Raw genomic sequence first — 121896 nt, forward strand, 5'->3', positions numbered from 1 at the left:
AACCCCAGGACTAAACTACCAATGTAAAAAGTGCTCAGCTGTATTCCAGCGCTACTATGACCTCATTCGTCACCAAAAGAAGCAATGTGGCCTCGATTCTGACAAGATTCAGATGCCACTACATGCTGGCATGGAAGACGACAGTGACTCCTTGTCCACACTCTCTAGAGATGACTTCAATGATGAAACGGCCTCCACAAATTCCCATGATGTGTCCACCTCGGGGGACAAAGACCACCTAAACAAGATAAAATTCAAGTGTGAAAAATGCCACCTGTCTTTTGATGGCCTGGAACACTGGCAGGAGCATCAGGCAGTGCATGCCATGAACCCTGGGTTGTTTGGCAGCATACCGACCAATAGTGCTTTTGGAGTTCTGCAGTCCATGGCTGCTGCCCAGCAACAGGAGAACAAGAATCTGATGAAGAGGAAACTCAATGACAGCTTTGATGACAAGTTTGATGATGACGATGACCAGCCAAGAGATAAACGTCTGAGGACCACCATTTTACCAGAGCAGTTGGACTACTTGTACCAGAAATACCAGATTGACTGCAATCCAAGTAGGAAGCAGCTAGAAACCATTTCCGCTGAAGTAGGTCTGAAGAAACGGGTTGTGCAAGTATGGTTCCAAAACACTAGAGCAAGGGAAAGAAAAGGACAGTATAGAGCCCACCAGCAACTTATTCACAAGAGGTGCCCCTTCTGTCGGGCTTTGTTCAGGGCCAAGTCAGCTCTTGAATCCCACTTGGCTACAAAGCATCCAGAAGAAATGGCCAAAGGCGACATCAATGTTGACAATCTGCCAGATGCAGCCATTGAGCCTCCTGGGTCCCAAGGATTTGGATCTTTAATGACCTCTCCATCAGACATGAGTAAACTCCTGTCTCCTCATGGTATGCAATCCTTTATGCCTGGACTTTCCTTCAACGACCAACTCCAGATGTCAATGAAGCAGTTTTATGAAGATTCCTACAAGAAATACATGACTGACTTGACGAGCACTCCCAAGGAACATCGGGAAAGAGAAAAGGATTATGACAGTCCAGTTGTCTCTAAAGCTCCCAGTTCCAGTACCAAGTCGAGCAGCAGTGGGACAGAGGCTCCTTTGGATCTGAGTAAGCCACTAAAAGTAAACACCGATCATGACAAGCATTCAGATGGGCCATCCACAGACATGAGTGAGAGGAGTTATGAAGACCATAATGCCTCCAACAAAAGTTTCAATGACTCCATTTCCGAGACCTGTTCCAATAATGAGAACGACGATTCCAACAGTTACTCCACCAGTCGCCCAAATTCTCCTCTTGGACATTCTTCCATTCAAGGAAAGAGGTACAGAACTCAGATGACCAGTCTACAAGTTCGCATAATGAAAAGCATCTTTATCGACTACAAAACACCGACCATGGCAGAGTGCGAAATGCTGGGACGAGAAATTGGCTTGCCAAAACGAGTAGTCCAGGTTTGGTTCCAGAATGCCAGAGCCAAGGAAAAGAAAGCCAAATTAACAATGAATAAGGGCTATAGTGCTGAACTGGATTTCCCCAAGCCTCCCGAAGAATGCAACCTGTGTCATTTCAAATATTCTCACAAATACACCATCCAAGACCACATCTTCACAAAGAAGCACATTGACAAAGTAAAGTTGTACATCCAATCCCAGTCGGACGTGGAGAGTAACCTGACTGGGCAGGGAACTTCCTCCACTGCATCCAGCAGTGAGGCCATTCGTCAGCACCAGGATATTGGGCGCATGAAGAAAGCCTGGGATGAAGCAGCGGCCCTGTCCAACAGCCAATCCCATTTTGCCCAGCTCCAAGCCATGGGACTTGGGGGTCTTGGATGGTCCCAAATGCCAGGTTAGTGTTTGAGAAAATTGTGTTCACTCTTCATTAAGATTTCAAGTTTGTGAAGTTTTTTTTCCTTTGCATTACTAAGTAACCAGATGTTATATTATGATTGTTTTATCATTGCAGGTTTTAATCCATCAGACATTATCAAAGACTTGCAGAAAGACAAAAAGAACAAAGAACCTGAAAGTGAATCAAAGTCACACGGTAAGAACTAATACCAAGCTCCACTCTTTCACATAGAAAACATTGTAGAATTTGATACTTTTTTATATTTCTCTTCATGATTTTCATCCTTGTTTTACTTTAAATTTACAGGTAGCAGCAAGGAGAATGACATTGCCGCTCAGATTGCGGCTGCAAACATGATGAATCCATTTGGCGCTGGTTTCCTCCCTGGACTTGATCCAGCCATGCTCCCTTACATGGGATTCCCAGGAATGCCTGGACTCTTACCTGGAATGGGAATGCCATTCATGCCACCTGGATTCATGCCTGGTGAGTCTCGTGAGAAATTAAAGAAAAGAAAACGTGAAGAAGTAGAGAATATCGAGAATATCCCCCCACAGAAAAGAGTTTGTGTGAAATAAATGAATAACAGACAAAGAAATGTTGTGATAAAGGAAATGTAGAAAATATCTCTTAACAGACTGTTAATAGAGAGTATTCAGATTTATAGTTATTATACAAGAGTAAAAGAACAGAACGTGAGGAAAGAGTTTTATGATTGATAAACTGTTAATTTCATTTGATAAGACATTTTGCTTCCTTAAAGTTACTGAATCATTGACATTTTGTTCTCTCATTAGTGAACAACTTTCTTTATTAACCTTTGATATTCTTGTAGACTGACGCTATTTCACGTTATGTGTAAATAAGCACTTGTTGTCATTACTGAACCTTTTTATTTGTCCTACCTAGTCATTGACGTTAAGATATATGTATTGAAATAAAGAGCAGCAAAATATTAAGTATTCCATGTTTTTTTTTTTGCTTTGTTAGGTTCAGAGCATCTTCTGAATTATGACCCCATGACGTTTGGGACACCCTTATCACTGTTACAAATTCCACCGCAGGCCATTAAGGACGTGAGTGTCAAGCTCTCCGATCCAAAAGCAAATGTGGCCCAGTACACGCAGGATTGTAAATCCATAAATAGTCTCAAGTCTCTGGTCAACTCGGTCGACTACAGCTGTGCCAGAGAGTCGACGGTGGATGTTGGATACATCTGCAAGAAATGTCAGACTGTCTACCCTGCCAAGGATGCCTGTCTGGCTCACCAGAAATCACTCTGCTATCCCACAGCCCCCGAAAACATCCAACCTCTTCTGAAGCTGGAGCAGATTCAGTACGAGTGTCGCCTGTGCACAGATAAATGGTCGACGGTGCAGGAGTACAAGATGCACTGCCAGGGGGAGTCTCACAAGGCAAAAACAGCCCACGTTCAGCAAAAGATAAGTCCCTCAAAGTCCCCAGCCTCGAGTCAATCAGTAGGTCACGGGACCTCACAGCCCAAGGATTCATCCTCCCACACCACGACAAAATCTCACAGTTCTTCCATTACACCCTCCCCATTGCCAAAAAAAGACTCAAAAGAAGACCAGAAAGAGGCCAGTGATTAACGATTCGGAATGAAATCGAGTGTGTAGTAGACATTTTTTCATTTGTTGTGTATACATCCTGTGTTTCCAAGAGCGATAGGTTTAGATGTATTTTTGTTACCATTTTTCTCATGCATGTTTTAAGTGTCGGTGTGCATCTTTGTTGTTGTGTTCGAGACAGAGACTCGTAAAGTGCTGTAGGTGCCACCGTAATTTGTTGCCGGAGTAATTTCGGCCACATATCCTCCATGTTGACGTTGTTAAAAATGATTCGTTATTGTTTTATGCTACATTTTAAATGTGGTATACAATTATTGTTTATACATATATTAGGGTTCATTTTATATACATAGTTGCATTTATTTTAATTGTCCATTGTTTCTTTTTTGTATACAGTGTTAGGTATGTTGAGATGAGAGAGATATAGACTGAGAAAGAATGTTGTATAGATCATTTTCGATGTATCAACTATTATGACCTATGTATGTTAACATGTATAATCAGGTTTTTTTTTTTTTTTTAAATCATATGCTAGCGTAGGTAATTAGAAGTATACAAGATGGCTTCCAGTTATCTCAGCATACAACCAAAACTAGAAATCAAAAATCACAACTCGACAAAATGAATAGCTTACCGTAATATTTTATTTCTTGCTAGATTCTTTGTTGGGTTAAGTAGCTTTGAGCTACATGGTGAAACCAACCCATAATTTGATTTGCTTTTTATTTTTTTGTTCTCGAGATAGTCCCAGGCATTAGGTTGCAAATATGAAAACAAATGTATACTTTATTATTCAGTTTGTTATCTTGATATATAAAACTTATACCATGTAGGTTCCAGATAGCTGTTTAGCTGCAATAGTCCCAAAAAAAACTATTATACATATTTTTGTTCTTTTCATTCCATATTTGAAATAGATATTTTGACATTTTTTTCCATTTTTTTCGTTTCTCTGAGTCTGAATTTAATCAGATGGTCAGTGATAATAGTCCAGATGATATATTTTTAGATGCTTAGAGAGCTATGCTTTTCTTGTAACATTATGCAAAATGATTTTGATTTTGTCATTGAGTTTCAAAGGTTGTTATATTTTTTTGTGGTCAATTGAGCATTTGCTGTATGTGCATTTACAGTAGTTTTCCTGCAGTATCCAATTATGAAATGCTAATGAAAATAAATGAAATACTTTCTGAATATGAGAAAAGTAATTCAAAAGTATTAAATCACATTAAAATTCATAGACATATCATAATCGCATTGAATCTATCTTTCTACATTTTACATTTTTCATTTAAGAATACTGGAGCAAGGAGTCTTTATCTGATTAAAGCACTATACCAACAATGATTTTAAATTGAGAGTAAAGCAGAGTTAAGGAACTTGTCGTATAATCTTGCTTTCATTAGCTCATTAGGGTAATTAATTAGTACTATTCTTGATCTCAGTAATTTCTCTCATTAATCTGACCTCATATAAAGAAATCCTAATTCTGTCATTATATGATTATTATTTTTTCCTTTGTTCATTTTTAGTTGAATTATAGTTACTTTAGTTTATTCTTATACAAAATATGTATTTACAAGCATATACATGTACTTATCATTTCTTTATATGTATTATAGTCCAGCATTTTTTTCCACCCTCTTTTTATCACTTTGCTTATGATTTCTCTCAGATATAGTTCAAATTTTCAGCAAAGTATAAAAAATAACATTCACAAACTTGTATAAAGTAAAATGCAATCTCAAATGGATTTCATTATTCTCTTGTGTTTGTCCAGCCAACATTGCAACATTTAAACAAAGGTGCTGTTATTAATGATTTAAAGATGGTTGAAAGCCGGAGGGTCTTATTAGGTCCTTGGAATCCATTTTTTTTTTCGTTGTTTTTAATTAAATTTTGGTTAAGTCACGTTAAGGAGGTGTTCATCATGTTGATTTGCTATTTATAGCAAAACAGTCAATATTTTACTTCTTTTTTTTTTTTCATTTTTCACTGTTACATCTTTTAGACATTTTAAAGAGAAGTTATATGTAGTCTGCTTTGCAAATATAAAAGAAGAAATAAATATATCTAAAAAGATACTCAGTCTGTTGTTGTTTTTAAAGAATTCATTACGCATTACGGAGAGTTGAATTTATCAGAGTTAGCTAGATTTTGATACGAATGTCAGCAAGTCAAAAATGCATCAGATTCTGTAAACCAATTTTTATTCGTGTGTGAGAAATTCTTGCAGGGTTAGCCAAAGCCTCATCGCCTTAAATATTTCTCGTCTTAAACAACTCTTCAAATATTGCTGGAATATTCTTTTCAAGGTAATCTACATCATCATCTTGAAAATTAGTAGTAGTATACCAGTTTACCTATGGTAAATTGCCGAGTATTATGATGAAGTTGTTGGAAAATGAAAGTTGGTTTACAGCATCTGTAAGCAGAGGTTACTCGCAAGTATTTTAGATATTTATAGTACTCAAGTTATATTTGGTTTACAGTCATTATTTGTCAGAGAAATGGGGATTAGGAGCATTATCAACTAAAGGATAAGTATGTTGAATATCTTTGATTAATCAAGGTCACTAAACTTGGCATGCATATATTTAGGATGTGCACTTTGGCATGTGCAATTTTAATGAAGGAAGTAGCTATCTCCCTAGACCAAAGAAGGAGATAAATGATGCCCAAATTATGGTGAAAACTTAAAAAAGTTATCATTAGATTTTCAAATTTATAAATGCTAGGGTTTGATTTTGAGATTGAGGGAGAGTTAGATAACCATAATCAGTAAATGGTTTTAACAAATTTTAATCAAGTAATCTGATTTTCTTAACCAAAGGAAAAGTGTTGAAAAAATTATTTTTTCCTTGAGTAAACTTCCTTTCTTGATTAAAAGATTAAAATAGGCTTAAGTGCTCCATTGCTCTCTTACCAGTACGTGTCAATTCCAGGCGAAACTTGAGAATTTCAGGGTTTTGTTTCATTATTTATTCAGTCAAATTTGATTATATTTTTTAAAAAATTATTTGCAGTGGTTCAAAATACAAGAAACTGCTTATTTTAATGTATTAATGACCTTTGCTGAAAGACCCTCATATGTCTGTTTAAAATTTGGACCCCATTGTGACCCTCATTTATGGACAAGAGACAAAATTGTAACAGATAACAAATCATCAGAAAAACTCACTTGAGTCTTTGTTTCAAATTCAAAGATTAACAAAAAAGATAGACCAAAAAAAATTAGAAGATTATCAACGTTTGATCACAAAAATATTTATTCAAGCCGACTGTTGCATAAATGTTCTGTGATAAAATCTATGTGTACAGTATTTAACATACAAAATATCATAACAGTAAATTATAATACATAGCACCAAGAACACCAACTAGCTTTCAACCACTTGACAACAAAATATTGATAAGTACATGTTCCGCTTAAAATAGGTGTGTATATCTAAGAAAAAAAACCTTGGGGAAAGAGTGCAGTAAATCCAATGCGATTATACAGATATTAATATACCATTTGACCAGCTATTTTTGAGAGTGCAAATTTTGGGCATATTGAGTACAAAAATAGGAATATTTCATTTTTGCTATCTCATTTCAAGCGATATCTGAGTTGATGACTATATATAAGTAAAAAAAAATCAAACTTTTTTTTTGTGATTGAAATTGTTGTGTTTGAATGATATTGCAAAATTTAGCAAAACATAACACCCCCCATAACACCCCCCCCCCCCCCCCCCCCCCCCAGAAATCCAACTGTTTGATACATGTATTTTAATATTTTATTTATCGTATGATTTTGGAATTGATAAATGAACATGTATTTCAAGTGATATAATATCAAAAATTGAGTTCTTTCCTGTCCATGGAAAGTTATACCAATTTTATTTACAAAACTAGAAACTATTGCATAATCAACAAATTAGGCATTTAATACCTTATGTAAGAAATGGATGAAGATCGGAATAGCGGGAAGTCTTACAATTATATACCAAAAAAAAATTTATAGAAAAAAAGTTTGATTTATAATTCCTTTTAGCTATGTTGTTAAGTCAATATTATGTATTGTGATTGAAGAGAGATACTGCAGCTATAATAAGGCCATTGCAAGTTTTTTCTTTGTTTAGCATCCACCCAAAACTCAAAAACTAGTATCTTTCTATCAGGAAAAAAAACCACAAACCTTAGAAAAAAAACACAACTTTAAAGGTTCAACAAAATAAAATTTGTTATATATTTTGAAGCATTTTCTTCACTTTTTAACAAAAATAACAAATACCTACTATATGATTTCCATTTTGAATGTTGTTATATTTGATTTCTGATCCGGATTTAAAAAATGAGATCCTGAGCCCGACATATGAAAAAGCGATCTAATCTTATGAACAACCATTGTGGTTTTTTTTTTTTTTTTTAAATTTTTACATCTCAAAACCAATCCGTCCGCAGAAGCTAAACATAGAAAAAACTTGGAATGGCCTAATCCTCTTATGAAGATTCTAGCTACCATGGTGACTTTCTTCTAATTATCTCATAAATACCTTACGCAACATTGATAAAATCCTTGAGTATTTCAAACTAATGAATCCTATTTGTTAAAAACATATGCGAATCTTCCGCCAAGTTTTAGAATAAGAGATACTTTACACAGTCCTCCACTAATTAACCCTTTGATAATACCTTGAAAATTTTTAAGGATGTTGATTAAGTGGAAAATTCTGATCCCTACTGTAAGGGTTAATAAGGCCAATGAGTATGCATGTCTCAATTCTATGAGGTTCAAATCATGTACCCTCTAATATTCTAGGCAATTGCAATTTTCACTCCAAACCATCTATGATTTTAAGTGATGAAATATCATTTTTTAAAAGTGAACAAGATTGATCAAATTCTTTAAAGATGTCCATTCTTCAACATTCTAAAAAAAAATTTAAAATCTCAGAGGTTTTTTTTTCCCTTCAAATAAATTTTATGTCATCTTGGAGAATCCTTTTTCAGTTTTCACAGATATCTTTGTTCAAGAAATAGACCATCTGGGATGGATTATACATTGACTTTTGATCTAAATGTGAAAGGACAGGACCACAAACAATAAAACCTCTATCAAAAGATACACTACCTGTGAAGGAATGCCAAGAGATTGCACTTAATCATCTTCAAGATGGTAGCTTTCATAATTTTAAAAATCCATTTAACATTTGTGACATGCATATTATATAACTTCAACTACGGTATACATTTATACAGTATGAATATAATTTATATACATACAATATCCACAAATTATACAGGAGAGAACATAAATAGGCATTATGCCTGCTGTTCAATCCATTTCAATGTATCTATATACTTGAATAAAATACTTCTTAAATTAAATTAATATACACAAATTGCAGTTTGAACATGTTTTCATATGTAACATATATTTTAAAATCACTGGTCTTTACACATCCAAATTTAAAAAAAAAATCTTGCAATACACTTAAAAAAATCCGGTAAACATTTTTGCAAATTTAAGGTCAAAAATAAAAAAAACACCAATATCAATTTCTTTTGCATGTCTTTACACTCTATAAAAACAAAAGATGTTCAATGTTCAATAATATCAATCTAATGAACCATCAATTTATGTTTAATGGAAGGCAAGATTTTGAACAAAATTTTCTAATCTTAACATTGATATTGACTTGGTTGGGATGGGGGGGGGGGGGGGGGGGGGAGATATTTTCTATGTTTCTACATTTATTGAACAATAAAAAATGATTTCTTGGTAGCATCTACAGAAATTTTGTTTCTTCCTTTTTTAAAAAACAATAATCATGATTACAATCAATTTTTTTTTTAACAGGATCAATTCCAAGTCTACCAATAGCAATTTTTTCTTTCAAGTTAAAATTCTTGTAAATATTATTATATAAATAGTGCCTGTTTGGGAGGGTAACAGTTGAAGTTGACACCCCGAGAAAACCATTGTCAACCGACGCGAAGCGGAGGTTGACAATGGTTTTCGAGGGGTGTCAATTTCAACTGTTATCCTCCCAAACAGGCACTATTTATTTTGTTATACTGAATGTCTTAATTTTTAAGAAAATGTTACTGCTTTTATAATGGAATAACGTGAATTCCACAGCGAACCGTACGCGCATAATTTTCGCGCATGTAACAATTTTTAATGTTACCCGTAGCTAAGTGCGTTGCTAACGCTGAGGGTTAAAGAAAGAATTATGAACTGCGTCTTAACCAATCAGATGTCAGTATTTAACATGAAAGTATAACAATGTATAATATTACTCTATTGAAAGGTCACCCTGAGGTACAAGACTCTGCATGTACCTGATGTTGTTACATCTAGTACAACGTGTCTTAGAGGAGCGTGAGTGATTTAATTAACAAGCAAGTCCTATTTCAGTTGAATTAAAGAGTACTCTTTCTTATAGAAACAATCTCAAATAAATATGTTATGAATGATATCAAACAGTAATTAACACTTGATCAGACTAATTAGATGTTGTTTTTGAGTACCTCAAGTTCATTTATTTATCTCAGTACCTACATGTACCCTGAGACTACAGCAGGAAGTGAACCTGTTAATTGGTGAATATGAAAATTGCTCCCTATTTATTAATTGTATCAAATGTCAAAATGTTTTCGATCTAACCATGCACATGCAACTCTCACGATTACCCTTCTTTAAGAGATGCAAGGTTTAAATATTCAGTATTCAAAAAGATGCAGAAGTCTATGAAAAACGTACCAGAGACACCCCGAGTATAAATTTTCATAATACCATACAAGTACATATATTGACTAATTTCCGTTTTTATTATTACATGTTTTCGCTTTATGATCATTTGTTTAATTAAAAGCCAAAAATTTTAATTTGCCTTGACACTTACATGTTGCCAAATTATTACAGGGGAAGTAAATTTCAGATAATATCTCAGATGCCTAAAATTTTTAATATACCATATATAGATTACTTTTGGAATCATTTAAATTCATTGAGGCAGACTTTCAATATATTAAAGGTTGATTGGGATTAAATGCTATTTCATCGATTTCCTTCGGTATATACTAGTAATATACACAAACTTTGTTTCATAATTTGTTGAGAATATTGAATCATGGGTAATAGTTGTAAGGTATATAGCCACAAATTAAATCCATGGAAATTGGGCCCCCCAAAATATCAATAATTTTACTGTAATCAGAATAACGCAATAATTAAAATTTTTTTTGGAATATTAATCACTTCCGTCCATTTGTCAATGCTTTTAGTGAAGGCGGTCGTTGTCCGTTACTTTTACTTATGTCGTCCTTAAGAGTTGGTAGACTGCTGGACCCTTTTGCTTTTTGTCGTAAATCGTCATTTTCGTGCTTCACTGTATTCAGTTCCCTCTTCAGCTGAACGAAATCCTTGAACGACTTCTGCTGGCTATCAGCTGCGTACTGTTTTCTTAATTTTTCTAATTCCTTCCACACTTTCTGATATTCCTCGTACAGTTTTTGCTTCGACAATGCCGTCTGAACCAATTGCTCTTTGGAAGTCTCCACTTCGTTTCGGAGTTGTTTGATCACTTTTTCATAATTCCTTTCTCTTTCACTGGCAATCCCTCTCTCTGCCTGCATTTGATTGATTTTGATTTTAAGGTTTTCAATGAGTTTGACTTTGTCTTCCTCCATCTTGTTTTCACCAACCTCTCGCTCCAGACTTTTAACACGGTAGTTTAATTCTGTATTCTTTTGCACTAATTCTTGAATTTCTTGTTTCAGTTCTCTATTTTTCCTGGCTAACTGCTCCGTTTCACTTTGATTTATAAGATGATAGTTCTTCTGTTCCAACGCCTCAATTGCTTCTTTCAGAGTTTCATTTTCAGTTCGCAGCTCTCTAGATACCATTGATTCTTGATCCAGTTTCATTTGTAGGATCTAAAAATATAAAGGTATATTAAACCACCAAGTACCCGTAAGCAACAATGTGTAAAAAAAAATGTTAACTTATATCATGAGTAAACTTAATATGTCATTTCATACACAAATAAGGGTAGACTTTATAGTCTGTTTGGACATTATTGAAACCAAAAATTAAATAACGTTATATAATAAAATACTAGATAAATTGTTTGACTTGGTACATAAACAAGTTGATGGTCCTGGGCAGATGTATACACGGAAAATAGAAAACTAAAATTATTACATGTATTTACAAAATCCCAGTAAACCTACAGTTATAATGATAAAAGAAATCAAAATATATAATATTTCATCATAATTAGTTAAAGTTTTAGTTAATACCACATACGTTCACTTTTTCATCAGAATCGGAAAATTTGTTCAGTTTACTAAGAAGTTCTCTGTTTGTTTTCTCCAATTCTTGAATCCGTGCTTTCAGCTGAAAAGAAAAAGATATAGCTTTAAACCTAACTGAAAGTACAATATTCTTCTGGAAGGGATGAATATTAGAACATATAATATTCTTAACACTAAATAAATGCATTAGAGAGGGCCTTGAAGTGTTTGCTGAAATTGCAGAGCTCACAGTAGTTTATGACTGAGGTGATGATTGAAAGGCTTTTAATTTGTCCCAATTCAAAACAAAGGTAATCAAAGATTACAAAGCCCACGGAGGCGAGGCATCACCTGTATGTGGCCACCAACATCATCATCATTATACATGTGTATCGGAATTACCAGGTTATACAGTGGAAATATATACATAGTCAAACTTAATTATCTCGAACTAGATGCATGGGGCTGTTGAAAAACTTCGAGATATCCAAGAATTCAAGATATCGAGTGTAAAATGCTTAAAAAATAGGTGGTTGGGACTTAAAAATCACTTCGACATATCCATTGTATTCGAGATATCGGTGTTTGAGATATCGAAGTTCAACTGTATTCGATATGATATAGTTAAAAAAAATATAAAATATCATATTAATTTATAATATTTAAAATATGGTTTTTTTAATTTCATATCACATGATTATTATATCACGTGATTTAAAAATATTTAATATGAAATAATAAAAAAAAATATCATATCTTATGTAATGATTTAAAAAATTTATACCATAAAATTTGTATCATATCTTGATTCAAAATGAAATGGTATATTAAAAATCAATAGGTATGAAACAATGTCATATTTTATAACATGTAATTTAATGTTGGATTGTATCAAATGTTCAAAGCGACAAAATAAGACATTATACGTACATTCATGTATCATTTGATATAATTTGAATTTATATCGTTTGATATTGTATTGCATCTCAAATTGTATTATAAAATTTATTATAATGAATGATAATTAGTAATGAAATCATATAATTTATTGCATCAAATAATAGGGTATTATATTGTATCATACCCATATGACAATGTTTTATTATACAATATGCATATAGCCTTTTGATGAGGTCAAAGTCCGAGGTTGATATACTCTCACCAGGTCTATAAAACCATGTATTGACCGATATCAAAAGGCTTTAATTGTTTTATTTTAATAAATCAAACACTATAATTCTCTTCAATCTCTTCTAGAGTATAACTGCCAAATATTTTGTTTATAATGTATGGACGTTCAGTTCGCTTTTATGATGTCACAATGTTGCACGATCACGTGACAGCAGGATTCAATATCGTACAAATTAATGTACATGAATTAAATGATACAACATATACTGGTACATGTAATTATGATTATTTTATAATGTGATACAAAATCATATTCACGGAAGCAATATCATATATAGGAATCATTTCATAAAACATTGTTCGATCTCATAGTTTATAATATAATCACCGATGCAATATCATAGGAATCCAAATAGGTATCAGATGACAATATAATATTATTAAATATACATCAATCACATTTATTTGAGGAATGAAGGACCAGTAGTTGAAATAACATTGAGAAAATCAAGACCAGGATTTGCATCCAAAGTCTAGCTAAACCATCAACCACTAGCTAAACCATCAACCACTAGCTAAACCATCAACCACTAGCTAAACCATCAACCACTAGCTAAACCATCAACCACTAGCTAAACCATCAACCACTAGCTAAACCATCAACCACTAGCTAAACCATCAACCACTCAAGTCTGTTGTTTTGCATGGTTGCATAATTGTTCTTTTTTCGTGTGTGTGGATTTTTTTTTGTCTGTTTGTTTGTTTACTTTTAAGGGGGGTTGTTTTGTTTTTGTTTGTGTTTTTTTTTTTGGGGGGGGGGGGGGAGAGGGGTAGGGGTGTTGTTATTTTAGAATATTCACATTATAATACACATAACATCTCTTGGTTTTTCCAACTGAGTCAGGATTCTATACCAATAACAATATGTTATTGTACGTCATATGAAATATGTAAACATAATTATAAGAAAATAATTGCTCATCAACAAATACCTAAAAGATCAAAATAATTCAATAATTCCCGAGAAATATGATTCAACATTTATTTACTTATTTCCTCCCAAACCCAAACAAATTTTTATGAGGACCAACTCGGAGTTAAAATGACGTAATATCAAGGGATTATATTTGTGTTGGTTGCACTGCATGCCTTTCCTTGAACTTTATCAATTCATTATATAGCATCATTTGATGTTTATAAAAACAACTTAAACAATACTGTGGTTTCATCAATATTTGTTGTACACCAATTTTCGTGGATTTCGTTTTTAAGTTGATCCACGAAATTAAATGTTCATTGAAATGCAATTTCTATTAACATTAACTATTAACATTCATTGGCCACGAATTACATATCCTTGAAACTGTGATTTTCACTTTAGCCACGAAAATTGACTATTAATGAAACCACAGTAATAAATTTAAAAAAAATATTTAGTCATGACTTGATGTTTTTATTATTATAAGTATACAGATTTTTAAAAGAAAATGTCATCATTTATAATAAATTAAATGTGTCCAAATTTAAGTCATGACACACCTTTTGATTGTGCGCAAGCTTATGAGATTATTAACAAATACATGTACTGGTAAAAGTATGCATGAGCCTAGATTGGTTTTCTTCTTATGATTATGGACTATAAAAGAGACCTTTCTGCACTTTGGAAAGCTGGTGAACAACAAGTAAATGTGTCTGGTTCGGCAGCCTGCAGGTTTAGAGATGTTTCACTGTATTAGGAAAATAAATTGATATTCGCTTCTCATTTCCCTTTATGGGCATCCTGGATACTTTTCTAATGACAAAACTTAAGAAATATGTCACCAATGCAAAGTTTCCTTTTATTCATTAAAAACATGACCTCTTTGGGATTACGTCATAACTATAGGAAAAGAACCGGATATTTACAACCAAAATGTACATCAACTTTCCGTAGGAGGTATTTTTAAGGATAGCAGTTACATAATAAATATACTGTTAATTGTTCTGTTAATCTGACAGCACAGTTTTTTCCAGACTGATGATATTTTAGGTAATCTGAGTCAACTGGTCTTCATCCGTTGTTGCAACAATACAATGCGTAATACGTCGGAAATTTTACATGGTAATTTAATTCTTCTTGAAAACTATACAAGGCCAGTTATTTCCATTTTTGGTTTAAAGCATCTCTAGGACAAGAGGATTATACATTGTTAAATTTATGACCATACCACCCCAGGGCCTCATTGGCAGGGTCAAATAAACAAAAAAGGGGCAAAATTTTCAAAAATCCTCCTCTCTACTCCCACACAATTGTTGGAAAATCTAAATGCATGATTATGATGTCCATAAAGCCCTCTACCAAAATTATGAAATTCATGGCCCCTGGGTCAGGGTTCAGGCCCTAGGGCAGGGCTAATATGGCCATAAAGTGAAAATGTATTCATTATATCTTAATTTATCTTCTTCTTTCTATTCACAGCAGGGAGAGATAAACTGAATGCATAAATTTGATGTTCATGAAGCCTTTCACCAAAAATGTGAAGTACATGGACCTGTGTAGGAGGTTCAGGCCCTAGGGCGGGGCCAATATATAATGAAGATATATAAAATTTTAGAATAGTTTATTCTCTCGAGTCTATCTATATATACAGCCAGAGGGGATTAACTAATTAAATAAATCTGATCATCATGAAGCCCTCACCAAATTTGTGAAGTTCACTGCCCATGTGTTGGGTGTTCAAACCCTAGTGTGGGGCTAATATGAACATATAGCGAAAATGTATTTAATTTTAGACTGACCATATAGCGAAAATATATTTAATTTTAGACTATCTTCTTATCTTCATTCACTGCAGAGGAAGATAAACTGAATGCAGTTATGATATTCATAAACCTCACTACCTAAATTGTGAAATTCAAGGCCCCTGAGTCAGGGGTTCAGGACCCTTGGGTTATAATGGTCAATATGGCCACGTAGTAAAATGAATTGAATTCAATAATATTTTCTTTTTTTGTTCTACATTTATATTTTTAGGAAAAAACTTTTGTAGTAAACAGGAAAAGGAATAATAATTAGTTTAATTATCACATACATGTGTGTTTATGAGAACATTGTGTAGTAGTGTTAATTTGTTCAATTAGGGTTTTTCAACTTTCGGTCAAAAAGACCTATTGTTATTCTGATGTTTAATAATTATTATTCTTATTCTCGACAGAATTTTCGTCAACAATTTTTTGAAAACGGTAAGGAATATTTAAACAATTATGGAAAAGTCTTGTAGCAATTCTAATTTCTAAATGACACACATATGTAAAATAAGATGTACCGGTATCTTGTCTAGCTGTACAAAATCTTATGCATAGGCATTTCTCTATATATCTTACCGTTTTTGAGATATCAGGGCTCAAACTTGAGAGAAGGGGGATGAAAAATTAAAAAAATTTAAAAAAACCTAAAAGGAATTTTATAAGACTCCTAAACATTGTTTAGATAGAAGTATTTAACATAAATTCCAAGTTTCAATAAAAAAAATATTCAGTACTTCTGGTTTTATGAAAACGAGTCAATGAAAATTGTCTATAAGAGTTTCAGTGTTAAAGGGACATGGTCACGATTTTGGTCAAAAATTATTTTTACGTTTTTTAACGTATACAATGCTTCAGTAAGGCATTTTAATTGGCAACCAAAATTTAAGTGTCATTTGTCGAGTTATAAGCAAGTTACAGACCTTAGAATTCTTTGCTATGTAAATAAAGCTTTTGTTTTCTTTTTCGAATGTTAAAGTGAATTTAAAATTCCAATTTTAGACCTAAAATGAGTGTTTTAAACAATAGAAACTGTTTATTTATGCTTAAAATGAATAAGATAATATACAAATCTGCTTAAAATTTTTTTTTACTGGTATATTGAACCAATGTAAACAAAAACATGGCACTAGCCTTGTTTTCATGACAACCAGTTGTGAGCTTTGAATCTTGCGCATAACTCAACGATTGACTCTCAAACTTCACTTGATAATTAGAAATACATTCCTAAACCATTGTAAATAATAAAAAAAGTAAAATTGAATTTGACCAAAATCGTGACCATGCCCCTTTAACTTAAAATCACACGTCGTTCGTTTTCTCAAAAAGTTTTCAAGCAAATATTAGAAAATTTTATTTGAATAATAACACACACAATGCACAGACCTGAAAAGTTTTAGGGTATACAGTTTGAAAAAATAAGGGTTATGCAGGGGTCAACATGCAAAACAGCCCTTTAGCTGTAACACTCTTGAAACTTTGTTTCAGGTGAGCTAAAAATATTGGTTAATTTAACATTTATTCTTGTTTACTCAATAAGAAAAGGAATGGCACCAGCAAGGGCTTTAAAAATGTACGTGACATTGTACATGCTGGATATAATGCTGAATGATGACAAGATAAATGATCATTGCCAGTAAATATCAGTATTGTATATTATTTATACAGAATAAATTATAACATCATTCTTTAAAAAATCTATACCGTAAGTTGATTGTCATTATACATATCATAAGATTCAGAGTGCAAAGCATGAAAACTAGCATTATAACCATCATCAATTCAGCATAGCAGCATACTTTGCTCTGTCAAAGAGATTTCTTTCTTTTTTTTTGCCAATATGCTTCCTTATATCAACCTGAAGAACAGTGAGGAAATTCAACTCTGTGTGAACTGTTTTATGACATCAGACACAATGATTATCACATGCACTTATTGCTAGCATTACATGTATTGCAAACAATATGAAGAGGCCCATGGGCCACATCGCTCACCTGAGGAACAATAGGTATGATAAAATCAGCTTAATGGAATCATAATACAAACTATCTGGACAATGTACAATGATACTTGTATATCCTGTATAAATAAAGTCCATTTTTCCCCTTGGATATTATTATGTTTATAATCATTAGTCCCTTTTCTAACAGGATGATTTTATAGTCATATCACATGTTGAGTATTGCAGTTCTCAAAAAGATCCTTAACAATTGTTTATATATGGGATATAAACCTACATCAAACTCTGAACCTCCTTGTGAGGCCGAAGAATTGTCCTGCGGCCAAAGTCTTAACAATTATAAAGAATCATTTGGCTGATTAGTTTCTGAGAAGAAGATTTTTTAAAGATTAACTCTACATATTCCTATGTAAAACCCATTGTGGCCCCACCCTACTCCCAGGGGTGTCATTATTTTCACATCTTTTGAATCTACACTACCTGAATATGCTTCCACACAAGTTTTAGATTTCCTGGCTGATTAGTTTCTGAGAAGAAGATTTTTAAAGATTTACTCTATATATTCCTATGTAAAACTTCAACCCCCCATTGTGGCCCCACCCTACCCCGGGGGTCATGATTTTCACAACTTTGAATCTACACTTAAGATTTACTCTACATATTTTTAGGTAAAACTTTGACACATCAACCCCCCCCCCCTTTTGTGGCCCCACCCTACTCCTGGGGGTGTCATTATTTTCAAAACTTTGAATCTACACTACCTGAGGATGCTTCCACACAAGTTTCAGCTTTTCTGGCTGATTAGTTTCTGAGAAGAAGATTTTTAAAGATTTACTCGATATATTCCTATGTAAAACTTCGACAACCCGCCCCAATGTGATCCCACCCTACCCCGAAGGTCATGATTTTCACAACTTTGAATCTACACTACCTGATGATGCTTCCACACAAGTTTCAGCTTTCCTGGCTGATTAGTGTTTGAGAAGAAGATTTTCAAAGATTAACTCTACATATTCCTATGTAAAACTTTGATTCCCCATTGTGGCCCCATTCCTACCATCATGAATTTCACAACTTTGAATCTACACTACCTGAGGATGCTTCCACACAAATTTCAGTTTTCCTGGCTGTTTTGTTTCTAAGAAGATGATTTTTAAAGATTAACTCTACATATTCCTATGTAAAACTTTGATTTCCCCTCCATTGTGGCCGACCCTACCCCCAGGGGTCAGGATTTTTACAACTTTGAATTTACACTACTTGATGCTTCCACACAAGTTTCAGCTTTCCTGACTGATTTTTTTCTGAGAAGAAGATTTTTAAAGATTTACTATATATATTCCTATGTAAAACATCAACCCTCCATTGTGGCCCCACCCTATCCCCTGGGGTTCATGATTTTCACAACTTTGATTCTACACTACCTGAGGATGCTTCCACACAAGTTTCAGCTTTCCTGGCTGATTAGTTTTTGAGAAGAAGATTTTTAAAGATTTACTCTATATATTCCTATGTAAAAGTTCGACCCCCACCCCATTGTGGCCTAGCCCTAACCCTGGGAGTCATGATTTTCACAACTTTGAATCTTCACTACCTGAGGATGCTTCCGCACAAGTTTCAGCTTTCCTGGCCTAACGATACTTGAGTAGAAGATTTTTTAAAATTTCTCAAAATTTTTCATTAATTTCTTATTATCTCCCCTTGAAAAAGGGCATGGCCTTTTCAAAACCATGAATCCCCTTAGCCTAAGGATGATTTGTGCCAAGTTTGGTTGAAATTGGCCCAGTAGTTCTTGAGAAGATGCTGAAAATGTGAAAAGTTTACAGACAGACAGACAGATGGACAGACAAACGACAGACAAAATGTGATCAGAAAAGCTCACTTGAGCTAAAAACAGGATAATTTTAACAAATCGGAATGATTTGCCTTTTTTCAAATGTAAATATAAGTAATAAGCAGCGATGCTAAGAAGTTCACTGGGATATGAACTTGATGTGGATGTGATTAATCTTCTGAGAATTAAGCCCTTTGGGCTTCACAGGATTTGATCACAAGACCAACCAAGTTCATATCCCAGTGAACTTTTTAAATTCCTGTTTTCCTCTTCCTATAGAGATGGATCTTTATAAATGAGAGGTCTTTAATAATTTTGAATGATAAGAACCCTATAAAAGTATGTCAGAGTTTTCTTACTTTTGCTATTTCTTCATTATTCCTCTTCTCCATCTCTAATTTTTCTTCAATTGCAAACATCATCTAAAGAAAACAAAACTATCTTCATCAAACATACAAGAAAAAACTATTTAAGGTAGTCCTATACTCGGCACTAAATGGGCTCAATCATTAAAAGCTTAGCTTTAAATGATAAATATACATTCTAGCAATACATATACAAAAGAAAATATGCATGTTTACATGCTAGTTTGTTTGATATCACCTCTCAGACGGGTGTACCCCTTGCGAAAATTATTGACAATTATGAAATTTGCCAGACGTCCGTTTTTCCTAAAAATAATTACCAATTTTGGGAAAATTAGAACTGAACATACAAAATAGAGTATAAATATTTATTTCAGCCATATCTCATCAATAATTTTGCGCAAATTTTTGTAAGAAAGTACGCTTTATGGACCTGATGTATCAAAATAGAATACAAAAAATGCAATGCTAGTATCGCGTTTGGTAATTTTTTTACTATTTTATGGACTCAAACTTAAATTCATGGTGTTTATTCTATAGATCGACATCTTAGAATAAAAATTTGGTAAAATAAATTATATGTTGATGGATTACTTTTCATGCTATTAGCTCTAAACCAAGTAGACCCTGACAAAAAAATCTGTAAAAATTACATTTTGCTACAGTTTTCTGCCTAGATCTGTCAACAATGTTAGATATCATTTAAACATTAATTAATTGACGATTGATTAAATTCGAAATATCTCCTGTCCCTAAATTTTAACCGGTTTTAGTTAAAGAAAAAAAAAATTTCGGGGTGGGGGGGGGCATCAAAACAAAGAAGATATAAAGCATACCTGAGATCCTGGTTAATCAGAAACTTCGTTTTTCATTTTACTTTAACAGAATCGAGTTTCTCAACATTAACCATTTCTACCTCTCATAGAATACATATATTACCGTTCTAATTGCTTGTTATTGCCATTGTTTACAACAGGGATGTAGAGCAAAATCAATACCGGGTATCTAAAACGCTTTGTGAAAGTCGAACCAATATTGTAAAATCTGTATTATGACGTAGTGCAATACTCGGACTACTTTAAAGGGAAATAGAATTATTAATCTCATTTTGTTCTCCTCAAAAAACTTTGAACTTTATGAATTATCAATAAATAAATGATAAAAAGTAGTGGTTTATCTTTCAAGGGCAATAAATGTAATTAAGGGTTGTCATATCTCTATATAGCCAAATTAGCCATCGTCATAAATAAAATTATATTAGAACGTAATAGTCTGAACACTTTGGTCCTTAAGATGTACTAAAGCCAAACCTGTATTTATAGGTCATTGAATTACTTGTATATGACCAGAGGTGAATGAAATCCTTCAATTTAATTCTACCAACAGTCTAATTAAGATTATAGACTTATAAAATTTATCAGTTCTACAATACAAAACTTTTCAAATATATTGTGATGAATCCAAAGAATCAATTTTCATTTTAGTACCATTTTTGTGAATGTTCTACCCTCCAGTTTGGAGACTCAACTCAATTTAACCGGTAATGGTAATGTTCAGTGTTTATCTGAGGAAAGAAAGATAACTCTAACTAAATATTTCTCCTAAGAGACCCAGAACAGGTGGCATAGTAAATCAAAGAATACATAAATTAGTTTGCAAAATTTGAAATTTAATTTGCATATAAAACTGCAATTAGCAAGATCAAGTTCTGTGTATAGACTTATACACATGTATCTAAAAACTCTGCATCCTGCAAGTCTAACTATATTTCATGCATTCCCCCAAAAATTAATTTGCCTAGTCTTAAATAAAGCTTGCCCCTGTATAAGATTTATTTTGTTTATAGGCATTTAAAGCTGGCATTTGTCCAGTTTAAAATCAAATTCTATGTACGTTGTAAAATGATGGTTTTATTAAGTACTAGTATTTGTATAATAATGGGCAATACAGTATGTATGATTAAATGTTTCAATCATTTAATTAAGCAATATATCTTCATGTATTTGGAAAAAATGATGTATACAAAGTATGTTTACAAAATAAACTGTATATAACAGGGTTTACCATAATTTCACCCTTTACAAAGAATTTCTCCGATGTTGAGGCAGGTATGATTGTAATATATTGACTTGGTACTGGAATTAAGATATTTAAATTCAAATTTTCATTTTCATTTGCTTGGATCGTACCTCATTCTTGTGTTTCTCTGCCATCATGGCATTGATCTCGTCAGCTCTCTTCAGGTATTGTTCCTGTATCTTTTTTATCCGTTCCTGACTTTCCTCGGCCAAAGCATGTAACTCGGCACATTTTAAAGTCTTCAGCTAACAAATATAATAACGTATTACAGTTTGCATTAATTTACTTCGATGTTGCAGTGTAAACCAACACTCATCTTATAAATATTAATTTCTTATGTGGCATCAATCCATATACATGTATTGAGATTGGTGACATTTTCCATCCTATATACCAGGTAATCATTAATTGATATAATAGATCATAAATATGATCTAATGGCCACACTATAATGAGTTGATCCACAAATTTTAATTGAATGTTCTTTGAAGTGCAATATCAAATGACATATTGTATTGATAGAATCATTGACCATGAATTTACAAATCTTCACTATCAAAATCCATGGAAATTGACGCCTACAATATTACTTTTCGTGTCTTTGGTTCATAACACTTGACATGGATCCTAAAAACCAAACATTGACCAACGTATATACATAGTCCAAAATAGTTATATTATATATAATCACTATAGTTGCAGCCCAGTTAAAATAAATGTAAATTTTAACGATGTCACCAGTTAAATCCTACACACTGGAAAAGAGAGGCTGATCTCTCTAGCTGTCTGTCAAATTATGACAATGTCTGCCTCCCTAATGACACACTAAGTGAACAGACGGTCGACATTCAATAGCAGTTTCTTAACAATGAAAAATAAATCTTTAGCTGAACAGAATATGATTGAAGAATATTTTGTTCTAAATAATTTTTAAGCATGAGGCATTTTACTAACTGGCATTTTGTCTCTATAATATCTGTTTTAGCAAGTGTATTAGTTGTGCGATACAATATTCTGCTGACGTGCTTTCGCACATCGTTATCAGAAATGGACAAATGTTACAAGGTGTACTTTGAGCCAAAGAAATTTAAAACAATTTTTATCACATACATTTTTTTCTTTTATAGTCTGACTCCAGTTATCATTTTTGTCACTTTTAGCCATGAATTTTGAAAAAGTTGTATAGCACACAAGTCATTTGAAATCAATCTAAGGGAAAAAAGTTTTTTCTTTGAGTCATTTCATCTTTAACCAAGGGAAATTGAAATGAGTAAAAACATTACCATTTGGGTACTTTCTTGTTGTTTTCAAAATTCTTGAACGAAGACTTTTTAATTTAGACTATTTCTTCGACCTGATGGGCTAAAGGGGCCCTAGGGAAAATCTTCGGTTGTTTTTTTATTTATTAACATTTGAATGAATATATCACTGGAACCCTAAAGTATTGATAAATATCAAATAATAAAGAAAAATGTGAATGAGGATATCTATATATTGGGACAGAGTACTGCATACTATACATACAGGGGTCTGCATGATATAGTTTGAGTGTTCAGATTGAATCATATACTGGTTTCCTATCATATCGCGAGTTCTACGGTAATGCGGTATTTCTGTTTACGAATAGTTGCACGCGCTGAAATTGACATTTGACGTCGGAATATTTTTAGAATAGTAAACAGAGGCACGCTGAACATATCACAGAGGAATATAATAGAGGAAACTCACCAAAACATTAGTTTCTAGAAATATTTAAGTATTGATATATTTTTCGACAAAATGATATAACTATACCGCGATATCATAGGACGGGCTCATTCTATTTTTTGTAATTTGACAGCATTTGCAAAAGTACACTTTAATAACTGTTTATAATTTGAAAATGTTTTCAACATAAATATTTTAAAGTAACATAGTATATCATCACTCAAAGTACCTCATAGTCTTCAATTTTCTGCTTCAGCAATTTATTCTCTTCTGCTATTTCTTTCACAAAGCCGAGGGTTTCGATGTGTTTCTTCGTGAGTCTCTCATCCTGATCATGCATGTTTTCCCTTGGAATACGATTTGAACTGTAACAATTCTGCATTTTGAATTTATGTTCCGTAAAATGAAACCACGTTAAAAATGCATTGCCTAGCAGCTGTCAACATTGAGGACGAAGTGCAACTTCCGCTTATGATATGAGAGTTTATATATAGTTCCAATAAAAGCATAATGATAGCACAAATAGAGTTTCTTTCTGTACTTATTTTTCAAAAACATGGATTAATGTGCATTTCTTCTATAATACAACAAAAAATGATATATTTACACATGTAATACAGTGCGCAATGATTTCAAAGATAAACCGGAAGTGGATCCTGCTTTCATTATCCAGAAAAAGTTGACGAGTCACCGGCGTGAAGACTGAATAATTACAAACAATTTCCACAATGCCTGTCACAGATCCGAACAAAATTACTAAAGTAGTCGTTCACCCATTAGTTCTTCTGAGTGTGGTCGACCATTTTAATCGAATGGGAAAGGTTGGAAACGCAAAACGAGTGGTCGGTGTATTGTTAGGATCAAACAGACAAGGAATTTTGGATGTTTCAAATAGTTTTGCAGGTTGCTATTTTGTAGACCTTATTGATTATTAACAAACGTATTGTTTAGGAGACAAGGGATGTTAATAACAATTTACACGAGTTTTATCTAACACCCAGGAAATGTTTTTTAAACATATTTTACAGAGGAATTTCGAACGAAGCAAGAAGTTAAATATACATAGTCATTGGTACGATTCTGTTGAGATTTAAAATGTTGTGCAGCTGTTTGATCTGCCAATCATCTTGAATTACGTATATATATGCACCAATTGCCATATTGGCTCACAATAGCCTTTTCAAGATATCAAATGTACAATACAGACAGAACACCAGTAAGAACCTCTGAAAAATCTTTGCTTTATGTCTGCTCTGCATTGGCTATCAGGGGTATGCAATTAACATCGCCCAATGCCTGGGGCAACAATTTTAGAGGTCGTGCTTATGCCTATAGTGATTTACTTGTTCCTTACGCCGTTATGTCTTCTTTCAGTACCCTTCGATGAAGATGATAAAGACAAAACAGTCTGGTTTTTGGATCATGACTACCTAGAGAGCATGTATAGCATGTTCAAGAAAGTTAATGGTTAGTATACTTGTGCCTTGTGAAAAATTGTCATCTATTATTATTATATATAAAATAGTAATTTGTAAGAAGAAAATTCAGCATTATATGCCACAGATGCTTATGGACAGGATTTTGCTCTAACCCCCCCCCCCTTCTTTTTAAAATCATATTTCTGTTATTTTTCAGCATAAGACATATATAAGGGGATGTTAACATTAATAAAATAAACAATTTGGAAAAAAAGGAGGGAGGGATTAGTGCACGTTCCTATCCACAATCACCTGTGTAATATGCATATAAAATACACTGATGATATATTAGTATGTAAATTACATATAAAACATGTATGTTCTGAAATGAAAGGGGATGGTAGGGGGTAAGCAAGCTCTTCACAATAGTGAAAAAAAAGTAATTAAACACAACCACATTTTTAAATTAAAAGGTGAGTAACGGCAAAAAGAAACGACATATAATATAACAAAAAATTTAACAGCACCTTATATTCTTCAGCTCGTGAGCGAATTGTGGGATGGTATCACACAGGCCCCAAGCTTCACCAAAATGATGTTGCTATCAATGAACTCCTCAGGAAATATTGTCCAAACTCTGTATGTATCTTCAGTTTTTACTAAAAAAATATTTCTTTTTAAATTTAAAGTTTTAAGGTCATAAGCAAAGTTTCTGCAAAAAAAAAAAAATATATGAAAAATATTTTCCAAACTTTAAACACAATGAAAAGATGTGGAGTACAGTTTATTGAACCTTTCATAGATATTTACTCTTATTTATAAAAATGGTAACTTTGCAGGTTTTGGTGGTCATCGATGCAAAACCGAAAGACCTTGGACTGCCCACAGAAGCCTACATAGCAGTGGAAGAAGTGCATGATGTAAGTCTTGTTCAATATTACATACAATGCAGATTATTATATCAAGTTAAACTAAGGGTTTATTATGTTATATCAAGTGTTGAGGTATGAATACTGTATAGAGGGATATTTTCGCCCATGTGATTTTGGCCCTTGTACACTTGCAAACAGTTTCAATGTCTTGAATTCGCCCAGACATAATTTGATGCATTGAAATCCCCCAGTTTTAAATTCGCCCGCTGACAACGAGGATAAAAGGGGCGAAAATAAAATGCGAGCTAATATTTCCCTGTATACAGTAGATGTTGCTTCAGTCTGTCTCGTTTCCAGTCCATTCAAAACATTGTTAGGGTAGAGTGAATAAAGCAACAGCAAGGGATTTAGGACAACACTCGTTTGGAATCCCCATTCGATAATTTTTTTCATTTCTTTTGTGAGATTATTTTATCCCACTGTATTGCAGGATGGCACACCCACCACAAAAACCTTTGACCATGTCCCCAGCGAGATCGGAGCAGAAGAGGCTGAGGAGGTTGGAGTGGAACATCTATTGAGGTAAGGAAAGAATGTTGTAAACTCACGATCAATTTTTTCTTCTTCATTAATACATGTATATGTGAGTATCAATTTTCGATGCTATAGTGAAATTCACTATTTGACAATCCATGAATTCATATACAATAGCCTTACCAATAAGATACTTTGTCATGTTTTTCACTGTAAAAAAATGTCTTTTGTGGAAAGAAAATGCAAAATGGTGTCAGACCTTTTTCATCAATAATAGACCAAAAATAAAAGATAATGCCCCCCCCCCCCTTGTGTTTTTTTCAAAACAGGATGTGTTGTATATTTATTTTATCTCTATAATTATTGATCTTCAGTACCTGTGGTATATCTGTTTAAGTTGCTATAGTTACCCTCATTATCAATTTTCTCCACAGGGACATTAAGGATACAACAGTAGGATCTCTCTCACAGCGGATCACAAACCAGCTGATGGGTCTGAAAGGTCTCCACGCCCACGTCAACGACATCAACAGCTATCTACAGAAAGTGACGTCTAAACAGCTCCCTGTCAACCACCAGATCATCTATCAACTGCAAGATGTGTTCAACCTCCTCCCCGACGTTAACCTCCAGGACTTTGTGAAATCAGTGTACGTGAAAACCAATGATCAAATGCTGGTTGTGTACTTGGCTTCTCTTATTCGATCGATCATCGCACTACATAATCTCATCAGTAATAAAATTCAGAACCGGGACGCAGAGAAAAACGAGGGTAAAGACCTAGTGAAAGAAAAGAAGAAAGAGACAAAGGAAGCAGAAAAGAAAGATGGAGAGAAAGAATCCGATAAAAAAGAGACAGCTAAAACTGCTAAGAAATAGAAGACAGTGATTTCGAACGCAAATTAAACATTACACTACAAACTGTGAAATTTGAATCTTAAGATTCCCAAAAATGAAGAACTTGAGATTTAGCTAATTTTTTGCTATTTGTTATTGGAAACCTTGAAATTAGCTCACCAAGAGGAAGTTCAGGAATATGCTATAACCCCTGCACTTGCATCTGATTAAATTTTTGAAGCAGGTCCAATGTCTTAGTTATTTCTTCTGCTAACTTAACGAAGCTTGATTACATAAGTACAGTCACAGTTGCTGTTACAACCACCTGTAATCAGCGGCCACTGGCCATGAGAAGCCAGTTTCAATCCCGCCTGTTTAGTTTTTCACAAAATTTTAACTCATTTAAGTGGCCACTTATCTAATGCGCCCAGCGGCCAGTGTGTTTAGGTCCCATGCTTTCAGCATGCCTGTTTTGAGGGGGCCATTTTGTCTGTTTTGCCACATGACTTCTAACACTGACATGTGACCCTGTATCGAAAGAAGCCACACTTAAACAGCTGATAATGAGTTAATGACAAATAACTGAGTGTGTAATTTGAATTCTGCTAACATTTAATGAAATTATTGATTATAACACCTGTGGTGTTAATATCTATTTGTGTACTCAATTCATTACAAAGTTATTAAATGGTCAGCTAGTCTTGCACTTAACATGTACTGCAATTTGGCGAATATAATATATACCGGTATGCAACTTTCTTCTAAAAAGTTCCTTTGTGAGAGAGGGGTGCAAATATTACACCCCAATGGATTTTTGACACTTTTTTTAACAAGTAAAATACTGGCTATCATAGTTCACTATATATGGCCTTTATATGGAAATGCTACCTCTGTTTGTTTCCGCATTTAAACAATTAAAAATTATTGATTGGGCAAATTTAGCAAATAATTCTCCTTCCTTTAGTCATTGAATGGAATCAAGTATTTTGTAGTAAAGTTCAAAATACCTCTTACTTTTTTATCCTTCATTAACCCTAAATATGACTTGTTTTTCATCTGTTGATTTATTCTGCGAACAATTATACAAAATTTGCCCTACTGTGAATCCTTTACATGGTTTTATTATCCGCCAGTGACCCGAAATGGCAATTATGTGGCAAAATTATACCTCAGAGCCGTCATCCATCAACTTACACACAAAAACACTCACTTTTAGTTGTTACAGATCTTTAATAAATATTTTAAAAACAAAATATAAAAATTGACTTACTGAAAAAAAAAATGATAAATTCTTATATAGATCATTGACATTCTAACACTGTTAATGTAAGTGCAAAAATTGCAACTTGAGGCTATAGTCAACAATTACAGGCGTGCATTTTTATTATTTTTGACCCAGGAAACTAGGAAAAAAGTTTAACATTGTTTTATTCTTTGCCCTGATTTTAATTTCAAGTACAGAGTTAGATTAACCTAATACAAAAGTAGAGGCTGCCCTTGGGGTACTACAGATTCCTTATTTAATGCAAGCTCTGTATTCTGCAATTCTGCTGTTTTCTATTGAATCACGACAATATAAAATTGTGAGTGCCAAACATTTGTTATAATTTCATAAACCAGTACATCAGTCATAAAAATAAAAGAGAGATTTCAAAATCCACGAAAGATGCTTCTCGCCATTTTATGCCTATAATAACTCCTTGTGTTTCATTAGGAATTTATAGTATCGCCCTAATGCAATAACTATAAGATCCTGACTCAGGGAGAATGAGAAAAGGTTATCTTCTCCTTTGATATGGGTCTGTATGTCTCAAGTCACAACTCATTTCAAGTATAAAGTAAACAAAAAAAGTTTTTAAAAGAACCTTTCTTGTGGCAATAAATATTAAAAAATTTCCATTTTATTACATAGAAGTTAACAGACTAGCAAGGGGTTCTCAAGATACATGTATTGACTTTTGAACTAAAAAATAAATCCAAAAATTTACTGTCAAAAAAATGTGTTACAAGATATTTAGTAAAAAATACCGTACTTTTCCTTGCCCAGCAAAGAGTTCTAGAGATACTGTGTATTTATTATATTCATGGACAATCATTTTTGTGGATTTAATGATATACATGTAATCACAGTCTCTACAATACAGTACTTAAATTTGTGGTCTGGCCAATGTTTCAAAAAATACAATTTGTTATACATGTATTATAAATTATTAAATATGCACTTCAACAAACCTGATTTTAGGATATTAACTCAATAAGGAAAGTCACTAAAATAAGAATTTAAAAAATATTGATATATTTTTTTTTATGCCTGACCTTTGACTCGGTGACCTTTTATGACATTGGTGTCATCTATTACTTACAGGGTATCTAACTTTGATCCAAAATTTACCTTAAGGTACTTCACTACACCTAGACTTATACTTTTTAAGACACTACGTCACAAGATGGCGATTTAAATGTTTTGTTAAATTGTTTGTATCAATCAATTCAGATGTATATTGTCATAGCTCAGTGGTTTAAGTATCAGGCTTGTGAACTGCAGATCATGAGTTCAAATCCATCTGTGGCTTTTGTTCATGTTTACTGAATGAAAATTCTAAAAATATCATTTTTAACCAAAATTGCACATTTTTTCGCCTATTTGACATACCGTATATACTTCTTATCCATCATGCTCTCTATCATAATCAAAAAAATTTCTGCTGAGTTGAGAAACTATTTGAAGGGGCAGTGAAGTACCTTAAAAAGACTGAAAAATTGGAGTCAAAGGTATACAGCCCCCCCCCCCCCCCCCCCCCCCCCCCCGGATTAGGATTTTCATGATTTTAGGAATTAGGGACTTTTTGCTTGTCAACATTTCTGAGGATTAGTCTAGCCCCCCACTTTCAATTTGCTTCCGACGCCACTGATAATGTTTCTAAGATCAGATCACTTGGTCTACTGACAAACAAATGACTGCTGACCAAAAAGTGCAAAGCATTTTGGCCCCATTTTGTAGAGTATCGAGGCTGAAAATGTGACAATGTGGCCGGGTTGCATATTCTTCAGTGATAATTGATTTTTTTACTAAAAGGTCAAAAGCTTGTGTTATTTCTTGAGAGATCCTTCGTAACATTTTACGACTATGTGGTCTGTCTCTTTGTTTTCTTCCAAAAACTGTTTCCTACAATTGATAAAATAGGCATGTAGAAGAGCAAATTTTACTTGAAATACAGCATGATCATCATTATACATGTTCATGAAATTTATTTTAGTCCATTCATAGTAAGTTAATACATGTACATGTACTAGATACTTTTTAACCTTTGGAAAATTTCAGTGAAATGCCACAAAAAAACTGTTGAAGGGTAGGAATTGATTACCATGTGACTGGGTATTTGTCGATGATATTATCCCATGTAAAGTCTGTTTCAAACTTGTGCAACGTCCAGCTCAGGAATTTGTTTGCAAGGTTCTGTAGAAACAGAAATAATGAATTACTGGTACCTCACGGAATACAACATGCTAAAACACAGTCAGACAGTGCTATAAATATCAAAGCCAAATTCAAACCTTCCAGTCTTGTAAAGTTGTGTCATCTAGTGACAGCCATTTCTGAATTTCATTCATTCTTGTCTCCATCTGAAAAGGATTGTTTATACATGTACTATGCACATAATGCTCCAGTGATTACCGTATACACATAAGATATCAAAAAGCTGAGAACCTCAGAACCACATTTGCTGTAATTTACATGTAAGTGCATGTACATACGCATCGATGTTTATGAAAAGAAAAAAACATCTTTTCATTTTTAATACTTGTAATTTCCTTAAAGATGGTATGATTTGCATTGACTAGGCTTTTAAAGAAGTATTGTACAAAAAATGCATCATAATTATGATTGTTATTTTGGGAAGTGGCAATATTTGGTGAATTCAATCTTAAAACAAACTTTGCCATGAAAAGATAATATGATATATGCAAGATGTTATGAATATGTCGGCAAATATTCAAATTACTTCATGTATATTGATTAAATCTCATATTTTTTATATTTCATACATGTACCGTAAACTATTAAGAGAGAGCATTTGTGCATACCTTCTGATGAACTTTGGGAAGAGAGAAGGCTTCACTGGTCTTTTCCTTGGATGTACATCCAGCTCGCAATTTTTCACGAATTGCTCGACACATTATATACCTACAATGTAATTAAAATAAACGTGATTGAAGAAACACAATCCGTAGAAAATACAACCAATGCTACCCTGATTAAACTATGCTTCACAACAGATCAATATTTTGAATAATACATAATTATACCATTTATCAATTTTAAAATCTACTGTAATGCAAACATTTTGTTTTACATGAAAATGAAATACTTCGCAATGCTAAATTCTCAGAGCTTAAGTATTGTACCAAACAGTTTTCTTCTTTAAAAGTCCAATAACTTCTCCCTGTTTGTCCATGAAATAAAGGACCTCTCCCTCAGAATTATAATCTTGTCTTATCTACAAGTGCAAAACAAATATTGTACATATTATATGAAGAATTGTATACAAATGCATTTCTGAATGATCAGAAGTAACAATAATTTTGGAAAGTCAAAGACTAATATCATACCTTCAAATCAAAATGAAATGAAGTTGAATTTTTTGGGTATATACTTACTTTAGCCATTCTCTGATCTAAATCAGAAGTTGTGATGATGTCATAGGACACACCAGACAACCCTAGAGCATTAGCAATCTGAAAGATGATTTGTGATGTAATAGAGTTTCTGCATATACATATACATAATATATAATTATACCCACATTATCAAATACAAATATGAATTTAATGTTTGATTTAATATATCATTATTTATATAATAAAACAATCTTCATAATTCTTAACAAAATTTTGTTAATGTTATAATGGAAAGATGAACTATGATTAAAAAGGGCCAATATGTTGCAGCAAAGGATTTTACACGCAGATTTTTTTTTTTTGCCTTAATCTGCGATATAGGAAATTGGTTCAAGATCACTACACAGCCTTTTTCCCAAACCCACTCCATGCATGAAGTTTGAGCCAGATTGGGCCAAGTAGAAAGAAAAAATATCAACCAGATAAGTGATATTGGACAGGAACACACTCTACATAGTCAAATATGATGGGAGCAGTTTGTTGAAGTAAAATGTTTGTACCTCAATACCAATATGTGGAGGAATGGCCCCTAAACAGTCGTCATCTTTAGGGTCCAAATCAAATTTGGTCCATGTGATGAATTTCAGCTCTGGACTGAAATTAAAAGTTATTTATTATTATCACATACCAAGATACTAGCTCACTGAATACCACCCTTTGCAGGCCAAGGGTTTATGATCAACTCTGCTCCTTTACTAGCGAAGACAAGAATATGAATGAACATGAATATTCTTTACATAGAATATAATTAAAATAAAAATTTTTGTTTGTTTGGATTAGAATTACCTGGCGCCTCATTGAAACATTGAAATACACTAAATTTCAGTTGATAATTTCAAAAATGCTAAATTTTTTAAATAAATTGCCACAATGACCTAATAATATAGACAAAAATATATTTAAATACCTAGAAAGATAAGAGAGATCAACTACATGCTGATGGACTGGAGATAAAATCTCAAACACAGCTGTGTATCCACTCCAAGCCATGAACTTCATCAATCTGTTCAATGCAATGAAGGCAAATTGAGTTAGACAATTAAAAATGCATATCAAAATTAGTCTAGATAAGTACTTCTACTTTGTCCTCTAGCTTGTATATTTCGTTGAAAAAAGAAGAGCACAGTCATATCATTTATTACCAGGAATAGAAAAACAACAGCAAAGAGATATGATTGTTCATGTACAAACCTAAGTTCGGCTTCATCGCCCATTTTGTCTAATGAATCAATCACTGTCTCACATACTTCTCTTGCAATGCGGAACCTTGACTCAGCATATTTCTTGATGTCATCTGCAAAGCATTAACATGTGAATACATGCTAAATGTCATATGAGTCCATCAACTGAGACAGATGAGATAAAGATCTATCAATTACATGTATTTTGTTTAAAATAATTTGTAGTACCCTGTACACTTCTGAAAAAATTAAATTACAATAGTTCCTCCCTTCCCTCTTTCAAAAACCCATTCCTTAAGTTTTTTTAAAAATCAAATTTAGTTCAATCTTTTTTTCATTGATTTTTCTTTGAAATTGAACCTACAATATATGTACAAACTGCAAAAAAAAAAGACCATCCTAATCACCTTTCTTTCTGAACATCAAATGCACATTTTTGGATCCACCACACCAAACATACTCCCCATCAATCAAACAACAGCTGAGATGAGCAGCCTCTCCATTGGCCTTCTTTGTTGCTATCACTTTGTCAGCTTCCTCTATAGGCTGAAATAGTGGTGTATTGGTACATCACATTAACATTAGAAATGATGTTTAAATACTGATTGAAAAAACATAATCAGAACAGATGGTACATAGCAACAGTGCTCACAGGACGTACCAACTAGCGTATTTGAATACTTGTGTATGACTCTAATTCTGACATTGACAAATAAATTTCAAACTTTACACTACTTTTGTAAAAGTGAGACATTGAATAAAATTAGCTTGTGTAAGATTTTTTTAGCACCAGAGCCATGCATGATAATACTGCAATACAAATTAAGAACATGCATGTATATTATACCTTAGTGAAATATTTCTTCCACACCAAGTTATCTCCCATCTCTCTGTCATCATCATCTCCTAGCCCTCCTGTAAACTTTTTCATCGCTTGAAGCACACATCGTGTACCCGCCTCTGAACCCTTGTCTATGTGCAAAAAACTGTTTCCCCGAGCTACCTATAAAAACCACATAACACATAAATGCAAGGTTCACTGAGAATCTGCCAATTGAAAAACCTATTAACTTACATACAATGTACATGTATTTACTTTATAAAATCAAATACTGTCAGGCTTCATAATAATCTCTACTGATTTTATATTATTCAGCAAATTAACTCAAGCATTCTTATCTTTAACGGAAAATTTTTAAACGTGCAGACAGTACACTCGTCTCACCCTTTTCCTGATTTCCTTGTTTTTGTCGTAAATGGCATCATCTGGCCCACGCTTTGTAAACACTTTGACATCTATTATTTCCCCTTCCAGTCCATTAGGAAGAACACCTGTTGGTACACCTGCACTGATCACTTTAAGATGGTTCTCATGTCTCGCCCATCGTAACCAGCTGAAAAGAAAAAAAAAAGATAGAAAGTTAAAGTACCGGTATTATATAAAGCTGAAGCTCCAAATTAATTTTAATTTAATTAGAGAGAAGACAACTAGCAGTGGGAGAAAACATGAGAGATCATTCCACAATTTAAACCCAGGTCCCGTGAATATCAAGTTTAGTAAGGTGCTCTACCAATTCAGCTATTATCTGGCTCCTATGCTCAAATTAAACTTAATAGTCTGAACACAAGATGATAACTTCATCTTGTGTTCATCGCTTGAAGCACACATGAAGTTATAAGCATTTACACATAAGCTCTAATTCTGAATATTCGTGTCACTTCTGTAAGAATTTCCTAAATATGATTCAAAGGGGTACTACAATGTGCCTCAAAAGTACATTTTAGATGTTTTGGGGGTTTTTTTATGATTATTTTCTTTCACTTTTTTTTTTAATTCTCTTGATGTCACAATTAAGCTGATAAAATTTTATTCTTTAAAGTAAAACATGCATAAATTTGAAAACTATGCCAATAGTATATATTCAAAATAACTTGGTAAAATAATTACAACAACAGTTTTAACGTTATACCCTAATCACTAAAAATAGCAAAGGGGAACTTAACTTTCTTGTGCAACATCTGGCATAGTCCTGAAATTCAAATAAAAATTGACTTACCCCTCAGTAGCTGTTTGATTCTCTTTAAAATCTGTTGGTGAGATTGATAATAAATGATTTCGTACGTCCTCACATATTGGTTTGCCTTCTAATTTAGAACAAATAAATTCAACCACATCCTCAACATTGCAGCAGCCTGCCATTTGGAAGCCTTCTCTACTTTCAGTTTCGCCTTATTCGGAACTCATCGGTATTTTTCATTGAGAAACACATGCCCGTTGCCACTAACAATTGTGTCAACATTTAATCGAGACAAGCGATAATTTGTCACGACAAGTTCATTCTGAAGCAGATAACGTAGCAACCACTACCTGATTAATTACATTCTTGTGATGGTCATCTCTCGATTCCATGGACAACGGGGGTCAGATTGCCATTTATATAATGAGTGTCGACTTGCTCTTGAAACCTCATATACACATATGTAATTTCAGTCTTGCATCTCTTACAGCACACTGTTTAATACATCTATCATCTTATTTCATGAACACGTTGACAACATCATGTTTACAAAAACATCTATTTAAAAAAAAAGACATCTGCTGACAGAACTTGCACGTTGGAGATATGAAATTGATTATAGCAACAAGCATGCATGTGCAATCTGCAGTGTAAGTATTTGCCGATGTTGCCCTTTGTATGATTTTTATGTCATTCAACCTATATCAAACGATATCTATGATTGGAATTGTTAACTATTTAAAATACGATGCACAGATTATACATAATTATGATAATTTTTTTACTGACTATCTGTCAAAGATAAAGGTATATTATATCATTGATCTTTCTATTATCAATATACCGGTACATCAATAAACAAACTTAGTAAATGAAAATGACAATCTAAATTTCTAAACAGGTGTCAACTTCAGTTGTAAATTTGAACAATAAAGAATTGATCAAATAAAACCATAAGGAAAAAAATAGAGTGAACGCATCCAACCGGTGTTCCCACCCCAAAACAAAACACGATCACAAACCAACAACAAACCAGCAATAACAAACAAACAAACAAACAAAACAACCCACATGTCCTATATGAATAAAGGAAAAGCAACGAGCATATCCTCAAAGGCTATGTATCGGATAGAGGGGTCGAATAGGAGTAGAAAATAAGATAGTATAATCTATAAATAAAGCTAAGTTTTTTTTCTCAAATGGTTATCAGTAGCTTGAATTTTCCAACAAATTCCACAATTTCATTTTAGTCCATTAAAGTAAATATCACGGACCTCATTGAGTAAGTTATCTTTATATTTCCCTTCAATTGTAATTTATCTTGTGACCAAACTGGTGGCATATTTCACTTCAATACATGACGGTCTATAGAATAATAAAACTTATAGAATATATGCATTTTTGGTGTAATTTTACTATGTAAATTTAAGATCCAATCCCTCTAGATGCGCATGGGTGGTAGCCGGGGGTGTCGACAATATCACAAGTCCGGAACAAGTTTATAGACAAAAATGTTCAGCTACACCTAATGTGTTAAAATTTTCGTATCTTATGACAACATGTAAAATGAAATTGCTGAGAAAATTGTGAATTTATATAACAAAGATATACGAGGTAGTCTGTCCTCCATGAGTTTCACTTTGTATAACTTTTCCTAACTCTATAACCTTTATATTAATATATGTTTACCTCTGACCAATTTATATGTATATTTTAATGTTATTTTTGTCCTCATGTACCATATGTTTGAAATGGTTTTGAGCGAATAAATGAACTGAACTGAACTGACAGATAATTACTTGTATGACTTCAGAAATTCATGATGTCATAAATCGTCTGTTAGCTATAATTATTAAATAATGACAGTTAATGAAATTTCAAATACATTTGTGTATTACATTGTATTTCACTATGACCTTGATTTGCTCCCTCCTGTTACACGAAATCCGCTGTTCTTAAATACACAAATTACCAAAAAAAATTACGATGAAGTAGTTATTCCATATAACTCCCCATCTTTTTTCCGCACCAGTCGCCGAAAAGATATAACTTTAACTTATATGGACTTATATATCAAACAGTGTTCTGATGTATTGAGAGTATCACCAATGTTCCACAGGTGCTTGAGGACAGAACCGACCCCCCCCCTTCCACCCCTAATCCCAATTATAGACCCCCGGGACGTTACTCCTTTATTCATTTAATTATCCTTTTATGACATATTTCTTATCTTAATTATATCTTCATTGCGAAAATTTACCTAAAAACAAACATTTTTTTTTTAATCAGACCCATCTATTTATATAATACAAATATCCCAGGGGTCTATACTCGGGGTGGGGAATGGAAGTGGCGGTCCCGTCCTCGAACACCTGTGCATCGTTCATTGTACCGACAGTTAAATTGCTGTCCAAGACAGTTGCCTTTCAATAATTATCGCAGCTAGGTAAAAAAGTCAAAGTTGAATACTCTTCGCCTACATTAGAGAATTAAGAAATCAATGAACTTTAAATCTTCCGGTCAAAACGGCCAACGCGGAATTGAGTTAAAAAAATTCTGATAACATTTTAATTTTTATTTTATTTTGATTTACGGTAATAATCCTTCAATTTTCCTGACTTGCTAACCATGTATGGTATTGCAATAATTTAGCTCTCAAAATAAAGAAAATATTAAATTTGGGGGTGGCTAAATCATTGCACATTTTAGTAACGTGACTGGTGCATGAAATGTTGTAAATTATCAACGTATCTTTGCAGACAATGCAAGGCATTGTATTTCAATTAATTAAAAACCAGCTGCACAAATTGGGTGGGAGGAGGGGTGTGTCAAGGAAATTTTGCAGGGTTTTTTTTGGGGGGGGGGGGTGGGGTGGGGGTAGAGGGAATTTCATCTACTGAGGTTGGGGTGAGGTGTTGTAAGAGTTGGTTGGTGCAAACCCAATACCTCACACATATTTTGAGCATAACTTCACCTAGTACACAAACTTAAGCAGTATTCTTCATTTCAATTCCCTTGTCCCCTTTAATGCATGCAACGGAATTCAACACTAAAACTACAGAGGTTGATTTTATATAGTATTTATTCTTATAATATTTTTGGCCTGAATGTCGTTGTCAGACTTCAAACCAAACATAACAAACAAATTGTGGACAAAAGTTACAATACTCTAAAGACTCACTAAGCACCGTTAAGGCGTCTCCAACACAAGCACACACAGAGAGCACATTTACCAGTGGAGTATAATAATCTCACTTATTTAAAACATCCCCCCTTTCCCTAAATATCCCTGTCAAAACAAGAAAAAATTGTTCTTTGTAAGTTTATTTTTTTCCCTATATTTACAATGGGTAATAAAAAAAATGCAAGAACATTTTGAATATGTCTCATGCTTAAATGAAGCTGAATGATTGAGTGAAATGTATTTTTATAAATGAAAATAATGAAAAGTTGGGAAATCAGTTGAAACAAAATATAACAAATAACTTTGATATATAACATATATTGCAACAAATCCCCAACTTTGCAAAGAAAAAAAATAAATCTTCCTGGGAATTTATTTTTCAAGTGTTTAATGAAAAGTTATTTTCCATTTTGATACTCTCATATCAGTCATCCAGCTATTCACAATAACAATTTTTCAGAAGTTTTTGTTTTCAATCACAAAATAATCAGGATTTTTTTCTATAACACCTAGTCCTGAGTTTTAAAATCAATAAAAAGAATTATACAGATCATTTCATAAAATAAGAAAGCCTACAGAAATAAATTTGCATCGAATAACACAAAAAAAGTAACGAGAGAACTGTTAGTTATGAACACTTAAAACCGGTAATGGCGGAGCAGAATCAATGCACATGTTCAAAAGACAAATGTGCCAGGCAATTGTTCATTCCACTATTGTTGCCAAAGATCCGTTTGTTCATATTGTCCAACATCACAGATAAACTGAAGTACACATTTATTATTTTTCAGTCCTCCATTAAATTTTTTTCTTATTCACAGACAATTTTTTGTAACTTTCTTGAGTAGCAATTTGAACAGTTTTTTGTTTTAAATGTTGATGTATTTACACTGAGTTAAAATGTTCTAATAGTCAGATATTTTTTGTTATGCCTTTGCCTTGTTTTGGACAGGTAGGTATAACTTGAATTCTGCCGGTAATTCATCTTCTGAATATAGTCTGTCTGAGAAGTATACTCTTCGAATCCGACAATTGGCATGAATCTGTATAAACATCAAACAAAACTACAAATTAGCAAAGACCTCAAAACTCAAATAAAACTTGGCTTACTTTTCGTGTTCGTTTCAATATTCTTTAAAATTTCCATTTTAATTCTACAGAAACATTTTTTTACCTGGACTCTCAGGGTTTCAATATAGTTTGTTCCATATGCTCTCCTTGTGAAATCTGACAAGTTGAACTGAATTTGATTCCAGCCATCATCCAACCTCATTGGCATGGTACAGATAAATGGCTTCACTCGTGTGGTACTCTGGTAATTGCTAGCTCTAAATCGCCTTCTGACATTCTTGTCATCTAAGACCTGATTTACAAGAGAAACATATCTATGAACTACAAGAGTTACAATCAGTGTTGACAAAAATTTATCAAAATCTTACATATTCATGAGCATACAAATCAACTAAAAACATACCTGTACTTCAAATGTGAAATATTTCTTTAAATTTTTGATGATCATCACCAAGAATGGAAGCTTAATACCAAGTGTTTTCTTTGGATCTGCTGGACATGTGATGTATGTTGTGCTGTAACAATAAGGAAGCCAGATGAACATTATGTTTGTATCAAATCATAAGACAGAAATATACAAATGTTCTGTCATTTACTTGGCAAATTAAAGACATTCAAAATGTTCACATACCTGACATTTGTTCCAACAATTTCTAAAACTAACGACTGAATGTCATTGTCTGTGATACGTTTGATGTGACCATTTCGCACCTGAAAGATAAAGATATAATATGAATTTCATAATTTTGTGCATATATCGACGACACAGACAATGTTTGATCATCTGTCTCTCACATTCCACAAACAATGAAACTTGATATATCTGCATGGCAACAACCCCATATATATTGCAAGATAAAATGCCAACGTTCAACATTAATGCAAACATGCATAAATAATGCATTGCCACCTAATAAAATGTCATAAATGCAGTATTTGTGGATAAACTGCGTTTAAATTGTGATCTGTCAATTTTTCACGATCGCACACAAACAATGGAAACCCCACTTCCGCTCTCGTAACCAACCACATTTCCTCGATAAAAATTCAAAAGACAAATATAACATCGTTGTTTTTACGTTAAACATTAATAATTTTCATTAATTAAGTCGTTTATAATGATCATCTCTGTCACTGTTGATGGGAAATCATCAAATCAAGAAAGCATGTACTAGGTTGCCATGTCACTATGGCGATCATGGAAGATAACTGCAAAGTGATAACTTCGACTTACCTTTTTATCCCAAATTTGCAACGGTTTGCTTCCTATACTGTAAAGTATGGACAAAAATCCACTCTGAAATGTGTTCTTAAACATCTTTAGTGATGGCTGTGTTTTCAAATAACTCAATATATCTTCGTCCTTTTGGACGCCGGCTACACAGCTCCTGCTCTCGTGGTGTTCAGTCGTTAAGTGAAGATCTAGCTGTGCGTTGATCAACTTACTACGTTTCCAAGGGCGGTAAAGGGGTCGCTCTACGATACAGTTGCTAAGTTCAGTTTCCAAGGCGCTTTTTAAAAGAATTTTCATGAACCTACATTTACAATCGATATGATAGTTGATTATAGCATTGAGTGTGCAAAAAAGGAAATTATTAAGTGTGGCAAAGGTGAAAAAGTAATTTAAAATAAAATTGATATATGCACTATTTGCGGAGGCATATCAACAGTATGTGAATAGTACTTCCGTGTATTCAACGCGGATATTTTGGATGCATGCGTTTTTTGGTAAACATGGTAAATAATATATTAATGAAATCGTAGTTTTATTTATGTGAAACTTCATAATTTAACATGATTGAAGGGTACTGTTAACTGTTTTTATTTAATCTTTCATTTTATAAAGAAATAATGTTTTAAAAGATATAAATAGGATGTAAGTTTACGTTTTGTACTTGAATAAATAGTTCCATATATCTCCAGTGTTTATTTATAGTATATAGGTCTATAACATGTTTTATAGAAAATTTAAGTCAAACAAAATCTGTTGAATGTAAAAATGTGATCAAGATAATAAAAATAGCCCGTTTTAGATGAATAATTTTAAATGTATAATATTTTTTTACCCAGTAATTTAATTAATTCTTAGTTTTCGCTTTAAAAATTTCATTTTAAAGTAAAAAAAAAAATGATTTTAATATCCAGTGTTAGAAAAAAAATTAGATCAGTGAATGTTATCGTGTATGCCATGTGTAAATAAAAAGTTATTAAAATGCAAAACAAGAACAACAATCGTATGTGCTGAAAATATGCGCAAAACAAATTAAAGCCTATAGATTAGTCTACTTATATATCATAAATATTTGAAAGATACACCATTAATATTATGGACGTTAATCTTATTAAACTTTAATTCGTTAACTTTTTGCAATTCACAAATCGAAGCGATGGATGCTCTGAACAATATTTATATGGATATGGACGATAAACGGGTTTTGATCAGGACACAGGCTCTTGTCTCTCGTGCAGCAACAATGCAGGACGCGTACTGTGAATCTGACATTGAGGAAGCTACCGAATCTACCAATCAAACGCGCCGTAGCTCGTATTCTGACGTGGTGAAGAATTTTCCTACACAAGATGACCGATCGAATGACTGCGTTAAATCCTAAATAAACTAAATGTGTCTCAGATATGTGAACTTAACAAATTTGTGTCTTCTACACTTATCTGTGTGATTCTACGATCGATAACTCACTTCACTAATTGCGGAACTGTTAACTAAGTGTATATATTCTTGTTTACACTATGTTGCATTACTTTATTCTCATAGTCATGCTATATTTAGCATTGTACTGGTCAGTAGGAACCGTCCAGTACACTTTTTGTTTTCTCCTTTCTGAGGAGCAATCAATCAATCCAGTCTTTTGTACATTTATTTTCGGTGTTATTGATTTTTCATTACACCACCTGTTTTATATAACTCATATTTTTTTCATTTTCTTTCATATTTACTACATTCTAACGCAATACGTTTATGCGTTATTTAACTACCTTTGTATATTGTTATTTACCTTTTGTTTTGTCATTGTGCACATACATTTTTTATGCTATTACTTTCACCCCTACGTTTTGTTTATCTCTTTTGTTGAACAATATTTTGTCAATTGTCATATTGAGGTATCGTCATTTTCATTTGAATACCTTCATTCAGCTGTAAGTTTACTACTAGTGGTGTATCTTCCGGTTTTTGGTCTTATTCATTACCCATATACGACACATTATACAGATTGCAGCCATCATTTCCCCCCTATTGTTATCAAAAAGTTAATCATTGACAATGGGTAATTCATTAGAACAATACCGTGCTGCAATCGGTAACTTCTATTTTTCATGCAGATGTGTATGCAGAAGTGTTCTGGTCAATTTTTTTGGTTTCTCATTTTTTTCCAAAATCTTTATGTTTCCAAGTATTGGTCTTTTTGCATTAGCTATGAAACACTTAAGCCGTCACATTGTCGTTTATAATTTCTATCTACAATTTTTCATGTTTCTTTTACTTCTCTGCGGTGATATTGAAGTCAACCCGGGACCTATTATGACCAATGTCCTTGACATTTTACATTTGAACATTCGCAGTATTAGAAACAAAGTCGCGAGTCTTAATACAATAGTGCATGATTTTGATATACTTTGTTTTACCGAAACACATCTAGATCGTAATGTTACTAACGAAAGCTTAATGTTAGATGGATTTAACACTATCTATCGCAAGGACAGAAATTGTTTTGGGGGAGGGATAATGATATATTTATCAGATTTATTACGAACAATAAGGCGTCCTGAATTCGAAACAACATGTAATGAAAGCATATGGATAGAAATTGAAAGCCATACCTGTAGTTATTTTCTATGTTGCGTGTATCGACCCCCAAATTCCGACGGAAATTTTTGGACCAGTCTTTCTTGGAGCATTGAAAAGGTCGGGGAAATCACAGACAATATCATTATAATAGGCGATCTAAATGTTGATTTGTTAAGTATTCCACAAACTCATGTAATTCACGATATTATGTCCAACGGAAACTTTGTTAACAATATCAATGAACCCACTCGTGTCACAAACACTTCGAGCACACTCATTGACCTAGTTTTGTCAACACCGGCTGTAAAGGTACACGAGTCCGGCGTACTTAACATAGACTCGTCCGTTAGCGACCACAAGGCTATTTATATTTCCTTCTCCATCGACATTGAACTTAATCGTGCATACGAGCGTAATATTTGGGTATATAAAGATGCAGATTTTGAAAAATTAAACTCTCTAATTTCCAACTGCGATTGGGATATTACAATTAACAGCGCTCCAAATATTGATGCGGCAGTTGCACAGTTTACTTCAACATTTATGGCATATGTTCGTGAATGTGTACCCGAAAAAACTATAACCATACGCCCCCGCGATAAACCGTGGTACGACTCGATGCTTCGTAAAACTATGAGAATTAGGGACCGCTTACGAAACAAAGCTTTAAGAACCAATAATGATGCCGACTGGACAAAATTCCGACACGTTCGTAATAAAGTAAATAATATGAAAAAACACGCTATAACTAATTATTATGATAATATTGAATCTGCATTACATGATAGTAGTAGGAATGGTAAAATATATTGGAAGTTGATGAAAGATTTATTCAAAGTTAAAGCAACAACTGAAATACCCCCATTGCAATTCTTTGAAAATGGACAACCTACATTAGCCTTTTCAGATATTGAAAAAACAGAAACTTTGAACAAATATTTTTCATCAATTTCAAATATTGAATCTGCGAATCGTTCATTACCAAATTTATACTATATGTGTAATAATTTTTTTTCAGATATTCACATAGAGGTTCAAGAAGTTTTTGACATTATATCAATCTTGCCCGTTAATAAGGCTATTGGCCCTGATAATATTAGTCATAGAATGTTGAAATATACAAAATTTTCCATTTCAAAACCTTTATGTATGCTTTTTAACAAATCACTTGTTGAAAATTCATTTCCAAATTATTGGAAAATAGCTCATGTTCTACCGCTCTTTAAGAAAGATGATCCATCTGTTGCAAGTAACTACAGACCGGTATCCCTGCTAAGCTGTGTCAGCAAAATTATGGAAAGGATAGTTTTTAAGCACGTTTATAATTTCTTTCACGAAAATAATTTATTCTATAAATACCAGGCAGGTTTTTTGCCTGGCCATTCCACGGTATTCCAGCTATTAGAAACATATCATAGCATTGTCAAAAGTATAGAAGATGGGAAAATGTGTTGTATGATTTTTTGTGATTTGTCTAAAGCTTTTGACAGGGTGTGGCACGAAGCCCTAATTTTTAAACTTCAAACTTATGGTATAAGTGGGCATCTTTTACAATGGTTTAAAAGTTACTTAAGTGATAGAACACAAAGGGTAATGTACAAAAACAAGTTATCATCAACGTTATGTATCAATGCTGGTGTTCCACAAGGGTCAGTATTAGGACCACTTTTATTTCTTATTTACATTAATGATGTAGCAACGAATATGTTATCATTTTGTAGACTTTATGCTGATGATAATTCATTACAGCATTGTGATTTATATACTAAAAACATTGAAATTGTATTGAACCATGATCTGAAAATTCTCAGCGATTGGTCTGACAAGTGGTTATTGAAATTTAATCCGTCTAAAACAAAAGCTGTTTTTTTCACTAAGAAACATGTAGAAGAATTTCCTAAGTTATTTTTTCAAGGGTGTCAACTGGACTATGTTTCAACCCACAGACATCTTGGTTTACTTTTTTCTAATGATTTAAGTTGGTCTCAATATATTAATAATATAGTAAACAGTGCATACAAAAAATTAGGACTTTTGAAAAAACTTAAGTTTACTCTAGGTAGAACTAATTTATCAAAAATGTATATCACGTTTATTAGACCAGTTCTTGAATATGCTTCTGTAGTATGGGACGGTTGCAATATGTTTGACATGGAGAGATTAGAAAAAGTTCAATTAAGTGCTGCAAGGATTGTTACTGGTTTACCCATTTTAGCATCTACAGATTCTCTCTACACAGAAACTGGCTGGGAATCTCTGGTCAGTCGACGAAATAAGGCTAAATTAATAACCATGTTTAAAATTTATACAAATCAAGTACCTGAGTACTTGAGCAATATTATTCCTCCCGTAACAAAAAATGTCTCAATATATCACACAAGAAATAGCGAAAATTATAGTGTTCCAATCAGCAGATTAGAACTTTACAAAAAATCTTTTGTACCTGACACCATTCGGAAATGGAATTCTCTCAAATTAGAAGTTAGGGAAGCAACGTCTCTCAACATATTCAAGAAAAACATTACTGAAAGTATTCCTCAACCTCCAAAATATTTTTCATTTGGTAAACGCACTATTAATATTTTACATACCAAGTTGAGACACAACTGTATTTTGAATTATGATCTGTATAGAAGAAACATTATTGAATCACCCAATTGTATTTGTGGTCAAAAGGAGGATGTTTATCACTTTTTCTTTGTATGCAAGAATTATGTAAATGCAAGAAACAATCTTTTTGAATTACTTTTTAATAGGCTTGATGAAACAATTTTAATTAACTCACATTTGCTTCTTTGGGGTAGTGACAATTTGTCTTACAATACATACAAACTGCTTTATTTTTTCAGCAGTTCAAAAGTTTATTAATGAGTCTGGAAGATTTAATAATTAAATTCCTTTTTGCTTTTGCTTTCTATACTGTACATTAACGTTATCTACTATATATTTGCAATTACTTTGTAAATGTATGTCTATGAATTTAATTATTATAAAGTCAATAACTATAAGTAACATGTAATATTATATGTACTATGACAATTGTATATATTGTATGTATTATCATTAGGAGAGGAACTTGTAAGTTGCAAGAACTTGTTTCCGATCCTTTTGTGTTACTTACACAATAAAATATGTTCAAATCATTTGATTCATTTTTTTTGGGGGGGGGGGGGGGGGGCACATAGTCGTTGCGTGGGTTATATTAATATTATTTGTATGTACCGCTTAATCAACTAATTCGTATTCACCTTATAATTTTTTCTTCGTCATGCATTATATACCCGTACGTTTAATAAAAAATATATATTTTTAACATGCCCCCCCCCCGTTTTTGTCGCAGCAAAGATTTTTTGTTAAAGCTATACACGCTATAATTTACGTCAATTTTGAATGACAGTGAAAACGCATGTATTTGTCTACTTATAAAAGTTATCCTTAATCAGTAAATTACAATGGTGAATTCCATCTCGTTACAAAGATATAGATTTTTAATTGTTTATTTTCCTGCCAGGAATATATACCTTTTCATGAATATTGATGAAGGAAGAGCAAACCGACCTTATTGCGCATGTCCGCGGAGAACTAGGTGGTCGTTATTGTTTGCCTAATTAAATATCCAACTTGATTTTTAATATGCTTAACAGTTATTAATTTGAAAAACATACATGTATAATGAGTAAAATACGTTTGTCATTCACTATACCCTTACTTCTGCATTAACACTTATAGGATCTATAAATAGCACATAGGGGAAAAACACAGGTCTACGTCATTTTTTTAAAGGAAGAATTCATATCTACTCACAGGCTTGTATTTTTTTCTTTTGTTTGTACTCGTATATCGGACAAATGAATGCTTTACTGAAAACATCCTTTCCTTTGTGAAACTATCACAATTATGAAGATGTTGACCCTTCACCAGTTTTGGTATGATAGGCTAAATTTAGCTGTCGATATCACGTGATAGATTGATATTCACGAGGAGGCATTACTTTCCTGGCAGGAAAATAAATATTTTTTATTGTTTAATATTTGATATATTTGTTACGTGATCGAATTGAGCATTATAATTAACAGCATAAAGGTAACTTTTATTAGTAATCAAACACAAACATTTTCCCCTTTATTCAAAATTGACGCAAATTATAGCGTGTATAGCTTTAACTTTACATATAAAGATGTAAATTATGATGGTGTTGCCCCCCTCCCCCCCCCCCCACCACCACTTTTTTGAGAGTACGTAAAAAATTGAAATAAAATAACGAAATTAAGACGGAATATGAAGTTATAGATAAACTAGACTACGCTACCCCCCCCCCCCCTCCCCGCGGATTTTCAAGATTCTGGGAAGTTCCTTTTTTCTGTGGGTTTTTTTTTTTTTTGCTTCGTCTGCCTTCACCCCTTTCAAAAACGATGCTTCGTGTCTGTATACATGTGAAAAATATATTAAATAAACGTGAAGTTTTTGTAAATCTAAATCAAGGGCGTGTGGGTGATGTACGTGTTTATTAAAAAAGAATGTGATCAAAACAATGGTTCTGGATTACCATGACGCAATGGTACAAAATATTTAAAGTAGCCATTGAAATTGTGCATATGAGAACAGGTGCACGTACAATATAGGTTGTTTTCAATAACATCGCTTTTATATCAAAAATACTAAACAATCAGAGAACTTTGCTAGAAATAAAATGGGAGAATAGAGCGAGTAAAAATACTTAAAACTTATTGACTCAACTTAAGATATATATGGTTACTAATTTCATCAAGAGGTCGATACCAAATTTTATACATGTAAACGTTATAATTAATTTTTTTATAGTTTGGGGTTCAATTCAAATTTACGTACCTCTTGACATCTTTGTTTTCCCCAGTTTGCAATTTAAACATCAATAGTTGCAAACAATCTTCTTGTTGTAGTCTATTATTGCAGATAAAATGTAATTCATCAATTATTGACAATTAATTAAAATGCCAAAATGTTAGTTTTGGTATATTATATACGGTCAAACAAATTAACATTTTCCTCCGTATCTTTCGCTCCTTTTTAAACGAAAGTGAACAAGCTTACATACCCTATTCCCAGAAATATCACATCTAAACTCCCTGAAAATATTCACATATATCCTTTCGTCTTTATTTGGAATTTCCTGTATGCGTACATGCACAACTACATGTCACGTTCTTTTTTAACAACAAAGTTTCTTTAAATTCTTTTCAGCAGTTTCAGGCGAGTTGTGCTAGAAAACATATTTATCTTGGTTCCAAAAGAGGTCAAATTTCTGAAGAAATAAAGAAATCAGAATTTTCTACGATTACTGGTATGCACATCCACACATTGTGTCCTTATAACAAAGTTTTTTGAAATTCTGTTCCATGGTTTAAGGTGGTATGGGACATCTGTCGATATTAATATCGATTAAAGTACATTATAACTGAAATACTTTCACCGGTTTAAGAATTTTCAATGTTTAACCAAAAAAAAAAAAGCTTTTAAAAATATTTGGAGAGGTAAAAATTGTAAAAGGCCCAATGGGATTCGAACTCATGACTTACATATTTGTAGTAAACCCTCTTAAGTTACCCACTGCGCAACGCTGTAAGGTGACAATAATGGGAAAGAAAATTCTTTTACAATTACACTTTATATTTCATTGTTTATTTCGATAAACAATACGTCACAACATGGAAGTGTCCCATACCACCTTAAGAGGAGTTGCGCTGACCAAAACAGGACTGACAGCTACACGGACGGTCAAAACATTACACCACCCCCGCAACCTGTAGCATGGGGTTAAAATTAGTAAAACATACACGCGCAAAAGTAAATATCAGAACGAATCTTATATGTTATTTTATAACTTGAATTTTGGTAAGTTTGCCCTCATTTTGTACGTATAGCAGCCTCTTTCCCTCCGTTTGTTAAAGGTCCGTCTAACTACACAAGGTTAGCACCCGCCAAAATAAATTAATAAATCTAGCAAGCTGCTCCAGAAACCGGCTAATCCAAGAAGTCAGAAAAGAGGTAGTTCTAAGTCAAAATTGCGTGCAAATGCACTTTCCAAGATGTGATTTTAATTAAACTTGAACAATTGTTTATTTGGATATATCAGTATGTTTCGGATTTTTAAACAATGCAATTACAGAGCATACGATTTACATCATGCATTTACAACAAAATACATGTACATCGCCGGAAACCGACGGTCGGTCTCACTTCTTTAAGTTTCCGACGATGCACAAACTGTAGAATATATATACTTTAATTAATGACCCACCCCACCCGCACTTACAAGTCACTACATAACAGTTTGTGATTATTGGACGAGGATATCAACTTCAAATTTACATCAAGAAACGATAGATAGGGGTTAGCAAGTTCCAGTTATTTGACAAGAGTTGACTTTTTTCTCCCGCTCGCATCTGCTGAAAAATTCCACAGCATTATCATTATATATTTACGTTTTCCAGTGTCTTTGCCTGTGAAAACACTAAGTATCGATTTTGTACTATGTAACCCATAATACAAATGACGCCAAATTGAGGCGCCAGCGGGGTTTGCTTATTTATATTTAAATATTTAATCGTACGATGGCTTAAAATTATATAAATATATGCAATAAGGAATCATTCTTTGAATATTACGAGGTGATAATTTCGGTCGGGGCGTGATCAAATCTATCATCACGCCCCAACCAAAATTATCACCTCATAATACTCAAAGAATGATTCCTTATTTAAGACCAGCAGCAACACTATGATGTCTTTTATCGACTGTCAGATGACCATGGTCAATGAACAGGATGGCAACATCTTGTTCTCTCCATTGATCCCCCCCATCACTGGATCTTCGGCAACACAACTGTACAGTGAAATGAAAAACAAACGTAACACAGAATGTTTATTATTAATTTATTTCTCCCATGACACATTTCAATTTGATCACGGTTAAGGGCATATTGTTATCGGCCTTTTTTATTGTCAATTCTTTTAAAGAGAATGATGATCCAGCATACCTATGATTTGTACATGAAAACAATGGACCTCAGCTAACACACTTGAGGAGAACCATTTTATTTGTTATATGGAACAACCAACCTATACCCTCCATCCAAAATGATGACCCTGTTTTCTCTATAGAACTGTGTTTTCCTTTAACCTGATCATCATTTTAGATGAATTTTCTGAGATTTACGCATATGTTGATTGTTCCGGGCGAAGAATACTATAAAAATAAGGTCAAAGAAATCCCATGTAGACCATGGGGGAAAATGACATATTGCAGCTTACTGATGTTCATTTACAACAAAATTCAAAAAACAAAAATCACTGTTAAATTCTCAGCATTCACAAAAATATGAAAAACAAAATACAAAAGGAGTAATTATGTATATAAAAAGAAAGGAACATGTATTAAGTTTAGGATTTTCCACCATCATTTACTGCACAAATCTTTGACAAACTTTTGCATAACTTGAGACCATCTTCTTTACCACACAATACTATTAACATATCAATGGACAAAGATCAACACAAGGAAGATTCCAGACACAGTTTTCATAAAATCAACCCATTTCAAGTGAACTATTAACCCAGTTTTAAACTCAAGCTATTTCTAAAATTACATGTATGAGGAAAAAATCGGCATGAATCTTTTGTGTTCAATTCTGCTTCTGTTTTACAAAGCTTATAAATACATGATCTTATATATATGATTAAAAATTCTAAAAAGGGTTAAGTTTCATTTTGAATGGAAAGTTTTGTTCACAAGTTGGAAAACTGTAGCAGTGGATATAAAAACTGGAGGTGTTTGATTGACATCCATTCCCATCTGGAAATGCACCATGGAAAACATGCACCATTGCAGATTCACTAAACAATTGTAGTGATCCCCATCACATTTTGAAAGCACTAAATTGTTTTACACAATCTACCTAAACTGTCAAAATAAAGTCGTTGAAACAAATGTTCTAGGATAAAAAGTACCACCATCAGCATGTAGAAAATGGGTCAATTAACCCTCTTAAACATGAAACACTCTCTTCAAAGAGGGGCAGGAGGAATGTCCTTTTTTTCCCTAGGTTTTCAAACACGTTTCTTTTAAATTAAACACAAAAATGCTTTCAAAAATATCGGCTGTACAAAGATCTAGGTAAGTATATTTTTTATCATCAAATTCCCAGTCCTGGAGATTATCAAGTACAAACTGTAGCCTGAACATAGTAAGACGTCAGTAGAAAGTCAGAGGCTGGGCTAGGACTGTGCAGTGGTGGAGCTGGCGGGAAGCGGTGACATGGTGGGGGTTAATGCCGGCGAGCTGCTCACCGCCGCGGCGACAGACGAGCTGTTAATGGCGGCACCTGTTCAGAGTAAAAGGCAGAAGATAGTCAAGAAGAGGTACAAAGCCACACTAATACATAGCATGCATATAAATAAACAATTTTACCCAAACTGCTAAACTTTGGATTCAGAAAGAGTTTACAAATTTTACACTAGAAGATATTAAGGGACAATCAGAAATAATTTTTCAGAAGATTTAATTTTTTAACCCAAAAAATTAAGCTTTTTGAATATTTTACTCCTCCAATAAATTTATTCTTATCAAATTTTCCATTCCTTTAGAAAATCCTTTATAGCTCCAATTTATCATTTACTATACACACACTCAACCAGAAAAGTTATAAATTAACTTGCACAAAGATGTTAATACTGTGCTGCAAATTACTGCAGAGTTAAGATTCAAATAATATTGCTAAGCGCTTGACAGTTTTTCCTCAAATGAAATACAATACACGTGAAAAAGCACAGTGAAAATTTAATATTTTTGAAAAGAAAGGTTGAATATTGAAGAAAGAAAAGTGAACATTTGCCTACAAACTACACAAACCCTAGCATGCAATACATGTATCTGAAGTAGAACCAAAAGAAGAGAGCATCAGAGAGTCAGAGGAATAAGCAATGATCACAGATTTTGTTTTAATGCAAGCTACACATAGTGTTTGGAAAACTTAAGACTATGAAAGCAAATGGAACTAAATTGACGTTGATTGTTGCAAGAAATGCATATTTTTCTAAGCAAAACTAAAATTTGAAAGCCAAGAGCTATATCAGGTGCAAATTGTGCTTTGGAAAGGAATGTATCCTTTTTATTCTTGTCAGTGTCTCCACATAGGTCTGAAAATTTTCTCCATAAAACAAAATAGTGACAAGTCCAAGGAAAGTTGGTGCACGTCCAAAAAAAAAAACAAAAAAAAATAAAGATCAGTTTTCTATAAAGACCAGTGGCATTGAATTTTATTAAATAAAGGCACTCAACAGGACAAACATCTTGTAAATTGCTCATCACCATTCAAATACACATGCTATGTCAAAGTCCAAATTTTAACTTTCAAGTTTGGCAAAAGTGTAATTTTTGGGGTGAAAGTTGTTCAGATTTCCTTTATGTCATACAAAAATGGTCTCAATATCTAACATCTCAAATCATAACAAATACAGAAACCAGAGACAGAATTCTGAAAATTTTGAGATGAATGCAACAGAAGACGACAAGGAGACATGCGTAATCTTCCTACTGGGTTGACAGGAGCGGTCTGTGTATGTAATAGTGCTAACAACAATAACTACTCTATCGCTGTCTCTAGCGCTGTTTTGTGTTGTCCGTACCTCCTCCCATTTGCCCTGCATTTGACATGGGTGTAGGAGACTGTCCAGACATTGATGACATCCTCCCTTGTTCTTTCACTATTGGGTCTGAAAAAGTAAAAACATTTTCCTTCACTTTTTATAGTCTTTTCTTTTTCCTTTTACTGACTTGATCTTTAAGGAAGCAGAAATGAAAATGATTGTCCATGGTACAATGTGCCAAATTTTATTAAGCTTTAATCATTTTAATTTAATGTCATTTGTGCATGTATATTTATTTATCCAACATTTTTTTCTCTTTAGTAAATGTAAAATACAATTTAGAGAATGTTATCTAAAACATCATCAAAGAACAGATAAACCAAACCAAAAAATGTTTGGTCTCCATTACATTTAGATTCAGTCTTTTATCCCTGTGTTAATTTGCTTGAAAGCAATTGAAAATCTCTTGTTGTTCACACTAAAATGATAAAACTTATCAACTAATGTCTATAAAAACTTGAAGCAACTCACAAAAGTATGCATGATCCATGGCTTCCTTTGCAGTGAGACGTTCTTGATGATCATATCGTAAAAGTCTGTCTAGAAAATCTAAGGCCTCTGGGCTTACTAGATGTTGATTTTCATTGTGTACAAATCTTTCCCACCGTTTTCTTGAATGTCTAAAATTTTACGAAAACATAACAGAATAATTTTTTTTATACTACAAATTCATTCTCATTCAAAAATTGTAAATGAAGACAATCTTTTTTCTTTCAAACGATGACTTTTTAAAAAATAGTTCAAAGCCAACACTGTGGAATCATTAAAATTCGTGGTAGCCCAATTTCCATGGTATTACTGGGTAGCCCTCCCCCATGAGTTTACATCCTCGACCAAAACAAATTTTGATAAAGTTAGTTCTCTTACTAAAACTGAAAACTGGCACATCAACAAAATGACATCCCCACAAATAAGCAAATATCTCATTCTCCACGAAAATTGGCCCCTACGAATTTAAATGATTCCACAGTATTCCTCATTATTGATCTTAGATGTAAGGCAATGAAAATATTTATTTACTAGAAGAAAGAGACGCTTACCTGCCCAGTATATCATTGAACCTGTGGTCTAGATCTATTTGGTAATTCTGTATGTATAAATAGAGTTCATCTGTACCTAGAACTTTTGCTATCCGCACCAGCTGGAAAAGAATTCAGTTTCTTTACGATTAATTCTTAACATGATACAAACATCCAGCATGTTGAATTAATATTAAAAAAAAAAATGGATTTATTAATTGCAAACAAATGGGGAAAAATCATGTATTCAGTGTCATTTCTAAGGTATCATTCCTTTTAAAAATTGAGGGTGCAGACAAAGGGACATACATGTATATTGTTAAATGCTAAAATATACGAATGTTTCTTCTAATTTAGGTTTTACTGCATCAACAAAACTTGCCATTAGATTTTATGAATTACCTGATCATAATTGTCATGCCCATGAAAAAATGGCTCTTTCCTGAATATCATACTAGCAAACATACATCCCAAACTCCACATGTCTAAAGAGTAATCATACATCTGTAACAAAAAAAATTACCAGAGTTAATGAATTCAACACTTTACATTTTTGTTTCTGCAATAATCAAGTTAGTTACAATTGAAACTCACACATGTTAGCAATAATAATTAATGTAGTCCACAGTGTTTATATCAATAAAGAAAAATTCATCCTTACCTGAAAATCTAATAAAAGTTCTGGCCCTTTGAAGTACCTTGAGGCAACTCTAACATTGTATTCCATTCCTGGATGGTAAAATTCTGCTAAACCCCAATCTATTAATCTTAACTGCAAAATTATAGCAATACATCATCACAATATTAAACAGTCGTATTTTCTGAATATCCAATTGGAAATACTCAATTTTAACGAAAAACTTTTGTAATTGTAATGAGTAACAGGTAACATCTTCTATCAATAATATGGACCATAAAATCTAGAACTGGATGCTAGTCTTATTTTTCTTCTTCCAAAAATTAATATACATTTCTCTTTTACATTGGCATATCTGTTCAATACAAATTATACATGTTGTATTTTTTTAACTTCAAACAAAGAGAAATGGCTTTGGTACCTTTCTATTTTCATGATCTATCATGACGTTGTGTGGTTTGACGTCTCGATGCATGATCCCCATGCTATGGCAGTAATTTAATGCCTGTAAGAGGAAACATAGGTTACATGGTATTGTCAATCTTTAAGCAAATTTTCCCTGCACATTTAATATTCAATGACTCAAAGTTCAGCAACTTATATTTGGGATATTTTTTATTCAGAAATTTGTCTCTGGTATTTTATATACAATTTTCAAGTTGCTATATCTATTTTAGAAAATTATTTTTTTTTCATACTCTTATTTTGAGAAATAAGAAAATTTAACAAATTCTTAAACATACCTTGAGTAACTCATACAGATAGAACCTAATGTCATAGTCTGTAAATGTTTGATACAGGGTCTGAAAACAGATATAATTTACTGATTTACTGACAAAGACAAGTACATGCAATTGAAATATATCAAAGCTGTCAAAAAACACCATGATAAACTATTTACACACATTGGTACAGGACAGCTCATGACCAGAGTCTAAAGTCTCCTTCTAAAATATAGATTTATTAGACACCTCTGCATATTTTCTGCTTAGTGGACTGAACTGAGTTTGGTATAAGCTACCAAAATTATAAGTTCTGAAGTTAAAATGTCAAATGTTCATTGTAACCTTTAAGACAATGCTGAGAAATTTCAAGAATTTCATTCTAAACATTCTAGATTACATTTTGTTCATTTTTATTCAAAATTTGACTACACGTTTTCAAACTAACTTCCGATATAGCGAAGTACATTGAAGCGTTTAATAGGGGTTAACTCCAGAAAAGTTTCTACATATTGTTTTGACTGAACTTTGTCCAATCAGATCGTAGCTGGGCGGAGTTAAGACATTGCTGCTCGTGACTTGAATGAGAGAGAGAGGGACAGACAGACACAGAGAGAGAGACAGAGAACTGAGTAAATTATAAGTGTTGCCGATGAAGAAATATCGATATAAAAATTACATGTATATCCTATATTGGTATAACTTTAAAGGGTTTTAAAGAACGATTGAAAATTTCTTTGGCCGTCGACAACAGTGTCTTCATTCATGTACATTTGTATAAGAATGACGTAACTAACCAACTTAATTTCCTGGCATGCTGTCCGAGAATACGGGCATTAAATATTTTGAAATGCAAACGAATGATAATTTATGAATTTAGATGTAGTGAAAAGAAAAGGCAATGCAGGCAGATGCTTAGTGGAAAAATAAAACAATGGTGGACAAATTTGTCCTTAAGTAAAGAATGTTTCACACAGTAACCATGAAGAAAGTTTTTATACAAAGTAAATTTACAACCTATGTTTAATTCCAGTAAGATTCGGCATACTTTGATTAGAGTACTACCGGTAATATTTGTAATGAAAACAGTTTCTTAAATATTCAGTGATTGGGAAGGACCTGCGCCATGTGCCAGTCGCATTTTAGAGAAAAATGGTGCATTAAATCAATTACTCTAAGAGCCGAAGTGCGCATTCAAATTTCTCATCGGTAATAAAAGTTTTAGTGATGTCCGCTGGAAATTTACTCTGTACGACTTACCCAATCGTCTTTTAACACATTAGTTTTAAAACATTAAATTTCATTGGTCGTGTTTGGTAAAACAGAAATAAACAACCAATAAAAACGTTTCCACTCATTTATGCGTGGTAGATCATTCCAGAATTTCCTCCGAGAGAGAAGTTGAAGTCGCCGAGTATTCTGAGTTCTCAATTATGTAAACTAACCCCAAATGCAGTAAAATGATGATTATCTAATTGAAAAGACGTTTTCACAGCCTCAATTAATCCCTGTTGTGATTATTAAAACTCACGACTGTCTTACCATGCTTATCGTTACTGTAGGGGTTATAAATACGGGTGATGCAATCTCACTGTGCATTGAAAATTACAACCGATGTAATTATTTAAGTGTCAATACTACAATTAGTTGTAACTTGTAATTAGTTAATAACTCACAAAATTAATGTTTAAATAATAAGAAAAACTGTTTCCCTTCAGTTATCTTCAAAGTTTGAAAGATTCTCTACATAACGGTAATAATTGGGTCAAAGGGTTTGACTAATACCTCCAAAAAACACAGATGTACAGAGACTGATTTTATTTATCATTTAGCAAACACCATTACAAAAATTGCATCAGTGAAATGTATAAACACATCAAATGAATGAAATTTAACCAACTGGTTAAGTTTTAAAATTTTATAGAAATGGTTTTGCTCTAGGTTGGTCCTTGATAATATGGCCCCAATGAATAAATAGATGGCCCTTTCATTATGAAAATGGCCCATTAAAATTAATAACTCTGGGGCCATAGTCCCATTGACATTTTTGGCCTTCCCAATCACTGAATATTCGTACAGTCTTCGATGTTTGACATTACCTCATCCCATTATCTGTATATAGACATCGTTGTTCCCCGGTTAATGAATTTCAAAACACTTCAAAGTTACATAAATTTATAAGATAAACTAGACCTTGATTTGTCACTTTATAACTACTGATACAGCCTACTCCGGATATATTGAAATTCAGAGGACCATGCAAATTATTTCAATATATCCGTATTTCAATATAAGCGAAATTGACTGACGTGAAGCCGTCATTTTTGAAAGTTCAATCCCGATGTAAGCATAGAAAACCAAACCCGAACAAATTATTAGATAATCATTTATATATTTCAATAAACGGATTACATGGAACATTAGTCCTTGAAAATTTGATTAAAATTATATCCGAAAGTTTTGTAAGTTTCATTTTGTTACTATCTTAAACCTCATCATAATCTCGGATCGCATTCTTTTACGTTTTAGAAAAACATTAGGCCAGCATTTTTTTATTTTTAGATTTACGAAATATTTTTCAAATTATTTGGTGAGGAGGAGGGAAAAAAAATAAAAATAAAATTGAAAAATTTGTCCGTCAAGAAAAAAAATGAAAATAAAACAATTTCTAACAATATTTTTTTTATTTTTAAAATAAGAACATATGTCCAGGAGCTGCCATTTTTTTTAAATATCTAAGAAATTTTGGTTGTTGGTGATGTTCGTATCATAACATATTTTATCCATGGGCACTGAAAATTTGTTTTGATATATTGTACATGCATGTATAAAAACGAAGGTTTTTTTTTTTTTTTTATAAATACAAGTACATACTGTACATATACATTAAGACCAAAAAAATTAAGGGAGTTTTCACTTCTTCCTTGCAGAAAAATAGGAAGAAGTTTGAGAAATAATTTATTTGATTAAATTAACAATGCTATTCACAAATTCAAAATTTTAAAATATTGTTACTGAAAATAAATTGGATTAGAAGCATGTCCATAAATGTCAGTAAAAAATCAAACAAGTTTTTTTTATTTAAAAAAGACTAAATAACTTTTAAAATTTTATTTATTTATGTAACTATACCTTTAATAAAGGAAATGTTTCGTTATTTTGTTAGCTTTAACCTTAATGACAACTAAAATCATTCTCTTTCCTTCAGTCATAAGACCTGTGTTCAGTGTGTTTAGGGTTATTAGTCCAACCCTATGACCCACTTACAACCGTTATGTAGAGGATCTATTTCCAAACGGTTATATTATGATTATTTTAGAATTTATTTTGCAAAAATGATTTTTTTTAAAAAGTAACTTATCATTTTCTTGTCAATGAGGTTTTTTTTAATTTACAGAATTGTGATAGAAAAAGACTTCAACTTCTCTTTATTGAGGAAATTCTGGCTAAGTTGCCGATCACAAAACTTAATAGGGTCGTAAATTGTAGGGTTGGACGAAAGCAAACAGGAGTAAGCCCTTTGGTGGTTTTTTGTGACTTCTAGTGCCTGTGACTTGATCGGAAAGAACTTGGTCTTTTTATTAAATCAATGCATGAACAACAATAATTCAGACTACACATACGTGATTGCATCAACATTTATTTTTATTTTTACCAGAAAGAAAATTTCGGGTCGGAGGAAAATTAAAATTAATAGCTAGTTCAGGTCCATTTATTTTTATTTGAATTTTTAAAAAATAGGGTCGGCGGGTTTGTAAATCGAAATTTCAAAAAATGCTGGCCTTAGAGAAAAATCACCACACTCAAACGCTTCAAATATTGCTGAACGCTGCTTGTATATCATCGTAAGTGTACACGCGATAATCTTAAAATCCTTAGCAATTTCGAATTCAGGCTTTGTTCTTTCATCAATAGCCATAACTAGTTTGTATTTAGCGTCCGGAGATAAGGTATTTTTTTCCCGTGGGGTTTCCATAATACGTCTAGCCTCAATACATCCGTATTCGTAAAAACAAAAAATTAAACAGTGAATAAATTTTACTTCTTAATAAAAGTATAAAAACACACATGAAGAGAACTTATCAATTCACATCTTTGTATATCAACCGGTCAGTCTGGCATAATTACTGTCACCAACCGTGACGACAGCCGCCAGGGAAAACTTCAATATAACTGTTATAAAAACAACTAATTATCACCTTTGGGGACAGATCAGTGGCTTCAATATAAGCGATATTTCAAAATAACCAATTTCATTATATCCGTGAAATCAATGCAAAGAATATGAGAGGCAAACACTGGGGATTTATTTCTATTTCAAAATAAGCTGAATTTCAAAATAAGCGAGTTCAATATAAGTGGAGTAAGCTGTAGATAGTTCGCTCATCTGCGTCATCTATAATTTACTCCATTATCTCTCTCTCTCTTAAATTAGGTAACGAGCGGTAATGTCTCAACTCCGACTTCTACGATCTGATTGGACAAAGGTCCATCAAAAATTACGTAAATTTTTTTTTGGAGTTAACGCATATCAATCGCTTCTATGTACTTTGCTGTCAGTTTCTCCAATAAATATCAATGAACTTTGCATACAAAATGGAGGTTGATGGTGCTATTTCAGTATATATGTACATAAAATTTAAATACAAGATCCCTCAACATTATCAATGTCCTCTTTTGTTTGTTACTTTATATTGAGGTCTGAAAGAACTAGAAGTACTGTAGTCAGTAAGCTACAAAGATATTCTTATTATGTCTTGACCATGACCCTAACCAGCTCAAAATGGGTCAAGGCCATAAGAATTTTCATGTGTTAAAGGAATTTTTGGGTCAAGTATTAGCTTCTTCTCTTTTTTAATTATCAAAATATGACCAGGAGAGGAATTATGCATTTTCCCCTCAAAAAGACCTTGAACTTATCAAAATGGCCTTCTAAATAAAGTTCATGACACATCCTTATGCCATAAGTAACTTAAAGTATGCTGCATTCATTAGTTAATGACTGCATTCAAATTAGATACTTTCATCGTCTGTATCCTTGACCCTAGTTAAGGTCATGACACACCCTTCGGTCTTTATCAAACTATGTGCGAAATATCATTTTTAAATCATTCTCCATTACAATAATATTTCCCAAACATTTGGCACTAACAGACACAGTAATTAAACTTCATCCCCCTCCACCTTCAAAAAAAAAATTGAGGGGGTACGAAAGTCAATACGTAGTATGTTTTCAAGGTTTAAAGCATTTATTTCATCAAACTGTGGGTATGCTGTAAAATGATCTGCAAGATTTGCTTTGGTTAACAACTAATTTGGTTTTTCCTATGAACAAAACAGTTCAATTAGCTGATTCATAATTCATAGATTACCTTGAAGTCTGTGTTATTAACATGCTCAAAGATAAGAGCTGGTGTTCTTGACTGAAAAAAAAAGAAACAAATAAAAGATAATTGCACATCCAGATCATGATACTATTTATCACTCATTTAGTCACTACAAACATGATGATATTTAGCTTTAAATAGGTAATCAAAGACCATTTCCAACAAAAACAGGACATATTCACTTAATTACGATTGCTATAAATCTCTACTAAGGACGACCCTGAACTTTTAATATTCAATATATGACAATAGAGAACCAGGGTCAAACAACAGTAATTGAACAACAAGAACAGAGCATAAATTGTGAATCAAAGTGTATTTTAATAATACAAATGCCTAATATACTTTAAATGACACCATGTGCTGTATGATATAAGATGTGTACGACCCTGGACAACTTAACATCAACAACAATACACAAGTAGTCATAGCCTGTTATAAATATTGCTCAAGGAAGCGCAAACTAAGTGAATAGACAATTTCTACCATTGTATGCATTCTAAAATTACACACGCCTAACATGATCACAGTGAAGGATTTAAATGACCAGACAAATAAGATCATTATTTCATTGCCCAAGACTTTTATGATCGGGGGGGTACCTACCACAGGATCTTTCACGATGGCCAGCAGAGAAATGATGTTTGTTCCCCCACGTAAATTTTCTAAAATCTTTATTTCTCTCTTGATTTTCTTCTTTTTGACTGGCTGCAAAAATGTGAAACAAAACTTGTTGACATACATGTTGATATTTTAATTAGGTAATAAATGATGAACTACATGCACACTAAAACAGTTTTAAGTAAACAACTGTACTATGAATAAGTAAAAATAATTACTTAACTAGACATCATTGAGATGGTGACCATCTCAAAGGGTCCCACTTACCGGTAAATAACAGAAAATGGGATAAATCATTTCAGAGGATTTTGCTTTGACACTGATCTATGACTTAGAAATTTTCAGGTTGACATAGAGCTTGAAGTCAAGGGCATTACCCCTTACAAACAGACTTTCTGGAATTTAGTATGAGCAAGATTAAGCCAAAGGGATATAATTTGTAGTCTAAATCTGAATTTTAAGGAGATCTGCTATGACCTTCACATTTGACCTTAAAACTTGGTTTAAGGCTGCTGCACACCTTTTGCCCAAAAGATGTTTATGTAAAGAATGAGCCAGATAGGGCTAAGGAGAGAGAAAATGTGCTCTGAATTTTTTTTTTGGCGAGGTCTAATTTGACCTTGACCCTTGATCATCATTCAAGGTAGCTTTGACCAAAGGCACTCTATGGGTGAATTATGAGCCAGATTAGACTAAGGGGAGGGAATATATGATTCGGACAAAGATTTTTTACTTATTTCTGCTATGACCTTAACCTTAGACCAAGATCCCTGGTTCAAGGTCACTGCACATCCTTAACCCAAAGGCACTCTGTAGATGAAGTATAAGCAAGATTGGGTCAAGGGGAGAGAAGATATGCTTCAAACAAGTGATCTTGGACAGACAAATGGAGGGACAAACTGATCACTATAGGGCACCAGAAGAGCAGGGCCCTAATTATTTTTTTATCATAATTGTATCAATTTAAAATTCATAAAAATTATAGAAATGAGTACAAGTTTTATCAAACATTTTGTATGCTATAAATCCAAAGTTTTTTTTTGCAAGTAAGGAACAGAGCCACAATGGTCTGTAAACCAATTTTCCACAAAGAGATACAATTCTTCTTTACATGATACATATGCTGTAAACACTTCCAATGACATTTTCTATGCTGTAGACCAGGGGTGTGTTCAAGATCGTAGCAGCTAGCCTAGCCGCTAGGTTGTAGATATCTAAAACTATTGAATGGACTGCTAGGTCTCTGATTTGAATTTGGAGATAGCCAAAGACGAATTACATCTACCTAATCTGTTAATTTCAAGCAGAAATATACATGTTAAAATTTATCATAACTTACAGGATGAACAAAATATCACTAAATAAAAAGATTTCATGTCTGTTACAAGTGGTAACTAAGGTAGCCATCTTGAATTTGATGCTTAGCATAACATATTTAGGCTACGAATATTTACGTAGCAGCTAGGCTAGCTTACCATTCAACTATGTAGCCCTTGTTAGCAGCTACCATCTTGAACGCAGCCCATGATTCATGATATTGGAGGTGAATTTAAATGATGAAAGAATCGACCGTACATACCTTCAAAATTTTAATGACACATTTTTCATTGTTTGTGATGTTGACTGCTTCAAACACTTCACTGTATTTCCCTCTTCCTAATTTTCTGGCTATCTGGTAATCATCTTGTTGACTGAAATAAATCAAATTATAATAATCATCATTTTTGGCAGTAATGCCCATTATTTCATATATATCTAAATTTGATTAAAGAAGATTCTTCCTCATTGAAATTTGTTTTATACATCAGAATAAAGCATATACATATTATAAAGCCTTTGAGCAGACAACTCTTTAAATTCTCTTTTGTAATTAAAGTAGTTTCAAAGCATCTGTACTTCACTTTTGAGGGCTGGTGTTTGCATAGCCAAATATATAATGCTAATCGTTTTAGTACGCATACACATTACAATACTTTTTTTATAGGAAAATAACCTTTTTCATGTCAATTTAAACCCGACATAAAATTTGGTGGAATGACTATATATAATCATTTCTGCGAGGAAAAATTAGGAATTAACCCTGTCTAAAGTCTATACATATGAAGGCTATCTTTACAGGCTTGTTGCAATTTATTGGTGTTTATTTAACTGATACAGAGTTTGGCAGAGCATCAGAATCCCCCAGTCTTGCTTGTCATATATTGTGACTCACTAGAAGCAAGAGCAGCAAGACCAACCATCGGTTGTGACTTTGTAAAATTTTCTAGGAAGAGCAATGCCCACCACAACCACTCTTAAAATCAACTAAAAACAGTTTTGTTGTATGCGAAGTGGAAATTAATACTTAAGATGAAGTACAAGGATATGATCATCCAAAGATGCATCATCTTTTTGCACCAGCAATGCTTACTTTATCCCTCCTCCTCTCCCCCCCCCCCCCCTCCCCGGGAGGCTGAGCAACATTTGTGATGACCAGCACAAGTCTATGATAAAAATAGTCATGATTTACAAATCCTAAAACACGCCACAGCCTGAGAACTCTTTGTTTTTGTAGACTACTTCAAAGTAATGGCTTAACATTAAATTCATCTTATTGCATGCTCTGAGTCTTTGGTGAACTTATTTGGGTCATTCCAGTAGATTACTTTTCAGCATGTGTAGTGTGTATTTCTTTGTTGTGCATAAACAACTGATTCATGTTTTAGGGCTAGTCTGCTGTCCAAAATTTCACCAAAATCAGAAAAGTAAATGAAATTACTTAATTTAATGTGTATGTTTAGCTATCCATACTCACCCCCATTCAACAACATGTGCCTCGTAGTCCCAATACTCTTTTGATCTGTGCGCATTTACATCTGCATAGACCCGTGCTCTACTTTCAACAGGCATGATTGGGTATGTCTATGCCCGTGGACGACGAACTAGAATCTCTATAACCCAGAAAGAACTATAACATATACCACATTGACTTCGCCTTTCTCCTTTGGGTACGAATAAATAACTAGACAATTGTAACAAACCAGCCGAAACAGGCAGTTATCGTGGCCGTTCAATGGCCGAGAAAACGAGAGTTAATTCTGTCGATTATATCTTTTTACACTTGCAAACGATGGCAGAATGTAACATACTACTCAACATGAACTTAATAGTGTTAAGCTCAGCACATTCGACGTACTATATAAAAACCACATTACGACATTCCCCACCAATTTCAATATCACGTCTCTACTTTTTTCTTCTCTTATTCTCAAAATGGCTGCCGGTATGGTGACCCGCGAAATCAAAACGAGACGCGATAGGTTGTTTCCCTTAGCACATGCTGAGTTTCTCCAAAGACGAGTCTAAGTAGGCATATTTAGAAATAAATAATTAATCGCATGAAAATATGATAATCATTTCTAATAATTGTTATTATATATTTTGTAAAAAAAAATGTTTTAAATTTAATTAATAAAAGATTGATCTTCCCAAAAAAGATGATTTTACAAGTCCAATATAATATACTTAGGCCTATGCGCCTATATAGTTATATTTTCTCTTCATAATTTTTTAAAGAGAGAGAAAAATATCATTGTATCATTAAAACAATATGTAGCTGTTGATCCATGATTAGCACTGAGCGTTTAATCCTCCCCACCCCCATATAAAATATTTTCAGAAATATGAAGGGGGGTTGGGTGGACGGCGTACTCGCCGGTAAAATTGGGGAATAAACTGATCAATTAAGAAGTAATCAAGATTTGCAATATCAAATTGTGTTTACTGAACTATATATTTTTCATATATATGTACATATCAATAATTAATAACGGGGGGGGGGGGAGGGGGTCGTACTTATAAAAGTCGGTAGATTATATACAGACCATTCATAAAATATCACGCAGAAAATCAAGGTATGATTTATATAAATTTGTAAAACTATACACCGATGATTCTAATCTATCTGGGTTGCTCTGATCTCAAAATCAGCGATAGCAGCCAGTGAAACATTGGTCTGACTGACGCATTTCTGTTTTAACACATGAAGATCTCGATAAGATTAGGCGCCATTCCGCAAATAATCCTCAACAAGTTACACGTTTTTTGCACGCAACGGAGAAAACCCGCAGTATTTCACAGTCTAACTATATAAATCCAGCTTGACAGTAATTAGCAATGGACATGGCAAGGTTGCAGCGACGAAGTGGTTTTTTTCTTGAACCCTGCTACCTAAACATAAACCTATGTAAGAACTTGAATAAATTGTACCGTTTGTTCGTCTGTCCGTTATTAATGTTAAATAGAAATTGCGTACATCTATATATAATTCTTCAAAGGAAAAAAACCCTCCTCAACGACTGTATAATATCAATAAGATCTGACACGTTTCTGTATGATCCAGGTTAATATGTCTCAGTTTCTAGATATCTGTGCATATGTTAGATTTACCAAGATTGATATGATTAGATATTATATATATGTATACTATAGTACACATTTACCGGTTCTGTCTAATATAATCCGATATCACTTTTCATCAAAGGGGGTTATTTTTCTTACACTTGAAAAAAAAAAGAAAGATTTAATTTTTGTTTTCATCCAAATAACGTTTAGAACCTCGGTTTAAGTTTTGTCCTATTAATTGATTCCAGGAAGAGAAAATATAAAGAGATCAGATTTGTATACACATACTTTATTTAATAAATAAATTATTATATTTATATAAAATTTTCTATAAAGTATACACGAAGAATAAAAAAATATTGTTATAACTTAAGACGTTTGTACTGAGTTACATTATATGTGCAACTAAAAATATATTCTTACAATTTTTATTACAAAGATGGTGCATGTAAATCGGAAAAATATTCTGGATACATTTCATAAGTTCATGAAATCATGTTTAATTACCAGTGTGGGGGAAAAGAGAGGGGGTCACGTGGGGGCGAGGGTGCTATTGAAAAAACCAAGAGAACAGTGTCCGACGGGCATTTCTCGAAATAAAATTGTTGATGATGCATATTCATAAAAAAAATATGTTTGGGTACAGAAGGCCAGGGACCTAGAGAGAGAGAGAGAGAGAGAGAGAGAGAGAGAGAGAGAGAGAGAGAGAGAGAGAGAGAGAGAGAGAGAGAGAGAGAGAGAGATGAGGACGGAAGGAAGGGGTATGTTATATTTTGTTATCTTGTTCTTCAGACACACAAGAGCTAAATGTAACACATCATCCTGTCAACCAGATCGACATGTAGCAATTATTGTGCAATTTTTTAAAATAGTTTTAAGAGAAAAGGGATACTTTCTCGAGCTCCACTTTTCTGGGTCATTATGTAAATTTATACAGATAAAAGGCATATAATTTGAAGATTGTTCACAACAACACATTAATCTTTAGAGCATTTTCTCTATCTTTCTTTTTTCTTGTAATACGACTCTGGACCCTTGGTTTTGAAATGTGCTGTTTATTCTAACCCGTATCGTAAACGAAGTGCAAAAGTTTTGCGTTCATTTGCAAGTGTTAGGCGTTTACTTGCGAAAGTTTTGCGTTATATTGCGAAAGAAATGCATCTATTTGTCGGAGTTTTGCGTTTAATCGCGAAAGTTTTGCTTTATAAATCGTGTGTTCTACTGGAATAATAGTTACACATTTATTTCACGAAAGATTCGCGTTGTATCGCAAAAGTTACTTATTCTATTTTTAATATTTTTAACTTTGGAATATAGCGTAATAGAGTTTTGTATAAAAATATTTTTTACGGTATTGAATATATTAAGATTTTGAAATTTTAGCGATAAAGTTGAATTCATTTGTGATGAAAGCCTTGGGGGAAAATTAAGTTCCTTAAGCTACCTTGTGTTAGATAAAAAAAAGTCATCACACTCTTAGTTAATGGAAAAGTGTGTAACATAATATGCGTTAAAGATATCGAGATTGGCGATTCAGCCAAGTTTTCGTAAAATCCTTTTTGGAAGCCTGCATTATTATTGTCATCTTCGCTAGCCAAGGGTTTTCGGTCCACTCTGCTCCCCATTATGGGGAGCAAAGTGGACCGAAAACCCTTGGCTAGCGAAGATGTATTATTGTGTATCGTCTATAAATTTCGTTTTTAATAGTTTTATAATTTCTTGTCAAAATGAATAAGAAATTAAAAAAAAAGATGCATTTTGTATCCAATATTTTTACGTTTCGAAAATGATTATTTAACGTTATTCCATGAGGCATAAAAAAATAAACCAGTTTTCTCACGACTTATTTCTTGATTGAGTTAGCTAACAAAAAAGAGAACCCGGATGTTTCTATTAGCAACCCCATAAACGAAAATGGCGGAGTCACCAGCTACGATTGACGATGATAAGGACGTTGATGTGGATCCTCTGAATGATTATTCAGACGAACAATTATTCCATCATGTAGAGGAAACCATGTAAATATGATTTTTCAAAATTTTATTGATTTTGTTGCACTAGATCTCATGCAATTGATGACGAAAAACGTATTCAATCTGCATATGATACTGTTTGATGTTTATGCCTACATTCCGTAGCTGAAAATGAAGTGTTTAAATATGTCGACGTACGATTAAGTTTAGTTTATTGTACGTTGCATTTCTAATAAATGAATGTTAAATAGTTGTCACGGTTAATCGTAATAAACAATTTTTTACCAAATGGATGCATCAGTGTTAATAAAAATAAAGTATTTTACCCTCCAGTATACATGTATAAACAATTATGTTTGACATGCATACCATCATTAAACAGTCTTTTCTAAAATCAACATCATACACTGTAGGTTTTTGCACCATACAGAAGTTCACATGTCATTTAAGCATTTCAAAGGTTGGTCATGACACAGTCTACATTATGTATTTAAATAGGATTAAAGAAATAAGTACAGACCAGATGGGGACCTGATCTGAGTCCCTTGAATTTCTAGTCAGGTTCTCTTCTATCTGAGCTATCTTGTGTAGTACCAGTAACATTAAACCTTCAATTTACCATGTAATACATTATAGTCCAATATATTTGAGGCTCAAAATTTTGAAAAGACTTAAATCAATTATATGTTTTGTGGGGTTTTATTTTTTAAGGAAAGAAAATGAGGTCCTACAGACTGAGACTCAGATGTTTGAAAAGTACCTCAAAAGAAATGAGCCAAAAGATACCTTGGGTCTTCCAAGTGCGGGTTTATCTAGCGGAGTGGCCCAGTCCGGGTCACAGCAAGATGTGGGGCGAGGAGTCGGAAGGAAGCGGTCCAAATCTAGGACAAGTAACATCAACACTTCCCTCCGACTCACAACGGAACAGAAATGTGACATCGCACAAAAAGAAATCGATGATCTGAAGGATGAAATTGAACAGTTGAAAGAGAACTGTGAAAAAGTCCTAGACACATACAAGGTATATATATATATGCTTTATTTAGCATATTTGTTTCAAATTTGTTTTATAATATGTCCCTTTTGGAATTGTGTCAGACATAGAGTTATAATAAGGGACATTTCTGTAAATGAAGGGAAATTTGGTAGTATGAAGAAAAACATAATGTATGTAACAGATTGAATAATAACTTATTAGCCTCACTCATTATCACTGACAATTTACCATTAGAAAATAAAAAAAATCTCCTAATATCTGATTTAATACATAACATTTTCACATCATTGGTAGATGTAATTGTAACTTGCAAATTCCGATTTTCCGAGTTATCACATAATAAAAAGATTTACTACTGTACTAGTAGTAAATGTAAATAAATATGGAGACGTTAATACAGTAAAAAAATTTTTCAACAGGCAATCATGGAGGAAGCTGATTTGAGGTTAGCAGAAACCAAAAAAGAAAGCTATGAATTTGAAAGAGATATTGTGAAGGGTGCTATGAATCCAAGGACTGGAAAAGTTATAGCTGAGAAAGTCACCAGATATCTGGATGAGAAAAACAGATCAAGGGTAGGTAACTAGTGACAGGTTTTACTCTGAATCACATGTAGACATTTGGTAACTGGTGCATTCAAAAAAGGTTACAATGTTACTTCAAAGTTCAGAGAATTAATTTAAAATTATGATTTGGTAGTAAATCTAACATGTTTAAGATGCTGAAGAATTACTATTAAGCATTGTGAATAATTGTGTAGCCAAATCTTGATGCTATCAGAGGTTTATCTTTATAATGACAATAATACAATCATGTATGATATTACAATGTTAATGCATGTCTTATTTCAGGACACCCTTATTGAGAAGCTACGGCTGAAAAATTCCACGTTGAAAGTACAGAAGAAAAAGCTGGACCTTCAGCTTAAACAGGTTTGAATTATGCACGTATTATAACTTGAAGAAAAAGTTTATATCTTCATTTTTTTTAAATCAAAAAGTTTATCAAGAAAGCATAAAAATAGGTCATGGTTTATACATGCATACTGTAAATGCAGGTATAATATTTTATCTGATGTTTGATTTTTTTGTTCTAGAAAGAAGAAATGGGTGAAGTTTTGCACAAAGTGGACTTTGATCAGTTGGAGATAGAAAACAAACAGTATTTAGAAAAGATTGACCAGAGGAACACAGATTTATTGGCGCTGAAGCTGATGTCAACTAGAACCAATGGTGTTCTCATCAAATATAAGGTACAGCTTGGGTCTGAGAAAGAAAAAGCTTAAAAACCTTATCTACTAGGCTGTGGATTGTGGAACAATTTATACCCATATTGTTTTGAAGATTGTTTTCATATAATGTTGAAATCTGAAAATTTTCTCACTTGATTCAACTTTTGTAGGTGTATTTTGACATGCCTCTGATTTTTTCTTTTTAGAAAAAGTTGCACACATTAACAAAAGAGTCAGAGAGGCTGAAATCAGAAATAGGATCTAGGAATGATTTGCTCTCTAGGATTGATTCAGAAACAGAAGTTGTTGAAGAGGTTCGTTTGCTAAAGAAAATTTTCATCAAAAAGAAGGGAGATAATTCATAGACAAATATCTAGTTGATGCTCAATGATACAATGTTTTGCTTTTTTCTCATGGGGCTCTTTACATTTTGCAGGAGAGGGCAAAGGCTGAGAAAATTAACAGGAAGTTGAGGCAACAGTTGGCAGATTTTCGCGTACCAGAAGTTATGGAATATGTCACAGAAAAAGCCGATCTGTATGAATTGCAAAAGAAAGTCAAGAGCTGGGAGAGGAAAGTTGAAATCGCTGAGGTAAAATGCTTGTCAAACAAAAATGATATTTTTGACCTGACACGAACATGATGTACAATGTATCAACATGACCTGCTACTGGATTCCTTTTGAATGGTTATAACGGTCATGTGATTTTGAATTCGTATTTTTTTTCATTTTTCAGATGTCCTTGAAGACACATCGAAAAACCTGGAACCAGATGCAAATGGGAAGTCAGATGGAAAACCAATGGCGGATGATGGAGGCTGCCATGTAAATTAGAAGTTGGTTGAATTACCAAAAAAAAACAATTATTTTTAAAAAGGTTGCTCATTCCAAGAATGAAAGAAGAGATCGAGATAGAAAGAAAAATGAGATATTTGATCCGGTTCCCATATTCTTTTGGTATTTATTTTACTCATTTAAACTTAACAATGTTTGTTAAATCAGTGCTGAAATGCTGAAAACAAGTGGTCCAAAAAAAAAAATGTTTAACAGTATTCAATGGAGTTTAATATATTGTGTACATTTGAAACTATATTTGAACAATGATCATGTGTTGCACTTTATTTACTTTATAAATGTTGTGAAGTTTTGTTCTGTGATACATGAGAGCTCTGTTTACCCTATACTTAACCCAATCAGCCATTTTATTTTTTTCCTTATAGTCTGTACTTAAATCAATTGTATAAACATGTCACTGGTTGGCTAATGAGTAAAATACTGGATTGATACTGTAAATATAGTGTTGTTATTACATGTACTGTTGATACGTTGAAACATATACTTAATTCTGATCAGTTTATATTTATAAAATTGTACAGGCAAATATGCATTGTTGTTGAATCCTGTCACAGGTCGGAAGATTGTTTTAAAAAAGAAAAACGAAGAAAAAAAACCATAACACACAAAAAATATAAGGTTATAGCCATTATTCAAAGTTTATTCAAAGACCTATCATTTACAAGATTAACACAAATCCACATCTGACACATCAAGTCACTCATGACATACTCTGACTTGAAAGAATACATTTGTCCATGTACAGTAATTGAAATTGTTGATCATTTTTCATCCCTTTGAGATATTTAAAGCTAAATTGAAGGGTCATGCCCTCTTACAAGGGGAGATAATTAAATACTATTTGCACCAGTTGTTGAAAAAATTCTTCTAAAACCATTTGGCCAAAAAAGCTGCAACTTATGTGAGTTAATGTATCCTCAGATTGTGTAAATTCAATTTTGTTCAAATCAAGTTCCCCAGGAGTAGGATGGAGGTGCAGTGGGTAGATTTAATCTTTATACAGGAATAAGTAGAGAAAGATTTTTTGTAAAATCATATGACAAAACAGATACTGACTTTACAAGTAATAGACCCCTTCATGGTAACTGGGGTACTGCATGCTCTTTTACGGGGCAAAATGCCATAGTTTGTTGAAATATGACATAACATCAATTGTTCCATTTATGTAATTTAATTTATAAACTCTGGAAAAGTATATCAATTTGCCCTGCAAGAGAGAAGTAAAGCAGTTATCATGAAGGGGTCCATCAGGCTACATTGATTAAGTTAGCCCCCTTGGGACAAATATATTGCCTTCCAGTTCATGCCAGACAATATCGTCCCTCATGGGCTAACATTTTCAATCTTTTACCAAAAACAAAGTCAACATTTGTATACATGTATTAAATATAAATAAAGTACTAAAAGAGCTAAGTTAGCTTTAAAATATTTTTTGAGCATCGTTATCCACTTGTGTAATTGTTGATGAACGGAAACCATAACACTTTTGAAAAATCTAACTGGTATTTAATTAAATTGTTGCATATTAGATTCTGATGCAAGACAATAAATGTAATATTCTCATTTTACTTTAACATTAACACCCAAGTATTGAATTGTACATATTATAACAAACATTATTTTATCAGTTCATAGTTTTATTCACTTTTATAATAGGCTTGAATATACAGAATCAGTGTAACATTTTATATATACATGAATCTATCAAACATATTTACAATTCTGCAGCTGTCAAAGTTGCAAAAACTTATTCAATGTGCATACCCGGTAGTAACCCCAGTAGTACATGAACCATGTATTTCGAAAAGAAATTGCCCCCATAGCACTTTAAAATCTTGAAGTTCTAATGAAATAAAAACCTAATGTTTATAAGCAACAAGAAAACAACAGTTTATGACTAACACTGCAAAATTTCTTGTCTACTATTATTTCTTCTATAACATGAATCATGAGATGAAACAAAAGGCGGCCTGTGAAATATTTAGGTAAGTTATGGGAATACATTCTCTAAAACAATAAACTAAACCAGAAATTAAATGCTTGTTTTACCAATTTCATCTACATACATATACATGTAGATGTACTGGTTTTACCATTAGATTATTTGTACAAGATTGATGATTCATACCAATATGTATTGAATGATTGTGAAAAGACAAATGTGAGCACATGCAAGCAAATTTTCTTTTTATGCAGCTAGAATTCCATTTGCATTAAGAGTTTTGTGACAAAAAATAAAATGAAAGCTCCTGGATTTTTAAAAAAGCTTTTTCTGCTAACCTCTCTTTTTTTGCTACTAGTAGTTTTTCTGGGAAAAAAGTCTAAATATGCAATGAAGTCTGTATTTTTACACTATATAAGCTCCAATAAGCTCCAAATTCAATTGCTCACTATATAAAATTGTCAAAAACAATACAATTCAATGCCAGCTCCACACCATATCTTCAGCTTTTTATTTTTTCAAAAACAAATTGTACTTGCACACAAACTTTTCATGCTTCCAATGTTGAAAAGTTTCTCAAAGCATTTACAATTATATAATTTAAAATGTACATGAATAAGAAAAATCATAGCAAGCGTTAAGTTAATTAAAGTGTCAAAAATACAATACTGTACGGTACAATAAAATAATTAACATACTCCATTAAGTGTTTTTTAAAAATCACCATTATTTTACAATTTAAAGTAAAATAAATCTTCTTAATTATTAAAAGCATCAAAATAATGAGAATAATAATTTAAAAGTATTCTCTTAAAAAAATTAAAATGTCTGTAAAAACTGCAATGAGGTATATGCATTTCAATGGTTAACTCTCATGAGAAGGAAAGTTTGCATCAAAAAGACAGTCTCGCATGTGCACAATGACCACAGTGCCAATGCACTAAAATTCCTCCATATCATAAATACTCATTATAATCAAACAACAAGAAAGCAAATCTTTAAGCTTTTTGGTGGTAACCAAACAGAGATCATTTCACTAAAACATATGCTACATTGTTTCTTATATTGATTATAACAAAGGCTGAAATTACCATCTCAAAAGTTTAAAAGAGCCAATCAGAATTCCTAAAAACAACAGAAAATTCAGAGATTTGGCTTATTGTAAGTAAGTGTAGGTAAGTGGCCGTTGGTTTTTGATGATGCAACTTAAAATAACAATGTAAGTGCCCTTTGTTAAGGTAAAAAATTTCCATAGATCTGTTTATCCTTAAAATTTAAACTTTTTGTGTGTTTGTGTGCACATGCAGTGAAAAAAAACTTGTATGCATGCAAACATTTTTTTTTTTAAAAACAAAATTAAAAGTACTATCATAAAACTGATAGCTTACCATGTTAAAAGGGGCAACACAATTTTGCTGTTATTGAAGTTTCATAATTTGTCATTAAAATCAGTAACACACACAAACTGTTCTTGCAGTTACAATCCTGCTTTTGTGGGAATAAACAATGATAAAAATAAAAATTACTTTTTAAAGTAAGCTGTGCTATAAGTACCGACCGGTACAATTTTTTTTTCGAGAGAGATTCTGTAGGTGCATACACAGTTTTGAGATTCATTTATTAAATAATACATGTATACTAAGCACTTATAAATAAATTTGAAATTGGGAGCACTTTATATATCACAATTAAACTTGTATAGAAAATACAAGAATGTATCACACATTTATACCATTGTGAGATTCAACTTGGGTTGGTAAATAAAGCAAAATAAGTTCCTTTGACACAAAATTTGAAAAAAATTATGCATGCAGACACATGTGTAGAGAGATTCTTATGTCCAACTACTTTTAAATTACCAGAGTTCCTGTAAAACTGAGATTTCTATCTCATGAAACACATAGAGAAACAATGAGCATTTGAGGTTATAGACACACATACACATAAAATGTGAAGCTGACCTTCCAGCTTTTTTCCTTATCTTCGTTCTTCTAATGAAAGATTTTAATTACCAATCTACAAGCCAAACTAAGAAAGGGTGCTCCTGAAAACGGTCCAAGTGTAACAAATGCAAAATGGTTGAAATTTTCAATGACGTAATGATTAAAAGGCTAAATTGAAATTTTCATTTCTACAAAGAACCCTTTAATGATTAAACAATAACAATAACAAATAGCAGCACATCAAACAAAACATTTATATATAATGCTGATAATATTACATTACACCAACACTGTCATGATATCTCAACATACTGGTAATCGTATTCCCCGAAAAACAAGACACTCCATCATACTGGTACAAGTAATGGTATTCCCCGAAAAACAAGAGATTTATTTCAGACACCCGTTGACTTGGACGGATATAAAACCTTTTTAACCAAGCTGTCATCACACACAAACAGGTATACATCTTTACACCTGTATGCATCCATACGCTAACCCTTTAAGACCTGCAAGGGTAAATTGAATACTGTAGTTCAATTTTGGGAAGGGGGATTACTAGTACTTTAATAGATCAAATCAAAAAAAAAAATTCTCTTTTTTAAAACTACATGTATATACTAAAATTTTGTTATAAAAATTCAATAAAGCATTGAGTGAAATACAAAAAAAAGATGTAAATGTATTCTAATTAGTATTTTGAAATAACTTTTTTGATTCTGTAATTTTAAAATAATGTAAAGCAATTTAAGCCACACAGTAGATGAATAAAAACACAGACATAAAGGCAAAAAATGGCAGAAGCCAAAAGACATCAAACAAATGTATATATAGGAAAAACAATAAAAGGGGGAGCAATGATTAAAAATAAATACACACAAGCAACACTCAAAAAATATGGTATTGAAAGTGACTATTACAGGCTATGGAGCCCACTTGAAATAAATGATTTATCAGCACTTTTGAAGTTCTGCTTGAAGCATATTTCATTGTTCCAAGCTATGCAGCTGGTAATTAACATATTAAATTAAAGCAAATATTCCCTTTTTGAACATAAGCTTTTTATTCAGGTATTTGACTCAACACTAAAGGTCAAATAATTTTGAAAAAAAAAAAATTCTAACACTTGTTTAGAAAAGCACTGACTGGCTTTGAAAATACAAATATTCATTTCATTAATCAGTTGAAAAAAATTCCAAAAAGAGATAAAACCCCGGCATAGCACTTTTTCATTGACCTCTATACTATGAGAGGGCAGTATAGGTAACAAAAAAAGCAACACAATACAATAAATATAACTAAAATACCCAATAAACATTTGGTAATTATGACAGTAAATTTTTGGATCACACTTGATTCATCTATCTCTTAAAATGCCCCTGTTTGAATTGGAGCACAGTTTTGTGTGCAATGCATTGTCCAATACAACAAACATGGGAAACTACATGTACTATTGGCACTTAGTGTTTTGTCATGGCGAGGTAATATTTAAAGAATGAATATTTATAAATATTGATCATTTACATTGATTCTGACTTTTGATACACACATACATGTACATCAAAATTTGATTTTCTTGTTCATTATTAGCAAAAGAGCACTTATATATTGCTGCATGCAGATTTTATACAATGATTAATAAGACTGTCCACTAGTATTAATCTTGTAAATAAATCATTGATCATATTCAAGTACAGGGTCCTCCAAGTGTGACTAGATTTTCCCAAGCTTTTCATTAATATTATATCAAATATAATTTACAAGAAGATCTACATTCAAAACTCATAATCTCATACAAATAACACTATTATAATAATCCAATGTGAGCATCATTCATTGAAATTTGTCCAAAATCTTCTAAACAGAACTTTTTAAACAAAAGATTTAGTTGAGGCTTTAATTTAACAGCCAAAAAAATTTCAGTAAACACCATCAGAGACACAGAGCGTACACAACATGTACATGTACTAGCGAGTGAGGAATAATATGTGCAAGATTAGCTGGCAACTTTGAAAGTACTCAAACAGCTGTTTGAATCTGAAAAAAAAATGCACATCATGCTTGGATTACAAAATTTGAAAGATCTACTGTAATCTAGGAATAGATTTTTCAAAACAGATTTAGTCAGGTGGTTTGTTATGCTCTCAACAGATTATTGTTTAAGTCTCAATCAAGAGCGGATTTGGATGGAAGCTTATCTCTGATTTCAATCCCTGAATCAAGTTACCACCACATCACAACATGAACACTAACAAAAGTAGCTTGTGATGTGATAAATACATATATAATGTATCATTAATTGAGGTGAGGAATTTCTCACTGCTCTGTGTTTCCATCCTCCTGAAATTTTATCTCCCTCCCACATCAACACCCACCCAGATCACAATGCAATGTTATAGACAGATTGTTTGTTAATTATTGATTTTTTAAAAAGCACAAGTTAAGAAATGAAAATAAAACCTACATGACTTCTTTTTCATAATAACACATGTAAAACAAAAAATTACCCACTCAATTTTAAAACACTGATGTAACAAAAACAAGCATAAAACAACACTCTTGGATATACTTCAAAACAACGGGTAAAATTCCTGAAATGCATTTTTTTTAAAAACCAAAATGTAGGGAACTTGAATGCTCTATCCTCTATCCTTACAGCTTGCTTTCAGCATTCTGCATAAGGTCATCAAATTTCACCCGCTCTGGCCTCTCGGGTATGGCACAACTTGTGTCTCGTTCTGACGTAATGTACTCGTCGTTAATGTCGTCCGAGTTGTGACCCGAGTCATTGTCAGATTTTAAGAACGCTGCCGTCGACTGGGTATGGCCACCGGTTTCTACAATGATGTTCTTGGCTGTAGGTCCTTCAAACTTGAAGTAACCGAGTTTTCTTAAGAGGGCCACACCTGGAATGCACAGGACAGAGGACAGGACGAGGAAAGCAGCAATGGCTCCGGCCCACCAGGGGTATCCAGCGGCCACCATTTTAAACTGGAATCAAGACCAGATGAATCAGTTAGATTTAACATTAAAACATCAGATCTACCAAAATCTACTACTATTTAGTACATGTATTGAGAAATTCCATTTATTTTGAATGTTTTTCAATATCTTTATACAATTCTCTTCTAATTAAAGGAGATATAACCACAACCATCTAGCTTTCTTAATGAAAAAAAATATTGGAGTACAGGCAGGAGATTTTAAGTTTCTTTTCTTGAAAATACCGAATTCACTGACTTTTTTGGGGTCTATTTTTCAAGTAATTTTTTTAAATTTGTAAATCAAAAAACAAAGAGCCTAACAGTAGCCATTAAACTAATGTTTGAAGTTTCACATATTCTACACACATTACCTCAGTATAACTGTACACATTGTAGGTGATAGGTTTGAGGAATTTGCTGACCAGGGTGGCTCCCAACAGGATGGCAATGAAGACGGGGGCCACAAATTTCCACATAATCTTCCAGTATCGATGTGGCTCATGGCCAATCATTTCCTTGATGTCCTGAGAAAACCTGAAAAAAAATTAAGAAAAATTACATGAAACAACTAACTTCTCAAATAATTGGGTTTAAATATAAATCATAAATACTGGTAACAGAAATTGAAAAAAGGGTACATTGTCAAGAACAATTATGACACACCAGTAACCTATATCTGTCTATACTAGAGAATAAAAACAATCCTCATTTTTTCCTTCACTATTCTGATGCACTGTGAACCAACTTTCCTTTGCGACAACTTTATTTTGAGATTTACTGGAGATAAACTGGTTTGTGACTACTGCGGAATCATTAGATTTTGTAACATCCTCCACCAACTGATAAATTAAGGTAATAAAGTAATATTTCCTTTTGTAGATATATAAGAATACACGAAATTACGTCCCCACGAACCTGTAAAATTTAAGCCATCCATGAAAATTGGCCCCCACGAAATTTAATGATTCCACAGTATTTATTTTTGCAATCAAGCCTTATGCACCCCCATGTTGCTACTACATATGTACAACAGGTTTTCTCAATGTGGACCGGTTCCTGAAGAACTGGTGCACAGTGAGATATATTTGCAGTGACGAGGCTTTTGTGAACCTCACAAAAAATCTCTCGGATATGAATATAAGTTGGTTTACAGTAAATCACATTGTCTATTAACACAGACTCTAATAATTGGCAGTTGTTTTGTGTCAGTTTTGGTGCATCATAGTGCTCGAAGTGAACACAAAAACGATTATAAATGTGACATCACTACAAGTCAACCATTCAATGAAAATGTACTGTAGATTCTTAATGGGAGGAATTAAAATCTTGGTAAAATCGCGAGAACACATCTCACGTATTTTAGAATCTCTCTTTTATTATTTGGACAATGATAAAAAAAAATTAGCTTTTGCAATTTTATATTCTCACGATTTGATGCAAAACGTTTGAATCGCTGAATTAAGTACTCGCCTAAAATAAGGAATCTACAGTACATAAATTCCTTTGCATCTAGATATCTTATCATCCTCGTACCTATCCACGCCGTACACCCAGCCAATGCCAAAGCTCTCCACCAGGGCTATTGTAATGAGGGGAAAGGAACCTCCATAGGAGTCAAACAGGTCCACCCAGTACGATCCGCTCCCCAAAACAAACAGCAGCCCAATCAGCATACTCACCAAACACAGTGTGCCTGCAATTCATAGAACCGAGAATGATGAGAGTTTGGAAGGGTTTTGTCGATGAATTAGTAAATATATACATTAATTTCCCAAAGCATTAATATCAGGAATTAGAAATGTTTGGGAAGGCATTTCTAACTTTTAGTAACTGTTTTGTGTTAATGAGCTTGATACCTATAGTACATACAAATAAGTATTAACATTCACTTTCTTCCCTCCTATTAAATTGCACTGATTGATTTGAGTGATATTTACGCATTACACAGAAAAACCCAATCACCAAATCTTCCTCGAGTATTTCTCAAAGAACATGAGCGACTCTCCTCACCACAAAACACAAACATTTCATCGATGTAAATATTTTTTAACTATTCAAATGAATTTAATTTATGAATTTATTTTATTACAGTACAGGTTTCATTCATCGAATAATAGAATGAAGAATTAAATTGAGCTATTAGAGTTTATAGCATTGTGCACTATTTTTGTTGGCATAATACGGCTGCTATATTGGCTCTTCCATAAATTGCACATTACTTGCAGAATCAGGCAAAGATTTTGAAAAAAAAAATCATAATTGGGAAGAGGGAATAAAGGTGAAGAAATGCAAATCTAAGTATTGAATCAGTATTTTTTGAAAGATCTCTCATAACTACAACAGTATATGCAAACAAATTTTCGCTAGCGCTAGCGTGTGTATGCCATTTGTATGCACACACCATTGCAGTTATGAGACCACATCTTTCAAAAAATAAGGATTCAATGCTTAAATGATGGCACTTACACTGTATGATATATGAAAGAAATAAATATTAATATCAAATTGTTTCTATTTTTAAATAACTCTACCATTTAAAGATAAGAAAAACAAGTTCAGATCTACCTGTCACAGCAAAGTACACATGTGAAAAGTAAAACTTTGGGAGGGTGTTTAACCTGTAAAATTTGGCATCATCATCAATGATATTTTTCATTTGTTCATGTATTATCTCTTATATATCAACTGTAAATGTTTCAGTATAGAAACATAGAGATACAAACCTGAGACCAGCCACTTCCTCGTGAAGATCGAGTGTTTCAAATCATACAGTGAGGCCGTAACGCCCTCTAGTGTTCCGAATTCACTGCCAAAACCAAGGGAGAGAAGCATGAGGAAGAAGATGATGGACCAGAAAGGAGCAGAGGATCCAAACTCATTCACAGCCTCTGTGAATACAATGAAGGCCAGGCCTGTTCCTTGGGCTGCCTAAGTGTCAAAAAGCACAAAAAAAATTTGTTACTTGTTAACAACTGTATACTGTGGAATCATGTAAATTCGTGGGGGCCAATTTTCGTGGATTGTGGTTTTTTTGTTGGTTCATGGGGTCTTAATTTTGTGGATCTCTTCGTTTTCAGTTTTATTAAGAAAGTACAAATTCAGTGTCTTTATTCGTTGAGGATGTAAATCCGTGGGGAAGGGGTACCAAGGAAATCCACGAAAATTGAGTCACCACTAATTCTAATGATTCCACAGCACTGGGTTAATTTTCCCCTGTGTTATTTTTGCCCGTTTGACTCTTCCAAATGGTCACGCCTCATCTTTAATTTGCCCAGACACAGTCCCCATTTCAAAAAACTTTATCAATATCACTCTCAATGGTGAAATACAGAAATTTATAAAAGCTATTTTTAAACAGGTATTTGTATTTTGTTTTTAAAACTTTGTCTCAAATACCTTGCATGTAATGTTTCACCATAGTATACTTACATTATCTAAATCCTCCTCCAAACTACAATATGTGAGATTCAAGCTTTTAATAAGGTCTCGATTAGAATGGAATTCACGAAGATAAACATCCTCAGTCAGTGTAGTAGCATTCCACTGTGGAAACATGTTATTGGATGTAATGGTGCCAATATTTCTGCAAAATTGAAACAAAATTCTTATATGTTGAAAGAAGAGTTATTCCCCCCATCATACTTTCCTATTTGAATACATTGTGTTAACAAATGAACATTCAAAATGTGATTTCCTAGAATCATTAATCATTTCCTTGTTCTTCAGTTGGAAATTGATGAGTAACAGTGCTAGTTAATTAACTAATTAATGATATAAGAGCTGTTCTGAAAAAGACTGTCATAATGACTCGTTGAAAAATTCAAGACGACATGATTTTACGAGTTTGTCAATATGAATAATAGATAAAGACTGCAATTCATAATTTGATAATGATATGGATTCTTCACAAAACTTAAGCCACCATTAAAATACTAATGACTGATATGACTCAATTTAAACCACAGTCATATTTCACAGTCCACCTACCTAAAGATACATTTCTCATACATCACTGTGGCCTTGAACCCCAGGACAGAGAAGATGACCACGGAGGCCAGAATGGCAGTGAACCAGTTGACGATGGACACGATGATGGCATCCTTCTCGCAGTTGTTCTTTTTAGGATTATAGCTGGAGAAGCCGATCATGCCTCCAAAGCCCAGACCGAAGGAGTAGAAGATCTGGGTGGCCGCGTCCAGCCAGACTTGGGGGTCTTGTAGGCGCTCCAGCTGAAAGTCAGAGGAGAGACTAAACTCTGGGAAAATACCGACATTATCAGGTGCCACATCTTTGCAAGTCAAGGGTTTCTGATACAAATAGATCCGAAAAATGGTTTTAGCTCCATAGAGTAGGGATCAGAAACTCTTGGCTTGCGAAGAAACTGGAGCCAATGACATAATATAAAAGGAGAGATGGTAGGGGATAGTTTTCCAAGAAAGACCCGAAAATTGTTTGAAAACCTGAGGTTTGGATTTTTTTTTTTAAGGGGTATAAATGGCTAGAATATTTATTGCATTCATTTTGTGGAAAGAGGAGCTCATGTCCATTTCATTGATATATGACACTTTATGACCAAAAAAAATATCCTCTGCCACCAAATTGATTTGTAACCTTGTCAGATCAGATTGTAGAATTTTGGTCTCAAATAATCCTAAATTATTCTGTTCATTTGTGAGCTGCAACTGAATTCAGACATTCAAATATTTGGACATCAGTTTGCCCTGAAGCACAAGATTTGTAAATACCCCTGTATCAGTTTACCTGGCAAATATAAACTGGATCTGGTCCGATTGAACCTTGGCAAAATCAGGTACTGACATTTAATCTGTCTGACTTGCGTTAAAATATACCTGATTCAGTTAAATCACATTTTGATAGAATTAATTGCCTTAAATTCTTATCAAGTTCTGCCCAGATAGCTAGACGTGAATATCAAATATGACCAGCTTGTGAGATTTTATTTTACACACTGCATTATAATTAGAGCTGCAAAGTTAACAAAATGTAAAGAAATGCTCTCTGCTTGGTAATCATTTAGGACTAATACGGCTAAAACTGTTTCATTTTTGTTTGATAATGAATAATTCTATTTATCTCACTCCGATTCTAATTGAAAAAAAAAATGATTTTTTACTGAGTCAAAAAGCCAGAAAGCTAACAATACAAGGCCACACCAATATATTTTCTTGTTCCTCGGACCCTGCCTGTTCGTATTTAAGTAAAACTCTTCAAATAATATTATATCATTAATTTCCCACATCCAGGAAATTCTGTGCTGTGCGCTGTTTTCTGTTCTATTTCCACTCTATTTTGAATTAATTGTTTTAATTTATAAATCAGAAACAGGAAGAAAAAAATATATATGTCCACACAAATTTATTTTTGTACCACCTGAAAGTTTTGGCTATGAAAAACAATAATTTGGTAATTGATTAACTCGCCAGCTCGTACTTTTTTTCTCTGGATGTCCAACAAACAAGAAATTATTTTGGTGTGGCCCAAGATATACCGGTAATATATTGACAATGGAAACAGCATGAACTTTCTACAAACATATGGAATCTTTTCTCAATTTTGGAAATACATGCATGTACTATAAATGCATTTTCTGCACAAAGCCGATTAAAGAATTCCCAGAAAACACTTCCAAGTTTCTTTGCAGAGATATGATTTAACCATAAAACAATCTGTTTGGCTCAGACAAGCTTAGTTTTCTCAAAACTTGGGAATAAATCTTCAGGTAAGAAAGTCACTGAAGTTTTAAAAAATCACAGACATGGTTAAAGGGACTTAGACACAACTTGAATCGAATTTTATTTTCTATTTTTAATGTCAAGAATGGTAAATATGTGTGGTTTTAATGCTTTGTAAAAATTTGAAGTCAAATATCGAGTTACGAGCAAATTAAGGTACAGGTTTGAAATTCTTTGTTTTGTAAACAAAGCTTGAGTCTTGTTATTGTTTACATATGTGTTGTACTGGTATAAGTTTCAATCAAATGATGCTTCTTTTTGGTGATGTTATTTATGGAAAGAAAGATATATGATATCTCATGTATTAAACATTGGGATTAGGAAAAGATTTGTTGGCACTATAGAAAAAAGCCTGCAAGGTATCCCAAAAATTAAATTTAAGACAACGCATACAATAAGACATTCAAAGCAAAAAGTATACTCCTTAAAGTTATGAATGAAAATTAAACACCTCAAATGAATTTATGTAAATAACTTGCATATATTCCTTCAGTTTTCATTAAATAATGTACTTGGCCAACTTTCCAGCCATATGTTTCTTAGAAACTGACAGTCATTCAGTGCATATGTGCATGAAGTTAGGTATATCATTAAATTCAAGCATTAAATCAAATGCTATTGGGGGAAAGTGAAGGGTTGTTGCATGAAGAAATGCACAGGTGAATACAATGGGTCAACACAGGCACCAGGTAACTGACTTTCAAGTCCTGATTTACTTGGTGTTGCCAAACATTTTGAGGACTTATAAACACTTTCAGACTCTTTTAAAATTCTGGCTTAAGTATAGAAACTGGACGTAAACAATAGTTCGAATGCTATAATTTTTTTTGAAAAACTACCATAACCAAATGTTGATGATAAAGTTACAGTAACAATTACTCCATTAGTAAGACATATTTAGGCTACTTGAAATCCATGAGCACACTTAATACAAATTCTTCCAGTTCTACTGACATAATGACCTACTATAGAAAGAAAACTACCAGAAATTAGCTAGAACAATTATTCATGTGCCTGTAAAAAACAACTAACTAAGGGTAATATAATATAAATATGCAGTATATGTACTGGAGTGGAAATTCACCAGTTCTCTCTTTAGTCTTAGCCAAACAGAGAGAGAGAGAGAGAGAGAGAGAGAGAGAGAGGCAGCTTTAAAAAGTAACAAAAAACTTATATTTGATCAGCTGTTGATGATTAAAAAACCAACAAAAATCTTGATTATATATTTCAGAGAAGGCAATGATTAAAATCAAATGTTCTTGATCAATTATAATTTGCAGCATTAATCTGATGAGATTAACCATCCTCTGAAAACAATTGACCTATCTGTTCATCCAAGATGACAACTGTGAAAAGTGCACATCTGAAATAGCTAGGAAAGGGAGGGAGAAAGGGCATGCAGCCACTGAAAAAAAATTAAAAAATTAAACTTTAATCAATTGCCGGTATCGTTTCATAGATTAATCTGATTCTGAACATGATTGAACTATTTGCACTTTAAGGATGAAGCTAATGCTAGAGTACTGCTGTTATTCGATGTGACCTTGACCTTAATCCACCAGAGAGAAGCACTTTATAAAACAACGACCTCAATGAAGAGGTGTGAGCAAATAAAATTATCGTACAAGGATAACTTGATATTTTCCTGCAAACTACCAAATTGATTTTTATTTTTTATTGCTGCATATTGTTATCTTCGTCAGAAAAAGCTGATATTGCATCGGGTTAGCCACTCTTGTGCAGTTCCCTTAAGAGGTGTCTTATTAATGTGAAGGACTGAATTATATAAATACGGAGACCTTGCTCTTATCTTGTTGTTGAGAACAGCTGATTTCTAAAAATGCTTAAATAGGGTCCTTATTCGGAGATGCTTTGGTTTGCTAAGATGGCAGATGACTGATATAACAGTTCAGGTGATATATTAGGGGTTGAACAAAAATTATGACACAACTACCTCTTTAGAAGCTGTCTTGAAGCACCTAATACAAACCACATAACGTTTCGTAAAACCTTTTTGACATTCTGAGCTAATTATGTCTCCAAAACAACTCTTAAAGGTGACATTATGAGTTCTCTGGTTGTTACATTTAAAAGCATATCATTTTTCAAAAAATAAATAACTCTGTGAAACAAAAATCTTAATAAAGTACACCATTTTTTAAAAATAAGAGACAATTAAGTGCTTTCACTTTAAAGGGTGACATTCGAATAACCTTAGTTGTAAAAATTATTGCATTGTATGAAGACTAATTCTCTCTTTGATATAAGAATACAAATGGACTAAATTTACTCTAGCAAAAGATAAGTTTTTATTCATGGCATTTTTTAAAAAGCATCTAAAATTTCAGAAACAAATCAGTGAAACTTGGTGCATCCTTTTTACCCACTAAAGCAATTGAATTATTTTCCATTACAGAGTAATACAGCATTATGTTCAATGATTGCGAACTTGGGAAATAATTTTTAAAAAAAAATTCTTTTATTTAATTGTGTTGAAAACGAATTCCTTCCAGAATATCTTTTACACCTTTTTTTGCAAAACTTTCAGTAACATTGTTATTCACCAGTATGGAACACTTGGAATCTGTGAATTTAATAGACAAGAGCATCCCTTTTGCAATACATGTGTTGTAAAGTGCAATTAGAACTTTTTCTTAAACATCAAAGAATCAGACTTGGGGACTGGCGAGCACAATAGCACAACTTGAATTATGTCAAAATGTTCTCTCTCTCATTTTTATTTTTTTTACATCAACTGCTGTTGTTCTACAAATATTTCCTTTTAAAGGGAGATTTTTATAAGTACGGGTATTAAGTACTGCATATAAAACTAAGAATATATAGTAACCATTTCATTTTACATTTTCCTCATGATTTCTAAAAGAATACCAAACCCCCCCCCCCCCCCACTACATCCCTCAGACTTGCAATATTTAATGAATTCAAGATGCTGGATAGGGGTAGTATGGTAAATTTCATCATGTTTTGTATAACCTAACAACCGCCTTCCACCACTATATACATGTACCACAAGTAGCTACCTCCCACTCAGTAGCAAGACAAAATGACAGACATACAACTTTCTGTCACAGAAAGGAATGTTAGAAGATCTCACAGAATCAGAGTCAATCTGCAGACTTTATTTTAATGATGTAGACTGGCTATTAGATGTATCGGTACATGTATATATATTACTGCACTATATATTACGATCATATTTATATAATTAATTATGATGTCTGTAATTCTAGTTGGTTAGAAACTTAACAAATATCTTTATTTCATCTCATTTTCAAATGTATATTTATGTATCTATGTATAAAAGTATATGACCTTCAATATGATATTCAAAGGTCGCTGAAATAAAGTCAAGGACATTTAAATAGGTTTTACTTCAGCCATGGAAAATGCCATTTAAAGGGGCTCACCAAGACACAAAATATTCCACCCATTATTATGCAATAAATAATTTCCAGTGTGCATAAACATCAAAGAGTCGTCTTCCATTTTGAATTCAGTCATAAATTAAAGCATAACATATACTGCACACCCTGTACGTAATCATATTTATTAGAGGTAAATACGTCATCCGCCCCTTTATTTACGTTTTTAGGAATGCCAGAAATGCACCAGTTTTGGCAAATACCATTCCCCCCAGATGCACAGTTCAAAAATAGATTTTTTAAGCTGCTTAAATAGAAACCTTTGGCGGAACTCTTGTCTTTCATTCAGATTAAATTCTTGATAGTGTGAAAAGAAATCAATGGCAAATAAGAAACCTTGACTCCCCCAAAAAGCAGTGTGGTTGGTTCTGACACCATTGGCCTACATTTGCAAGCAATGTGTTGCTTCAGAATCAAAAGTACATAGTCAAGATCACCTTCACATCATCTTGAATATAAAATTTATTTCCAAAAATTTACCAAACTAATTACTGTAAAAGTGGTCATTTACATGTGCAGGAAATTTACACTAGTACAGTAAAACACGTTTATAACAAAGTGCCAGGGACGGGCGATTTTACTTCGTTATAAGCGTAATTCGTTATATCCATCGAGTTTACAACACGTAATAAAGTCACGGGAAATAAAAATCACTTCGGTGTAAGCATCAATTCACTATAAGCGTGTTCGCTATAACCATGTTCTACTGTATGCGGTAAGCTTAAAAACCATATACACCTGCCCATATGGGAAAAAACTCAGAACTTCAGAGTGTTAAATCACTCATCACGCTTATTGGTTGACTATAGCATGTATAGAAATCATGTACTTAACCACAAGTGTAAATGACCACTTTTACAGTATATAATCCGTGATATGTAAGTTTCAAAATCTAAATGAATAAATTTTAAAAAGTTTAAATTGTACCAGTCTAAGTACCTATAAAATTACATCCCAACACTTTAATTTTATTTCAAGTTACTTAGTACAGGTGCAACTCCATAACATATTAAGATAGTTCCAAAAGCATTCAAGATGCTTACATGTCAATTGTGACCTATCAGCCAAGACCTAAAGATTCTTGATGCATGCCAGACAAGAGGAATGCCTTTAAATTTGTATTAATTATCCGGTATCTTTAAGTTTATCGAATTTCCAAACTTAAGATTCAACCTGCTGTTACTCTTACTTTCAGAGGGTCATTTTCTTTTTGGAATAACGAAGATTCCCACATGAATTTAACACAGCTCAAGGTGTAACCAAGTCATATGATACTTTAAAAATAAAAAAAAAAGGAAGGAGCACTACTATTATTATTGATAAATACATTATACATGTACATGTTTTCTACAGTGTTCAAATGTACCAATATTGCACAGTTGGTCTACCTGGTCCTAAATACAAATGGTCTTGACACAAGAGCTTTGATTTCGAGCACAAAATAAAAGATAAACAAGAAATTGGGACTTCCTAGCAGAAGATATATTCGTTCTAGAGATCTTTATAATCTATAATCCATCACTTCATTATGGGGACATCACAGGTGATCACAGGCTTTAAGATACAAGCATGCAACATTGATTCTGAAGGCCCCAAATGCAAGTGATTTTTACAGATAAAACACTGGGTAATAATATTCCTTTTCATTAAATAAATTTGTTAGGTCCACGGTCTACATGCAGACAACATGATATACATATATATAAAATGAACTGCATAGACTCTCTGCTTGGACATTCATATAGTTAATGGAGAGACGTTCCTTGCTAGAATCTATGAACTTGTACATCATTATCAAACAACCAAAATACAGAGCATTTGAGGCTCTAAGTTAAAGTCTAAATCTCAAACCCTTTACATCTTCAATGAAATGGCAAAAATTGCTGTGAAAAAAAAGGCTAATGTTTCGTTGTACATCTATATCATGGATGCATGTGAATACTGTAAACTCCTAATTAAACGCGAGGAATTAAAATCCACGTAAAATCGCGAGAAGCTCGTCTCACGAATTCTAAAATCTCACTTTTAATTTTGGGACACATGTAAACAACATGAAGCTAAGATAAAATTTTGGCATTCACGATTTTATGTTCTCGCGATTTGATGGTAAATCGTTGACACGCAGAATTAAGTACTCGCGTAAAATAAGGAATCTACAGTATACTGGTATATTATGTATCAAATGTAAAGTGTACATGTACTAGTGATGGCAATGTTGCATTGAGGTCTGGAATGGAATATTTCCTTTTCATTTTCCTTTCCACTGGTTGCACTTCACAACTACAAACTTCCTTTGTGATGCATGGTCTTGACTTGCAACAGATGTTAGATGGAATGTGTGAGCTAGGGGTCACAGAAGTCAGTAGAACAGGACACTCAATAGAGGCAGGATCTCACCGGTCAACCACAAATTCATCATCTTGATACTTAGTCCCTTAATTCTCAGGTCAGTAATGGGATTCTCTCTTCTTTAGATAGGCCACACATGGAGAAATAATAAATAAAAAACCCAGAGACATTCATCAAAATTGTTTGAGAAATTATAATTGTATCCTATGATGCCACCAGTGGGAAAAATTTACCAAAACCTTCAAAGTTAAATCTCTATGACCAAAATATGATATAGGAACTACAAAACTGCACATATGATAGCATTGATTGCTGAATAGGAAAAATAACAAAACTTATGAATAAAATGCAAACATTTACAAAATTTCATCATATAAAAGGGAAAAATTAGAAACCAATTTGAAAAAATTGCTGAATTTTGCTTTACTGAATTACCCTTGTTTTGGAGCATTTCAACATGTTAACATTAATGTCAGTGCCATAGGTCATCCAGATTGGGAAACTGTCAATTAAAACTTCATGTTTCAAGGTAGATTGCTTAAACAACGCACGGGACTAGTGTGTGCAATAAATAATCTTAAATTTATTTGACCAAAAATTAAACTGAACAGAAACACAGTACAATGTGTAGTTTTAGACAGCGTGAAAAGTGGAATTTTACCAAATTGTAGCAAAGATTTTAATTTCTTTATCTTCATAATTTTCATAATTTGTTTTTAATGTTCTATCGATGAATACGGTTCTCCAATTTATTGGCTGACAAATAAATAAGAATAACTCTTAATAAAGAACTCTTTTTACATGTAAATTTTAAGAAGAGGAAGCTTAAATTAAGAAAAAAGCAAATGGTAAACAAGTTAAATACCTCGGCCTTCAATGCAATTCAACAATGGTACACATGTTAGATGGCCTCTGATAAACACCAGCTCTTCTCAATGAGCTTTTGAAATTGGCAAAAAACAAATTTGAAAAAATCTGTTTAAAGACTCATCTGTTAGATTTATCAGGTTGGAGTTTAAGACAAAGCATATCTTGACTGAAAATTCTTTAAAGAAATTTCTGTTCTACTCCTGCAGTCATTAAAAGCATATTACATGAAAGCTTGACAAATGATAACAATAAGGTAGTACATCTAAAAAAAGATTTAATGAATAACATATCTCGCAGTCATTCAGGCATTTTGAAGTAATACCTCCCCAAACACTTTTTTCGATCTTAATGTCGCAGCAAGCATAACATATTTACATATTTACTGCTGATTAAAATTTTGAAGAATATGGAGAAATGTAAAATATATACATGTGATGGTGATGTGAAATTTTATTAATAAGTGAAAAACTCCTTCAATACATATCTACATGCACTTCCAATTTTATACTGAATGAAAATTCTTGTATCAATGGGACTCCCATTCATGAAAGCTAAGAAGATGATGTTATTAAGATGTTACAGTCTTGGAAGTCATTGCAGCAGAAATAATAACCTTGCTGCAGACTTGCAATTAATCAGTGCACCATCGTTTCCCTGCATGTAAAGCAGTCGGTTGATGATGGCCAATGATACAAGGTAACACAAAGGGGAGAAAAAATTTTTCCTACACACACACACGTATAACATCCTAGCTACCACAGGTCTGCAAGTCAGAAAAGTAAAGATGTCATGAGTCTGGGTGTTGAACCCGCAGCAATCATTGTAACACTTAATTAACAATTACTAGTAATTGACTGTACTCTACACATTATCTTATCCGCATTGTCTGAATCTTGCCTACTTACATTGGGTGCAGTTTGCAATGAATCATTAGATGATAATGGTTTATGTGTCCTATGGGACAGCGCTAGAGAGAGGGTTACCATAACCCATAAATGTGTGTATATATTGGTATTGGCACTTATGTCTTTCTTCAAATGCAGTATCCTTCCTCCTACTCATGTTGAAAATTTTACTTCTGTCATCTATACTACTATATTAAAATAATAGACTCGAATTTTTAGTCTTTAATACCGAGAAATCGGAAGAATACTGTCTTTTGTTTTATATATTTTAAACATCTTTGGTACTTGAAGATTACCAATTTGTTTTTATTTTTTCTCAGTTAAGCTTCGCTAATTAATAATCAACGAAAATTCCTCAAAAAATCCCGGAAATCACCTGGATTTTTTGGATTTTACAATCTTGCGCTTGCGCAATACATTCACGTTAACGGGATCTTTAGTTTATATTTGTTTCCACAATATCACCTCTCCCTGAATAAACTCAGAAATGATAATACAAATACGGGTAAATTTTCATTGGACTTTTGCTATATATTCTGTTCATATAAATTAATGATTTCTTACGAGAGAAAGTATAAAATAACAAATATACATTTCAACTAAGCACTTACTTTCATCTTCGTGATGACAAAAAATATTGATTACATGCAAAAACGTTACATTATATTTGTTAGGAGAGTGAAGATAGAATATGTTTTATCGTAAAAATGAATAATGTCCTACAGACCCAGTTTTACAAAGAATAATTATACGTGTACGTTGGTGAAAAGGTGTTGAGTTCTTCCATTCTATGGATTAAATTTTTTAGTTGAAAGAGATTTGCAGTCTCATAAAGGTTTGTTGTGATGTATTTGACTGTTATTTTCAAGGCAACATCATTCATTAACTTTCTCCAAAATCGTTCCGGAGCTATTCTGCAATTTTCTGCTACTTTACGGGTATAAGTAAGGGACGGGCCTTTCTCGACACACAGTTAGGTTATTAAAACTAAGGAAAGTGTAGTGAAATTAATAGCATTATTGTAGGCTTATAGCTTTGTTATGTAAATGTCAATAATAAGGTGTATCGATGTACCTATTTCTAAATGTCCGATATGCAAGTCAACCCGTGCACACACGGGTCAAAGTCTAGTTTTCTAAAAGACTTCAACTGCTCACAAACTAAGCATATCTTGCAGTGCAATATTGGATAAAAAATTAAAATCACTCCAAAACTTAGTAATCTTGTACAAAAAAATCTTATTTATCTAAGTAAGGGTTATCTCTCTTACCTGTTATATAAACAACCTTAAAATTTTTGGTTTTTTTCCACAACATTTATACAAATTTTAGCTGCAATCATAAGGTTATTGGTATTCACCAACTGATTGTTTAATCAACTTTCATGTATCCATGGAAAATGCTTTGCTGAGTTTGCTCCTATCTGGACGTAACCATATTGGTGAAGGGCTTTATGTCTGTTGACCATCCAGCATCCTTAACCAAATTTTAACAACTGGGTAATGTCTGTTTGTATTTTTAAAATGATCATTAAAATAGCCTGCATCTAGAGAACTATGACACATAGGTGACTAGGTTTTTAAGGTCCGATACAAAGATCACCAAACTTTGAGTGTTAATTTTATAAAGAAACGAACATAGATTTGTAGTGGACAGATTCGAACTTGACCAATAAGTCTACATTAACATACTGATTTAATAATGATCAGCACAGATAGACAGAGGTGAGTGGTAGATTACAAAGATCAAGATGGATTCCATATCTGATTCAATCAGACCCTTAAAGGTGCAAAATGTACAATGAAATATTCTAGGGGTGATGAGATATACACAACTTGTAACTTGTGCAAGGAAAAAGACTCTAAATTAGCTTTATAATATGAAGCCCCAACAGAACAGAAGTGTGTATTTCCATTCAAATTTTATGTAGTGTTGATGTTAAATTCAAATGGCAAATGTGAGATGGGCAATTTCATTCCTTATTCTATATCATTCATATGTAAATTGAATAACTATAGTACAAATGAATAGTTCATTCAACATTCTGCAAGGTATTCAAACCATCTGATACCATTCAAATCACTGACCCATTCAAACTACATATACCTACAGTACAACCTTAATTATGGTCAATTTTAATTCTTTAAATGTTCACAAGATTACTGGGAAGTTTTAAATTTTTTTTTTTCAAAGTATACTCTCCCCCAATCGTCAAGAGTTCAGATTATCCACTTTTCAAAATATTTATCTTTTACACTGATAAAAAAACACACTACAAAAAAACAACATGATATAGAAAAGGTCACATCTCGAGTATTAAAAAAAATCAATCCATGAAAGAATTTAAAACCCTAAGACTGGTTACTGAGGAGTTGGAGGCATTGTCGTAATTCAACCTTTCTTTGAGGTCCGATTTGGCAGGGTCTATATACCTGAGAGGTGTGAATCGAGAACCAGATGACAGCTAGCAAGAGACAAATAGCTTCTTGGGAGTGGGCAGTCATTTTTTGTGGTCACAGATAACTGCCCATTGTTAACATTTTAACCTACTGAATTACTGGTGTAATTAACTAACTTGACAGGCCCCTGAAACAGCACCGAGAAAGGTCAATGGCTAGCAGCCCTTTGTAACTTGATCATTGCCAAAGTTCACAGAGATTATACATCAATAAAAGATTAACTGTGTAACTGGCCTAAACCAATACGCTATCATGCCAAAATTGGTATTAAAATACCTGACATAAAAAACACAACACAATATGTATAAATATAATCTTAATTTCTCTAAGATGTCTTTCTCCTCAGAAGTGAAACTTATAGTTTGTTTTATAAGAGTTTGCTAAATTTTTGCTAACACTGTGACACAGAATAACAACCTTGACCAATCCTTTATGTTGCAAAGACAAAACACATGATCATACTATGAAACAATTTCACATAATTACTCTGTGGAGAAGTATAAGACTTTGGGCTTTCTCTAATGATATAAATGACAGGACATTTTCACAAACTGGAAATTGCTGGTTGGTTTTAGGTAAAACAAGGAAATACAAGTCTCCAGTTTACATTTAATATAGTCTTGTCACATGTACCCATGACAAATCTCTTTTAATTACAAATTGTCCTTAAACTACCTAGAAATTTCCATTGTTTTTATGCATGACAGCTAAGGATGACAACCAATAACTTTGGATAGTCTCCCTTTGCTACTCTTTAATTAACTGATAAAGTTAGGATTCCTAGGTTCCTCCACCTTACCTTCGGTGTAAACATGTGAGCCAGGCCATCTCCAGCACCCCTCAATGTGACGCCACGCCCCAAAAAGATAAACAGCACAATGTAGGGGAAAGATGCCGTAATGTATACAACCTGAAAAGGGAGATAATTATAAGAAACCTGACATACTTTTCATTTGCATAATTTACAAAATCAATGTACCAATACTTTTCTTACTTGAATAAATTTCATTGTTATTTTATTATAATACTCAGGAGACATTTATCAGGAAAATTCATAAAAGTCTAAGGACAAAAAAATAATTTTCATTGTCCATTGTAAATTGCGTAAAGACTTGCATGCTAATACATGTATATACATAACTATTTATTTGAAGATGTGATTGTTGACTTAAAACCAGCTCTAAAAATATGTTTTGCAAAGTCTTGGGCTTTGTATCCCTATAGCAGACACTAATTTCTATCTATCAATTTCATAGATACTGTGCTTTGTCAATTTTAGTTAAGGGGGGGGGGGGGTGTCAATTTGTTTTACTTAATTGTTTTCAAACTTCCTACAATTCAAAATACAAACATGAAGTTAGTGTGTACTGGTAGATTATAGATACTTGTATTGTATAAAACAATACTGTTCCTCTTAATCCATATTCTCCCTTTCCGCATCTGTAAAAAGGCCCATTCTTATCTATACATAAACACAGCTTCTTAACACCTTAGATACTGAAAGGAAGTGTTTAATTTCATTAGTAAAGATTTGTCCTATATTGCTAGAGCTTCATGGTGTAGAATGTTTTTTTCTGCTAGAACCCTGGATTGCCATTCCATTGAGAGATCTAGAATGTAAATTTGCTTAGTGTAATATAGCAGAGAATTTTTCACCTAACACGAAGACACGTTCAAATGCCAAGTTTAATTTAAGACAGCTTGAAAAAAAAGACCCATTTGATCTCGCTTATAACAGGTAGTTGTTTTCCTCGACTGTAATTCAGCAACAGTAGTGCAACACACACACACACATACATATACTCAAACATCTTATACCGGTATATGTATGTGTGCATTTCCATTTGAAGGAGTTTATCGAATTCCACTGCCTAACCTCCTTCCTTGTTTGGCAAAGTTTAGCCAATGATTTGAATTGTTATCTTTTCTTTTTTTAAATGAAATATTAGTATCTAAACTTTTAAAGTCACACCCAGTGCAACTTTATCTGTGTGAAAATCTACTTCAGTAGTTGACCTCCTTTCAAAGTAAATAAAAAAAATCTTCTATTGACCCAATGCATGTTTCTACATTTCAAAAATATGTTGATACATGAAAATTGAAAAAAAAAATTAAAACATGTATGCATGTCTAGTTCCTTATCTAAACATACTCAAAACATTTCCTCTTATATGTCCCCTATTACAGTAATTTAATTCCAACACTTCTGTTTTTCTCTTTCGTTTAATAATGAATGACCTTCATAAATAAATTTTACAGTCCGTACATGGCCGGTCAACAAGGTGTAAAATTACTGAATAATATTCCCATAAATTTAACTGCAACTCTACCATTCATCAAATACCACTACTAGTTATTCATTATCTATTCGAAAATGAACGGAAAAAAATAATTGTTTGATACGCTGCTTCGTTGAAAGTGGTATACATAATGTAAGGGAAAACGAGGAAACATACATGAATTAATAAACAAAAAAAGTGAAGTTTTATCTATTTCATGATGGTATGTCTCTTATATCACTCAAAAAGCCAAAAAACTGAAACCAAAAATGGACTCATATCAGTGTGTATCACACTTGAGAAAGGATGACAAAGAAGGCTCATCCATTGACTAACTATGATATACATCTTTATACTTCTGGGAAATCATTAGAAATAATTTCATTGAATGCAAATAAAGGGATGGGTTTTTAAAGAGCATAATTGTTGAATTCTTAGCTTGAAATAAAATACGTCTTGTAAACAAATCAGCTTTCATCTCATGTTCATGTCCTACAATGCATGTCAAGCCGCATAAAAAAATTTTGAATGGTACACATTACAAAAAAAATCCTGAATGTCTATTCAATTATGTAATCCGGGTATACAGACAGTTTTATAGTAACATAGCACTCCCACTATGATATAAACTGATAAATCTCTATTAAATACATATGCGATTTACTTGATATCCGTAAATATATTACAAATACTTAAAATACAAACTCAAAACAAATTATGAAAACTAACATTTCCAAACTTGTTAACAACATGATCCTTAGATAAAAAGAAAAATTCATGCAAGTTAACAAAGGTTGAGAAAAAAATGGCAGACCCCTGTTCTTTCTTTGAGTGCATTGAAACCCAGCCTGTGATAAGTTTGTTGACCCTGCTGACTGACTTTCCTCAGACTATGTTGTGCCTCGACCTAAGAAACAGCTTGTAGACAGACATCTCAGTCTGTATACTTGTGTACATTACAATGGCTGTCTGAATAAAATAGCAGTTACATGATTCATAAACTAGTTTGGTTGTTAGAGTTAGCTGCACTGTGTCACCAGACAATACACCCCCTCCCCCCACAACCATCACAACCCCCCCCCCCCCAAGACCAAGTCTCCTATCCTTATAGTGTGTCTATATAACATCACCCTATCCTCTTAATATTGTAGACCCACATGTCCAATTTTGGGCAGTTGTAACTGAATTCATGCTTTTTGCATATAATGTCCAGAAAACTTTTATCATGCATCAAGATTTGCATTGCAGCCTGCTGTTTAGAAGGATTAAATTAGAAGAAAAAACCCCCAAATATTGTTACAAAAGTGAAATATTGTTTGAGGTTTTTTCAATGTCCTATGGAGGTGACTTTGTGTGCATTAATTCCCCAATTTCAATTACCTTGCCAGAAGACTTGATTCCCTTCCAGATACAAGCATACACCACACCCCAAGCAAAGATCAGACACAGAAGCATCTTCCATTTCACCCCCTGGGTGTCCTCAATGCTTGTGGAGATCTCCAGAGCATTCCGGTACCAGAAATACGAAGTAGGTCCACTGACATCACACTCCAGTAATGGCACCGTTAGATTACCCTGTGTCTCCATGGGACAGGAGGACCAGGGAAGCATCCCAGTAAAGGAATGCACCAGGTAGAAAAGGCACCACATGATAATGGCGTTATAGTACACCCCCACAATAAAGGAGGTCACCGCACTGGCAATCCCCACCCCTCCCAACAAGGGGTGGACCAGGTTCCAGGTGCCCATGCTGCCTTTGCGGAAATGCTGTCCTGCTGCAAACTCCAGATACAGCAATGGCATGCCTTCCACGAACAACATGATGAGGTAGGGAATAAGGAAAGCACCTGGAAAATGTATTAATTGAATGGTCATTGTTTATTGTTCACGGCTTGGTTTTATAATACTATAATTCCAAAACTAGGGTAAATGGTAAAATCATATACACATTTCATATGTAATGTCAAGGTTATTGTCAGAAGCCCTTGCATGCATGGTCATTCTCACATACACCTACTGACTATGGGCCAACTCACTGAGATTTTCATGTTTTCATGAATATTTATTATAATTGTCCATTCACCAATTATCAAGCAAAACTCTTTAGTTTTTGGAAGTATGAAAATAATCCTATTATAAAAACATGCCAATAATAGATCCTTATGTAAGCATTTACAGAATTGGTGAGATTTCCTTCACAAAAGTGTGAAGGAGCCAATTAGAACAGAGCCTGAATTATTCATGAAAATGAGAAAAATGCAACAAATTGGCCATGGTCACTCAGTAAGCTTTCATGAAACTGATTACATAGGTTTCCAATGATATGTTATGTAGAAAGTATACCTGAAGAAATCAATTAAAATTCACCCTGCAACTTTTAATAGAAATACATTGTGTTGATTCAAATAATTTTAGAGTAATGCTGATGGACAAGAGGATTTTATGTTTTGTGCTTCATTTATATTGAATAGGAGTAGAATGCTCTCTGGCAATAAATTTTATCAGGAGCTGTTGCTAATTTATCAATTAAAATAATTCTTTAGGTTTTGAATACAAGAAATCGTTATTCAAAGTTGTTTTCCAAAGACTATCCTTTTAAAACACATTTTTTGGGGTTTTGATTTTGAATTATAATACAAGTATACCAGTATATTGTGTACAATTAAAATGTCTGTTAACTTTGTTTTGAGATTGACCTGTTAATCTTGAGGATTATGATATTTAATTCATTGATCCTTCAAACGAATGCAAAACACTTTAATTCCTAAGAATATATTATTATTGAAAGTGCCCTTAAAACTGTCCCTAATGCTACTTTAATTAATAATCATTGGAAGGAATAGGTGGGAGTCAATGTAGACAATATGGTGTTCTGACTGTTCTCTCCCTACCCCCATTCAAGATCTTAGTGTGTTTTAATTGTTTCAAAATATTCAAATCTTGATGGAAAATCAAAATATTATCATAAATATTCAGTCATGTGCATCTAGTACACATATTACACAAATGCCCTGGATTGGTCTCAAAAATCTGTCAAAAAAACAATGCACATGCACCTAGGTCCATTGTACAATGCACTGTATTTAAACATTCTTCACCTACCAGTGTTTTTGACCCTATGTTTTTTAATTCTTTTTTTTTTTAGTTTGAATAAGTGTTGCATCAGCCATTCATAAAGTTATTTGATTATATCAAATTATCAATAATGCTATAAAATTTATTAAAAATAATAATTTATCTGCTAGAGACACATATAAATATTTAATCCTGTTGAAAGAGTAAGTAATTTAAAAGTATTTACTAAACATTAAAATAAAGCTTAAATATAGTAATGCCACTCAATAGTTTCAACACTGGTTAATCTTTAATATTGAAACAATAAATTGTTTACATATCATTGGAACTCTACAGAACATGCATGCAGTGCATTTTAGCATGATTTATTTTTTTTTGGGGGGGGGGGGGGTGTCATTCCTTAACTATTTCCAATTACAACTTTTGTATTCATGCCAATATAAATTCCATTGTATTTTCTTCTTAATAAAAATTAACATTTGTTCTCATTCTTCTTCCTCATAAATATACATCATGCGTCTGAAGAAGCTGACACGTATCCGAATCTGACGTCACAATATAAACAATAACATTGTCTGTATTTTGAAAATAAAATATTTCAGGATTTGTCATGAACAAATTCTAATTCCTCGTGCATAATCTACAGACTCAATAACAAAATGACACTAGTTCTAAATATATCGTTGGTTTCATATGACATTGTGTCGCGTGTACTGGCACTTCTACACAACATTGAAAATGGCCGAGATGGCGAGAGAGAAGATCGACCACGTGTTTCATGTTTCGTGAAGAAAGGCGGCCGTCATAGAAAATTCACAAAAGTTCACGCGATAGGAAACCTCTCTGGTTACCAAACTAAGAAATATAACATAGAAAAAATGAACAAACCTCCTCCATGCTTCTGACATAGATACGGGAATCTCCAAACATTTCCAAGTCCAACGGCAGTGGATATTACCATTCCAAAATACTGAAATTTGCTTCCCCATGCCGGTCTTAGACTTTCCATTTCAATAACGACGCCATCGTCGTTCAATGGATGCATCAACTCGGCATCTTTTTCGTCCAAATTCTTTGATTTCGGCATTTTTACTCCTACCCCGGATCCCCACAAGCACGCTGTATTCTGACGATCAACACACTGTATACAGCTCTACTAGCGTGTAATGTTTCGCCGCAGCTATTATTAGTGGGTTAAAAAACGGTATTATTTTTAAAGCAAAGAACTCATGTTAGATAGAGGTCTTTTATTTATTAACCATTGGAAAAGAATGGTTTTATTTTAAATACAACTTGCTGAAATAAAGTATTTTACAGTTATCGATCAGCATCCTACGCCGTAACGCGCAAGATTTATAGGAGCATGGTTGAAGTATTGATTTTTTTTTATTTGATTTTTTTTCCCCATTTTTCTTGTCATATTAGCGACGAAGCAGGAAGGATGTATGCATGTCTTATACAATATTGTTTTAACAAACTTTAGTGTAAATAAAAATATAAAAATTAAAATTTTCTAATTCCCTATTATTGCTTAACGATATTGATAACTTAAAATTATGACTGGCTATTATTATCCTGTTCCAATCAATTCATCAATTCATGTATAGTTTCGAAAGTTCCAATGTTTTTCGTATACATGTATTCAAAACGAGTGCATAGTTCAAATACACAAAGATGCGGATGCATGTAAAGCTAACAGAATCGATTTGTGTGCACAACTTGAGCTGATCACGTGCATTGAATATCAAGGAAGGTAGATAAAGTCTTACTTCACGTTTTACATGTATATGCCGTCCTAAACACTGCACTTCCAACTACAAGTAACGCACACATAATTTGTTGTGAACAGAAAATATAAACATGTACAAAAATTATGATAGTCTTAGAGGGCTTTTAAAACACTTTAACCTCACGGAAACTCACGATCGGATGCAAAACCAATATGAGCTTCCGCCGACTTTGGTGACTACAAATTAATATAAAACAATTACTTTTTATATTATATCGATCAAAAATTCATTTCTTAACCTCCAAACATTGTCTTTTCGAAATGTCTTTGTGGCTTGTCGAGCCCATTTTCATGACACCCGAACCAACCTCCTCTCTCTCTCTCTCTCTCTCTCTCGCTCTCGCCAAGAACATCTTTCCAACTTTTAGCTTTCTGACAGCGTTAACTTTACTTTTCAGCGAAATGGTATTTTTAGTGTCCACGATAAATAAAAAAAAAATCCTACTCCTAGATGAACTTTTGTACTGATATATGGTACATCGGATATCAGTCTGATTAAAATAAGATCTCTGATCCGCTCCGACGAATTCTGATGTCGCTACGACTATCACAATTTCGGAGCGTTACAAAGATCTGATTTTAATCAGATTGATCGGATATAATTATACATTTGCCATTGATTCAGTACATGTATAATACATGTATGCCAAAAGAATCCGATGTACCATATATCAGACATTATACATGTATATACAGTACGCTGTTGATTAGTTATTCTGAGTGATGATATATTTACACAAACAAGAAAAACCCACATTTGACTACATTCTTTGATCCACCACAATTTGCACTCTTCCCGCCAAAAGTGAAATAAAAAGAAAGTAGAAAGGGGCGTTACTCCTTAGAAAACTGAAAGTGAAAATAGCATTTTTTTCACACGACTCGAGCATCAACGTATGCGTGGCACAAGCAATGAAACCTGTATGTTTTACGGTTTACTTTTTATCTTATCTTTGCATGTAAGACTCGCCTACAGCAATGCTTGGACAGTGAGAATGAACGAAGTCCGCCATGTCAGAAGTCCCCTAGTGAGAGCTGTCTATCTTCGAATGAAAGAGGACGAGAGACAACGGAATGACGACCATCAATATGTAGGCATTGTTATGGCATTTTTATTTATAAAATAATACAAGGGACTCCTAACACCTTCGATGACAGATGTTTATAGAGCAATAACGGACAACACACAAAATTCGAACGATAACACGTATTCCGGTACAGCACTTCCACAATTTCTACTCAATAAACTCATCATTTATGATATTCTCTTTTGAGAAGTGGACAGGCGTGGATGTAGGCTATGCCTGTCCACTTCTCAAAAGAGAATACATTTATGATTGTCTAACATGGTCATATAATGGGTTAAGCTATTGGCTGAATACGGGTGTCAGTTAAAGAGTCTCTGATTATTTCAATATTTATACCCTAACTTTCTGATTTCCTATCCTCTTATAAGATGGCCAAGGCCAATTATTTCAATCCACCCGACTGCCCAACGGATATACCAAATATATTTCCTTTAATCACACATCGACCAATATTTTAGCAAAAACAAAACATCATTTCGTAAAATTCAAATTAGGATGTATTCTTTGATCTAATCAACAATTTCACACAAAAACAGAGCTGCTGTAGTGCTTTTTTTTTTTTTTAACAAACTATGTTTTTGATCAGACTATAGCTTAGGTTACCATTAATTGGCAGTTTACTGTTACTAAATGGATTGGCCTTGTGCTGATAGAGTGTAAACAGAACTTAATGTGACCAATGATTTTAAGAGTCAAACTAATCTTCATTTGTTATTTGATCAGACTGCAGTTAAAATTGATTTGCGTTGTGTATTTAATGGCTTTGTCCCTGCAGTGGTACAGCTTTGACAGGGCTAAAGTGACTGATGATGTATGTGAGCGCTTCATTCAGTTCCATCAAGATGAAGAGACCCAGCAATTCCTGTCCAATTGCTACGAGAAGGCAGACTGGCTATTTACACAGCTTTATTATTCAGTGGCCAAGTCCGTCCTTGGATGGTTTATGACCAGCACTTCAATTAACGGGTAAGCATATGGTCACACTAAACTCGCTCTTAATCGAGGGGTATTTTTACTGAGTATGGCAAATATCAATTATCAAAACAAAAACATGTTTTGATAAAATGACAAACTGTTGAGGCTGCCTGACAGCAATGATTTGATTCTTTGGCACCTAAAATTTATTGCTGCTCATATAAATGTAGTCAGTTTATTTTAAAAATTTGCAATCCATAAAGTTTTGAAATCCTGCTTTTTCAGCGGAACTTCATATTAAGAGCATTACTTGTACTTGTTCATTTTTGTCACTATAATATGGATAACACAGAACTGGCTTAATATTGCAGACTTCTGAGAAGAGGATCAATGTTTGTCTTTTCCCAGGAGCAGCTAAAGCAACTTCTTCAGATTGAGGATGGGTGGAGGGGACAAAATTTACTAGACCTTGGTACAGGCAGAGAGAGAGAGAGAGAGAGAGAGAGAGAGAGAGAGAGAGAGAGAGAGAGAGAGAGAGAGAGGGTATAGACTGGTACATGTACTATTCCAAAGGTTCTTGAACTCTAATGAGAGAGAGAGAGAGGGTATAGACTGGTACATGTACTATTCCAAAGGTTCTTGAACTAGAGAGAGAGAGAGAGAGAGAGAGAGAGAGAGAGAGAGAGAGAGAGAGAGAGAGCTTAATTCATTATTTATACAAACTTGGTTTCTGATTTTCAAAAATACCAGATACATGTATTTAGGATACCGGTATTGTTTATATTGTTCACAGGTGCAGGTGATGGTGAGGTGACTGACAAAATGGCCAGGTACTACAGCCAGGTGTATGCCACGGAAGTATCCTCAACCATGGTTTGGAGACTGCAAGAGAAGAATTACAAGTATAGTTTTAATTACTATTACTGTTACATTGTATTTTTAAAAAGACAGTCAAGCTGTGGAAAAACATGATTGCAAGAGAAAAACTACCATTACAAGAAACCCTGCTGTGGTTACTTGATTTTGTTTGTTGTGCACTTAGACAATGCACTTTATTTACATTGTCTCGGTCCATCCAGCTGAAATTGGGTACCGGCTTACACTGGGGGTAACCTGCGATGGACTGGTGTCCTATCAAGGGGGAGGCGATGACTCTCTCATCTGCTTAGGGCTACGGAAACTGGGGATAAGCACTGGCCTTATGCACCTTCATGGCACATAGAAGGATTTAATTTTACTTAATAACAAGGAACAAAATTGCAAGAGAAAAACTACAATTATAATATTTATTTACCAGTGTCTGGCAGAATATATTTGATTTTAAAGACAACCAAAGTTGAGAAAAACCAAGATCAAATAGTTCACTGTTGTTGGTGGAACTTGCACTTGTTACTCCAGAGTCCAATAATTTTATTAACTAGATTCATTAACACTATCTTTTAGACAAATCAAACTTGATATAAACAATTAACATACATACTACTGTACAATAACACTCATACATATACATGAACTGTTTGAACTTCTACATAAAGTTCAAAAAGCACCAAAGTTGTGAAAAACCAAGATCAAATAGTTCACTGTTGTGGGTAGAACTTGCACTTGTTACTCCTGAGTCCAATAATTTCATTAACTAGATTCATTAACACAGGAAAACGATCTTTAAGACAAATCATACTTGATATACACAATTAACATACACACTACTGTACAATAACACTCATACATACACATGAAGTTTGAACTTCTACATAAAGTTCAATAAAGTATGAATCAACAGCATGAATCAAGAGCTAATCACAACTACTGCACCGGAATTTTCATTAAATTTTTGCAGCAATTGAGGGTACATCTTGTAGTTCTATGGTTTAGCTGTTATATCAGTATGTATTCATCTTCATGACATTTAGTTATTTACGTATACTTGAACTCAATTTTTATGACTTTCTTTGAAATAAATCATTTCGGATCATGTACCTTTCAGAATCCTTGGTTTGGATGAATGGGACAATGGAACCATTACCTTTGATTTGATTGGTTGTTTGAACCTTCTGGATCGATGCAACAAACCAATGAGCATCCTGCATTCGATTAGGAAGGTGCTGACCCCTGGTGTTGGAAAAGCCATCGTTGCAGTGGTTCTGCCTTTCAAACCTTATGTTGAACAAGGTTAAAGCACATTACTTTTTAGCTCACCGAGACGAAGTCGGGGGGAGCTTATGCTATACCCTCGGCGTCGGCGTCGGCGTCAGGACCTGGTTAAAGTTTTTGTTGCAGGTCCTGTATCTAACTTATTACTTGTCCTATCTTCACCAAACTTGCATGAATGATGCATCTGGACCTACTAATGGACTTGAGAGACTTGGATGCTGAATCTGGGCCATGAATTTCAGATGCTGGAGGAGGTTAAGGTGTTTGGAGCAGGTTAAAGTTTTTGTTGCAGGTGCCCTTTGATAGCCATTTCTAAGTTACTACTGGTCCAAACTTCACCAAACTTGCATAGATGGTGTGTCTTATAATACTGATGCACCTGACAGGCTTGAATGCTGAATCTGAGCCATAGGTTTCGGATGCTGGATGAGGTTAAGGTTTTTAGAGCTGGTTAAAGTTTTTGGAGCAGGTGCCCTCTGATGATTATATCTTACTTACTACTGGTCCTTACTTCACCAAACTTGCATGGATGGTGTGTCTTATGATACTTTTGCACCTGACAGGCTTGAATGCTGAATCTGAGCCGAAAGTTTCGGATGCTAGATGAAGTTAGGTTTTTCGAGCAGGTTAAAGTTTTTGTTGCAGGTGCCCTTTGATAGCCATTTCTAAGTTACTACTGGTCCCAACTTCACCAAACTTGCATAGATGGTGCGTCTTATGATACTGATGCACCTGACAGGCTTGAATGCTGAATCTGAGCCATAGGTTTCGGATGCTGGATGAGGTTAAGGTTTTAAGAGCTGGTTAAAGTTTTTAGAGCAGGTGCCCTCTGATGATCATATCTTAGTTATTACTGGTCCTAACTTTACCAAACTTACATGGATGGTGTGTCTTATGATACTGATGCACCTGACAGGCTTGAATGCTGAATCTGAGCCATAGGTTTCGGATGCTGGATGAGGTTTAGTTTTTTTGGAACAGGTCACATGTTTAATATATGTAGGTAATAGCACTATTTCAAACTTGCATATATGATCTAACTATAATATAAATGAATGGCAGAGGTAGCTTCAGATGCAGAGCCTGATCTCCATTATCAAGGATGCTAAAAAATATATCTTAGTTATTTCTGGTCTTAACTTCACCAAACTTGCAAGGATGGTGCGTCTTACGATACTGATGCACCTGACAGGCATGAATGCTGAATCTGAGCCATAGGTTTCGGATGCTGGATGAGGTTAAGGTTTTAAGAGCTGGTTAAAGTTTTTAGAGCAGGTGCCCTCTGATGATTATATCTTAGTTATTACTGGTCCTTACATCACCAAACTTGCAGGGATGATGCATCTCATGATACTGATGCATCTGACAGGCTTGAATGCTGAATCTGAGCCATAGGTTTCGGATGCTGGATGAGGTTTAGTTTTTTGGAACAGGTTACATGTTTTATAGATAATAGCTTGCATAATTGATTTAACTATAATATAAATGAATTGCAGAGGTAGCTTCAGATGCAGAGCCTGATCTCCATTATCAAGGATGCTAAAAATTCTCCTACCTCACTCAAACCTGCTTGATAGATGTGTTTGTTGTTAAATGATTTAACATGATTCCTATGATATAGTATTCTATGATATGATACACTATTGTTTTATATGATACAATGTAATATCATACATTATATTGTAAAAAGTTATATGATATGATATGATATTGTATCAATTTTTTTGTACATTATTATATGATATTGTATTATGATATTGTTATGTATAGTATTGTATATTATTGTACAATATTGTAGAATATGATATTGTATAATATATTATTTTATCGAATCATATTGTTTCATATTATATTGCAATATATGATATTGTATCATATGATACGATATTGTATATTATAATTATAGCATATCGTATGATACAATATTGTATAATATGATATTGGTTTATATAATATATTGTTATATAATACATGAAATTGTATTATATGATATTATAAGATATCATATAATATGATATTGTATAATATGATATTGTATCATATGATATGATATTGTATAAAATGATATTGTATTATATAATATCGTACTGTATCAGATGATATTGTATCATATGATATGAAACAATGTTTTATCAAATTATATTGTATCATATGATACAATATTGTGTATCAAATATGATACAATATCATACAATACAAAATTATACTATATTATACAATATAATATGTTACAATATTGTGATGTATTATGTGATATGATATAGTATCAAATAATGCTATATTGTATTTATATTAGATATCATGATATTGTATTATGTGATTAAATACAATAATGTATAACACGATACAATGTCATATTATATGTTACAAAATCATATTGCATCAATATTTATTACAGTATTATATTGTATTAAATGATATATATTGTAAGTATCATTGGATGCAATATCATATTTTATATTATTGTATTGATAAACATTGTATCTTATAATAATGTATGAAATGAACATAGGATTATCATACAATTTTTTTACATATGATATACGATATTGTGTCAAAACAGTATCCATGAATATCCAAGATCATTAACTATGATTTTCATATCATATGATAAAGGTGGTTTTAAAGGTGATGCCTCATAAAGTTGATGCCTCGTCTCGGTGAGCTTTGTAATCTGTGATTACCTATGTTTCATTATAGAACCATTTTATCAAGAGCTTGAACTTAGGGTAGTTGTGTCAAACAGCAGTGTGACATAGGCCTGTCTTTTTCATTGTTTGCAAATCAGCCATGGCTCATTGAAATCAATACGAGCTAAGTGAGCTATGACTACACAATCAGTGTTTATCACTTTCATCCAGAGTCATTTTTAACTTGTATTGATGCAAGATTGCTTTGCTACGTCCTACCAAAAGTCCAAGGTCTTTCTAATGCTAGTAGCTGAGGGTTCTCCCAATCCTTCTGCTTTCCAGTAGAATTGTTTGAAAACCATAACTGGATTGCAAAGATTAATACACAATTATCACTTCAGAAAAAAAAATTATTAATTATTTTTTTTACAAACATTCGAAACCATTTTTTCATGGAAAAAAAAATTCTGAAATTTTATTTCATTTTGAATTTTCTCATGAAAAATTAGAGTAAGACAGGTTTTTTTTTGCCATTTCAGATTCTAAAGATCACTCACCTGAAGAAAAACTGTTGATTCAGGGACAGAACTTTGAAGAACAAGTACAGTTCTTTATAAAGAAAGTGTTTGAACCAGCTGGATTTAATGTAGAAAAATTTAGCAGGCTGCCTTATTTGTGTGAAGGTGACCTCCATCAGTCTTTTTATATGCTGGATGATGCAGTGTTTGTACTAAAACCAAAGTCTTGACGGAGCGTCACAGATGTGCCAACACAGATCAATTTCTAAACAAAACTGCCTTCCAATACTAGTAATAGATTTTTTTTTAAAAAACCAAACATTCAAGATATTAGCAATTATCTATGCCTGCCCGATTGGCTTGAATGCTTGAAAATCCTGGTGCTTAGGTAGTACAGGTACTTGTATATTACTTACCGATTATGTTACAGAAATATGTGGGATATACATATAGATAACTTATTCAACATTGCATGTCGGGCCTTGCTGCTTAGATTTAGCAGGGATATATTTACATTTATATTTTATTTCAAAGGTATATATATTGGATGTATGATAAAATTTTTATATGAATTTGAAAGCAAATATACTTGTTGTTAATATTAAAACCAAACTTTCTGCTGTTAGACTGGGAATACAATAAACAATAATTTTATCTGATTAGTAAATGTATTCATCCTAGCTTTGTCCCGAATCTCCTAATTGTCTCAATTATCATGGATAGTCTGAAATAGCATCACTTGACCAATTTAAGGTGGAGTTTTTCAAAGCATTATATATTTTTCATGCTGAAAATAAATAATGGGAACACAATATTGTTTAAATGAAAACTTAAATGCGTAATTTGTGTGAAAGTTATATTTTTGTGTACGGTAAGTAGTTATGATAAACGAAGCAGAGCATAAAATGTTCATCATAAAATATTACACCACTCATTTCTTTATAAACTATGATAGTCTTAATTTGGATAGTAATTTTATTATTTATATGATAGGTAATTGCATTTTAATCACCAATTTTACGGGTTTTTTTTTTTATCTACAACCTTTACAAATGTAGCGTACATTAAATATGCATTGAAAAGTACACTCATCTTTTAACTGTACGTATGCAGAGTGTATTATAGGATGACTCTGTCTATTCGTTTTAAAAAAGAAACCAATTCACGACTGCATCTTATATTTTGTATTTTACTTCAATAAAAATTGTAGAACATGTAACAAAGATTTCCTTTTATCTAAGATGCAGCACTACTAAACGAAAAAAAAGAACCGAACAAACAATCGTTAAAAACAGAAATCAAACAGTATATTTGTATGTGTATTAACTGAAATGAAACCACAAAAGAAATAAAATGAAACTAAACAACATTTCCATTACAAAGCATGCATTAAATAAATGTTATTTATCATGCAGCTGCTGTTTTCTTTGACAGCTGAGATATTTTTGGTTCAGTCAATTTAAGTCCAAGTCCTTGTGGTGATTTGAGATAAATGACTTATGCTTGTTGACAAGGGTTTCTGCATAACTTATTTCTGAAATAAAAAAAAAGGGGAAGGTATGATAGATAGCTATCAAGCCAACAAAGATTTAAGTTATGCTCTGTGGCATTATAAAACTAGGAACCAAACAGTGTTCTTTGCTGATCTAAAGCAAAGCAAAAGGTCCAAGATCCAGTTCAGTTTAATCTCAGTTAGGGTGAACGAAAAAAACACCCTTGACCTCAATAAATGACCTTGTACTGATTAGATCTGTAGTTCAGGTTACAAACTAAAAATGATGTTTAGCTCTCATAAAATGCACAGTGACAGGAAAGAGATTATATTTTATATACATCATATTAAGTAGTCAATGAAACTATATCTTGGAGGTGTAAAAATTAAAATGATCATTTTAAATGCAGCCCATTTCCTTCATAAACGTTTACAGAAACCAATTAGAATAGCCCATAAATTATTCATGAGAACAAGAAAGTAGAATTGAATAAGTTAAAATATGTTTAACTCCTACTTTTCCTCAGCCTCTCAATTGCAATGTGGTCTGACAGAATAGACTTCATAACATCCTTCCTCATGTCTTGAATAGCAATCAGTAATCTGCCATAACAATTCCTCTCAACTGCCATATCTGGAAAAATTCATAGGAAAACTTAATACATGGAAAATTCATAGGAAAACTTTATACATGTACCAAACATTTTTATCACTGGTTGGGAGAAAGGACGGACCAGACCGAATTTTGACTCTGTGGTGGCTAAATTAACTGCTTATAAAAAGTTTATTTATGGCCACTATTTTTAAAACAAATAATTAAATAGAAGATAACTGTCATATATTACCTGCAGCAAATGTCCACATGGAAGGATAAGGAACGGGTCCAGGTTCAGGTAACACAGGCTGTACAGGATCACTGGGTTTGTCTACAAATGAGAGAGAAAATGTATAGTCATTTTATTACCGGGTAATAACTTCATACATGAACTATATAAACCAACTTCTATTTGTGTGCAAAAATAATTTGCAAGAACTTTTCTGTTGGGAATATTTTTCAATGTAAGCCAGTCTTTATATAACTTGTATAAGTTAAAGCTATTCTATATAAATAAGCTGCAGCAAACCAGTGTTAAATAGCAAACCAAGGTCTCTGCAAATGAAAATTGGCTTAAATCTGGCATTTACCTGATAACCTTGGTGTTGGAAAACCTGAAGTGCTGTTGACTTTCTGAACTAGGTCTGCATTGTTTAGTTCATCAAGACATTGCTTAGTCACCTGTTCAGCATCATTCAATTCTGACTTATCCTCACCACCGACTTCAAGTTTTTCACAAGACTTCATGCATATTTTTTCTGCCAACTCCTTTGAATTGCATGACAACCTCTGCTTCAACCTTTCTAGAAAATTTTCTGGTTTTAAAGCTCTGGCACTTGATTGCTGGACATTTAGTGGATGTGATGTGTTTGCACCACTTTTGCTGAGGCTATCATCAACAATGAAAGAAGTCTTGGCACCACTGGATTCATTGTGGAAAGTTACATTACATTTCCCCTTGAAATTAAAATTCATATTCATATTCAGACCTTTTAAACTCTTCTCAAGTAATTTCTTCATCCTTTCTGGATTGATAACAATGATCTTTTTCTTCTTCAGAGATTCATCAATAGGGTTTACTGAACCACTGGCAGCTTTTTCCACATTTTGATTCACATCCTTTCTGTCAGCATCCTCCTCCGAACTTTTCAGTTTGGTACTAGGAGATGAACTTTTCAGTTTGGTACTAGGAAATGAACTTTTCAGTTTGGTACTAGGAGACAAACTTTTCAGTTTGGTACTAGGAGACTCAATTTTACTCCGCTTTCCAGCTCGTTTGATCTTCTTATCAAGTTTATCCAGCTTTGTTTTAAGTTTCTTTGAAACTTTCGATGATGAGTTTGTAGAAGCACCTTTCAGTATCTTTTTAGGAGTGGACAAAATACTGCTAGCCCCAGCATCATTCTCTGAAGGTGTTAGAAGAGCTTTAGCCAGTTCTGTATTCTCTTTAGGTTTGATTGGTGGCAAGACTTTTGGTTTGGATGATTTCATCACACTTGGAATGATTATCTTTCCATGTATCTGCATCCGATCAGGAGGGATTTTAGACTGCTGTGTTGACAAAGCCAGGTTTGGAATAGCCACCTTGGTTTGGGAAGGCTGACCCTGTTCAACTTTCTTTGCAACTATTGGCTTATTTGACAATGTTCCTTCCAAAGAACCTCCACAAGAAGGTTGTGTTACTGTACTCAATGCAGAGGAAGCTATGGAGGGTGAGCACACTGTTGATTGACCAAGACTTATTGATGGAGTGGACACATATGACAAGGAGAAACCTGCAGGTGAAGCCAAGTTTGGAACTTTTACATAATAGCCAAGTGCTGAGGGTCTCTGTGTTAAGATGGACCCTAGATTTGAGTTTAATTCTTGGGCCTTTGCGACGGTGACCTGAGGTTCTTTGTTGGACAGACTTGGGCATGAGGACTTTACAATATGTTCAGATATGCTGTTACAAGTCTTAGCCAAAGCTAGTGAAGTTGCAAAGTTCAAACTGCTTATTGATGGCAACAAAGACATGCTGAAGGGACCCAACACTGGCACCGGAACAGGATTATTGTGGCTTGAACTGGTGCTCTGGTTTGACCCAGCGGCCATTTTTAGCTGAGACAGCAAAGTGTTGTGAATGATGGGATGACTTTGCTTTACATCAGCCTTATTCCTGTCCATTTCAGTTGGTTTCCATTCCATTGACTCATCTTCTTGCTCTCTCTGGCTCTCAGTTTTCATTCTTTTTATGCCTATCTCAGATTGTGCATTGGTTGCTGCATCACATGTGCTGTTGGTAGCCTCACATTTTTTAATATCTTTTTCCTGAGTCTGCTCTTGATAATTTCTTTTGCGATCAAAAGCTTCAGACTGCATTCCACTATTATCAATTTCTAATAATAAAAAAAAATTTTAATATTGCATAACTGTAAATTATTTAGAAACTAAACTGACTTTTATAATATTAATCATTTAGATTTCACGTCTTTGAATACTCAATGGTAAAGTTGATGATTATTTTACCCATTCTGCTATCTTGCTTAGCAGAAGTTGAGACTGGTCTGATATTTTGACAAAAGGGACAGTTTCTGACGACATTTTTGACCACCTCTTCATTCATTCCAAAATTTCTACGTCCAAATGTGTATTTCTTTTGAATCTACAAAAATATTTCATTCATAAAAATGATATACAAAGTAAAAAATATCAAATGAATAAACACTGACAAGTTTCTTAACAAACAGTGCATGAATAAAAGTATAATAAGTTCTTCATTCAAAAAAAAAGTTGATACAGTAAAAAGCTTTTTGAACTATCACATAATGTACATATTTAATTAAAACAAATGAAATAAACAAAACAAATTAACACAATATTTGTATTGTCATTTGTGCATGGTAATTAAGGCTGGGCGAGATTAATCCCACAACTGTTACTGTTAGCAATAAACCCTGATAAAAGCGCAACTGCATCCAAACCGACACCAATGAACACTGTATACACCAATCTAAAGAATTTAACTCAAACCTTTCTCATTGTAGCATATGCAGTTAAATGGCCACCAGTTTCGTTACAATGATTTGCTACGATGATATCTACAAATCTTTCTTTTGGCACCACAATTTTTCCCGTGGGCAAATGAATGAGAGCATTTTCAGACTCGCGATAGAGCAACCTCTGGGTCCATGATTTGAATTTCCGGAAAGGTCTCGGGCGTATTGTATCCTCTCCATTTGCAAAATGCGCTTCCATCAATTCTCCCTTGGTCGGAAAATATCCTTGAGACAAAAACAGAACGATTATGTCATATTGTCTTTGGGTCATGCAGCCGTCGCTACCGGAGTCGTCCATTTTCGATGACAAGCATCGCAATGACCAAGAATGACAATTTGAACATTTTCGCGCGCGCGACTTCTGCCGCAAAAAAAAGGGGGGGGGGGTCAGATCGACTATAAGTTTGACTTTTGTAACAAATATTCTTATATTCCGTTTAGTCGCTTGTCATCATTACATAACTCTGATTATGCATACAAGCATTAATTAAGATAGTCGCCGTATTTGGGCTTATAGAAACAGGGGAGGGGCAAGGGCTGGTCCCTTTAATTTTTTCTACAATAATTAAAAAAAAAATCATTTGTGAGAACAATTTTATTTGCTGATATACTTTGCACTCATCCTGAAGTTGGTGCATGAACTCCTTGTGGAAAATCGCGGGAAAAAACACGGGATTCCTATTTTTTGTAACATACCGCGATACAACGGAACCCGCGATATAATGAGAAGAGAGTATATTATATTTTTATCTAGATCAGGCACGTAGCATCGTTTTTGAAAGTGGGGGGGGGGGGGCAGACTCATCCAAAAAATCTTGACAAGCAAAAAAAAAAAAATATATATATATAAAAAAGGAAATAACACTTTTCCAAAATCTTCAAAATCCTAATCCGTGTGTGGGGGGGGGGGGGGGGGGGGGGGGCTGGCATAGCATATAACTTCATTTTCAATCCTTATTTCCTTATTTTCATATCAATTTTTTACATCCTCCTAAAAAGTGGGGGGGGGGGGGGCAACTCCATCATAATTCAATTTTTTATATGTAAATTTTAAAAAATTAGTTGCTGTCAGAAAAAGTGGGGGGGGGGGGGGGGCAGGCCCCCCCCCCCTGCCCCCCCCCCCCCCCCCGATGCTACGTGCCTGTTAAGATAGTTGATTTATAGAATAAAATATTTAAGAAATCTTACCCTTCAAATTTTTAAAAGTAAAGAAATATGATCTTGAAGTTGGGAATTGTAATAGTATTGCTGAAGACTAGATATAGAATTTGAGCTTCCATCCCCAGCCCCACCCACGAGTACTGTGTTTACTTGTAATAATTGTGTTTCAGTTTTGTTGTATTTTTTTATTTGTCAAGATTTTATGGACTTTGTCTGGTACCTCAAACATGAAAAATGCTTTGTGCACGCATGGTACGTTTGTTAATAATTAATTTTTAAATTTTGGTCATGTATTATTAACATCGGGTTCGTGATACAGCAAATGAAATTGTCTGGATTGGATTTTTTGTGGATTTTATTCTCACCAAAGTCAAGCTAGCACGCACTAACTTCAACGCACTAACTCCGTTCTAAATATGCTTATCGACTAGTTTTTCGATCCCGACGGGAAAATATCCCTCGGTAAATAGGCGCAAGGCGCCTAAACTAGGACTTGTGACAATTAGGTGACCCCGGATTCCTGAGGGTGGGGGTCCTGCCCGGGGGTGACTGGTCTCAGAACCTTCAATAATTATGCCGTTCTTGGCGCCACGGCCCCCTGAATAATCGTTATAATAACTATATTATCATATTATATAGGGACATAAACAAGGCGCAGGGCGCCTAAACTAGGACTTGTGACAATTAGGTGACCCCGGATTCCTGAGGGTGGGGGTCCTGCCCGGGGGTGACCGGTCTCAGAACCTTCAATAATTATGCCGTTCTTGGCGCCACGGCCCCCTGAATAATCGTTATAATAACTATATTATCATATTATATAGGGACATAAACAAGGCGCAGGGCGCCTAAACTAGGACTTGTGACAATTAGGTGACCCCGGATTCCTGAGGGTGGGGGGTCCTGCCCGGGGGTGACAGGTCTTAGAACCTTCAATAATTATGCCGTTCTTGGCGCCACGGCCCCCTGAATAATCGTTATAATAACTATATTATCATATTATATAGGGACATAAACAAGGCGCAGGGCGCCTAAACTAGGACTTGTGACAATTAGGTGACCCCGGATTCCTGAGGGTGGGGGTCCTGCCCGGGGGTGACCGGTCTCAGAACCTTCAATAATTATGCCGTTCTTGGCGCCACGGCCCCCTGAATAATCGTTATAATAACTATATTATCATATTATATAGGGACATAAACAAGGCGCAGGGCGCCTAAACTAGGACTTGTGACAATTAGGTGACCCCGGATTCCTGAGGGTGGGGGTCCTGCCCGGGGGTGACCGGTCTCAGAATCTTCAATAATTATGCCGTTCTTGGCGCCACGGCCCCCTGAATAATCGTTATAATAACTATATTATCATATTATATAGGGACATAAACAAGGCGCAGGGCGCCTAAACTAGGACTTGTGACAATTAGGTGACCCCGGATTCCTGAGGGTGGGGGTCCTGCCCGGGGGTGACCGGTCTTAGAACCTTCAATAATTATGCCGTTCTTGGCGCCACGGCCCCCTGAATAATCGTTATAATAACTATATTATCATATTATATAGGGACATAAACAAGGCGCAGGGCGCCTAAACTAGGACTTGTGACAATTAGGTGACCCCGGATTCCTGAGGGTGGGGGTCCTGCCCGGGGGTGACCGGTCTCAGAACCTTCAATAATTATGCCGTTCTTGGCGCCACGGCCCCCTGAATAATCGTTATAATAACTATATTATCATATTATATAGGGACATAAACAAGGCGCAGGGCGCCTAAACTAGGACTTGTGACAATTAGATGACCCCGGATTCCTGAGGGTGGGGGTCCTGCCCGGGGGTGACCGGTCTCAGAACCTTCAATAATTATGCCGTTCTTGGCGCCACGGCGCCCTGAATAATCGTTATAATTCTTTATTTTTCATTTTCATAAATATTTTTTTCCAAAAAAATTAGGACGTCTATTTGGTCGTCCTTGATATGCATTTATAGATAATCGTATTTTGCATAAATTGGTACCATATTTTCAGCCCTATATTATTTAGTTCGCAGCCAAAACGAAACTTCCGGTTTTCGTTAAAATTGTAAAGGAAATTGGAAAAGTCACGGGGTGTGGAGGAACCTTAAGGTGGATCTACTGTGGTCATTATGATTTAAAACCTTTTCCACTATCAAATTTAAAAGTTGCCTGAATCTATCCTAATAAAAGCTGTTGTCAACTCTAACTTCATTAGTACTTGGACATTTAAATCTCCAGCTGTACAGGTGACTACTGATTTTTATACGACCGCAAAAATTATGGTATGGCGCAGTCGTCGTCGTCCGTGCACATTCGTTTTTGTGGAATAACTTTTGTTTTAGTGGAGGGATCAACATGAAATTTTCACACAATGTACCATGGCATAAAACGAAGCTGTATAAGAAGTAAGGAATTTATGGCCTCACCCATTTCAGAAAAAAATACCAAAAAGGGCCACTTTGGGTGTTTTTCGCAAATATAGTTGCCAAATGTTTATTTTTTATTGAATTTTAATGGGGTTTCTTTTATTTTGTTGCTTATATAATTGCGCTTCAGTAGTATTCATGATTTGTATCTTTACTTTCATCTTATGTATTCCTCTAGATGCAAGCTTTTAGTTGGGAGTCAGCAGATTCTGTGTGCCTCTGTGTCAAGTTCTTTATCGTGTCCATCTAATTATTGTGTCAACCTCTTTACTGTGTCCACATTCACTTCATATTACACTTGTTCGAATTTCAGTGGTCGACATGCTGCGGTCGTATCTGCTGCGCTCAGCGTAGCCTTTTATTTTTTACTTGAGATTTGTCTATAGGTAAAAAAAACAGATAGCCCTTAGATTTAAATGTCCAGCTACTTCTTTTCATCACCTGAGTTAAGGATTGATTTGAGGTTCACTAAAGATTGGTATCAGCTATTTTTCAATCCAATAAAGGATTAGCTATTGAAATATGACCACACTCAGAGTAAATTGCTTATTAAAAAAAAGGGAAAAAGGGGGGTGTGATTACATATATAGTAGGTCTCAATGGGATCTAAGCAGGACATGGGATTGAGTGGGGGTTTTTTTATCTGGGATGTCGCTAATTGTTTGTCGAGAAAACAAAAATTTATTAGACAAGGATTTGGGAATAACTCAAAATTGATTTGGGAATTTGGGAAAATATTAATGTTCTTAAGCAAGAAATTGAAAAATATTTTTTCCTTAAAATTTTGATAGCAGGCTTTCGTATGTAACAATCATTATTGTCTCAAAAACTTGTATTTTTTTAGATTATCAACTTTGTGCATATTGTTACATGTCTCATGCAATTTTTATGTACAGAAAATGAACCAAAATTTGGGAAGCGGGAAATCATGAACTGGTACACCTAACATGGGAATTGTCAAAAGAACTTAACGTGATACGGGATTAGAACCCCCTATATATTACGATAAATTGGCAAAATAAAAATTTTCTGTATGAAAATAACTTTAACCATTAATCTGACCTTATCTGAAGTGATAGCAGACTTTGACGCGGAGGATGGCATGTGATGGCATAATGAATGAAAATTATGTCAGGAGTGTAACATTTATCCATTCTTTAATGATAAAGTTTTTATTTAGTTTAAAAAAATTCTAAACTTAACTGGAAGAGATTTTTTACACTTAATTTGCTCAAAAATTTTCAATAAGGTCAAATTTAAAGATTGGAATATATTATTTGCTTTTGATACAGTGTTTGAATATTAAAAATAAGTGCGATAAATACTAAAAGGACATTTAAAACAATTACACTATATAAAACTGTTATGAAAGTATCAGAATTGTGTTACAATGCCTCAAATAAACACTAATGATCAGATCCTATCCTGTAAGTTGACAGAAACTAAAAGTGGAAAACCTAGCATTTCACAGAATTTTAGTGTTACACTCCTGACACCTATTTCAAGGCCATAAAAAAGGACTAATCAAATTTAGGCAGTCATGTTTGCATCTCATAGTAACTGCTGCACCTGCTGGTCAATTTAAAACAATAATTATGACAATTACTAACAGTGTTTCAAAAATATGACATTGCAAACTTAAATGTTACACTCCTGACCTACATCAGCAGGTGTGGTTCTATGAGATCAAGTGCACCAGAAACATGTCACAGATATCTACAAATACTTTTAATTTGATCTAGAATATTGTGGTAAAGTATAAGAAATATTAAAATGTCCAAAATCTTTCGGAACTTTGAATTATCATCATTTAAAATTAAGAATTAAGTTTTTTCCTTTTCATTTTTTTCCCTCATTAGGAAATTTGACAGACCTTATTTTACCATTGTAATTACAAAATATGTATTACTTCATATGAGAAAATTTAGTGCATATACACAGGTTTTCAACAAACCCATCATTTTATATTAGACATCATTATTTTTTTTAAAGACAGCTCTTTGAAGCACTTGCTTCTTTCAAAATGTCACACTAAAAGTGTTACACTCCTGACATTTTTGGCCCTATTTTTTGCCGGCATTTTTTTATTATCAAAGATATCATCACGAAAATTTGTACGATTATAGTCACAGGTGGGATACATTTTTTAATTATCTAATACTTAGTATTTATCATCATGATTTGTAATAGGGTATGGTAATAATGTTGGGGTCATTTTTTTTGAAACAGCCCCTATGTAGAATGAATAGTGAACAAAATAGTCTGCATGGCAAACAGGACATACATGTGGTTCTGTGACTTGAAAGAACTGATCATTTATCTATATAGCTAGGTATTTTAGACATGTAGTTTCAGCTGAACAGAAAAAAAAAATGTCAGTATAAAGACAAAAAAAAAAAATTGCATAATTTTAAATATAATGCTGAATTTTAGGTTTTTTCTTCTATGATATGCGTGGGTATAGTAATTTGAGCATGTTGAGTGGTATTATACACCAACAATTAAACTTTTATTAGAGTTTTCATGGTATTGACATTTTTACATATATTTTATATATATTTTCAATATCACTTGCTTTGATAGGTGCCATTTTTAGGTAAATGAAGGCTTTTTCCAAATTGAAACGGATTTTGTGATGCGTAATAGTCGATGTAATGATATCAACATGCAAAATGGACATAAAAATAACTTCATTTTCGAGGCTCTGTGAGACACCTTGTGTGCAAATACTGTAAAACAGCCCTGATACATGTGGAAATGAATAGATCTACACCGGTGATGTACGTTGGTTAAATTTTTCATTTCATTTGCAGGTCGTCGCCATTATGCCTGATGGCCATGTACGGGTGGGGTTATTTCCGACACTATCAGAAACAATAGTGTGCCAGCTGGGCACTGTGGCTGAACTCCCCTGTACAGCAACAAAGTCTTGGAAAAGTGGGAAGAAGACCGCCTTTCGGGTACGTCAAAACCTATATATTGGTGAAATGTTTTAGAATGTATGTCTAAAATGTCTGTTTTGGAAAAAAATTCTTTGCCCGGTTGCCGGTAAGCGCTGGGCCCTTGGTCCTATTTTTTCAAGCTTCGGTCATGTATAATTTTTGTAATGTTCATGTATAATTCTTGTAATGTTAGAACATTCGACTAATGGAGGTGTTTTTTTGCAGGCAGCCAAGGCAGCCGCCGCAGCCTCCAAGGAATCCCCCGCAGCCTCCTCCTCCAAGGACTCGGCCAGGAAGAAACGAAAGGTAAGAACTCAACCTAATTTGTTTGGTTGTTTGTTGCTATGAAACCTTTAATAACACCAACATTTATTTTTGTTGGCCTTACCGGCCCAGAACGCAGTGTATCATCAGTAGTGTGTTTGGATATTTGATTATTGAACATTCGACTAATGGAGATGTTTTTTTGCAGGTGGCCAATAGCCCTGAACTCGAACCCCCCGCAGCATCCTCCTCCTCCGAGGACTCGGCAGGCAGGCAACCCTCTGAGAAAGGAACGGTAAGAACCCAACCTAATTTGTTGTGTGCGCAATTTCGTGTATACATTGGACAATATATAACCGATGATACATTGTGTATACTTGGTGTACACGGCCTATACACTTGTATAATTTTTGTAATGTTCATGTATAATTCTTGTAATGTTAGAACATTCGACTAATGGAGATGTTTTTTTTACAGGCAGCCAAGGCAGCCGCCGCAGCCTCCAAGGAATCCCCCGCAGCCTCCTCCTCCAAGGAACCGGCCAGGAAGAAACGAAAGGTAAGAACCCAACCTAATTTGTTTGGTTGTTTGTTGCTATGAAACCTTTAATAACACCAACATTTATTTTTGTTGGCCTTACCGGCCCAGAACGCAGTGTATCATCAGTAGTGTGTTTGGATATTTGATTATTGAACATTCGACTAATGGAGATGTTTTTTTGCAGGTGGCCAATAGCCCTGAACTCGAACCCCCCGCAGCATCCTCCTCCTCCGAGGACTCGGCAGGCAGGCAACCCTCTGAGAAAGGAACGGTAAGAACCCAACCTAATTTGTTGTGTGCACAATTTCGTGTATACATTGGACAATATATAACCGATGATACATTGTGTATACTTGGTGTAAACGGTCTATACGCTTTGTACATTGTGTATACTTGGTGTAAATGGTCTATACGCTTTTTACATTAAGTATACGTCCTGTACAGGGCGTATGCCTAATGTACCAAGCGTATAGGTCGTGTACACCAAGTATACACAATGTATCATCGGTTATATATGTACACATTGTGTATACTTGGTGTAAATGGTCTATACGCTTTTTACATTGTGTACACTTGGTGTAAACGGTCTATACGCTTTGTACATTGGGTATACGTGGTGTAAACTGCCTGTACAGGGCGTATACTTTGTGTGCACAATTTGGTGTATACATTGGACCATATATAACCGATGATACATTGTGTATACTTGGTGTAATCGGTCTATACGCTTTGTACATTGGTGTAAACGGCCTGTACAGGGCGTATACTTTGTGTGCACAATTTGGTGTATACATTGGACCATATATAACCGATGATACATTGTGTATACTTAGTGTAAACGGTCTATACGCTTTGTACATTGGGTATACAAAGTATACGCCCTATACAATTTTGTACACAAAGTATACGCCCTGTACAGGCCGTTTGCACGACGTATACCCAATGTACAAAGCGTATAGACCGTTTACACTAAGTATACACAATGTATCATCGGTTATATATGGTCCAATGTATACACCAAATTGTGCACACAAAGTATACGCCCTATTCAATTTTGTACACGAAGTATATGACCTGTACAGGCCGTTTACACCACGTGTACCCAATGTACAAAGCGTATAGACCGTTTACACCAAGTATACACAATGTATCATCGGTTATATATGGTCCAATGTATACACCAAATTTTGTGCACGAAGTATACGTCCTGTACAGGGCGTATGCCTAATACCAAGCGTATAGGTCGTGTACACCAAGTATACACAATGACACAATGTATCATCTGTTATATATGGTCCAATGTATACACGAAATTGTGCACACAAAGTATACGCCCTGTACAGGCCGATTACACCACGTATACCCAATGTACAAAGCGTATAGACCGTTTACACCAAGTGTACACAATGTACAAAGCGTATAGACCATTTACACCAAGTATACACAATGTACAAAGCGAATAGACCGTTTACACCAAGTATACACAATGTATCATCGGTTATATATGGTCCAATGTATACACCAAATGTTTTGCACGAAGTATACGTCCTATACAGGGCGTATGCCCAACGTACCAAGCGTACAGGCCTTGTACATCAAGTATACACAATGTATCATCGGTTATATATGGTCCAA

The 121896-nt window shown here is 33.6% G+C and overlaps 11 protein-coding genes across 16 annotated transcripts in view; 5 read left to right on the plus strand and 6 right to left on the minus strand.

The window, feature by feature from the left end:
- The window catches only part of LOC128189027 (zinc finger homeobox protein 4-like), a 107347-nt gene extending 101809 nt beyond the window's left edge, over positions 1-5538 (plus strand). For all 4 annotated transcript variants that reach the window (XM_052860419.1, XM_052860421.1, XM_052860422.1 and 1 more), the window contains 4 exons: positions 1-1862; positions 1980-2060; positions 2172-2351; positions 2856-5538. The exon at positions 1-1862 is cut by the window's left edge and continues 3496 nt beyond it. In XM_052860419.1, coding sequence (XP_052716379.1) covers positions 1-1862; positions 1980-2060; positions 2172-2351; positions 2856-3475 — 2743 coding nt within the window. In that variant the 3' untranslated portion in view covers positions 3476-5538. The remainder of the gene's footprint in view (positions 1863-1979; positions 2061-2171; positions 2352-2855) is intronic.
- A 3964-nt stretch (positions 5539-9502) lies between these two features.
- Positions 9503-24071, minus strand: LOC128190831 (golgin subfamily A member 6-like protein 7). The gene is made up of 5 exons (XM_052863042.1): positions 23833-24071; positions 22007-22141; positions 19812-19874; positions 11757-11846; positions 9503-11383 (listed from the first exon to the last, which is right to left on the minus strand). The coding sequence occupies exons 1-5, from the start codon at positions 23983-23985 to the stop codon at positions 10703-10705; spliced, it is 1122 nt and encodes a 373-aa protein (XP_052719002.1). The 5' UTR covers positions 23986-24071; the 3' UTR covers positions 9503-10702.
- Positions 24072-24249: 178 nt separating this feature from the next.
- LOC128189261 (26S proteasome non-ATPase regulatory subunit 7-like) lies at positions 24250-27509 on the plus strand. The gene is made up of 6 exons (XM_052860814.1): positions 24250-24506; positions 24978-25070; positions 25563-25660; positions 25861-25941; positions 26384-26475; positions 26862-27509. Exons 1-6 carry the CDS (start codon positions 24332-24334, stop codon positions 27304-27306), a joined length of 984 nt encoding a protein of 327 aa, XP_052716774.1. The 5' UTR covers positions 24250-24331; the 3' UTR covers positions 27307-27509.
- Positions 27510-30107: 2598 nt separating this feature from the next.
- On the minus strand, positions 30108-35369 carry LOC128189262 (uncharacterized). Its single transcript, XM_052860815.1, has 13 exons — positions 35183-35369; positions 34351-34519; positions 33973-34128; positions 33533-33671; positions 33136-33238; positions 32852-32947; positions 32445-32538; positions 31924-32001; positions 31672-31763; positions 31351-31450; positions 30820-30888; positions 30630-30721; positions 30108-30430 (listed from the first exon to the last, which is right to left on the minus strand). Exons 1-13 carry the CDS (start codon positions 35323-35325, stop codon positions 30355-30357), a joined length of 1407 nt encoding a protein of 468 aa, XP_052716775.1. The 5' UTR covers positions 35326-35369; the 3' UTR covers positions 30108-30354.
- A 2838-nt stretch (positions 35370-38207) lies between these two features.
- LOC128190208 (cilia- and flagella-associated protein 20) lies at positions 38208-40822 on the minus strand. The gene is made up of 5 exons (XM_052862153.1): positions 40633-40822; positions 40030-40109; positions 39802-39913; positions 39502-39690; positions 38208-39370 (listed from the first exon to the last, which is right to left on the minus strand). Exons 1-5 carry the CDS (start codon positions 40714-40716, stop codon positions 39254-39256), a joined length of 582 nt encoding a protein of 193 aa, XP_052718113.1. The 5' UTR covers positions 40717-40822; the 3' UTR covers positions 38208-39253.
- Positions 40823-51122: 10300 nt separating this feature from the next.
- LOC128188253 (casein kinase II subunit alpha-like) lies at positions 51123-64549 on the minus strand. Of its 3 annotated transcripts, XM_052859203.1 has the most exons (13): positions 64448-64549; positions 64067-64202; positions 62852-62963; positions 61258-61359; positions 60637-60687; positions 55286-55345; positions 54964-55047; positions 54567-54677; positions 54308-54409; positions 53927-54027; positions 53358-53506; positions 52866-52952; positions 51123-51562 (listed from the first exon to the last, which is right to left on the minus strand). In XM_052859203.1, the coding sequence occupies exons 2-13, from the start codon at positions 64159-64161 to the stop codon at positions 51456-51458; spliced, it is 1161 nt and encodes a 386-aa protein (XP_052715163.1). In that variant the 5' UTR covers positions 64162-64202; positions 64448-64549; the 3' UTR covers positions 51123-51455. The 3 variants fall into 3 exon arrangements, with proteins under 3 accessions (XP_052715163.1, XP_052715161.1, XP_052715164.1); XM_052859201.1 differs by having other exon boundaries at positions 64067-64543; XM_052859204.1 differs by having other exon boundaries at positions 52827-52952; positions 64067-64539.
- Positions 64550-67525: 2976 nt separating this feature from the next.
- LOC128188473 (coiled-coil domain-containing protein 113-like) lies at positions 67526-71238 on the plus strand. Its single transcript, XM_052859551.1, has 8 exons — positions 67526-67673; positions 68340-68649; positions 69045-69200; positions 69477-69557; positions 69722-69877; positions 70063-70170; positions 70293-70448; positions 70594-71238. The coding sequence occupies exons 1-8, from the start codon at positions 67570-67572 to the stop codon at positions 70684-70686; spliced, it is 1164 nt and encodes a 387-aa protein (XP_052715511.1). The 5' UTR covers positions 67526-67569; the 3' UTR covers positions 70687-71238.
- A 1090-nt stretch (positions 71239-72328) lies between these two features.
- On the minus strand, positions 72329-100180 carry LOC128187950 (sodium- and chloride-dependent transporter XTRP3-like). The gene is made up of 9 exons (XM_052858668.1): positions 99602-100180; positions 97019-97485; positions 94159-94269; positions 81569-81810; positions 81011-81164; positions 80305-80509; positions 79115-79274; positions 77953-78115; positions 72329-77588 (listed from the first exon to the last, which is right to left on the minus strand). The coding sequence occupies exons 1-9, from the start codon at positions 99798-99800 to the stop codon at positions 77250-77252; spliced, it is 2040 nt and encodes a 679-aa protein (XP_052714628.1). The 5' UTR covers positions 99801-100180; the 3' UTR covers positions 72329-77249.
- A 1152-nt stretch (positions 100181-101332) lies between these two features.
- On the plus strand, positions 101333-109027 carry LOC128189518 (protein-L-histidine N-pros-methyltransferase-like). Its single transcript, XM_052861162.1, has 6 exons — positions 101333-101593; positions 102366-102556; positions 102877-102977; positions 103299-103407; positions 104490-104674; positions 107826-109027. The coding sequence occupies exons 1-6, from the start codon at positions 101399-101401 to the stop codon at positions 108032-108034; spliced, it is 990 nt and encodes a 329-aa protein (XP_052717122.1). The 5' UTR covers positions 101333-101398; the 3' UTR covers positions 108035-109027.
- A 176-nt stretch (positions 109028-109203) lies between these two features.
- LOC128189519 (uncharacterized) lies at positions 109204-113227 on the minus strand. Its single transcript, XM_052861164.1, has 6 exons — positions 112904-113227; positions 112400-112535; positions 110482-112269; positions 110142-110222; positions 109814-109930; positions 109204-109338 (listed from the first exon to the last, which is right to left on the minus strand). Exons 1-6 carry the CDS (start codon positions 113225-113227, stop codon positions 109259-109261), a joined length of 2526 nt encoding a protein of 841 aa, XP_052717124.1. The 3' UTR covers positions 109204-109258.
- A 4679-nt stretch (positions 113228-117906) lies between these two features.
- On the plus strand, positions 117907-120734 carry LOC128187525 (uncharacterized G-patch domain protein DDB_G0278987-like). The gene is made up of 6 exons (XM_052857947.1): positions 117907-119475; positions 119683-119763; positions 119930-120016; positions 120199-120279; positions 120446-120532; positions 120690-120734. Exons 1-6 carry the CDS (start codon positions 119341-119343, stop codon positions 120732-120734), a joined length of 516 nt encoding a protein of 171 aa, XP_052713907.1. The 5' UTR covers positions 117907-119340.
- The last annotated feature ends 1162 nt before the right edge of the window (positions 120735-121896 follow it).

Source organism: Crassostrea angulata, chromosome 6 (genome assembly GCF_025612915.1).
Source record: "Crassostrea angulata isolate pt1a10 chromosome 6, ASM2561291v2, whole genome shotgun sequence".
NCBI classification, from domain to species: domain Eukaryota; kingdom Metazoa; phylum Mollusca; class Bivalvia; order Ostreida; family Ostreidae; genus Magallana; species Magallana angulata.

Coding starts and splice junctions, on each gene's coding strand:
- LOC128190831 (XM_052863042.1), bottom strand. CDS start 23,985: ATGCAGAATTGTTACAGTTCAAATCGTATTCCAAGGGAAAACATGCAT. Junction 22,142..23,832: donor AGAAAATTGAAGACTATGAG/GTACTTTGAGTG, acceptor TATATTTGTTAG/CTGAAGACTTTAAAATGTGC. Junction 11,847..19,811: donor ATAATGAAGAAATAGCAAAA/GTAAGAAAACTC, acceptor TTTTCTTTTCAG/CTGAAAGCACGGATTCAAGA.
- LOC128189261 (XM_052860814.1), top strand. CDS start 24,332: ATGCCTGTCACAGATCCGAACAAAATTACTAAAGTAGTCGTTCACCCA. Junction 25,071..25,562: donor CATGTTCAAGAAAGTTAATG/GTTAGTATACTT, acceptor TATATTCTTCAG/CTCGTGAGCGAATTGTGGGA. Junction 25,942..26,383: donor CAGTGGAAGAAGTGCATGAT/GTAAGTCTTGTT, acceptor ACTGTATTGCAG/GATGGCACACCCACCACAAA.
- LOC128189262 (XM_052860815.1), bottom strand. CDS start 35,325: ATGGCAGGCTGCTGCAATGTTGAGGATGTGGTTGAATTTATTTGTTCT. Junction 32,539..32,851: donor GATCTCTCTTATCTTTCTAG/GTATTTAAATAT, acceptor TTTTAATTTCAG/TCCAGAGCTGAAATTCATCA. Junction 32,002..32,444: donor CTCCACATATTGGTATTGAG/GTACAAACATTT, acceptor ATCATCTTTCAG/ATTGCTAATGCTCTAGGGTT.
- LOC128190208 (XM_052862153.1), bottom strand. CDS start 40,716: ATGTTTAAGAACACATTTCAGAGTGGATTTTTGTCCATACTTTACAGT. Junction 40,110..40,632: donor TGCAAATTTGGGATAAAAAG/GTAAGTCGAAGT, acceptor TTTATCTTTCAG/GTGCGAAATGGTCACATCAA. Junction 39,914..40,029: donor ATTGTTGGAACAAATGTCAG/GTATGTGAACAT, acceptor TTATTGTTACAG/CACAACATACATCACATGTC.
- LOC128188253 (XM_052859203.1), bottom strand. CDS start 64,161: ATGCCTGTTGAAAGTAGAGCACGGGTCTATGCAGATGTAAATGCGCAC. Junction 60,688..61,257: donor CCATCGTGAAAGATCCTGTG/GTAGGTACCCCC, acceptor TTTTTTTTTCAG/TCAAGAACACCAGCTCTTAT. Junction 52,953..53,357: donor CATGGATCATGCATACTTTT/GTGAGTTGCTTC, acceptor TTACTTTTTCAG/ACCCAATAGTGAAAGAACAA.
- LOC128188473 (XM_052859551.1), top strand. CDS start 67,570: ATGGCGGAGTCACCAGCTACGATTGACGATGATAAGGACGTTGATGTG. Junction 69,558..69,721: donor TGGACCTTCAGCTTAAACAG/GTTTGAATTATG, acceptor TTTTTGTTCTAG/AAAGAAGAAATGGGTGAAGT. Junction 70,171..70,292: donor AAACAGAAGTTGTTGAAGAG/GTTCGTTTGCTA, acceptor TACATTTTGCAG/GAGAGGGCAAAGGCTGAGAA.
- LOC128187950 (XM_052858668.1), bottom strand. CDS start 99,800: ATGCCGAAATCAAAGAATTTGGACGAAAAAGATGCCGAGTTGATGCAT. Junction 94,270..97,018: donor GAATCAAGTCTTCTGGCAAG/GTAATTGAAATT, acceptor CTCCCTTTTCAG/GTTGTATACATTACGGCATC. Junction 81,811..94,158: donor CTCACATGTTTACACCGAAG/GTAAGGTGGAGG, acceptor TCTGACTTTCAG/CTGGAGCGCCTACAAGACCC.
- LOC128189518 (XM_052861162.1), top strand. CDS start 101,399: ATGCGTGGCACAAGCAATGAAACCTGTATGTTTTACGGTTTACTTTTT. Junction 102,978..103,298: donor ACAAAATTTACTAGACCTTG/GTACAGGCAGAG, acceptor TATTGTTCACAG/GTGCAGGTGATGGTGAGGTG. Junction 103,408..104,489: donor CTGCAAGAGAAGAATTACAA/GTATAGTTTTAA, acceptor TGTACCTTTCAG/AATCCTTGGTTTGGATGAAT.
- LOC128189519 (XM_052861164.1), bottom strand. CDS start 113,227: ATGGACGACTCCGGTAGCGACGGCTGCATGACCCAAAGACAATATGAC. Junction 109,931..110,141: donor CATGTGGACATTTGCTGCAG/GTAATATATGAC, acceptor GAATTTTTCCAG/ATATGGCAGTTGAGAGGAAT. Junction 109,339..109,813: donor AATTGAGAGGCTGAGGAAAA/GTAGGAGTTAAA, acceptor TTTTTATTTCAG/AAATAAGTTATGCAGAAACC.
- LOC128187525 (XM_052857947.1), top strand. CDS start 119,341: ATGCCTGATGGCCATGTACGGGTGGGGTTATTTCCGACACTATCAGAA. Junction 120,017..120,198: donor AACCCTCTGAGAAAGGAACG/GTAAGAACCCAA, acceptor TTTTTTTTACAG/GCAGCCAAGGCAGCCGCCGC. Junction 120,533..120,689: donor AACCCTCTGAGAAAGGAACG/GTAAGAACCCAA, acceptor TTTTACATTAAG/TATACGTCCTGTACAGGGCG.